Genomic DNA, 144,179 nt, shown 5'->3' with positions numbered 1-144,179 from the left:
GCCCAGGTACTTGGTCCACATAGTGTAATGCAGGTGTGTTTTGGGCAGTACTTTTGGTCCATTATTTGTACACACCAGTAATTTGGATTTTAGTACACGATTTAAAAGGCAACAGTATATCAGTGGTTTGTGTGTATGTAGTAAGTTCCTGGGAGAACATAAATTTTAGAAATGTAAGTTTAAGAATGGCTTTGTTGCTTTCTAACAAGTCCTCTGGGACACTTTTTATTTTTATTCCGATTTTACTGATAGTATGATTATGGTCAGAAGGCTTTTTCTCCCTGGCTTTTCCCCACAAAGAATGTCTGGACAAATAACAGCTGAAATCCCCTGACACCTTTTGTGGTGCTGCATCTTCTTGCGGTCAGTGTGCTGTTGACGTGGATTCGTTCCACTGAGTGGACCCTGCCACGTCAGGGTCAGTCACCTGCGTTGGCTTGTGAATGTGATTGATAGCAGCCCCCAGCCACAGACTCCTTTTGTGGTTTATCCCTGCACGGTTGTTTTAACCAAAAAGAACTGCAAAAGTGGTTGGTGTAGCAGCGAAATGGCCAGCTGTCACTTTGTTTTGGATGAGCCCCTGTGTTTTGAAAGCTAGGAGAAAGACGGTACGTGGAACCAGTCTCTTGTGGAGACTGGAAATCTGACCTGAAATTTGGGTGGAAGGTTAAATGCCTACGCTGTCAATCAAACACCAGAGGTCCCCGCAACCTCCATCGTGCCTGTACTTAACACGTTAGAGATTCTGTAGTTACAAGGCCTGGCTGTGAGTGGTTTGTGTGATGCCCATTTCCACCTTCAGGAAGGCTGTGCCTTGAGCTGTTGGCTGGTAACCCCTCGCACCCCATAAATACAGCCCTCCGTTTTCTGCAGTGTGCCCAGAGCCTCCGGAGGTTCAACCAGGGCTGAGCTTCTCCAGGAAGGGAGTACCCAGGTCTGAGACGCTCCTCCCCGGCTTGAACAAGGTCATGCTGCATATCTGTCACCTGTTTTCCTGGTTGCTCTTGTAAGGGTCCCTGCATGTGAATCTCAAGGCTGAGCCTGGCTCCCCAAGCCCAAGCAGACACGTGTGTGTCCTGCGTGCACTAGGAAAACACCGTACAGTGACTTCGGGATGAAAAATAAAGTTCTCTGGAAGTATCCAGAAGGTTGGGTCAGTTGGAACATTTCTAGCATCACTTAATGACTTGCACTGTGGTTTTTCTGCAAGTACCTTTGGCAACTTGAATACCACATGACCTGCCAGTCTCTAGACAAATGTGCCATGTGATCATTATCATCATTATTTTAATCTTTGTTCCATTTATTGCCTTTAGGGTAAAGGAAGGGGAAGGGGGGTCATTGTTTTTCCATTTTATCCCATCCTTTATTCTTTCAGTGGATTAAACCACACTTCCTGACACGGTGACTAACTCTGCTTCCCATCTGAGTATTTGAGGCTTCGTTTAGGCTCGTGTTTCAGATCTCTGTGCATGGCTTGCCTTTTCCTGGTATCTGAATGTTGGTTCCTTGTTCTACGAATCCAACGTGAATTTCCAACGTTATCATCGTGAGACTTAACATGACATGAATCTGTATAAAATGTATTGGCTTTTCTCACTGACCTGCTATAGTATTATTGTGTCGTGTGTATGCATGCCTGTGTGTGATGTCTGGTGCCCAAAAATCTTCAAAGGAAAACCTTAAAAGCAGACCGTCGTTTCTTGCGTGTTATTCTAGTAGAACGTTCAATGTAACTAACTAAAGTTGCATGTTAAAGATACTTAGGTTTTTTTGTGTTTTTGTTTTTCTTTGTTTTCAGTTTTCTGTATATTTGCCTACTGTGCTTTTCTGGTGGTTGTAGGATAAAAATGCACTGATGAAGCAAGTACAGTGCCAACAGAAGGTGGTTTCCCAGTTGTATATATCATGCAATATTTGAAGGGACTGCAAAGTCTGAAAACAATCACAGTTGCTTCTAAACCAGATTTCATTTCTATTACTGTTTTACATGCCAAACCCCGAAGAGCCTTGAGCTTGGATCTCTGAATGCTGTGGACCCATTAGAAGACTGCTTTGATTGTCACAAATTGTAGCACCTGAAAACATTCTTAAGCTGCTTGTCCTTTAAAAAAAAATTAAAGTTCTCCAAAGACAGGAACAATTATTATAACAGAAAATTATTGTGGCCAATATGCCTGTGGTGTTTTGGAAATACTGCATTTTTTGTGTTTTCCATCATGAGTGCAGTTTGAACGAATGTGTATGGTTCAAGAGGTCTTTGTGTTTGCATTTTAAAATTAGGCAAAATAACCTCACCTTTCAAGCTTGAATTTGTTTTTTTTGGTTTTTTTCTTTAACATCTTTATTGGAGTATAATTGCTTTACAATGGTGTGTTAGTTTCTGCTTTATAACAAAGTGAATCAGTTATACATATACATATGTCTTCATATCTCTTCCCTCTTGTGTCTCCCTCCCTCCCACCCTCCCTATCACTCCCCTCTAGGTGGTCACAAAGCACCGAGCTGATCTCCCGGTGCTATGCGGCTGCTTCCCACTAGCTATCTATTTTACATTTGGTAGTGTATATATGTCCATGCCACCCTCTCCGTTTGTCCCAGTTTACCCTTCCCCCTCCCCGTATCCTCAAGTCCATTCTCTGGTAGGTCTGTGTCTTTATTCCCGTCTTGCCCCTAGGTTCTTCATGACCATTTTTTTTCTTTTTTTTAGATTCCATATATATGTGTTAGCATATGGTATTTGCTTTTCTCTTTTCGGCTTACTTCACTCTGTATGACAGACTCTAGGTCCATCCATTACAATTACATCCATTACTCTAGGTCCATCTCATTACAAATAACTGAGTTTCGTTTCTTTTTATGGCTGAGTAATATTCCATTGTATATATGTGCCACATCTTCTTTATCCCTTCATCTGTTGATGGACACTTGGGTTGCTTCCATGTCCTGGCTATTGTAAATAGAGCTGCAATGACCATTTTGGTACATGACTCTTTTTGAATTATGGTTTTCTCAGGGTATACGCCCAGTAGTGGGATTGTTGGGTCACATGGTAGTTCTAGTTTTAGTTTTTTAAGGAACCTCCATACTATTCTTCATAGTGGCTGTATCAATTTACATTCCCACCAACAGTGCAAGAGGGTTCCCTTTTCTCCACACCCTTTCCAACATTTATTGTTTGTAGATTTTTTGCTGATGGCCATTCTGACCGGTGTGAGATGATATCTCACTATAGTTTTGATTTGCATTTCTCTAATGATTAATGATGTTGAGCATTCTTTCATGTGTTTGTTGGCAATCTGTATATATTCTTTGGAGAAATGTCTATTTAGGTCTTCTGCCCATTTTTGGATTGCGTCGTTTGTTTTTTTGATATTGAGCTGCATGAGCTGCTTGTAAATTTTGAAGATTAATCCCTTGTCAGTTGCTTCATTTGCAAATAGTTTCTCCCATTCTGAGGGTTGTCTTTTTGTCTTCTTTATGGTTTCCTTTGCTGTGCAAAAGCTTTTAAGTTTCATTAGGTCCCACTTGTTTGTTTGTTTGTTTTGCGGTACACGGGCCTCTCACTGTTGTGGCCTCTCCCATTGCGGAGCACAGGCTCTGGACGCACAGGCTCAGCGGCCATGGCTCATGGGCCCAGCTGCTCCGTGGCATGTGGGATCTTCCCGGACCGGGGCACGAACCTGTGTCCCCTGCATTGGCAGGCGGACTCTCAACCATTGTGCCACCAGGGAAGCCCTGTTTCTTGTTTCTTGAGGTAGGATTGTATTGCTATAAACTTCCCTCTTAGAACTGCTTTTGCTGTATTCCATAGGTTTTGGGTTGTCGTGTTTTCATTGTCATTTGTTTCTAGGTATTTTTTTATTTCCTTTTTGATTTCTTCAGTGATCTCTTGCTTACTAAGTTGAATTCATTTTTAACTTTAGACAATGTGTAGATGGTTCCCTGTTCTCTGCATTTAGAAGTATAAACAATATAAATCTGTTAATTCTGTAAGTAATTTTTATAATTATGGTGTAATGCTATCCTTAAGACATTTAAAACCCTACATGTGCCAAAAAAAAAAAAAAAAAAAAAAAAACTTGTAACATGTTCTGTATTCCTTGGTAACAGTGAGGTCACCTGAGGCTTGCCTGTCTTTAGGCTCAAAGTCCTTCATCCCCTAAACTGAAAATATACCACCCTCATCCCTCAACACGCTCAGTTTTCTCATACATACACACTTTTGTGTAACTGTGGTTCCTCCTATGACTCACCCCCTAGTACACTTCATTCTACTTACCGGGTTTCTAAGATAAAACTAGAAGTCACTCTTGATTCTTTCCTCTCTCTGTCCATCAGCCTTGGGCAGCTACCACTTGCTGCAGTCTATCTTTCTACCAGCCCTGAACACCATCCCCTCCCCTGCCACCTACTGCAGCTCTCTTCCCACACTCAGCCCTCTGCATGTCATCACCAGACCCCTTGCCTCTCTCTTCTCTAAAGGCACAGACACACCTTCCCATGGTCTTTGTGTCTCAGTCCCTGACAACATAGCGCCTGGCAAATCATGTTTGCCAAATGAATGCTTTCTTTTATACAACCTCTTCATGCATTTGCAAGAACATATGGCTGCCCAGGTGGTATGACTGGAAGGCATCGAAATGGAATACAGGAGTGATTCAAACCCACCTCCCTCATGACATTATATAATGCCAGAAATCTCCACTGGCAGAATAGATTTAACTCCTGAGATAAGCATTTTGGTTCCAGGAGGCCTGTATTAAAAATCAAATATGGGACTTCCCTGGTGGTGCAGTGGTTAAGAATCCTCCTGCCAATGTAGGGGACATGGGTTTGAGCCCTGGTCCAGGAAGATCCCACATGCCACGGAGCAACTAAGCCTGTGAGCCACAACTACTGAGCCTGCGAGCCACAACTACTGAAGCCTGCGCACCTAGAGCCCACACTCTACAACATGAGAAGCCACCACAATGAGAAGCCTACGCAGCACAATGAAGAGTAGCCCCCACTCACCACAACTAGAGAAAAGCCCGCACGCAGCAACGAAGACCCAACGCAGCCAAAAATGAATAAATAAATAAATGTATTTTTTAAAAAAATCAAATATGTCCCGCAAATCAAAACTACAATGAAAGGGGTTTCCCTTCCCTGGTGGCGCAGTGGTGGAGAGTCCGCCTGCTGATGCAGGGGACACGGCTTCGTGCCCCGGTCCGGGAAGATCCCACATGCTGCGGAGCGGCTGGGCACGTGAGCCATGGCTGCTGAGCCTGCGGGTCCGGAGCCTGTGCTCCGCAACGGGAGAGGCCACAGCAGTGGGAGGCCCGCGTACCACCAAAAAAAAAAAAACAAAACCTACAATGAGCTATCACCTCACACCGGACAGAATGGCCATCATCAAAAAGTCTACAAACGAGGCTTCCCTGGTGGCACAGTGGTTGAGAGTCCGCCTGCCGATGCAGGGGATGCGGGTTTGTGCCCCGGTCCGGGAGGATCCCACGTGCTGCGGAGCGGCTGGGCCCGTGAGCCATGGCCGCTGGGCCTGCGCATCCGGAACCTGTGCTCCGCAACAGGAGAGGCCACAGCAGTGAGAGGCCCGCATAACACACACACACACACACACACACACACAAAAGTCTACAAACAGTAAAAGCTGGAGAAGGTGTGGAGAAAAGGGAACCCTCTTGCATTGTTGGTGGGAATGTAAATGGGTGCAGCCACTATGCAGAACAGTATGCAGTTTCCTTAAAAACCTAAAAATAGGGACTTCCCTGGTGGTCCAGTGGTTAAGACTCTGCGTTTCCATTTCAGGGGGCACGGGTTGGATCCCTGGTCGGGGAACTAAGATCCCTGCATGCCATGTAGTGGGGAATCCAGCAATCCCACTCCTGGGCATATATCTGGAGAAAACTATAATTTGAAAAGATACATGCACCCCAATGTTCATAGCAGCACTATTTACAGTAGCCAAGACATGGATGCAACCTAAATGGCCATCAACAGATGAATGGATAAAGAAGATGTGGTATATATACACAATGGACTATTACTCAGTCATAAAAAAGAATGAAATAATGCCATTTGCAACAACATGGATGGACCTAGAGATTATCATATTAAGTAAAGTAAGTCAGACAGAGAAAGACAAATATCATATGATATTGCTTTTATGTGGAATCTTAAAAAATGATACAAATGAACTTATTTATAAAACAGAAATAGACTCAAAGAAATAGAAAACAAACTTATGGTTACCATAGGGGAAACAAGGAGGAGGGATAAATTAGGAGTTTGATATTAAAATATCCACACTACTATATACGGAGTAGACAACCAACAAGGACCTACTATAAAGCACGGGAAGCTATATTCAATTCTCTTGTAATAACCTATAATGGAAAAGAATCTAAAAAAGTATACATAACTGAATCACTTTGCTGTACACATGAAACTAACACAACATTGTAAATCACCTGTATTTCAATAAAATTTTTTTTAAAATCACATGTCCTCTAAGATAAGAATTATCACTTCAGATTAATTTATTTAGTCAACTATCAAGGTTAAGAATGGGACATAGGATAGATGACTTTTGGTGGCTGACTAGGTCAAGTGAGAACCATGGCATAACACATGAAATCCATATGGAGGGACTGGGTCTAAAGGAAAATCACAGAAAGAAAACTCAGCATTTAGGCTTTGCCTCTAGAGTGAGATAAATCACAAGAAAGAAAAACCAGTACTTTGAGTCAGAAATAGGAGAGGCCTTACTTCCTGTCTTGGGCCACAGCTTCTATGCTCTGCTTCCACTTAGAGCGATAATTCTCATTCTAGACATGTATCTGATAAAACCATGTGTTTGGATTTCCTGAAATTTCTCTGGCTCTGAATATGGACTTGTTCCCAAAAACTTCCACCCCCCATCTGCCCTCATGAATGGGCAGTTCCCATGAGGCTGGCAGAGGGGACATGGGGCGCTGCCTGATGCCTGCCCACAGCTGCCAGATGTGACACAAGTGGCAGGTGGAGATTCATCCTCACAGAGATGTACACACCACTGAATTCACCTTTTAATTTATTGCCTGTGGCAAAATAGAATGAAATAAGAGCTAATAAAATAACCCAGTTGGCCAGAAATTGTTCTCCATCTTATTTCTTCCAAGTGCTCTAAACCAAGGTGAATCACCCCAGCATCTACCAGATGTCAGAGGTGGTGAGCTATGCTGTAAGTCTCTGGGCTCCCTCCCACCCGCCCTCTTCTCCTCCCTTTCTGTTTTCTTTCCCTTCCTTCTTTTCCTTCTCTTCTTCCTTTCCTCCCATCCTTCCCTCTCCTCTTGCTTTCCTTCCTTTCTTTCATTTCCTTCCATCCTTCATTCATTCAAAAAGTACTTGCTGAGGGCTTACCCCGGGTCAGATGCTGCAAAGAAGAAGGAGACAGATCATGGTACAGAACCCCTTTTCTTCACACACACACACACACACACACACACACACACACACACACACCTATTTGTGGATGAACCCGGCAGCTCCTCAGAATGAGATGGAGGTTGGCTTTTGTCACATTGCACTTAGTGGTGAGGCATACCTGATGCATGCTAACGGCCGAGACAGGATGGGACAGCGAAGGCGACCGCTAGAAAATCTGGGTTTGACTCCGGGCTCTGCCTTTGACTCTGGGCTCTGCCTTTGACTCTGAATGACTTTGCCCAGGGATCTGGCCTGTAAGATCCTAGATGCCTTCTCAAGTCCTCTCAATGTCCTCAACTGATTATAAGATCTGAAAGATCTGAAGTGTTCAGGGATAATAACGAGGAACCTGGTCTTTCAAGGTCAGAAATATTAAAATGAAAGCAATTTTTAAAAATCTGACTTTTTGAAACCCTTGTTTATCAGGGAACATATGATAAATGTAAGCAATTCCTATTTCCACTAATGTAAAATATTCAAATTGCTTTTCGGGGTCAGGCCTTTGTAGCAGCAATGCGAATGAGAGGGAGGCTGTTGAGCGGATCACAAAAAATTTCTGCAGAGAAGCAGCGCCACCTGCTGGCATTCCGTGGTGCTGCATGTGGTAAGTATAAACCATGAGGAATCGTCAGTCTGGGGTTTCACTGAATACAGAATCAGGAGCATTAGTCTTAATCAGAAGATGAAACTTTAAACTTTGACAAGACCATCAGACTGTGGAAAGATTTCTCTACAGGTTAATTTTAGCCATGTCTTAGATTTACTTTTGTATCAAACTGTTCATCCATGCTATACATCTTTCTTTATAAATCAGCCTCAATAATACGTACTAATAAAAGCCACTGAGTCAAAATCAGTTATTTTGAGTATATAGCTAGGTTGAAAGGTCTAAAGTGTTCTTTAGTTCAGAGTCCATTAATCTATCAACCAACTCATCAGCTCTCCAAATTTCCCTCCAGCTCTAGAATTCAGCCACATGGAGAGTTCTATTACACACAGGACACTTTCTATATTGAGGGAAATATACAGTGTACGATGCATTCCTGGTTTCTCATTGTGGAGAATTAGCATGAAAATATACAAACATAAATAGCAACTATAAAAAGTAAATAATCAGGCTAATCAACAAATAAAGTGTGTCCCAGAGTGGAATGGCCCTCACTGCTTTGAGAACCAGGGCTCTAGGCAGGAGGCCAGAAAGGGTTTTACGGAGAAATGGTTTCTTGAGTTGCATCTGGAAAAATTACTGGGATTTGGATAATAGTCAGGGATGTTGGAAAAAATAGAGCAACACAAAAAATGGAGGCAGAAAACATGTTAAAAGTTTTTTATTAAAAAAAAAATGAAACGCAAGGCGTTTGATAAACACCAGGAAGATCAACTTAACCTGAGTAAGACTTTTTAGGAGAATAGTGTGAGATAAGGCAGGAAAGGGAAGTTGAGACATGATTAGATGATTTCGTAAATGCAAGAATAAGGAGTTTGAGCTGGTTCCTGTAAGCCATTGAAAAGCACTGAAGATTTCTGGGAAAGAAAATGATCAGGACTGGGTTTTAAGATGATTTACCTGACAACGAGATAGATACAGGATGAAATGACTCTAAGATGTGAAAAAATGCCCTGAATGTGTAAAAGACACAGAAGTGAAAAAGAAGGGTTTTTTAAGATCACAAATGTGTACACAAAAGCAGAAGAGGAATCTGACTCTGCAATGCTTTTCTGAATCAATGAATATATAATAAAATAATTCTGAATATTAAACCAAGGGGAGGCCCACTATACAGGAAGAAAAAAAAAAAAGGACCCCCTCCACCACTGCCAAAAAGAAGCTGCTGTAGAGAGAAGAAAGTGATCCTGACCCAAAGCCTGAGGGAGGCAATAAGAGTGTTAAGGCCCCAGAGACTTCTAGATTAATAAGAACTGAGAACAGAATTCTTTAGACATTGCCTTCACATTCTAGACAATACATAATAATGAAAGAGCTGATTGGTTAATTGTTTAATACGCTTTTATTATAGAGGCTTGGACACCTCCCTCACAATGCAGTTAACAATTTGAGCGACACCCACATAATTAGCTTTCCAATATCAGTGTCGTGTCCAATGACGTGAGCTTTGCTATGCCAGGTGGACCATTCGGACGTCTGTGCCCACCCAGAGGCAGGCATTGGATCTCACTCTCATACCTCCCAACACCCATTCTTTTCCCTAAGGCTGGATCAGCACAATCATTCCGGATTGTCTATTTGTCAATGTCCTGAAAACGAGGGACCAGCACGGTAAGCACATTGCTCTAGAAGGGCCCTACCAATCAGAGCAGTGAACAGGAGAGAATGTCTTCCTGCTTCAGTTCATAGAACAGAGTCTGCGGTTGTATTCAGCTTGGGTCTGGGCTGGACTCATGGCCGAGACTCTGCATTAGATCCTCAAGTGAGCAAGGTCACTTCCATCCTGTCTGTGCACTTGGCTGTGCTGGACCTCAGTATGGCATATTTTTTACATTACTCCCTAGAGACTTTTACCTTTTTAATAGCATTTCAGCCCCCCACCTAGCCCTGGACCTAGTACCTGGTAAATATTTCATAAATATTTAGTGGATGAATAAGTAAGTGAATAAACTTTTAAAATTTAAATTCTGTCAGCAAATATATTTACTCTTCGTCTCAATTTCCAAACATATAAGAATCTGACAAGCCTACTCTCCCAGCTAGGAATGCTTCTGGCATCAAGTAACAGAAAAATTCATGCACAAAAAAATGTAAACAAGTAAGTTTTTGTTTTTTTTGTTTTTTCTTGTGTAATGAGAATTCTGGAAGTGGGCAGTCTGGACTCATGCTGCTGTTCAGTGACATCATCGGAGACCATGTTTCCTTCCATCTTTCCAGACCTATCTTCCTCAGCTTATTTGTTTTCATCCTCGTGCTGTTTGTCTCTTGGTCTCCAATGCCTTTTGCACCTACAGACATCACACCCACATTCTAGGCAAGAACAAGGGAAAGCAAAATTTTCCCAGAAGCGTCACCTTGCAGACTTCCCTTTGCACCTTACTGGCCAAAACTGGATCACACAGTCATCCCTGGACCAAGAGGAATAATTGGTTTAGAATAATCACAATTCATTCCAAGGGATTAAGAGTAGACCCTTTCCTTTCTGAAATCAAAGGACTTCTACTACTACCCAAACAAATCTCGGTTCTGTTAATAGAGAAGGAGGGGTATGGATACTGGGTCAACAGAGAAGTGCCTGTCACTCGTGCCTTCCCCCATGTATATTCGGATAAGCAAGTGTTTGTGCGACTTTTTCCAAGGTCATCAAAGTCATGAAAGTCATGCTATTAGTCTAGAATTTAATTGTAGACCCTGAAAATGACTTGTTTTTATGCCCAATGGGGTCATTTATTTTCTATCATGAATCTGGAACAGGAATTTAAAAGAACCTTAAAATGTATAAGTGTTCCAATTTAGGATTTTAAGTCTGCCTACTTTGACATCCCACCAGCACCCAAGCGTTTTCATTGCTTCCTTTTATGTTCTAGATCTGACTCCCCATAAAAATACAAGTTTGTGTAGGGCAATGATCATGTCTTATCCATGCCCGGTTCACCAAAACCTAGCACAGCAGTTGGCATGAGCTCAATGAATATTTATTTTAAAAATGAAAGTGTAGGTTGGTGATGGATTAGACAGAGTATCATAAAATGAACGTTCTATTTCCACTAGAAAATTTATCTTGGAAATACATTTTTGGTGCAACTAAAATTTCAGCAGGTTGATTTTCTTCTTGCGTATATGTTTTATTGAAACAATACTTGTAGTGAGTACTTAAGAGTCAATTTACCTGTATATCCATACAATCGAATAGGATTTAGCAGTTTAAAAAAAGAAAAAAGAACAAACTACAGAAATATACTGTGGCATGGATGAATGGCAAAATCATTATGCTCAATTTAAAAAGCCAGGAACAAGAGACCACATGTTATGTGATTCTATTTGTATGAAATATCTAGAAAAGGCAAAGATATAAAGAAAAAGTAGACTCCTGGTTGCTGGGGGGAAAGTGGGGACTGGAGATGAGCAGTAAATGTGTATGTTAGAAAAATGATGAAAATGTTCTAAAAGCAGATTTTTGCTGATGGTTGCACAACTGGGTAAATTTACTTAAAAAAAAAATCACCTGAAAGGGGTAAACTATATGCTATGCAAAATAAGCCCTGATCATGTATTTTAAGTCAATTTAGGTCTCTAGAAGTTTTTCAGCATTAACAAGGAGGAGCACCTTGAACATGAAGTTCAAGTAAACATGAACTTCTGCCATTGGCAGGGCAGGTTTTAAATGCAGAGAGCATAGCTGCATTTGAGAAGCACATTACCCCACAGATAAATCTTCAAATGGACCCACCACCATACCTAGATTGAAATTTCCAGCGCCAACATTGGCAAAACTATACAGACATTGTCTCCATTAGACCCACATAAAATGCTCTCTGGGTCTCTGTGCCCTCCCTGACCACAGACCTTCCCGTGAGCACACCAACTGGATTCTGTGGTAGATTTGCTAGTTAATGCTGTGGGTCCCAAGGGAATGAGAGACACACAGTTCTAATATTGACTCAAGGTGTCTGCAACAAAAAACACAAAAAAGCAAAAAGAAACAACAAAATAAAAGACAGTAAAAACAGATCTTTTACTCTGTCCACTGTGATTACTTCTTAGCACAACTCTTACTTGCTATTCGTTAGTGTGCTTGAAAGCCTCTCTCTCTCTCACTCTCTCTCTCTCTCTCTCTCTCTCTCTTTCATTTCCTCTCTGACTCCCCATAAAAATACAAGTTTGTGTAGCTTGTAGAAGCGCTCCACCTCAAAGCGCTCTATTATAAGGACTCCATTCCATTATGCTTTGTATGTGCCCTGCCTCTCTTGGGAGACAGAAAAGCTTCAGGAAGGGAAAACTGAGGAGGAAAACCCCAAACCATCAGGCCACCAAAAATGTAGACATAGTGTTGTTAAAAACACTATGCTTTTCAACAAAAGATGCTTGAAAAGCATAGGATGCTTTTCAAACATGTTTCCTTTGTAGAACATGTAGTTTATGTGCAGGTTTTCACCCTTTTAAATAAGGCTGGAGGAAGAAGCATGTAGCTAAATCATTGTGAATATTTAAAATATTTTCTGAAATAAACTCCTAAAAGTGTTATTGCTGATTGAAATTTGTGCACATATGTATACAGATTGAAAAATTACTCTCTAAAAATTTTGTTCCAACTAACCCTTAGCAGTATATGAGAGTGCTTGATTCCTTAGTCATTGGCTATTGTCCTTTTTTAAAATCTCCATTAGTCTGATAGGTAGCAAATTGTATTCCTTGTTTAAATTTGCATATCTATAAGTATTCATGCAGTTGGATGATTTTTCTATCTTTATTAGCCATGGTGTTCTGCTCTCATTAGCTCTTGGTGTTTAAATTCACAGTTCAGTTAAACTGTTTGAGAAGAAAGCCTTAGCTCATCTGCAGCTTTCCCAGTGGTTAAGGCTCAAAGCAAACTATGGACCCAAGTACCAGCCGGCAAAACCAACTCCAGGGTTGGATTTCAGGCCAGGAGCCTGCGGTTCTGGATCGCTCTCCACCACTTTCAAGCACTTGACCAACTCTTGAAGCATAATAGATTTCTTGGTTACAGGTTGCCCTGGGACACATAATTTAATCAAAAAACTTTGAAGAGTTCTCTGTGCTACCTCGGAGGAGACAGATAAGCTCAGAGGTCTTGGAGGATGTAATCAGATCAGTACAGCCCTATTGAACTAAGAATCAGGCTTGCAATAGAATCTTTGCAAGATAAATTTAAATAACAATATACTGTTTAGTGTAAAGTTAAAGAGAATGAGAGCCCAGCTCACCTCTGCACAGTCCTCAGGGTCCCATTGTCATTGATTAGTAATTCCCTTCCTTCCTGCCTGCCTGCCTTTAGCTCTTCCTATTTGGAAATACCTGTACAAGGTCTTTGGAATTTCAAAACAAAGAAAGTAAGTAATAGACTCTGTTCCAAAGGTATGCATCGGACACACATTCAGAAAATAATTTTTAAATTAGGGTTTTTTTTTTTTTTTGAAAGGAAAAATCTTTCACTGTTTTGACACCTTTGCTTACTACAGCCTAGTAAAAAAAAGGAAGATTCCCAAAGGTGAGCTATTCATGTTTAAATTTTTGTATAGATGAAAGTAGCAAATGTTATTTTAAAAAGTTAAGCAATATAAAATTGTGTAAAGCAAATAGTAAAAGTGGCCCCGTGCACGCATAATACCACTGAAAAGAAGCCACAGATGTTTCACTCCCCAGTGTGAATGTGCCCTTGCGGACATTTTCCCATGTCCATGCACATTTGTAACACATAAGTAGCAAAATGCTGCATGAGTCTTCTCCCTTAGTCTTGAAATTTTGGCTAAAGTTCCAAAGCTGAGGCCGGTAGTCTCAACATAGCTTCATGTTGTAAACACAGTGCCAAGGAGCTGTCCCAACTCCCTTCAGCCTTATAAATGTTGGCCAAAGGGATCCCTTACCCTCACCGCACTGCCCTATCCATCCTCCAGAAGCAGGTCAGTCTCATGGAAAGAGAAAGGGAGTCATCCAGGTAGTACATAAGGTTATACCCAATTAGGGTGGGTCCTTAATCCAGTATGACTGGTGTTCTTATGAGAAGAGGAGAAAAGACATAGAAACGCAGGGGAGTGATGGTGTTCAGGGCAGGTCACCCCAAGAGGTGCGACTCTGGCATGCACATTTCAAGCTGAAAACAATAGAGACACAAAAGACTCAGGAAGAACCTTTGAACTTCCCCCTAACTGCCTACAAGAATGTATGACAGGAGGCCTGTCCCAGGAAGGAGCTATCACCTTGCATAACTATAGTAAAGATTAGGTGTGGTGAACAGGGAGGAACCTAGCAGAGCCCATTTGATCCAAGTCCTCTCTGTGTCCCATTGTCTTTGGATGGCCCAGCAAACATTTGTTTTGTTCCCTGTGAATTTGAGGTTCTTGATGTCTCATCACAGAAAGAATTCAGTGAGAGACAAAGCTATAGGTAAGAAGTGGATTTATTTAGAGAGGAACACCTACAGACAGTGTGGACAATCTCAGAAGGTGAGAAAGCCTCAAAATATGGCGTGGTTAGTTTCTATGGGCTGGGTAATTTCATAGGCTAATGAGGAGGAGGATTATTCCAATTATTTCAGGGGAGGGGCAGGGATTTCCGGAATTGGGCCACCGCCCACTTTTTGACCTTCTATGGTTGGCCTCAGAACTGTCAGGGCGCTGGTGGGTGTGTCATTTAGCATGTTAGTGTATTATAACGAGCACATAAGGAGACTCAAGGTCTACTGGAAGTTGAATTTTCCACCATCTTGGACCCAATTGGTTCTAACCTTTCTTTGCCATGTCCTATGGCTCTGTCATTCTTTTAAAGGTTATGCCCTGCCCCCTTCCTTCCTGTTTCAGTTTACCAAACATTAACTCTGCTTATCTTCCTGTGAATGACCTTACTTCCTCTTAAAGCCTCAGACCTCTGCCTCCTTCTCCTTCGTTCAGAATATGTACTTCACCTTACCTTGCTGTCTTTGGAATTCTTCCTATGTATGTGAATTCCTCGTGCACACATAATCAATTTTTTCCTATTAATCTGCCTTATGTCATTTTAATTGCCAGAAAAGAACAGAGATGGGAAAGAGGAGGTTACCTCTGCCCCCATAGGAGAATGCCACATGGTAACAGAGGCAGAGATTGGAGTGATACTTCTACAAGCCAAAGAATGTCAAGATGACCAGAAACTAAGAGAAAGGCATGGAATAGATTCTTCCCTAGAGCCTTCACGGGGAGCATGCCCTGCTGACACCTTGATTTTGGACTTCTAGCCTCCAGAACTATGAGAGAATAAAGCTGTTGTTTTAAGCCACCTCGTTTGTGATGCTTTGTGAGGGCAGGCTTGGAAAACTAATACTGAGGCCAATTGACGTGTGGTCAAGGAGAGGGAGGGATCAAAGATGACCTAGAGGGCTTCCCTGGTGGCGCAGTGGTTGGGAGTCCGCCTGCCGATGCAGGGGACGCGGGTTCGTGCCCCGGTCCGGGAGGATCCCGCGTGCTGCGGAGCGGCTGGGCCCGTGAGCCTTGGACGCTGGGCCTGCGCGTCCGGAGCCTGTGCTCCGCAACGGGAGAGGCCACAGCAGTGAGAGGCCCGCGTACTGCAAAAACAAAAACAAACAACAAAAAAAGATGACCTAGATATGCCTGGCGTGGGCCACTGGGTAGATGCTAGTGCCATAAGCAAATAGGTAGGGGATCCCCCGAGAAAGAAAACCAGGCATGGCTTTCTTGACATAAGAGAAGCCATTTTTGACCTAAGCCATTTTGTGATCTAAGCCTGGCCAAAATGCGTGTCCTTGAACAGGTCTCAGTAATTAATGATCTTAAGAGAACAAAAGAATGCAGGAACAAATGACTGTTATCAGGCAAGAGAAGTAACAATAGCAAAGATAATATAGCATCGCAAAGACTCCCAGGTCCATTTCAACGGTAAAGATTAGCCTGAAGCGCTCAACCACCAGGTCAACTGGAACCTAACGGATGATGATGTTGACCTTTTCTGACCCTCAGTGACATCAGTCAACTAAAGCGTGGACTCTGTCAACCTTTGCTCCAATTCTATGCTGAATTCTCCTCTGCTCAAACCCCATCATGAATATGCATACACCTCCCAAGCCCCTTCATGAATATGCATGTACCCTTAGCTTAAAACTTCCCCAATTTTGCTGTTTGGGGAAACACAGCTTTGGGAAAGATCCCAGTGTTCCTACTTGTTGCAAGTAATAAATCCTTCCTTCTCCCGATCTTTGGTTTGGCTGTGTCTTTTGGCTCGAAACCCACCAAAAGGTGAACCCAGTTTTCCAGTCCCAGTGCCATGCACTGTAATAATGGATATAGAAGATACACAAGGAGGGGCAGTTGAGTTGGGGCAGGGCATGAGTAATGAGTTCGGTGTCTGACATGGTTAAGTCACAACTTCACGGTCCACCCATTTGGATATGTCCAGTCAGTGTTTAGAAGGTGAAGCTAAGCAGATCGAAAAGTACCTGGAGGTACAGGTGATGCCTTGGGAGATGTCAACTTCGTTTGAAAAGTGTCCATATTCAAACTGGAAAGCCTTCATTCTCTCAAATTGACAGACTCTGCTCTGTGATAGAAACATTAATTTCTTGGCAGATTTATACCCAGAACCAATCTGGTGAGCTCTGAGAACTAGATTTATTTCCCACCCACAAAGGATCCCCATCTTGAGCTGATAACTCTAGAGCTGACATGGGTCTGCTCTGGCTCCCTCCGCCCCACCCCCTACCCCCTGTGTGATGCATGCAGCCCAGCAGCCCAGAATGTGTGAAACTCACTGCGGGAACGGTGGGAGGCGGGAAGAGGCATGGCCTATCCCTGACTAGAGGGCAGCCCTAGCCGGGATGCTTAACTCTCAGAACCCCATTCACAGTGAGAAACCACAGTGGGACGATACATAAAGGAGAGTGAGAACTGAAGTAACCTCACAGTCAGTAAAAGCAGTTTATTTTACAGAGGAGGAAAATCAGACCCAGAAAAGTTCAGTGGTTTACTCAAGGTCACAAACAATTGGGGCTCAGGGCTGAAACTGGAAAGTGCTCCTTTCATTACAGCATTTCTAAGGTCTCTTTCAGCCTTTAAACCCTATGCTTTATAAAAACAGTTTATAAATAGAATGGGGGTGTTAGAAGTTTCTAAATAGCACCACACACCAAACACTGCTATTTATAAGAAAGAACTAATTGGAATTCGTCAATCTCACAATTCAGTCTCACATTAATTTTCTGCATTGGAGCGAAACTTGTATGGCAGATCATTTGAATGCAGGTCGGTCAATCCGATTGTGTCTTCAGATCTTCAAGAATGTTCAAGAGGTCTGTCAATATCCTTTCATGCATGTGGGATTTTCACTGATGTTCCCTGCGACCCAGCAATTGGGTTGATTAAAAATTTTCCCCAACATGCCCCACTCCAACTCAAAAAGGAAAGCAAACGTGGTGACAGCAGCCTTGCCCTAATCTCAGTATCTGGAAATTGTGAAAAGTAGCAACTGATGGCTCTCCTGGGTGAGGTGCTCCCTGAAAAAGGGCTTCCCTCAGGCCAAACCAAGGCAGGCTCCCGGGGCTGAGCTGAACTTGGAACGTGTCTGACAAATGAAGGGTGGGGTCTACAGAGGAGCAGGCTGCGGGTACATTCACCTGCCAGCTTCCACCTCCAGAGGGAATCACAGACCAAGACTCAGCTGTTGCTGGAAGCTGCCAGCTATAGAGCAGACAGTGAATCTTCCAGAGAGCAAGAGACAGGAAGGCAGAGAGGATGCCCCTCTCCCTGACCCCATCTCTTTTTCTCTCTTACTCTTTTCTCTGTCTTGGACCATCCGATTTCCCCTCCTTCCCTTTTCTTTGTCTTCATTCTTATTCTTCCTTCTCTGTTCCTCTTCTTCTTTTTACATGTTCCCCCTTTACCATGTCTCTTCCCCCAAATCCTCTACTCCAACCCTGATCTATTACTGGATACATAGAAATGAAGTCACTTTCAATCAATATAAGTGAATAATTTCAATGCCTTAAAAAGATGAGTTTTATGGTAATAAATGGGGTCTGTTCTTTCCTCCAAAAAGGCTGAAGTGAGTACAAATGGTCATGGACTGGCCACCATGGAATCAGGGATCACCAGCCCAAAGAGGACACAACAAGCGCCAGAAAGGCAACACCATCTTGGTTCCCTGATTTCCTGGATGGCCAAGCATCAAAATCTTCAAAAGTTAATAATATGGATTCCTTGCTCCATTTCTTAACTGAGATGGTAAACTGGACATACATAGGAACTACCCCTTCTACTCCCACCATATAGAACAGGTAGAAATACTGGATAAGGCATATATATTCATATATACATATATATACATATCTATATATAATTTGCTATATAACATATCTATATGCTGTATAATACAGCCAGATTCAAAAGAAAGAAATAAAATCTTGAGGATAAGACATCTAAGGACAAAGCTGTGAGAAGGTGGTTGAGCTCGGTAGCCCTCATGTGTTTCGGGAGGAGCTATGTGTCTCAGAACTGTTGCTCTAGAGTTTTAACCTCAAGCCCCTACTCAGCAGGTAGTTGGAACTGCGTAAAGCCAAGAGTGAAAAAGCCAAGTGCCATCCCTGAATGAGTGGCCAGAAAATTCTACCCCAAAGTTATAAAGCTGGTAGCATTTCTTCCAACCACCTTTGAGGCTGATCAATCCATACCTCTAATAACCGGCCCTCCCTGAGAGTTTTAATCTATGCAAATGACAGAACCAGAAGAATCTTGCAGTGAAACCTGCTTTAATTCTGTATTTTGCATCTCATGTCAGCAAATAAGCAGTTATCACAGAAATAGGCCATTGATATCTACAGCCAAATCTTTGGAATGCCTGGAATCAATCATTCTTTTATTTGCCCAAATCCTGTACCAGACATAGGTCAGATGTATCCAACAGGCACCCGTTACTGGGTTTATGGATGTTAATTAACAGCTTCATTGTTGGCAGGCCATTTAGAGACACTCAGCTGGAAAGACGGGCTGCTCCACTGAAGCTGTGGATGTATCTGGCCTCCCATGGAGGCTGTAAGTCTTAATGGAGTAGCAGCATGGTAGGGTGATTCAGGCCCATGTCGATTTTGCAGCATGCCTATGAACAGCTGTCTCCTGTCCTGCTCTTATTTTGATTCTAACCCTTTCCATCCGTCTGGGAGGGTCAGCTTCCAAATACTAACCTAAGGAAGTGGTGGTCGCCACTTACCCTCCAGGTCACCGAAATATGAATTTACAACAGGCTTTTCCACGCCCTCGGGTAGTAATGCCTACATGTGTGTAGAATTTTATAAGTTTACAAAATACTTTCACAGGATAACCCAGTTCCTCTGAGATAGAACACGGGGTCCTGGTTTCTAACCACAAGTGAGAAAAAGAGGTCAAGGAGGCTTGGTGACCTGCTCACTGACGAGCTGGGCTTGGGTCCAGGTTTCTGGTTCACCGCACCAGTGCCCAGGTGGCTTTTCCTTCCAATGACCATGACCTTCTATTATCCCTCTCTTGACACATTGACTTTAGCTATCCCATACTTTTTTTTCTTATGGTGGTAAAATATACATGACATAAAATTTACCATTTTATCCATTTTTAAGTGTACAGTGTAGTGATATTAAGTATATTTGCCTTGTTGCGCAAACATCGGTACCATCTACCTCCAGAACTTTTTTCTCATCCCAAACGGAAACTCCATACCCATTAAACGACACCTCCCCAATTCCTGGTAACCGCTGTTCTACTTTCTGTCTTTTTTTGTTTGGCCTCGCCATGCGGCATGCGGGATCTTAGTCCCCCCACCAGGGATCAAACCCGTGCCCCCTGCAATGGAAGCGTGGAGTCTTAACCGCTGGACCACCAGGGCAGTCCCACCACTGTTCTACTTTCTGTCTCTATGAATCTGATGACTCTAGGTGCCTCATATAAGTGAAAGCCTACATTATGTGCCCTTTTGCATCTGACTTATTTCAATTTGCATCATGTTTTCAAGGTTCATCCATACAGTAGTAACCATCAGAATTTCATCATTTTTAACACTCAATAATATTGCACTGTATGTATACACCACATTTTGTTTATTTATTTGTCCGTTGAAGGTGCCCTGAACTCTCATCTCCTTCTCTGGGAAATAACACTTCCATTATTTTTTAAGAAATTAGCTCTGCCCATTGGATAACGTCTGATGGAAGTATTGATTACGATGTTCCGGGCTGAAAGCAACCCAAGAAGCTGCTCTCTCCTAGAATTTGAAACCCAAGCAACATGATAAAAAGAATAAAAATGGAATAGGCTTAAAAGACACAGCCATAACCAGGTAAGACTGAGTAGTAGTTTTGGCTACATAGAGATGTGCCGGTGTTTATTAATCCCCAAGCCTGGTCTTCTAGCCTTCCCTTTGATTATGTGAATAACACCACAGCCAGTAGTAGATTCTGTTGCTGGAAACCAAAGAACTCTAACATTCTTTGAAACCGAATAAGGGGTACCTCACTTCTACAGCCTCCATTCTAATTATGGGCATGACCTATGGTCATCTTAAAGGATGTATTCAATGTTTATTTTTATATTATTTATCTACATACATATGGGTGGACAGGGTACAGAGTGCAGGGGGTAGGGAGAAGGAAAAATAAAATTTGTTGGCCTCTATTTGCCCTATAAGTGAACTTGAATTTCCTTAAAGAAACTACTTATCTTCACTTTTGCTTATTTTTAGGTCAAACCTGGGCCTGATGTATAAGGACTTACTTAATTGTCAGTACTCAGAGTCTTTATAGCTTCCTCCAGTCTGGTCTCCCCAAATTCATTGGGAGTCTTTGAAATGTGTTTACAGAATAACCTACTTTCATAAGCTCTCTACAGTACCGAATACCAACAGTCATGCTCCTGTTTTCACCTACAAAAATAAGTCCCATTTCTCTCAAAATACTCATGCATTCAACAAATAATTAGTAAACACCTGAAATATACCAGGAACGAGTCTAGGTTCTAGGGACCCATTAGCCAACAGGACGGACAGGCTCTCTGTCCTCATGAAGTTGTTTTCTAGTGGGAGAGACCCAAGGTAATTAAATAATCAGGCAAACTATGTAAAATTCTACCTCAACTTGGAAGGAAGATGTTGCCCAGCCAGGGATGCAGGCTTCCCTGAGAAACGGTGATTGAAATGAGTTTTATACGCTAAGTAGAATAGGTAGGAGTGACTGAAGTGGATGGTGGGAGCCTGAGGGGGGAAGGGTTTGACAGAAGAACAGACAGCACAGGCAACTGTTCTATGGTTGAAGATGGCCTGGCACCTCTGTTAATGAAATTTCAATCCTTCCATTCTTATTTCACCTAATAGTTTTCAAGTGGATTTTCTTTTGTAAGTGCTGTATCTAATGTTGAGCTCACAATAGCTCTGTTGGACTGAGAAGGATCCGGTTTGGGCTTGGTCCCAGCTTCTGCAGCTGTTTCTCACTCCACCTCCTTCCATCTTCCACACACACCATCCACTTGAACTTCATACACAGGCTCATCAGCCCTGCCAGACTGAGCATCCCCTGGGCTGGGAAACAAGGGATCAAAGGAGCTCCAGGCTCAAGCCAATATGAAGTCTGGTCTAACCCTGACCTTGCACATTAGTTCTCCTAACCAAGTCCCTAAGATAAGACTATTTTACCTGTAAGACTAGTGACAGCTCCCCCCTGGGTAACCGTCCTGTTGCTGGCATTACTGTCTAGCACTGGGGTTCTGTCTTGCTTTTTCCTACCTCCCTTCTGGAAATCAGAACCCCACCTCTGAATTCCAGCAGAGCCTTCTGTCTACAACCACATCTCCTGAGACCAGCCCTGCTTGCCAGAGTTTGGGAACCTCTGCTGCTCTTCCTTTCTATTGTAATGTCTGCCCTTCTGCTTCCAGCTGTTCGCAGTGACTGCTCCCTGGTGGTCATTGCCTCAATGGTTCTCTCGCTTCCTGCCCCAGCTCTGCTGGGCAGGCCCTCCAGCACCTGCCCCACTTCGCTGGGGACATCCAGTGCAGGGTCCTAGCTCTTTCTAGACTTCTACAGCTAACCAGGCCATGCCCCAGCCATACCAGACCCTGTGTTGAACGATACAGCAAAACTACCTGTTCTTACCTTACTAGTCTAAGCTCTTCTCACCCCGTTCAAGTCCTATAACCAGTAAATAAAACTATGTTAACTGGGATTTGTGAACTCCAGTTCAGATGTAAAAAATAATTCATGCTCAGAGAGGCATTTTCTTTTCATTACTTGAGGAGCACTGTCGTCCTCAGCATGTACTTCCTCGGCTGGTCAAGAAACATTCATAATGAAGCCATTTTCAGCCCGACGAAACTCACACAGTCTACAGATTGACAGAGACCATGAGCCATAAACCAAGTGGCCAGGATCCATGATGCTTAGATCAGGGTATACAAATAGATCTGACGAAATCTCACTCACTTCCCCTCCCAGAGGTCCTCCAGGATTCTTGTGGGGAAAGGCTACACGTGGCTGCCGGGGTCACCTAGCTCTCCCACCCCAGGGCTCTCCCACCCCAGGGCCCTCAAGACAGCAGAGAAATGAAAAGCATCAACTCTTCCCAATACAGAGCAGCTCTGTGCAGGAAAACAGCCAGCCCCAAAGGAGCCCATATTTCTCCAGCCACCTTCCATCCCTGTACCAGGAGGGTACTTCAGTGCACATCAGCTCATGTACCAGGTCAGTGCCAAGGACGACTAGCCAGGCTGGACTTTCTTTCTGTTCCTTCTCTTTGGCACAATTTGAAGCTAGGACGAGTGTCTCCTCATCTGTTCCCATTCCCTGCCACGGACCAAAACAAAACCACTCAGCCATTTCCTTAAAAACTGAACAGGTTGCAGAGAGGCTGCTCTCAAGAACTGCAACAGGGAACATTAGTTGTCATGCAAACTCACATGCTGTCTCAAGAATCTGTAACCTAATACAAATCCCCATAATCTCAATGCTTCATCTTACTTAGCAATATTCAGTGACAGAAATGCGTGTACAGGTTGCAGGGGAGCCCGTGATACAAGCTCTGAGCACAGGCTGTTCTGACCGTATCTGAGAAATACCTAAGGGTGGAGAATGTTTGATGAGGCAGATATTAAAAAAAAAAAAAAATTCCAGAGACCGGCACACAGATAAAGTTACTGTATAAAACATACCAAAAATAAAAAATGAAAAGAACAAGGTGTTCTACATCCCCACTCCCAGGTGAGGTGCCCACACAGGCATCACACACACCGAGGCAGTTGCTACTGCAGGCCCTCTGTCTGGTTCTACAGAGAAGGTTTAATAACATTTGTAAAAGGAGTCATCCCAACCTCCTCAGCTTTGGTGAGCTTATGTCACCAGGATGGGAAAACAAACAATTATTATTCTGTTGTTTTTATTGGCTGCCCGGCTTGCAGGATCTCAGTTCCTCAACCAAGGATTGAACCCGGGCCATGGCAGTGAAAGGCCGGAATCCTAACCTCTAGGCCACCAGGGAACTCCCAAATAAATTATGTCCCAACACAGTGAAGCTCTGAAAGCAAATGAAGCTGAGTGCTGTGGTCCCAGGTCTCCCACCACAGTTAGGAAATGCAATTCATTAATGTCATTCCCACTGAGGAGGATTTGAGGTTGGGGATAACTAGTTCAACTCCGCATTCTATTTTTCCCATTACCTTGAAGTCATGTGCCAGTCACTTCAGCACTGCCCAGACCTTGGTAAATGACCCCCCTCTGAGCCCGCCATGGGTCAGGCGGCCTCTCAGTATTTTCCATCCTTCGTAAGGCAGAGTGAGCCAAGTGGGACTCAATGACTGAATAAGGTCGAATAGGATTGAGGCACGGTGTGCCCTTAAATCTGGCCAGGTCCAATATGTACATCATTTCACAGCTCCAACAGAGGAGGTAGGTGTAGAAATATTTGCATTTTAAAATCCCGTGCTAACATCTTTAAGGTAAACCCTGCTAGAGCAATGTAATAGTTTGCAAACTTAGGCTTCAAAGGATTTGAGAAGTTGTTAAAAGAAAGAAAGTTTTTCTTACAAAACATGCGTTTTTAGGGATGCGATTATTTAATTCAGGAAATCTCCATTCAGTTAAAAAAAATCAGGTCAAAAATAAATATCCAAATGGGGGAAATTCCACACCATAAAATAAACATCGAACAGGCCAAGGAAAGTTTAATGGGAGATTAGAAATTCCTGGAGGAAAGCAAATGAGGATGTGAAAAATCATCGTGAACCAAATAGCTCCCCAGAAGACAGTGAGTGTCCCCAGATTAAACAGAGACTCCCAGCACCAGAATGCATTGCTTCAGTTAACCTACCTCAGAGGACCTGGCTTCTTTTAAGGAAACTCACACTGAACACAATTCACGCACAGTTACCTCAGCCTGGGCAAAGGGATAAAAGAGATGTCTGTTTAGAAACACTCCTCTTTTGCAAGAGCCACTAAATTCACCAATTCCTGAAGAATGGAATCATCCTCTAGAAAAGAGTAACATGATCACAATAATGTTTTATTAAAACTGTCTCCATGCTCATAAATGCATTTCCTTTTCTAGCATTTCAGTATTCCACCCGTTAACTAAACCCTGTGCTCTTCCAGACTTTCCTGACCATTTCCTATGAGGAAAATACCACCTTGTGATAATTTCCACCTTGCTTTGTATTTTATTTACTTATATGAGTTTGTGTTTTAATTAAAAAATTTTAATTTAATTAATTAATTGTAATTAATTATTTAATTTTGTTTTTATTCTTTAGTCATCTTTTTTCATTCTCCCTCACTTAAAAGCTCTGTAAAGCAAAAGACTCAGAATCTGGTCTTCTTTTTCTGTTTCATTGTATGACCCTACAAATACAAAGGGCGTTCAAAATGTTCTCACTGAATATTGAAAATATAACATACTAAAAATCAAACCCTTGATGAAATCTCTGTTCTAAGTTATTACTGAAAAGATTCGTTTCAGATACAAAATCTTGAGAAAACTATGAAAAATGTCCACTTCCATTTCACACTCATGACCTGGACTTCCTGTCCACTTTACCATAACAGACTAGTAGTTAGACTTGGTAAAGTCCTTGTGGGTTAGTTCAACTCCTTTTTTCATAGACCTTCTTAAAATGATGATTCTACCCACTGGAACTCACCTTTTTCATTTCTGTCCTCGAATAAGCCTGGAACCCAGAAATACAGAATCCGTACTAGTCCTTGCATTTTCTCCTTGTTCGTATGCAGCTCTCTGAGTACACAGGGCCTTGAAAACCCTATGTTTAAAAATCCCAATTACTCACAGCATCCACATCACTTGCCCTCCAACTGGGCACGTTTTTCTCCCAGAATATTCTCATCCAAGTGTAACATCTAAATATTGTTTCACTTAGACTGTAATGGGCATTGTTTTCTTTAAGAGATGGGAAATATATAAAATAAAGGGGATCAGTATATGCCACCCCAAAGTATACCATTATGGTATAAGGATTATTTTGAACTGAAAGCAAAATACCTACCAAAAAACGGCATAAATTCCCCTTGTGCAGGTGTCCCCCACCCTCTCCCACACCAGAAAGAGAACAACCTTTATCACCAGAGATGGAGGCATCACCTAGGTGAGTCTGCATCAACAAATCTTACTAAATAACCCTTATCTAGCATTAGTTTCCCCCATATACTTACCTTCCCACAATTTACCATCCCTAGAAGCCCTAACCCTCTTTCCTTCACTTAGTCCCTTCTCCACGATTTATTGCCCTTTGTTAAAATGGTATATAATCCCTTCCCCCCAGGTATAACTGCTTTTTTCGGGGGGGGGGCTTTATTTCTTTTCTCTGGAGCCCCCATACATATAAAATTAAAAATAAACTTGTTACCTTTTTTCTTGTTAATCTGTCTTTTGTTAGTTTAATTTACAGGCCTCAGGGACAAACCTAAGAAGATAGAGGAAAAGTTTTTTTCTATACTACGGCAATAAGATGAATATTTTTGTTTCTCGGGCATAGATGTAATTCAGAACTTTACATATTCCATGATAACAGAACTATCACAGGAATAAAAAGGGGAAAAGGGAAGAAAATGGTTTCAGGGTTTTAGGCACTGAAAGTAGAAGTTGTGAATGACACATCAAAGCTCTGGCCCCAGGGACTTTTCTGGCCCCTGATGTCACCTCCTCATTAAATGGCCAGATTATTCCATTCATTTTATAAGGTATGAATGCATTGCTTTAGTGAGTTTAATCTGAAACACTTAAGTCAATACATATCTGATTTCAAATTCCCACAAAAATGTTAGTTCACGCTGCCAATTTGACTTTTTTTATTAGATTGATTTGTTAGTACCTACTCTCTCTTAAGTTTTCGAGTACAAGGTGTTTCTTCCTCCTTCAGATTCCAGACATACACTTTGGAGAGCATTACAGAAATTCTGAGTCATTCTGGGAGACCTAAGGCACTGGTGACACAACCACTGCCTTTCAGCCACACAGTGGAACCAAGGCCCTGGAAGAGTGGTGGTCAAGGGGTCACTTTTAATGAACTCTCTGAATACAATGCACTTGAACAAGGCCTGGGCCAGGCCACACCTCCTGAGTGGTCTGAGGGCTCTGGCTCCACGCCCCACCACTTGGGCCACCAACCTTTTGCCAAGAACAAGCACCTGGCATCAGACTGTCTGATGGGCCAGGACGCCTGGCTTCTGTATTCTTGTTTGTGGGATGAATGCACCTACCCAGAAATAAGTAAAGACTAGCCTAATTATTACGACTTGGTTTCAGTCTCATCGTAAATAGTATGTTATTTCTCCAGAACACAAGACAGTTCATACAGTCATATAGTGATTTTTATTTTTATTAAATTTAGTACAGGAAACTTGTATTCAGTCTCCACTCTGTCAAAGGCACCAGGGACTTCCCTGGCAGTCCAGTGGTTAAGACTCCACGCTTCCACTGCAGGGGTCTGGGAACTAAGATCCTGCATGCCCCGCGCCACAGCAAAAAAAAAAAAAAAAAAAAAATCCTGGCATGCATCTAATATAAAAAATAATCCCTGCTTTCTGGGAGCTTGCAGTCTGTGGAGAATAGAAGAGTGTTGAAATTTATCTTCAGAGCACTGTGTGGGAAGCATAGGGATGACACTTATGTGTTTCAAAATATACAAATGATGACAAAAGGGAAAACAGGACTGGGCCACCTTTAGATCCTTCAGAGCTTGAAAATTAAATGTTGCTTTCTGTATGGTTGACCTCCAAAGCAATCAAAATAGGATATACAAATCTATCTATTGCTGCCAAGGTTTAAATCATTTTTCCAAAAGGGGTTGGTGAAGACAGAAGGAGATTTCTTCTGTGATGAAGGAGAGGTGAATGACAGGGAGAGCGTGTTGAACAGTCTGAAGTAATTACAGCATTTATTTAGGTTTCTGGAGCTATCTGGGTTCTTGTGATAGATAGCAAAGCAAAATGAACAGTCAAAAGGCAGAAATAGCAAAGCTCATGTTATCATGCCACGGGATGTCATATTCTTTCTATAAACAATATAGTGCAAAGGTTCACGGAGAGTGAGAAGTCTGGCCTGGAGCAATGTTTTCAGTACTCATCATTTTTGACAGTTACAAGAAATCAAGGGAAGGGATTTTCTTGTCTAATTATTTCTAACCTTAAAGTTCAGGGAGTTAGTCTTTCTCAAGATTAGGATGCACCATGAACATCCTGAGGAAAGGGTGCAGTACATTCCTTGTGACCACTGTCCAGGAGCTGTGAACTCTCTCCCTTTATTTAGGCTAACGGAGGAAGGGCAGGAGAGGAGAGGAGAGGGCGGTCACAGCTCGGAGCAAGTGCTTCATAAGCGCTTTATGTCACTGCCACAGGGAACAGGGCAATATCCATCCTGATGATGGAACACAGTCTGACCACAGACCACTAACTCAGCCCAAGTCCCAGCCAGGGGCCATGGAATCCCAGGGAGTTATAAATAACCCCTTGCAACTGCTTTCTGGTGATTTATTACTACGTAGTAGGAGAGTGCACTTCACCCAAGATACCTGAACTGAATGCAAAAAGGACTCCAGAAGCAGGTATTCTGCTCAACTTTAAATATCAGAGAAATAGTTCAAAAGTCCCCCTGAAGAGATAAATATGCTGATCTTCAGGTTTTTACCCATCCTGATGATTCTTACACGCTCTGATTTCTCAAGGATGTTGCGTGAAAATTAGATTTCTCCTGTTTAGAAATTTGTGCGCCCCTGCTGCTTATTTCCCAGAGGGAGACCTTGTGATCTGATATGTGGACCCCTTGATGAGATGCTGCATGCTACAGAGAGAACGTTTGATGCCTGTGCGGGAATCCGCTTCCACACTGGCAACCGGCAGCTGGTGAGCTCGCGCTGTCACAGAAGTTACTCCCAACCCTCACCCCTGCAGCTCATCTGCCCCTGACAGGGGCACCAGCCGTGCTTAGAGTCCAGAAAGGGGCTCCCACCCTCCTTCACCATTCATTATTTCTGAGATTGAAACATTCCAATGAAGTACTTCTTTTACATAAAAACTCAAACTGTAATTAAGAACCTTCCCCCCACCCCCCCATATCTTATCCTCAGTGGAGATAGAGGCCAGCTGCTTACTATCTGTGGGAGGAATACCAAAATATTTACCAGAATTTGCAATTATTTCCATTGTCCTCAGAATACCTCTACCTCTTTGATACTTGTGTATTTCTGTACATCCAGTTCCAATGAGAGGCTCTATTTGCTGTAAGATCTTTGGCAAGTCAGTTAATCCCTTTGTGCTTCAGCTGTCCATTTGGGAGTGGGAGAGAGCTGTACAGGGTGATCTCAAGATCCCTGCAGACTCTACCTGGTTATGATTCACTGACTCCACCAGTCCTTAGTATTCCAAGGAGTATTTTTCAAAGTTTTGTTAGAAACTGTTGAGTCACACTGGAATGGCAGTTATCTGAGATTGGAGTATAATGATATCTCCTGAAATAAAGACTGGACTAAGGAATGTGGATGAGAAATGCAATGAGGTGTGGGATGCGAAAGCTTAATCAGAGCATGAAGAGGGCATATCCTGGGCCAACAGACAAGATTAGGCAAATTCCAGACGTTTGATGAATGGCCGGCTGCAATCAGAAATATGACTCTTCCCAGAAGAGCTACCTAGCATTTGTTTGGCAGAAGCCTCAGAGTGGTGACGCCAATGGTTTGCCCAGGCCCTGGGTGAGTCAGTACTGACTGCAGCGCTGACAAGTGTGGCAACAGAGACTGACAACGTGAACGCTTGGGACCGTTAGACTAATGAACACCCGGACATATTCCAGAAGGCTTGCTTTAGATACGCATGAGCAAAATGTCTTCCTAAAAGTACACCTGGAAACGCTCATCTGCAAAGCCTGAAGTGAGGGGCTCATCACTGGGACAGCTTGGGGTGGCTCTACCTACTGTTAATGGTGGTGACAGGAAGCTGCAAACAGCTCCAAGGAAAGGACGCCAGAAATTGCCAGGAGCTAAGCAAATCCAAAGGAAAGAAGGACCACAGATTTTGAAGATTTCTTTTAGAAGTCTGGGCTCAGGCTTAGGGGAATATCCATTACAGACGGCCAGAAGGGCCTCTCACCCTCCCTGCGTGGGCAGGAGGGAAAGAACAGGTGAGGTGGGAGGAGGGGTCTCCTGGGTCTGCCTCTCTAGAACCTCCTGCTGGGCAGACCTGCAGCACTCAGGGCGCTGGAGGACATCTTCCAAGGTTAATTTAGGTAAGTTTCCAAAATAGTTTGACTTTAAAAACTGAAAACCAGTAACAGGTATTCAGATATTCAAAATATATAGATATTAACTGCAGCATCAAGTAGTATGTAAGGCCCATAAAGATGGGAATGTGATTTTATGCTCTCAAAAATATACACCCCCCAAAAAATGATGGAAAAATGGATTCTTTTTACTTACACCCCTTCTATTTTTCCAAGTCATGTCACATTTCTGTTTGCTTTGTCTTATCATGATATCTGAATAGTTTTTGTTTCCTTCATTCTAATGGATAGAACAGCCATACATGTACCTTCTTATATATCTGAGATCTTCCAGATTATTAAATATGTTCTTCAATCACTACTTCTTGTCTTCCTTGTTCTAATTTGGGCCAGTTGCCTTCTAGGCCTGATTAACAGCTGGTAACTGGAAACATCTTTTCACTTTAGTCCTCAGACAGTTCTGTTCGTTGGATTCAGTTTTCCTTTTCCTGCACCACATCCCCAAGTCATTCCAGGAAGAGCACATAGGACAAACTTTCTCAGTCATTGGAGATCTTATTTTGTCTTAATTCCTGAGTAACAGTTTGCTGGCTATAATTGCTGGCAGAAGTTCAAAATAATTTTCCCTGAGAATTTTGAAGTCTTGCTCCACTGTCTTCTAGCATCAATATTATTAATCTTCTGGGTTTTTTGTTTTTTGTTTTTTTGTAGGTATCTTGGTAATTCTCTCTGAAAGCTTTATACTAGGAATTTCAACATTTCAACAGAATAGTTCTTGGCACATGGTGGGTATTTTCCATCTGAAAGTCATCTTTTAGGTCAGGAAAGTTATCTTTTCTAATTATTTGATTATTCATTTTTGTTCTCTGGTCTTGGATGAGTTACATATGAACAGATTTCTAGATCTATCCTCCATCCCAACTTTTGGATACTTTCCTTTTCTGTCATTCTCTACATTCTGAGATATTTTCTCAACTTTATCTTCCAGATTACTGATTTGGTTTTCAGCCATACCAATGGTTCAAGTCTCCTGATTTTTAAAATGTATTTGGGGAATTTTTAATTTGTCATGGCTTCTTTCATGTTCCCTGCCTGCTCTTTTTTTTTTTTTTTTTTTTTTTTTTTGCGATACGCGGGCCTCTCACTGCTGTGGCCCCTCCCGTTGCGGAGCACAGGCTCCGGACGCGCAGGCTCAGCGGCCATGGCTCACGGGCCCAGCTGCTCCGTGGCATGCGGGATCCTCCCAGACTGGGGCACGAACCCGTGTCCCCTGCATCAGCAGGCAGACTCTCAACCACTGCGCCACCAGGGAAGCCCTGCCTGCTCCTTTTTCATAGTAGCCTCTTCTTTTGTGGGAACCCACTATTGCCTCAAACCACTCTGAAGATGCTAGTTCACTTTTTCTTGTCTTCATTCTTTTATCTGTTTCTCCTGTGGTCAGTCACTCTTTCACACATCTTGACATTTCTCTTTTACCAAATATTTGATGATCCTTGATTGGTCAGTAATATTTTTTTAATAAGAAAGTATGTTGGTTGGTTATTATAGGTAGTTGGCAAAGTTATTCTTTGCAGTTTGGAAAAGCAGTTTACCCATAAGACCCATCACTGAGTGGGGGACTAACTGTACAGTTCCATGTGTGAGAGGGTCAGAGACAGGCTTCTTTCTAGGGTATTCGGACAGTTCAGCTTGTATCCTCATAACCTTCGAAGTGAGGCGGACTTTATCACAGATGGTGACACTCTTCGGTGGATCTCACCCTTAGGTGGAGTTGCCTTTCCTTCCGCCTCCTCTGAGTTGCATGCGAAGGGCCCGAGTTATCTCCCACTTTGTGCCAACAGCCATACAGGAGGCCTCCCCAGGAAGCTCTTCTACCCTGGTTTTTGAGCACTTCCTTTGTCTCTAGGAGGGGCGGATGCTGCAGCCAGCTGCTCCAGGGACCTGGGGAGTGGGGAGACACCTGCACCCGTGTTTCACAAAGTGTCTTCTAAGTCCTTCCACGCTGAAAGTGTAATCAGGTCCCACCCCAGACCTGCTGAATCTGAGCCTGCATTTTAACAAGAGTCCTCAGTGAATCAGAAGCACATCAAAATCTGAGAAGTGCTGCTCCGCAGGGTCCTTGTTGCTGCCCTTCAGCTCCTGTTCTCCACCCCTGCTGCCTGGGCCCAGGCCCTCGGAGGCTGGCGTGGCTCCGCCTCTGCTCAGCACTCTCCTGGGCATGCTCCAGGTTGTCTTTCACATCGGCCACTCTCCCTTTGCTATATAAGTATTTCCTACTTAGGAAATAGTATAGTAAATGCCCAAGTGCCCATTATCCAGCTTAGAAATAAAATGTTACAAATATAGTTGAAACCCTTGTGACCATCTCTCCTGATTCTCTTTACTTCAGTTCTGAGCACAGCCCAGAGGTACCACTCTGGTGGGACTCTGTAGTGGGGTAGGCACAGACCCAAATGGCACCCTTAGCTGATGTGGGGCCTGAGACAGTATGAGATGGCAGGGACGGGTAAGGTCTTAGGACTAAACTCACCCACTTGGTTGGGATAGAACAGATGAGGAAAAATCTAACTGGGGCGCTAAGACACTGTAGCCAATGGTTTGAACTGAGAACTAAGGCAGTGGTGAGTTGAGGGAGAACAGCATTTGGTCAAATCTGCATCCATGAGACTGACACGTGAGCCCACAGGAGCTTCTAGAGACCCAAAGAGACACAGATACAGGGAAATGGCATCCAGAATGTGTCAGTAGGAAGCAGGCCCCTCCACAAGGTGGGATCCAGAGCCCAGGAAAGAAGTGACAAGAGCAGGGCTGACTCCAAATCCTAGAGAGAACAGTCTCCTGGACAGAAAACCAGTGTGGTGGGAGATGGGTACTCAGGCACTGGGAGCTAAGAGGTTCAGTTGCCAGAATTTGGAATCAAAATAGGGCTTAGGTCTTAGAAATAAGGATGAGCTTGGATCAACTACAAGAGTGAAGATGCAAATTCTTAGACACTGGAGCTACTGAATTTCTTCCTGCTGACACTCAGAACTTGTCCTAGACTTATCTGATCAAGGTCAAGGAACCTCAGCCAGGGAAGAGGGAAAGCAAGGAAAGGAGAGGGGAGAGGAGGCAGAAGCTAAGAACCAGGTACGATCCGACACCCATTACTTGACCTCAGAGGGACTTATATTTTTCAGCATTTGTAAACAAGCCAACATATGCCAAGTTCTACACAGAAGTATAAAGATTATTCTGCACCCCCTGACCCAAACCCCCAATCGCCACGCAACAAATACCCCAGTGCCCCAGGAAGACCTCGTTCCATCCCATAACTCATTTTGAGCATCTTCTATGTGCCAGGCACTGGGCTGTGAACCGAGTCTTCAAAGGGGAATAACACCTGCCTTGACCTTCAGCAACTCCTGTCCCATCAGGAAATGAGACATGCAAACAGATCGTTTCAGTCAGCATGGAAAGGGCTGTACTGGAGGAATTCCTGGCTTCATGGATTGGGTTGCATGACTGAGTGGAGTGAGGTAGGAGAAAAGGGGTGGGGGGGAGGAGAGGCAAAGCAGGAGGGAGACACAGAGGGGACACCCAACACGATGTGTTCCATGAACCATAAGGACTTCGCTGCTTCTGAAGCACAACCCAAGGTAAGCGCGAAATGGCCAGAGATCCTAGGGTATGGAGTCTGAGAGCCCCGGGTTCAAATCCTTCCTCTGCCCCACACCATTTGTGTGACCTTGAACATGCTACTTAATCTCTGTAAACCTCAGATTTCTCCTCTGATTATTGGGGGATTCAGGAAACAAGTGCTAGATATACCACTGTTACTTAGTGAAAGGTCCATGCTCCTAAGAGGATGAGGCTAAGGATGAATAAAAGACAATTCATAAACAAGGTGTATGCCATACTGCTTACTAAAATTGCTTAACATTTATTGCTCCCTTTAGGATTAGTAAATTTTAAGTCTCCTGAGATACATACGCTAAGAATTGGAATTGATTAGTCTCCATAGTAGGAATGGATCAAACTCTCCTTGTTCTAAGTTTCCTCCAAAAGTAGTAGTTATTTTATTCTTCTTTGTCCTTATACAGATATATTTAGTGAGACCTACCGTATATGCCTGCTCTGACAAACCCCACGTAAAGTACATCATCAACGTTCACGGCCCCCTTGCATAATGAAGTACAGTCAACTACCAGTGAGCCATGCCCGTGTCTGATGGATGGGGAAACAACCTCTACAATCTCCCCAAAGGTAGAAATTATGGTGATTTCTCTTGGCTTTGTAGATTATTTTTTTTATTTTTACCGTATACTTGCAAATGAAAAAAATAAATCTGGTTATCTGTGAATTTCCAAGAATTTTATCAAAATGATGAAAAAATACTATGAAGACACACGTTAAGAGGAGCCTGATCGTTGTCTGGCTTCCTTTCTGTGCCTTCCTATTCTTCAACTCTTCACTGAAAAGAGATAGCGTCTCTTCACCAGAGGGTAAAAATACTAAGTACAGAGGATAAGCTAGAGATAACCTTCTGCTGAGTCAAGACGTGGCTGAAATTTATGCCAGGAATTCCGTTCACCACACTGGATGACTGATTCTCTCTGCAGCCAGGCGTCAACTGTAACAGCTTCTCCAATGGCCAAGGTCAGTGTTTAATGGTGATGGTTTTGATTTCAGTGAAGAATTCATAAGAGTCCTTGGCTCCTTCTCTACCCACACCAGAACTCTTCATCCCCCCAAAAGGCAGGTTCAGCTCTCTGATGAGCCAGCAGTTGGTCCAGACCAAGCCTGACTGTAACTTCTTGGCCACCCGGTGGACACGCCCCACGTTGCCTGACCACACCGTGGCGGCCAGTCCATATTTAACACTGTTGGCTCTTTGAATCACTTCCTCTTCACTATCAAAGGGGACGACACACGTCACCGGACCAAATATCTCTTCCTTCATGCAGCAGGACTCGTCCTTAATGTCTGTTATCACCGTGGGAAGCATGAAGTACCCTGCTTGATTCCTGCGGGGGAGGTTTAACCTATCCACTCCCTCACCGCACAGAATTTGGGCCCCTTCCATGCGAGCTTTCTTGATGTAACTTCTGACCTGGAGAGGTAAAAAATATACTAACAACTTATCGTTTGTCTTCACACAAAGCAGAGAAAATTCAATATTTTTGGAGCATCAAGATGTATGAGGTCATTCCCCCCCAAAATCTAAGGTTGATTATATTTTCACTCAGCTGCTAAGTAAGCCTGAGTGCAGAAGTGCTCTAAGTATTATCTGGGCATTCAGCCCTCATCGGTAAGAGGAGGAGAGTTTTTTATTTAATGTCTAAGTGCTAGGCATGCAGATAAATGCTTTTCTCACATTCTCAGGTAATTCTCTCAAAACTATTATAAACTACGTATTATTATCTCCTATTTGCTGATTATATAATTGAGCCTCAGAAAGGGCAGAGGGTTCAAATGGATAATAAACAGTAAAGCTAGAACTCACACTCAGGTATATTCAGTAGTTAAATACACAGACTAATATTTTCTCACTTTGGGGGAGACTATGTCCATTGCAGAAAATGGGAAGTTGAATGGTATATAAGACTTAATTAAAAGCCAGGGTGCCCTTCAATAGCTGAGCTTCCAGAACAAATCATTTCTAATGTCTCAACTCAGTACTGATTATATTCTGAAAATATATCTAGGTAATAGAGTAAAGCTCACAATAAGGGGAAATAAATTATGTAATAAGTTGACCCAGTGACTCGGAGATAATGACAGATTTTTTTTTTTAATATTGGTTACAGAAATGCCTCATTATAATAATGGCATATCTATTTATATTTGAAAATGTTGTTGAAGTCACAATGATACACTCTTCTACCCTTGAGGGGCGTTATAAGCATAGGAGAAGTAGAAAAGTAATCCCCAAAAGTAAAAGTCTAAAACAACAGTCAAATAGTACATCAAAGGCAGGGTAAAGTGTGGAATGATATTTTGGAATCCTACGGATTATCATGTATCTATCTGAGCATTCTGCCCCAATATTAGATTAGTACTCCATTGTAGAACTATATTCATTGTATAGCTATATGTTTGCCATGTAAAAATAAAAAGATAATGTCTCATTATTAATTTTGCTTCAGTTTATAGAACACTTAATAAGCCATGAAGTCAAAGATGTTTGAAAAATAGAGCATTTGGTAGAGCTTTATATTCTCCACTATTCCTCCTCCCCAACATGAACAATGATCTCAAAGCTTTCCAGAAAAGCTCTCATTGAGTTTGTGGGTAGAGTCCACAATACATCTGGACTTTTCCTTCCCCGACTCTCTTGCTCTTTTGAAGCAACCCGGTCACATTAATTAAAAGATGCCAGAGGCAGCATCCTGTGTGAACAAGGTGAGTGAGGTGAGTCTCCAGAGGCCCCTGCTGGATGTAGAGCCAAAACTTTTATCAGTGATTCAAACAGTGCAAGGAGCACTCTGGTTTGAGATGATTGTGTCTAAACAAAACTACATGATTCTCTCTTTGAAGCTCTTGGGATAATAAAATACCAAGAGAAGTGTCAGTTTTCAAATTGTGAACTTATCAAATTATTTAACATATAAGTTACACACTAAACTGAATTTCTTTTCTAGAGAAAGTATCACTGAATGACACAATGATATCTATACTTGCAGCTCAGAAAAACAACTTTGTAACTGTTAATGTGCTATAAAATGCAATGAAATATTCTTATAAAACCTTTTCTTGAGAGGAGAGAGCAGAGAGTAGTTAGCACTTAATATTGAGTAGTTTTGGCCATAAAATCAAAGCATAGAGGTTAGAAGAGTGGGCTTGGGAGCACAGCAGCGCTCAAATCCCAGTTCCTCCACTTATCAGCTGAGGGATTTTAAATGCTCTACACCTGGACTTCCTTGGTGGCGCAGTGGTTAAGAATCCATCTGCCAGTGCAGGGGACACGGCTTCGAGTCCTGGTCCGGGAAGATCCCACATGCCGCAGAGCAACTAAGCCTGTGCACCACAACTACTGAGCCTGCGCTCTAGAGCCCACGAGCCACAACTACTGAGCCTGCAAGCTACAACTACTGAAGCCCGCACGCCTAGAGCCCACGCTGCACAACAAAGAGAAGCCACCGCAATGAGAAGCCCACGCACCACAATGAAGCCACAATGTGGCTCCCAGTCACCACAACTAGAGATAAGCCCACACGCAGCAATGAAGACCCAATGCAGCCAAAAATAAATTAAAAAAAAAAAAAAGAAAAGCTCTACGCCTCAGTTTCCTCACTGGAAAAATGGGATTGACTGTGTCACCTATTCATAGGGCTCTTGAGAGGACTAAATAAAATAATATACATAAAATACCTAGTGTGATACCTGACACACAGTAAGTTTTTGAAAGTCAGCTGCTGTCGTTTGCGTTGATGTTCCTGGTGATGGTGATGATGATGATGATATAATGCACGATCTGACACTCACGAGCTAAGAGATTTCAGGGATGCTCCCCACTGTGTACATCGGGGTGCAGGGTTAACTGACAGAGGAGGACAGGAAACCGCAAGAGTGGACCTTAGTTAGACCTGAAGTCTGGCCTTATGGGGGGATATACCCGTGAACTTCCTCTGTGCTCCCCCCCCACCCCCCCCACCTCACTGTCAACACTCAAGGATTCTCTCTCTCTGGCTATCTGCATCTTTGGAAGTCTGGCCTAGAGCCAGATTCTCCAGACAGTCAAGCAGGGAAGGATTCTGGAGAGTCAAAAGGAAAACAAAAATGAAAACAAAAAGCAACGCTGTGAAATAGGCAAGGGAGATTTTTCTGCATTCCCTGAGGATAGAATCACCTGCCATTTCCTGTGAGTCCACGCCACCGTCCTGGGAGCCTACGAAGTCACACTTGCACTTAGGAGCCCTTGGCCATTACAAAACAACTGTCACAGCCTCTAGCTGGATTCTTCTGTCGCTGCATCACCATCTGTTGTGACAATCCCACAGGATGGACACAAAGATTCCGTGGCTAATTTGATTTATTTGTTTATTCATTCATTCATTTATTTTTGGCCGTGCACGGCACGCAGGATCTTAGTTTCTGACCAGGCGACCAGGGATCAAACCCGCGCCCCCTGCGGTGGAAGCAGAGTTTTAACCACTGGACCGCCAGGGAAGTCAATTAATTTGATTTGGAGAAGACAGAGACCTACTGCAGAAGAGGAGGGGTGGAATGCAAGGATGGCAGCCGGCCATTCCTTGGCTCGCAGACCCCAAAGCTTCCTGGCGAAAGGAGAGGAAAGACGACTCTCAGTGGAGTGTGCCTTGATCCCAGATCAAGGTTTGGCACACTGAACTGAAAAGAGTCACAGCCTGAAAAAGACACGCATACACTTCCCAAGCTGCTTCCACTGGCTCCCTCTCAAAGGGCAGAGACACCTAGGGCTTCCTCACAAGACCTGAGCTGAGAGCCCCCCATCAGGGGCCCACCTGGTGAGAGACCCAGAGGGTAAAGCTGTGACTCCTTGCATCCAGGCACGTGTTCTGGGCAGAGTAGTAGGGATGGAAGGTGTCCAGGGACCCTCTGAGCCACAGCAGGAAGGTTCTGAGACTTTATACTGGGGAGGGGTGGGGATTCTGAGCACAGCTGAGAGGAGGGATCCACCTACAGGACCACAAAACAAGGGGAACCCAGAGCTACCCGAAGTTTTATGTGTGGTGGGATAATGGAAATACCATCTTTATTGTTCTTCCTTAAAAAATAAAAATAAATGGCTTATGATAAACACTATTTTTAAGTTTTTAACTATGAAAAACTATTTTTAACACTGTGCAAAATCTTCCCCCTTAGAAGCAATAGAACCGTGGAGCTGAGATGAGCTACCATCTTTCCGAGCTGGACTTCTTAAAAGGGCAGCGCGTGAGCTCAGCACAACCAGGCTTTAAGTCACATCCTCTTGGCTGTCTTGTTATCATGGGGCATCATCTAAGGGGCACCCATGGGACCTTGATTATCATTCTCCACTGAAAGGAACCAGGGCTCAGTAGACAGAGGTCCTGTTGCCCGTGTGGGGCAGAACAACTCACACGGCCTGAGGCTGCTTGCTGTCAGAGAGCAGAAATGCTTCGGGGAGGGCCTGCGGTGGAGCTCAGGAGGGCATTGGGGGGGCGGGCTAAAGCGAGGGCCCCTTTGGGCCAGCAGGGATACACTGAGCATCACAAATATTGTATTAAAGCCCACAGGCGTTACAATACATTGAAACCTGGTGAGCCTGTATTTGACCCAAGTTCACTATGTGGGGAGAAAGGGACAAACACTCAGAGTACAACAGAGAAAAGCCCTAACTACCAATAGGAGTCAGTGAACGGCATCAGTTTCTCTCACACACAAAAGACAGGGGGCTACAAATCTTTCAACTGCTACAGGAAAGTCAAATACTTTGATTTGTTTCACTGATACACCTCCCCTCATTGGGGAACTTAAATAGTTATTATAACAGTGCCTACGACGGAAGAACAGTTTTTCTGCTGAGTTAATAAAGAGAACTTTGAGTCTCAGGTGAATGGTGAATTGCAAAGGGGACCTTAGATGACACCATGGCCTGAGTCTACTGGAAGATGCTTCTGGGAAGTTAATTCTGTGCCACAGAAAGCATTCGGGAACATGCAGGAGGTTATTTTTCACCACTTATTTGCATGTGTGGGCAGGTAGCGTGTATCCCTTTGCCTAGAACAGCCAGATAAGGGAGGACAAGGGAGCCTCTTGTATCTGGTGATGCCTCACTCCACAAGGGTGGGAACATCCACAACTGTGGGTCCACCACAGGCACTCTGGGGACAGCTGCCCATGTGCCTGCAATCTTGTAGGTGAATTTGACTGGAGGAAAACACAGTCATGCTGGCCGGTCTCACTTTAAATAAATGACCACATATTTATTTAATGTGATCATAAATGATCACAGCTCCAGGTGAGCCCTTGGAGCTGCCCCAGCAACAATACAGTCACTTGGAAGCCCATTCTCTCTCTTGATCTCCTGCAAGACTATCTCACACCTTTTCCTCCTTCTTGAAACCTTCAACATCATCTCCCCTCCTCACCCTGCTTCCCATTTTACTGAGAAAACAAGTAAGAAGAGACCAGCAAGACTGAGACTACACCTTCCCACCTACGGGCATCTGTGCTCCACACTATAGTGAAGGTAAAAGTTAAAATGTAGTAAGTCTACCAAATCTGTGCAGTGTCAGAGAGTTCTTCAAACTTAAGTGAAGGCTCTGTCCCTCACTGGTTAACTGATAGGGGTGTATTACCATTAGCCTTGGTTGGCCTGAGTTACTACAGCTGGAAATGAGTTCTTTTTAGCTCTGAAATTCTATGACTTATTTTGGGAGTCCCACCAGGTAATGAATTAAAATGACCTTGAAGACCCAAATTCCATAAGCCACCCAGAGAACATCAATGGCTTCTCCCACGGAGGCTCCCACAAGTCACCCCACCAACTAAGGACCGCATCATTTGGATTGGATTCGCACTTCTAGACTCCCGTTTGCTGTAAGCCAGAGGCAGACCCTTACTGCCTGGGGACTGACTGGGAACATTTACCTGCCACTCTCAGCTCACATCATTCTCATCACCTGACCTTTATTCTCTGCAACTTGCCTTCCTCACTCTACTGGTGGCATCTCTTTACTGACTTCTCAAGTTCATTTATGCCATGTAGATGCTGCTTTAACCTGGACTACATTTCTGTATTCATCTCTAACATTTTCAGACTCTGTATCCAGAGACAATTTCCCACACATCATAATTATCAAAAAATAGGGTAGTAATTAACAGTATTTCAAAGCACAGATAGTGTTATGCCTCGCGTTGAGCTCCTCTCAAAATAAGAACTCTTTCTGTAACTTACACACAGGGATTTACTTACTTTCTCCAAATGAGCTTTACTGATCAGAGCTCCCATGTCGGCTGATGGGTCAGAGGGAATGCCAACTTTCCACATTCTGGTAGCTTCTACAAACCTCTTTAAAAATTCACTATAGATGCTCTTCTGGACAAAGATCCTGCTGGTGCAGAGGCAAATTTCACCCTGCCAAGAATGACACATGAGGACAGTGACAAAACAGGAGGGCCCACTCCTTCTTGGATAGATCACCCTGCACTTCTGAGTGCCTGTCACGTATCAGGCACTGGTCTGGACAATGGGAGACAGTGGTAAACAAGATGAAGTTTCACCATGTGGAATGCACTGTCTTATAGGGAAGACAGGCAACAGCACAAGTAAAGCGCAATGAACAATATAACTTCAGGTTGTGACCAAAACAATACAAGAAAACTAAGCAGAGAATGAGAATAGAAAATAATGGGGGGGGGGCAGCTTTTACTCCCTTTTATTAAAGGGAGCCCTGGAAGGCACTGGTGAACAGGGGATATTTGAACTGACCCTTGATTGACGTGAAGGAGCTGGATGGATGAAGATCTGAAGGAAGAGAATTCTCAGCTGTAAATGTAAAGGACCTGCCACAGGAATGAGCTTGGAGTGTGGAAGGAAAGGCAGGAAGGTGAGTGGGGCTGAGGGTGGGGATGGAGGCAGAGACAGGGGTCAGAGGGATGTAGAAGACAAAGGCAGGGGGCGAGGAGCGAGGCAACATCACACAGGGTCTTACAGGCTCATAGACTCACAGAGAGCTTGCATTTTATCTGCAGTATCATGAAAGGACCATGGAAGGCTTTAAGCAGCAAGATGATGGGATTGGATTTACATTTTAAAATGATCATTCTGGCAGCTGTGTGGAGAATATAATTGGAGAGAAGGAGAGTGGGAACAGAGGAGTGTTAAGAGAGCTTTTCAGACATTCGGATAAGTGGAGGTAGCTTGGACAAGGCAGGATCAATGGAGATGAGAAAAGTGATAGGAGTCCACTGAGGTTAACAAATTCTTAAAGGGGCATGGGACCCCAAAAGCATAAGGAAACTGGCATAGATGCTCTGGAGAAATGATAGGATTCAGGATAGATTTTAAAGATAGAACTAACAGGACCTGTTGGTGGGTTAGTGAGGTATAAGGAAAAGAGAAAGTAAGAACAAGGATGAGTCCCAGATTTGGGGCCTGAGTCTCAGAGTGGATGGTAGTCTCTTCCCTGGAGAGGCAAACACAAGGCGGGGAGAGCAGAGGTACCGCAGGGAAAGGAGAGGGAGGGGAATCAAGAGTTCTGCTCTGCACAGGTTAAGTTTCAGATGCTACTGGACATCCAAATAGAGGTACTGAGTGTTCCAGGGAGAGGTGCTAACAGATTTCTGAGTGAAAAATCATCCTTATCATCATTTGAACATAACATGTAATAGTTTACAAACCACATTCTGGACTTGTCAGTATTGTGGATGTATGATTGTACATATATGCATAAATAAATATTTTCATCACATTGATATTTCATCTTCACAACAACCCAGCCAACAATCAGGAGAAACAAAGTTGCCCAAGGCTCCTCCATGATGTTAAGTTAAGAAACTTGCTTGAGACTTGTTCAGGTATTTATTTCTAAGTGTGTGAATGCATTTGGGATGCTTTGGGGAGGGATAATAAGGTTTCCAGGAGCTAGGACACCTGGACAGCAAGAAAAGACTGGGAAAACTATAAATAAAGGAATGGGGAAGCTTGGAGAAGCAAAAAAGAAGTCATCACCCGATAAAAGCCGTGTAACTCAAGAAGAGGAGTTCGCTGCACAGGAGACGCCACAAGGCTTCTGAGTGACATTATGATTGAACAGATAGTCAATGGAGTAACACAATGTAACCATTCTCCTTTCACTGAAATAGTCCTGGATTGACTTACTCACCCCAGTTTTGCACTGTGATGCAACAGATCCAGCTTGACAGGGCTACTGAGTTAAAAACAAGCAAATAAACAAAGGGGAAGAAAAAACCCAGAGGACATACCTGGTTGGCAAAGCTGGACCTGACTGTGGTCGGAACACACTCCTCCAGGTTGGCATCTTCAAAGATGATGGCAGGGTTCTTGCCCCCCAGCTCCAGCGAGAGCTTCTTGCAGTGGGGAGCACTCAGCTGTGTGATCCGCTCGGCCGTGGGCTGGCTCCCAGTGAAGGAGATGAGGGGCACCTCTGGGTGGGACACCAGCGCCTCGCCTACCCTGGGGCCCGTTCCAAACACAATATTTACAACACCTGGTGGAACACCTGGGTGGGAAGCAGTATCGGTTTCAGTGATTCTTCTCAGTATGTCGAGGACTGCAGGTTACATGGAGATTCTCCTTCAAAGTTTAACGGTGTGAATGGGGTTGGGAGGGAATGTTAACGGCTGTCTCTGGTTCAATAGTAAAACAAAGACTACAGCATCACCTCTGCCTATACTATGCCCCGGGCGGGATTTCTCCGGGGGCTTTGTCCTAGAAAAATGCAGGGTTGAACATTCTATATAATTCATTCCATAGTATTGACTGGGCCTCAGGGGCTGAAGATACAAATACATCCTCAGGCAGGTCGGGCCCCAGGAGGGAGGAGAGCCCTGCTCCAAGCTGGCATCCACGACTCACAGTTCAGTGGGCAAATGTGAAGTAGAGGGAGCATTCATGCACTAAAGAAACCAGGGAAGGGCTGGGCTTCCCTGGTGGCGCAGTGGTTGAGAGTCCGCCTGCCGATGCAGGGGATACAGGTTCGTGCCCTGGCCCGCGAAGATCCCACATGCCACGGAGCGGCTGGGCCCGTGAGCCATAGCCACTGAGCCTGCGCGTCCGGAGCCTGTTGCTCCGCAACGGGAGAGGCCACGGCAGTGAGAGGCCCGCGTACCGCCAAAAAAAAAAAAAAAAAAGGAAGCCAGAGAAGAGACTGACTACCTCGGCCCAGGGGAGTGAGGGACGGCTCCCCCAGGAAGGTGAGTCTTGAGTTGAAGGTCCAGCTCCCCATGATATGGACGCACCATCACCCTCTAAGACTGACTGACCAAGAACACCCCCAAGTAGGTGCCCCAATCTTTTCTATCAGGAAACTCTACTGCTCTATATCTGCATGTATTCATTTATGTGTTTTATGGATTTTCCTGTTCATTACATATCGACCACTAGAAGGTACTCCAGCTAAGGGCAGACATGGGGTCTGTGTTTTGCCTTTCGTTGTATCCACTGTGCCATGGCCTACTTTGCCATATAGAATGAATACCCATTAAAAAAATTTTTTTTAACACATCACATTTAAAATAAATTAATGATAGCCATTATCAAAAAATCTGGAAACAATAAATGCTAGAAAGAGTGTGGTGAAAAGGGAACCCTCCTGCACTGTTGGTGGGAATGTAAATTGATACAGCCACTATGGAGAACAGTATGGAGGTTCCTTAAAAAACTAAAACTGGAACTACCATGTGACCCAGCAATCCTACTACTGGGCATATACCCTGAGAAAACCATAATTCAAAAAGAGTCATGTATCACAATGTTCATTGCAGCACTATTTACAATAGCCAGGACATGGAAGCAACCCAAGTGTCCATCAACAGATGAAGGGATAAAGAAGATGTGGCACATATATACAATGGAATATTAATCAGCCATAAAAAGAAACGAAACTCAGTTATTTGTAGTGAGGTGGATGGACCTAGAGTCTGCCATACAGAGTGAAGTAAGTCAGAAAGAGAAAAACAAATACTGTATGCTAACGCATATATATGGAATCTAAAAAAAAAAAAGGTACTGATGAACATAGTTGCAGGGCAGGAATAAAAATGTAGACATAGAGAATGGACTTGAGGACACAGGGTGGGAGGGGAAAGCTGGGGCGAAGTGAGAGTAGCATCGACATACATACACTACCAAATGTAAAACAGATAGCTAGTGGGAAGCAGCAGCATAGCACAGATAGATCATCTCAGTGCTTTGCGATGACCTAGAGGGGTAGGATAGGGAGGGTGGGAGGGAGGCTCAAGAGGGAGGGCGTATGGGGACATACGTATGCATATGGCTGATTCACTTTTGTGTACAACAGAAGCTAATGCAGTATTGTGAAGCAATTATACTCCAATAAAGATCTATTAATAAATAAATAAATAAAATAAATGAAAAATAAGATATAATGCTACATATGTATGCTATTAAAATAATTTTAATGAGAATAAAAAATTAAAAGAGTACCAGTAAACGTTCACATTTATTGGGTACTTCCTGTGGGTTGGTCATTGTTGTAAGTGGGCTACACCCTATAGATCTGCCAACAGCTCTGTGAGGTTCGTCGTATTAATACATTGATTGATTACGTTTCTTTGAGCTCCGATGTTAATAAGTTAAGAGCTATCTACTGGCCACTACTTCTCAGAACCATTTTGCCATTTGATCCAGACACTAATGAAATTTTTCTAGATAAATCTGCCTTCTACCCTTAAAAGATTCTGGTTATAAGAGAAAGAAGGCAGTTTAATTGGCAAATAACAATTCAGTAAAACTCAGAGTAGGAGGCTAAGAGACAGGAAAGGGAAGGAAGTCCCTCCAGAGCTAGGATGTGCCTGGGTCACGACAAGGAAAATTTTAAGCTTAAACAGAGCAGAACCAAAATTAATAGGAAGGGCCAGAAATCTGCCGTCAGTGGACACTTCAGGAATGAGAGCAAACGTTTGGTGCCCACAAGGGAAAAAACCGAATATTCTAGGGCTCCCAAAGAGGTATTCATGGTGTATCTATATAAATATTCGATGATTTTATTTCAAAGAAAGTTCATTTACCAAGTCTGTTTGAATGCCCCGGACTAGAGGAGCTAGCTGTTGACATATCCAGAATGCCTTAGCACGTTGTTTTAGCTTTCTTTTCTTACACTATTGCAAGTTTCTCTTAGAGTGCTCTAAAGCAGAATTAAGTGATGTCATTCACACCCCCTCCCAATCCCAGTGGAGAAACTGAGGGCTCATGTCAGGTGCAATTGGACCATCATACTCTCAGTGTTTGTTGGAGGAGGAAAGTTTGGCAAAGCCAGCCCAGGGAGGGAGGGAGGATGGGAGGGAGGGACAGACTGTCTCGGTACAATAGGTTTATTCATTCACAAGAATAAGAGCAATGCTGGGTAAATAAATGGAAACATAAAACTCTCAGGCAGACCAGGTTCTGGGTTATATGAAAGAGGAGGGTGATTAGAAAAGAGAAATCAGGGGCTTCCCTGGTGGCGTACTGGCTGAGAATCTGCCTGCAAATGCAGGGGACACGGGTTTGAGCCCTGGTCTGGGAGGATCCCACATGCCACGGAGCAACTAGGCCCGTGAGCCACAACTACTGAGCCTGAGCGTCTGGAGCCTGTGCTCCGCAACAAGAGAGGCCGCGATAGTGAGAGGCCCGCGCACCGCGATGAAGAGTGGCCCCCGCTTGCCACAACTAGAGAAAGCCCTTGCACGAAAACGAAGACCCAACACAGCCAAAAATAAATTAATTAATTAATGTCAGATGTAGGCTTGTGACATCCTCTGTCACATAGGGGAGGACGTAAGTCAGGCACCAGCAGATAAACAAAGCTTTAAAAAAAAAAGAAAAGAGAAATCATCATAGATCAAGACGTAGCTGATCTTAGGAGTGAGTGGTCTCTGGAACACGGCTCTGTGGTACCCTCCCCAGCTCCCTGTGTATCCAACACAGAATCAAAGCAGAGCGGAGGCCCCACTTCTATCAAAGCAGAGCGGAGGCCCCACACCAGGGAACCGGCAGTCAAGAGGCAGGGAAGAAACACCTTGGACCTTTGCAGATACTAGAGATTCCATTTTGCAAAGAAAGGGATAGAATGCCGTCTCTTTTGTAAGGGAGGGATGGCACGTTCTGGGACAGGAGGGAGGTAGGGATGTTCATATCATGCACCTTCCAGAGGCCTGGGGCAGCCATCGACATCATCCCAAAGACCTAGGCTGGGTGGCCTCATTCTTCCATAGGATACAAGGGAAATGGGCAGCTATACTAGGGTCATGAGGCCCAGTGCTCTTCCCTCAATGGGCACAATTTAACCTGTCATCTAAACCCTGGAGTAGGAACTGGCTCAACTTTCCTGGAAGCCAATGTGTATGTTTTTGCTTTGAGAGAAAAGGCATACAGGAGAGAGATGGGCTCTTACCAACCACTCCTTATATGGATCTAAGTGAGCCCAGCAACACCTTCTTTGTGGGCTTGAAGTAAACGAGCACAGCAGAGACTGACAGAGCCTGTTCCCCACCACCTGCCCATCATTCCCACCCAGGCTGGGCAGAGACATGAGCTGAGGGCCTAACAGTGAGGGGCTTCCTGTGGGTTACAAGCTAGAGCCTCCTGCCTGCAACCTTCCAACTCCGGTGCAGTGTCGGCTGAACACTCCAGGCGAAACCAGGAACACACCTTCCACGTTTTAAACCATCGGCAAAAGGGGGACAAGGAACCATAGTATATCAGCATCTCAGCAGTGGTTCCAAATGCAGGGAGAACTGAGCGGTGTATATTCAATTCTCTTGAAAATGGGCTGTTTCTCTTAGGCATTCTATAGCTGTGCAAACCAGAGAAGTACCTAGCAATATTCTTCTTTGCATCAAAATCCACTGTTGTTTCAAACGTACTATTTAAACTGACTATTGGAGACACAGTCTGGGGCAGGCTGGTGTCTGAGTTTATCAAGCTCTTTAAGCCGTTTGCTATACTGCTATCCTATGCTCAGGGGACTGCCCGTGGAGCCCGTGCAGGGAGGAGCTATCCTGCAGTAGCATGTTCTGGGGATGAAGAAAGGAAGCAGTGGGCACAAGCCCTGTGGATGAAGGGGATTTCTCAGAAGAGGATCAGGGAAACGAAAAATCAGAGATGTCCCTGGGATCTGTTTCGGTGCTGAGCAGATTTCTATCCAAAATAACTTTTCAAATGTCAGTGACCCTACGGTGGCCGAGGCCTACAAAACATACATCTCCAAAGCCAACCGCGTGCCCCCCCTTAAACCCCATCTCCCAATTACCTGCTTTCTCCAGGAGTTTGCACATCATCCACGCGGTCACAGAAGTCAGCTCGCTGGGCTTGGCTATCACAGTGTTGCCAGCAGCGATCGCTGGAGCCAGCTTCCAGGTCAGCAAGTAGAGGGGCAGATTCCAGGGACTGATCAGACCCGCTAACAGAGGATAACAGAAGCATTGCCAGCAATGACATGCCCCTCAAAGCAGATGGGCCAGACAGGCTTTATGAATGCAAACTCCTTCATGCTACACCAAACTTCAGCTTACTCTTCCAAAATCCCAAACTTTTGTAGCCAACTTCAGGGAACTAATTCTAAACTGTATTACAAGCAGCTGTACCTTTTAAGACTATAATCAGGACAGTCTACTCTTTTCTTGATGACTTACAATTATATTTATGAACAACAGCAATATAAGTTCTGGGGCTAAAAGACTGTCACCTGTCCCTAAACATTCTCAGAATGTGATCAGTTTTGAGATTTGTAGACTGATCTCTGTACTGTTTAAACTTCTCCCTCCTCATTAATCAAACAGGGCAGCTACTATTTCTTCTAAATTTCGCCATCCCTGTTTCTAATCTCTTGTGGATTGAGACATAAAATTTCTAGCTGTTCAGAATTGTTTGTAAAATAAGAGCAATAGGTTCTGAGACTGTGAAATCCATTTTCGCTAACCCAGAGTATTTTTTAATTAAAAAAAAAAATCTTTCTAGGTTCTCACCTGTATCCTGACCAGATAGGTTTGCTGGGTAAGTAACAGAACCAACATCTACGGTGGGTCTCCATGTAACATTCTGAAACCACCTAGGCTTCTGACCATGAAACATGTAAAAATAAAACCTACATTACGAATCAGTAAATGGATCCACCTTATTTTATACTCTGCCCTCAAGCCTGAGCTATGAAAGTGAACATAGTTTACATTATTAAATTTCCCACTGAAAAATCTGCTCTTTAGGGGATAACAATATTTTTGCAGCATAATGTACTAGCATACTTCTTAGGAGGAGGTTTGAGCTTTCATAACACCTTGAAAATACCATTTCCGAAGGGCTCAGGTAAAATGTTCCATTTTCTTCCCCTTTAACTTATCTTCTTTTATTCTATCATAAAATATAACTAGTAAAGTATGGACGGTAGTTGGTTTTTTCTCAGAGGAAACAGTGACATCTAGTGGAAACTTTTAGTTATTGCAGATATTTATATGTCCTCTAAAGGGCAAGAAGCAGAGAAATGAAAGAGGGAAGTAGATAATCCAGTCAAGGCTTATTTACCATGTACCTGGCGCTGTTCTAAGTGCTCTACACTTACTAACTTACATAATTCACACAAAGATATATAAAGATAAAATTAAACGATCCTCCCAGTTTCCAGATCAGGATACTGAAGCACACAAAATTTAAATCACTTACCCCACACATAACCTAAAATCTATGATCTTAATCACAATGCTCTCTGGAAATAACTTGGTTTTTTTTAATTACAAGGGACAAAAAGTCCTGGATTGTGAATTTACAATCAGTATCATTCTTTTTTTCTGTGATTCCTCCAGAACAAGTTTCCAGGAATAACTAGGGAATTTGACACAAAGAAAATAAACTAGAATTGGATTTTTAAGGCCAATTAAATTTCAGATAAAGTAGAAGAAATTTCTACTTTCCTTTTTTTTAAGTCTGTTCCTTTAGATCAATTCTACAGGGCTGACTGAGCATCTCTACGTACAGCTGTGGTCCAGGCTTTCACTGCAGCACCTACCGATGCCCACGGGGGTCCGAACCGTGTAGTGGAGACAGCCCAGGTGGTCCATCTGTGTGCACTCGGACGTGTGGTGCAGGATGGAGGAAGCGAAGAACCGGAAGTTCTGTACAGACCGGGGAATGTCCATGGTTCTCGCCAGGGTTAGGGTTTTCCCTGTAAGAAGTCAACAGCAGAAGGCGCTGTCAGTGTTCTTCACCTCAGACTGGGAGGAAGCAATACCACACACGTATCCTGCTCACACTGAAGTAGCCTCCGTTTCTTCCAGCCTGGGATGGGCATTCATTGGTTACAGAGAGCGTCGTTGATCATAGTTTGATAAAACTGTGAAACAATTAGATGTGAGGTTGTAAGATGAAGTAGAGGGGGTTAGAGTTGAGTCAAATAATCTTTGTTTTGTGGACTGAACAATTCATAGCTATCATCAGGAATTCGCCAGATGCTATCACTTCACCCACACCAGCTCTTTCAATTCAAAATCACCAAGCTTTGGACGTGCTACAGAGGGGTTGGAATAATGGGTGTTAAGACAGCTGTATTTGCACATCACCAAAAAAGCACGTGATGATATTAACTGTCCCCTCAACACACAGTGGAGTCACTAAGATGGACACATGGCAGAACCACTGGTGGGAAGCTGGCACAGGATGCTGTGTGGCCCTTGCTCACCCATCATGTGCCCCATGCACATCCTAGATATATGCTTCCCTGGATTGTTCCTCAGTTATCTTTAGTGATACAGGGAGACTCTGCAGTGTCAGGAAGCATTTTTTTCTTAAGGGTTTGGAGTCAGGCTGCTTCTTAACTTTAGGCTGCTTTACAGCATGCATGTAAATTAAAAAGATCTTGGCCTTTCCTAACAGATATCATTACAAAGATTTACAGACATTTACTCCATTACCCTGACTTCTGGGAAGCAGTTAAAAAAATTGGGAAATTGTGTTGGGAGTGGAACAGTGACGGACATATCAGAAATCTTTCTAAAAAACTGTGTGACTGCTCTTCAAGTTATCTTTGCCTTTAGCAAACAAACTTATGTTTACCAAAGGGGAAAGGAGGGGGAGAGATAAATTAGGAGGTTGGGATTAACATATACACACTACTATATATAAAATAGATAACCAACAAAGACTTACTGTAGAGCACAGGAATTATACTCAATATCCTGTAATAACCTATAAGGAGTAAGAATCTGAAAAAGAACATATATATGTATATATACATACATATATACATATATAAGACAATTTGAAGAGCTGTCACATGTATATGTATATATATAGATATAGATATATATCTGAATCACTGTGCTGTACACCTGAAACTAACACATTGTAAATCAACTATACTTCAATTAAAAAATAAATATCATGCCACAACTACTGAAGCCCGTGCACCTAGAGCCTGTGCTCTGCAACAAGAGAAGCCACGGCAATGAGAAGCCCTCACGCCACAACGAAGAGTAGCCCCTGCTTGCCGCAACTAGAGAAAGCCTGCTCGCAGCAAGGAAGACTCAATGCAGCCAAAATTAATTAATTAATTAATTAAAAATAAAAAATAATAAATGAATCACGTAGTGAAAAGAAAAGAAACAAATTTGCTTTGAAACTCTCTACTTAGAACTAGTGGAGGGCTACACCCTCAGCCCTCGTTCTTCCTCTCTCCCCATATCCATGCCCTTTGCCATACATCTTTGCAGTTCCTTCCACCAAATATACAGTGTATTTATTTCCGTTCCTCCTGAACTGGCGTTGGGCCTTGACTTGCTTTGGCCATCAGAATGAAGCAGAAGTGGGCTAGTTGCAAGCCTCGGCCTTCAGAGGCCTTGGCTGGTTTGGCTTTCCATCCTCTACCACTGCCGTGAGAAGCACATGGGTGGGCTAGCTGATAGGTCCAAGTGGGTGGGGGTAACATGAAGAAAGTGTCCTGAGTTCCATCCACACGGTTAAGAGGCACGAGATCAACTGACAACCTGGAAAGAGCGTGTGAACCGCCAGGAAGATAGTGCGTGCACTTCCCATAAAGAAGGGACAGCGGCGCTAAACCCCGGCTCCGCCAGAGAGAGCAAGCGTGGGAAAGAGGGAAGAGGCTGGCACAGATGCCTCTCACCTTGGTCCCTGGATTCAGCCTGGGCCAGCTCCTCCAGGGACTGTTCCAGCAAATCCGCCAGCCGCTGCAGCACCTGCGAGCGCTCCTGGGGGCTCCGGGAGGACCAGCCCGGAAAAGCTGCTCTGGCGGCCTCCACCGCGGCTTCGATCTCGGAGGGGCAAACGGCAGAGGGTCGCCTTAGACTGTTGCTCCCGAGGGTTGGATGAATCCAGAATCCACAGGTCCGTACATGGCTAACGTTTTTTCTGCCTAATTGCAAGTATTCGACACTCCCAATACTGAGTCGCCCACAAAGTGGTGTTTACCTGACCAGCAAAGTCGGGGCACCACAAAAAAAGAAAAATGCTCCATTTTGACCAAGGTATCCAGAATGTGGCGATAATAGAATCTATTTGAGTAGCAGGTATACGTTTTCAATAATTTCAAAATATAGAAAATTTCTGAATATCATATGAGAGGAAACTTAATTAAGATGTATGGAATCTCTAAACTCTTAATGCAGTTTTGACATACTTGATAAGGTCTAAAAGTTTCTTTGAAATCACATCCCAGACTGTCATTTTCACTTGGAATGACTAATCATATTAGTTATTTATTGACTAATTTTTATATATAACAGAATGTGCTAAATGCTTTACACAAATTATTTCATTAAATCCCTTTTAAAATTCTGTAACATGAGTATTGCTAAGCCTGTTTTACAGATAAGGAAACTGAAACACAGAGAGCTCAAGTAATTTGCCAGAGGTCACACAGCTAATAAGTGGCAGAATCAGGATGCAAACCCAGATCTCTGTGGCTCCCAAGACCACAGCTGGCCTGCTATGGCATAACCACAGTCCCAGTCCCCTGCCTGGCTCCGCCCAATGGAAAGGTCCTCTGTTGGAGAAGAGGGCATCTGTGGTTGAACAGATAGCTTGGGGACCTGGTTTTAGAGCTAAATCCAAAAGGAAACAATGTATAGGAAGGTATCAGCAAAGCCAGTTCATGGAGGCAGAATGAATTATCAGGGTTTCTGCTGTCTTTCTCCTCTCTTAGGCAAACGTCTAAGCAATGCCTTTTCCAGAGATGGCAAATCCAGAGCCTGTGTCTCTCCCTTCTCCTCTCTCACATGCATGACATTTATAATCACTCACAGCTTTCTTCCACCACTGGACCCAGGCTCAGTCTCAGAATCTTTTTCCACAAGCTTCCGCATCCTTCTTGTATTACATGATCAGACAATTCAGCTGCCCTATCACCCCAAATCGGATCTACATGCCTTCTCATTTTCTTTATGTGAACAAAGTCAGCTTCAGCTGAGCTAAAATAGGTATAAAAGGATTCTTGTCTTAATTACAAATGTCTGGAAAGTTGGTGGTTGATGCCCTGCTGCCAGCCAACAAGAGGACGGTTCCTACCTACAGCAGTCAACGTCAAATCTAATCTTCCTACAGTTGTTGATGCAAAACTCTGATCTTTTAGAAAAGCAGAAAACTCAAGTCCAGTCATATTTTCTAAGTTGTCCTATGTCACATGTCCTACATCCACTTAATGTAGAATACATATAATGTACTACATACAATAATATTAGCAAAAGATAATACTTATAAAGCATTTACTATATGCCAGATGCAAAGGGCTCTACATATGTCCGTCTGTTTAATCTTCAGAACAACACTCTGAAGTAGGTATTATTATTATCCCCATTTTATAGATGAGGAGACTGATGTTCAGCTGTAGGTCAAGAACATAGGTATTAAGCGGTGCAGCTGATCTCCGAAGCCAGGCAGTCGGACCCCAATGCTACAGTGCAAATGCTACTGCAAGTGTGTGTGTGACCACTAATCTAAGCATGCTGTGATCTGTAAAATAAGGATGATGATAGAGTCTTATTTATAGGTTATGACTCAGATTTGGGACAATTTGTGTTCAATGGCTTAATGAATGCACAGCACAAAGCAAACGCTGAATGAATGGGAGTCCTGTTGACAGACTGGCAGCACTTTCTGTGAGTGACTTTTGGGGAAATAGGGCATGTGGCTTGCATGGTAACCATATTTTTCAAGCCAGAAAAACCTGGGGTTTATGGTATCAGATGGAATGTTTGCAAGCTGGATTGCTGGAAAATCCAAAATATCTATTCCTCTGCGAGCAGGTGTATCCATCCCTCATTCTCTCTTCTGCAAGGGCTGAGCCATTAGCTGCAGAAAATATTTCACCTGAATTTGGCATACTTGTCAATTTTAACTTTACTTTGGAAAGGACTCTGAGACAATGAGGGCTGGAAAAGCTGGATTTTCCACGTCTATCCCAGGTCATTTGAAGCAAACAAAATTGCAGGTTACAGCTTAACCAACAGATTAGCCAATATTTGCAAACTTTAATCCGAAAGTCTAAAGGTTTCTTTTTAATGCAAGAAGACAGATTTAGAATATTATTAACAGTGGAGAAAGAATAGCTTAGTTCTTTTTTTAAAAAACCTTGCATATAATACTCATTTACATATGAAGGCTACAATTATCTTTTAAATAATCTAGTTCTTTGTGCCTTAAAAAATAAATTAAAATCCATTTAACTTGAGCATAAATCCATTTAGATGAGTATACATTCATCAGCCACATTTATCACTCCAAATATATTTATACTCTCAGTGCAATAACTAATCAAATATATCGCAAATATTTTACAAAACTCCTCAATATTAATTCTACATCACTGAAAAAAAGTTTTAATGTGTGCACCATTAAGTACTTTGAGTAAGAAAAAAGAGTGTTAAATTTAATTTCAAAAATATGCAGGAATTTGATTCTGCATTTCATCATTCAAATGATTGGTTTTACTTTACTAGATATTTTGAAGACATGAAGAATTATTACAGGATAATATAAAATAAATCCCTGGGTTTTAAGATTTTGCTAATTTTTGTGAAGTAATGCATTTTGTGGAAATCCATGAATATAATGGCAAATTTAGGCAACACTTGGTTGAGAAAAAGGATCACTTAGTAATACTGATCATTCTTACAAATAATGCTTTTTACTAGGCACCCATCAAGGAATGTCTGTGAGTTGTGGCTTTGTGTTAGGCTACCTGGATTATTATTTGTTTCTGCATATGGTAACCTGAGATTGGTGCCGTGTATCATATATACCCAATTACAAAATAAACCTTCCTAGAACTAAAAACCTTCCTTCTGCTAATGTTTAACAATCCTACACCTTTTCTCAATCTCCTTTGCTCCTAGAAAATTAAGTTACCATAAATCACCAACAGACAAAGTAGATTTCAGTCTTCTCTGAGTGAATATACTCACCTCTTCCTTTCCACTGTTTGGCACTCGGCAGTACACTTCCCCTGTAGAGGGATCGTAGGAATCTAGGTATGAGCTACAAGGTAAAAATTTCCCATCTATGAAATTTTCCAGCATCAAAAGGGCCCTTGTTCCAGCCATAGGAAAGGACATGCCTGCCCTTCCCCTTTGCGTTGCTCAGGAAGGTTATCCCCCCGCTCTCCCCACTCCTGACTTAAGTCTCCTCCTCACTTCCAGCCCCAGTGACCCCATCTGCCAATCAGTGAAAGTGGGAGGTGACATGACATTCTCCGAGAGTATTTCAGTCTCTAAACTCCGAATGAAGAGAGTTCCCAAATATTTCACAGCTGTCCAGTACGTTGTGAGAAATGGATAATAATATGTTAAAGTAACATCCGCTTATGTGTTCATGGCCCTTTAAAATGGTCAAAAGGCATCTGTGTGTATCATTTTATTGGATTCACACTATATTCACTGCTCGAACATTGATTAAGTGCCAGGCCGTGAGGCAGGTCTTTACATGAATTTACTCATTTATTCCACACAACAATCCTATAGAACATAAAGGTCATTACTTCCCGTCTTTTGTCCTCGGAGAGGTGAATTTGTCCAAAATTGCAGAGTTGGTAAGGGTCCTTTTGTCTCCAAATCATGTGCTTTTTCCTCAGTGCATCACTGCCCTCACCCTCAGAGGTGGCTGAAGGCAGACTTTCTCTTTCCATCACCCACCAGTTTCTCTCTGCCTTGTCGCTGAACTGTCCATCCTAAAACCAGGGCTGCCACCCCAGCCCACATCTTCCCAGATGTGCCATGAAGATGATGGTATCAGCCCAAACTATATACAATGTATGTAACACACCCAGGACTCATGTCCATGATGTATATAAGAAGTTCTACAAATTGGTAAGAGAAATGAACAACCTCATAGAAAGGTAAGCAAAGGATATGAAAAGCAACTCATAGCAAAGGGAACACAGTGGGCTAATGAGTGCGTGAAAGGATGCTCTGTGTCACAGTTAATCAGGGGATGTGAGAGACAAAGAAGACTGGAAAAGTTTTTTTTTTTTTTTAATTGAGGTATAGTTGATTTACAATGTTGTGTTAGTTTCAGGTGTACAGCAAAATTTTATATATATATATATATATATATATACACACACACACACACACTTTTTCAGATTCTCTTCCCTTATAGGTTATTACAAGATATTGAGTAGAGTTCCCTGTGCTATAAAGTAGGACCTTGTTGATTATCTATTTTATACAGTGTGTATCTGTTAATCCAAATTCCCAATTTATCTCTCTCCCCTTCCCCTTTGGTTACCATAAGTTTCTTTGTGAGTCTGTTTCTGTTTTGTAAATAAGTTCACTTGTATCATTTTTTTAGATACCACATATAAGCGATATCATATGATACTTGTCTTTGTCTGACTTACTTCACTCAGTATGATAATCTCTAGGTCCATCCCTGTTGCTGCAAATGGCATTATTTCATTCTTTTTGTGGCTAAGTAATATTCCATTGTGTATACATACCACATCTTCTTTATCCACTCATCTATCAATGGACATTTAGGTTGTTTCCATGTCTTGGCTATTGTAAATAGTGCTGCCACATTTATTTCATTTATTTCACCATTAATTTACCAATACATATTTAAGTGGTTTCAATGTGAGAGAGAAAAGGGATCTTCTGAAAGCTAAAAGCTGGCCTGGCACTCACAGCTGGGCCATGGTGTTCTCCTACTGAACACTGACAATTCCTAAATCTCTGACATCAGACAAGGTTATTCTGTGCTCCTGATGAAGTGAGATACTGTCCTCACACCTGAGCACAGACCAAAAGGCACCGTGCAAACCATGAAAATGACTTAACATCGCCCTCTTGTGGTCAATATGCATGACTGCTGCTTTACTGCGTTCCATTTCTCCTACCTCCTATATGAAAATTGATACCCAACTGCAGAATTATTCCCACTTTCTGACCGTGCCCAGTCCAGAAGAAACCCCTGCTCACCTGAGCCCTCCCTCCTCATTACCTACATGTGCTCAATTCTTCACACCTTCTTATGAGAAGCACCTAGACTCCACGGCGGTCTCTGCCTGCAACAAGCATCAAAAAAATAATAATAATAATTTTGACTACGGTTGTGTCCTGGTGGTCTTTGACTGATGACATCAACAAATGATCGGCATCAACATATGCTTGCTAAAGAATTTTCTACCATGATGTCCCCAATCTTGAAGTGTTCAACTACCTCTTCATGATCTGGACATTTAAAATCCTGCCTCCCCAATCCCTTCACCCTCTCCCAGAAGGACATCTTTTGAGACTCTTACCCTGCCTATAAATAACGTCATATGAGTGATGAATTTGTGAGTTACAGTCCCTCTAACTTTGAGTTTTATATATTTAGCTCCTGTGTCCCTCTGTCTTTTGGAATTTAGCGCTGCCGAAAAGACTAAAGCTAATTTTTTGTTTCTTTGAAGATGATTTTTTGGGGGAGTTTTGTTTTGTTTCCAAGATTGGCTTAATCTCATTAGAATTCCCTTGTGATGTTTTACATAAAATATGGTGCAATCTTGGGGTCTTCCTGTTCATCATTTTCACCTATCTGCCATTCTAGGAGTGGTTTCCAAGGACAACCTCTATATCATCAACTCTTCTGCAATTGCTATCTATTTTACAGGCTTCACTGAATGTTTAAATTTTGCTACTATGATTTAGGCTTCCATGGAGTCTCTTCTAACCTGTTCTGATTCTTTTCTCAGCTCAGCAATATCCCCTTACATCTCAAAGACACCATGCAGCAGTTATTGAAAGAAAACTTTTGTTTCCTGCAATACACCTGAAAGGAAGCTTTTTGCCTGCATGTGCTCAGGTACTACCGATTTTGCCACAAGCCTCTTATTTCTTAACCATCTTTAAATAAAAAGAAATATACCCAAGCCCAGTATTGGAAAGTACTAATGTGTCAATTACTCCCACCATCTATCTCATAGTCCACCTGAGAGCTAGGAGAATCACTAGCAGCCAGTCGATTGCTGGTTCCCTTTCTGAAATGCAGGCACATTTGAATCTTCCAGGATCAAGAGGGTCACCCCAGCTCAAGAAAGACTCCAAATTACAGCTGAGGTTCACCAGACAAGAGGACAGACAGAAGCAGTTTTAAAGTTCGCTTCTAACAAGTTTTCTCTTTCCTTCACTTTAAAAAACAGCGCCTTCACACACAGCATTATCATAGAAATAAAAGCTTGTAATTTTCTGACAATACAGATGTAAAGAAATGAAAATCCTCCATAATGCCACCACCAGTGTTAATTCTTTCACTCATTTAACAATTGCATGTGTGAAGGACTACACCAATTGCTGAAAAAGAATCAGAAGCAAAACAGAAAAGGTCTCTTTCCTCTTGGGACTTACATTTCAGCGGAAGGAGAACGTAAATGAATCATACAAGTCAATATAAAATTGCACCCACGAAAATATTCCAAGGAGAGAGACAAGGTCCCACTGAAGCACATAGTAACCCATTTTTCTCAGGGCCGGGGGTTCCCTGAGAAAACAGCAATGAGCTGGTACACAGGAGCAGAACCCAGTGTTCCACAGTGTTCTAATTAACATTAACACATATAGTTACATGGTTCATCTCACCCCTAGTGTGTTCATACTTTTTTTTTCCTTTTAAAAATCTTGAATATCTTTGGCATTTTCAAAGAACCAGGTTGTAAATTACTTGATCCGTTCTACTTTTGCTCTGCTGGCAAGATTCTAAAGCTAAGAAGGACTTTAGGTGTCTTCAACTAGGGTTATTGCTGGGCTCTCCTCATCTTGCCACTTGTACCCATACCTCATGTCAATGTGTGGATCTGCTGGCTTGTGCCCCACTGTTAAGATTCTCACTGACGTGGTTCTTCTTACTGGAGGTGGGTGGGTTCTAAAGAATGGTTTTTACTGTTGGTGGGATCTTGATGTTGCTACTTTGAAGGCTAAAAGCTGCCCTGTTGGATGATTTTGCCAATGCAAAACCTGCCCCCCTTCCCTCCACTAATCCTGAATTGGTAGGAGATTGTGGCTTACGGGTTGAATTAGTTTAACTCAAGAGACTCTTGTATAGAAGTATTACACTTTTACTTCAGTATTAATGGTCCCCCCTCCTCACCTAGCCCCCTTCTAATGTTGTCTTTAGGGTGCATTCCTCCTGAATGCTTTCACACTGTTAACTCTCATTTGTAGTTTGTAGTGCTGAGAAGGGCCCCTGGCTGAACTGTCAGCCCCATGACGACCGACGCTCCAGAGCTCCCTCTGTGCATGGATACGGCAGACTCTTAGGGATGAAGGAAGGAATGTTTTCCTATTTACATATTTCTGTGACTATTTTAGAGGGAAGTTGGAAAATAATGGCCCAGGAGTTTTTATTGAGCCTTCTTACCTAGAAGCTTTTTAAAAAATTAGCTGTATAATCCTAATTCCAATATATCTAGGTTTCTAATTTTATATTTTTACATCATTTTTAAAAAGCTACTAATATTTCTATCAAAAAATCTTGATTACATTATAAAATGAAAAGAGCTTGACTAATGATCACAACTCCAAGAAAAAATATGCCCTAGAGACAGAAAAGAAATACATCAACATGTTAGCAGCAGTAATATTGATATTTAGGCAATATTACTACAGGTGAGTTTTATTCTTTACTTTTCTGTATTTTCCAAATTTTCTAGAGGGAATGATTACATTTTAACAATAGTTAAAATTATTACTGATCTGCATATTATTGGGAGAAAACAAACTATGTCCAGAAATTGTTTTCTAAACCAATATTTGAGTTTCTAAAATTCAAATATTGTCATAAATAACGAACGTGTGGAAAAACACTAACAAGCCCAAACATGGATCTGAAATTTTTTTAAGCCAGGTTACCACAGAGGCAACTGATCCAGTGGAGACCCATGAAGAGTCACGGTAAGAGGACAAAGCCACTTGTGTAAAGAAACAGCGTGACCATAAATAGGAAGAAGCAGAGACAAGAAGTACCTGAAGCACAGTGACCCAATATGGATGTACTATTTAGTATGGTAAGTGTCAGGGGGAGGATTTCAGACCAAACCCAAGCCTGGGTGTGCTCGCCGGACATCTTGTCATTTAACCCCCAACCTCCCACAGTGGGTTCTCTTAATATTACCACCCCTCAACAACAATCAATTGTAAACATAATGTAAATAAAAAGATCACTCTATCACAATTTAGGAAGGAAGAAATAAACTCATTTTTACTACTGCTGCTACTATTTGTTTTATGCTAAAATTTTATCTAGAATTCTTAATGCTATCATGACCTTGTATGCTATACAGAGTGGATGTTTCTTGTTTTTGCATCCTACTCCCTCTCCCCGCCCCCAATCCATTTCCCCTTCTTCATAGCATCCTGAATTTCCTTCCAACCCTTCCATAATTCTCAGCTGTGCACTTTGGGTGATACTCACATCACATCTAAAGGATGCCCCAAGGAAAGAAATTACACTCAGTTATAGTCCATGGTGAGATGTTTCTAGGACTTCTGGAAAAGACATGTTCTTTTAGCCTGTCCTTGCCCTTGATGGAGGGTCTGAGGATCTAAGTGTGGAATCGCAGGGGGTTCCGTATGGAGTCTGAGGGCAAAACCAACACTGGAGAAGGCAGAGTACAGATTAGTCCTTGCCTGACACACTGTGACTCGAGCAAGACCAGCTGAAAGTCAGGGCTACTGCAGGTCTTTCTTTTTTGCTTAAGTCACTTTAAATTAGGTTTCTGTCACTTGTATCTGTTAAATTTCTGACTAATATAAATAAAACGCTTTTTTGCCTTAGCAAGTTTACTCTCAAATGACAGCTACACATATACTTTTTAGTAAAGAAATGTGTTCACCTTGTGATCGTCCACCAAGCAGCACATTCATGTTCTGTACACTTTACCATATGGATGTTATTCTTCAATTAAGAAGAAATGCAGTTGAATATGGTAAGCCATCAATATATAAATCACACCATTTCCCAATATAAAAAAATTGTATCGGTGCTTCCCTGGTGGCGCAGTGGTTGAGAATCTGCCTGCCATTGCAGGGGACATGGGTTCGAGCCCTGGTCTGGGAAGATCCCACATGGCGCGGGGCAACTAGGCCCGTGAGCCACAACTACTGAGCCTGCGCATCTGGAGCCCGTGCTCCGCAACAAGAGAGGCCGCGATAGTGAGAGGCCTGCACACCGCGATGAAGAGTGGCCCCCGCTCGCCACAACTAGAGAAAGCCCTCGCACAGAAACGAAGACCCAACACAGCCAAAAATAAATTAAAAAATTAATTAATTAAAAAAAAAATTGTATCATATGGTCCATCAGAACACAGTCCCAGCTGTGACAAAGCCAGACAGTGGCATGGACATATATACACTACCAAACGTAAAATAGATAGCTAGTGGGAAGCAGCCGCATAGCACAGGGAGATCAGCTCAGTGCTTTGTGACCACCTAGAGGGGTGGGATAGGGAGGGTGGGAGGGAGGGAGACGCAAGAGGGAAAAGATATGGGAACATATGTATATGTATAACTGATTCACTTTGTTATAAAGCAGAAACTAACACTCCATTGTAAAGCAATTATACTCCAATAAAGATGTAAAAAAAGAAAAAGAACACAGTCCCAGCCTCAGCTGAGGACAAAATCCACTCGAAAGCAATGGTACCCAGGAGGGAGCTCAACAAATACCTGTTAACTAAATATACCTTGGAGTTTGTTGAAACTTTAAAGAAAAACATGACTCTTACTCATAGGGGACTTACAATCTACAAGGAATACGAGATAAAGTCATCATACATGTAATTATAAAAGTGAGAATGGGAAAAATAAAATTAACTTATGGTTAGAAATGGATGAGATTAAATTTGATCTGCTACTAGGATAAAAAGCAAGAATTCACGTGAAAGACTGGGGAAACCCTCAGGTGAAAAAGATCCCATAAAACCCAAGTCCTACTTAGAATCTCATAAACATCGAAGAAACACAACACATTTTGTTGTTATGCTCAAACAAAGGCATTTTATTAGCTGGCTTTACACCTTAAATAATATCTTGGTTACCAAAGGAACAATTTCCAATAACTGCAAACTAAGCAGTTCCAAATGGTTGTTTGTTGAAGGAAGAACACTCACTGCTCAACACAAAATACCTTTATTAACCTTCAACAAATCTTTTCTTACAGTTAACTAAAAAACTGCTCAGGTCAAATATTAACTACCTCAATAACCCATTTTAGTTATTCTTCCTTAAAAATGTATGTTGTAAGTTGAAATCAAAAGAGAAAACTGAAAACATTTGGTGGTTTGGCTGGAAGTAGAGTTCACGTCATGACGATTCAATGTCTTCTAACACATATTTCTGATAACTTCCGTAAGTCTCAGCAAGGTAAATCCATTAGTAACATTTCAAAGGAAAAGCTAGTTTTTTAAATGAAAGTGCAATATTAGCCTTTCTTTGCCAGTTGGCAACTTGAAATTTTTGTAGGAGTGGTGAATAATACTTCTTCGCAGCTGATTATAGCTTGAATTTTCTCTCTCATTTAAAAAAATATCAATTGCACATTGTTGCTTTAACTGAATAACTGGATTCTTTCAAAACATGGAGGTTAACTATCTCTCACTGTGTTTAGAAACATGGTAGAAATTCTGACCCATCAGCCTTTTATCTGTAAAAGAAAAAAAAAGCATTTGCTATAATTTAACCAACCACATTATATGAACAACAACAACAAAAGGAAAAAATGGCAGTGGAGTAATCATTACATCAGGTGAAACTTTTTTGTTTTTCCTGCAACTTTTTTCCTTCCCTAGTCTTGTTATTTGAGATTTTCTATAATCTCTCCATTACTTTCCACAAGAGACTGCATCTTATTTTTAGAATGCTCTTTTATAAAGAATGTTTTGACAGTTAAATGTGATGCTGCTGCTGCTGCTATTAGGTAACATTTACTGAATGCTTTCTAAATGCAATCACTGTGCCAAGTGCTTTATGCAGACCATTTCATTTCACAACTCCAGAAGGTAGATTCTATTACCCCATTTTCATAGATGGATAAATTACAGGACAAATGTTGTTCTTCTGCAGCTAGGAATTAGTGGAGCAGTAACTCAGACTTAGACTTAAGTTCAACTCCAGAGCCTTTTTCATGGTACACGTATCACTGAATTTTGATGCAACCTAAAGCCCTATGTCCAAAGTATCCATCCAGTTAAATGAACTGAGTAATTTTTATGCAGAAAACAAGCATATGTAGTAATGAAGCCCCTTTTAAAAATACATGCATACCTCGCAGATATTGTGGGTTCCGTTCCAGGCCACCTCGATAAAGTGAGAATCGCAGTAAAGCAAGTCATAGGAATTTTTTGGTTTTCCAGTGCATAGAAAAGTTATGTTTACACTATACTATAGTCTATTAAGAGTGCAATAGCATTATGTCTAAGAAAACAATGTACATACCTTAACTTAAAAATACTTTATTGCTAAAAAAGGCTAACCATCATCTGAGCCTTCAGTGAGTCATAACCTTTTTGTAGGCATAACATCAAAGATTACTGATCACAGATCGCCATAACAAATATGTAATAATAATAATGTAAAAGTCTGAAATACTGCAAGAATTACCAAAGTGTGAAACAGAGACATGAAGTGAGCAAATGCTGTTGGGAAAATGGTGCCTAGAGACTTGCTCAATGCAAGGCTGCCACAAACCTTCATTTTGTAGAACACAGTATCTGTGAAGTGCAACAAAATAAGGCATGCGTGTATTCATAAGATCTATATTAATCATGATAGTGTGGGAGAAAATTTAAATCACTGAAATTCTGGTTCATTTCTGGCTATTTTCTCCAAAACTCAACTGTACCTTACATTATATATTAATGTTTCAGAAACATTACTGATACATTAACTTTCTGAATGAATGAACTGAGAACCAGTTATTAAAAATAATGTAATGAGGGCACTTTGTTAAACAAAACCACTACCCCCAATTCATTTGACTCTTATTAAAGTCTATTCTCATGATTTGGACTGCATACAGACGTATTTTTCAATGGATTTCCTTTAATTTTGAGCAATATTACTGGTGGAGAAGACAGTTTGGAAGTTTCGTTATGAGAAGATCTAAGATGAAACATTTTCTTCCCATCATTCTTTTAATCTTTAATAAAATTTTAAAATGTTGTTCTAATATAACTGCACTCCCGTTAAGCCATAAAATCTCAGTAATCATTCTTAAAAAGTAGAAAAGAGGGCTTCCCTGGTGGCACAGTGGTTAAGAATCCGTCTACCAATGCAGGGGACACGGGTTCGATCCCTGGTCCGGGAAGATCGCACATGCCGCGGAGCAACTAAGCCTGTGCCACAACTACTGAGCCTGCACTCTAGAGTCTGCGAGCCACAACTACTGAAGACCATGCACATACAGCCTGTGCTCCGCAACAAGAGAAACCACTGCGATGAGAAGCCCGCGCACCGCAACGAAGAGTAGCCCCTGCTCGCCACAACTAGAGAAAGCCCGTGCGCAGCAACGAAGACCCAACGCGGCCAAAAAATAAAAATAAATAAGTAAAATTTTAACAAGAAAGTAGAAAAAGACATAATAACCATGGATACATAATCAGTCACTTTAAAATACCTCGGTGACTACACCAGCAGCTATGGTAGAACCACTGTAGCGCAGCATGAATCTCCCCAGTTCTTTAAAGTCTTTGTACAGCTCAAGAGCCACTGGTCTTTGTGTCTGTAGCTCCACCAATGCATTCTGGCCTTTGGTCAACAATCTATCACGAAAAATAAAATGGAAATCTAATAAAGGTAAAGAAATGTAATTAAAACCTGAAAAATATTTCACATTCCATCTATACATCAACTTAGTTTTTCAAAAACTTAAAAAGTAAAAAGGGATTTTCTTAAAATGAAAATATATGCCTTTGAATTTGAGGGGGTTAGTTGAAAGAAATGAGAGGAGTAATTCTAGATTTAAGAAATATTAGCTAGTTCGTGTGTGTATGAGTGTGTGTGTGTGTGTGTGTGTGTGTGTGTGTGTGTTTTAAACAATCCTCCAAATTGAACTCTATCCTTTGAAGGACACTATAATCTAAAATACTCAAGACACCTCCACCAAAGTCTTCCCTTTCATTCCCTCATGAAATTAAAGAAGAGTGATGCAGTTGCATTTAAAGAAAGGAATGCAATGTCCTATGTCTTCCATAGTAAAATCCTAATTGGTAGATTATGTGTTAAAAAGTTATCTTTAAAGAGGATAATCTCCTAGTGCCAACACACTACCCTAGATCTCTCTCTCCCTCCCTCCTCTCTCTTTTCTCACATAGGAAGAGTGGTTCTTTAACAGACGTTCAGGATAAAATCATGTAAGATTCTTTCACAGTATGATGTTTGTAGGAAATGAAGGGAGATGAGGCATGGGCCTGATTGCAAACAGCTTCACACAAATAAGCAAAACCACCAAGAATCCTTGTGCACGGGCCCCACCAGACTTACTGAAAGAGGGAGAACCCAAAGGGGGACATTCTGAAATGTTCCCTAATTCAATTTTGATGTGTTCTAGAAGGATAAGAGAACAGCATTCATAAACTCCCCTTCTGAAAGATTAATTCAGGGACAGACAGATAGAACAAGCCAAAGTTTCTAAAAAACGTATTCCCAAAATTCTAAATATTGGCTTTGGGCAATTTCAGCTTAAGGTCCCATTCCTTAGGAAGGAGAACATCTAATATATTCATAATTTGCATTAAGTTTGGTTCTAGAAAGCTTGATTCCATCCCATATAAAGCAATCGAGTCTACAATGTGCCAGGAATGGAAACAAAGGGGAAAGGCCAAATGGTGTTGGTGCAAAATAAAAGGACAAAGCTACAAATACGGTGACAGGAAAAACTAGCATGAGAATATATGAAAACCTAGAATTACCATCATTGAGCTAGACTCTGCAGCATGAGCAGGGAGGGTAAAATTCAGGATTACATCTGATGAGCCAATGTCAGATTGAGAATTTTCCAAGCCAAACGGCCCGCCTCCTGCCAAAAGAATTTATGTGACCCAACTAACTAGATTAGAATCCTGGGCCTGCCACTTGCTAGCTTTGTGATCTCAAACGTGTTATACAATCTCTTTAAGCCTCAGCTTCCTCATTTGAAACATGGGAAACATAATAATACCTGCTTCATACGGTTGCTGAGAATGTAAACCATGTGAAAGCACTTATGACAGAGCCTAGAAAATAGTGGTCCTCAAGAAACATCAGCCATTAGCTCTATCACACTTCTCAGTACATTATGGCAGACACTCATGCTAGAAGCTAAAGACTCAGGTTAAAAATAAAGAACCATCTTTAAAAGAGAGGTGAAGTAGCCTCTTTTTTCTAACTAACGGAGAAACAGGCATGGGTTTAGAACAGTGTGAAGATTCTTTCCTCTACGTGCAGCCAATCCTAAATTAACCCTCTAACCACCTTGGCCTCTTACACAGGTGCAAATGAGGAGGAACACCCCAGGACTGAAAAAAAAGGGGATTTTGGGTGGGATTCCCCATAGGGCTGAAGTGAGGAAAACCCCAAAGCTGAAGCAGCCAAACCAAACTGTGGTCAACCTTTAGTTGAATTAGAGTAAGAAACCCAAGATTCTCAGGAAGCACCTCCTCTGAAAAATCCCGTGCCTATCCCAGCCAAGGGGGAACTGTCCACACCTAGACCTAGATATTAATGGTAAGCAGAGGGGACCAACATGTGGTGACCACCTCAGCCCAGGCACCAGGTGGACTTCAAGCAGAAAACAAAAGTACTTTCCAGGTGGGAAAAAAACTGTGTTTAGTTCACTCTCTTCCTGAGGTATTCTTAGCATAGGGCATGATTCCCATGAGGGGGTGACAAGAAAGTTAAGAAGCACAATCAGCTGGAATTTGGGACAAGTGGCTAGGCATAAATCAAATTCATCTTCAAAAATGTACCATGTACCGCAAAAAAAAAAACAAAAAAACCCAAAAAAAAACAAAAAAAAAATGTAGGACTGATTTTTTAAATGCCTTCATTTTTACATCATCAGTATCTAGGGCTTGATACTTACATATAAACTTATATTTACATTTTTATTTACAATTCACACCCATCACCATCATATATAACTGAAATTATATCTAGCATTCCTACCTAAACAGGAGCTTAAATATCTGTTTTTGTGTTTTCATCTAGTCCTTTAAAAAAATGATTTCTGGAACAAGTAAAAACAGACTTCACTTATCGCAAAGAGAAATATTACACAAATGAATTAATCTGTAAGGAATGTGCTTAAATTGTGTTTATTATTTATGCATTAAAACACTTACTTAGGCTTTTTCTTTGTGACTTCACCAGTGCTTTTGTTTAAGACGCTAATCAATCGTTTAACAACGGCAGGTTCACTGACGGTTTGGTAGTGTAACAGCACCTAAAACAAAAAATTGTAACACTACAAAGCTGTTCGCTGCAGCATCTCTGGTCTTTTACTCTGGCACTCACACGGAATCACGTTAGCCTCAGCACTACTGCCTGGAGTTGCAGGATCTCCAGCCGCTTCCCCTAAGTCCCACCACTCCAATCAGGTTGTCCCTTAACTCACTAGAGGAAAAGGTCATGGGGAGCAGTTCCAATTTCTCCTCCACCACTTACTGTGTAAACTTGAGTAAATTACATAACCTTCCTTATAGGATTATGATAAGAACTAAATAACAGAAGAGACAGTGTCTGGTACAGCAGATGTTCAACAAATGTGAATTGTTTCACCAAAAAAATGAGGGAAGGGGAATTGCATGATATTCAGCAGTAACGAATTGTATTCATTGCTGGATAATGAGAGTAAAATATTATATGGGAGTTTAGACAGGCTTTGAAGTCAGGCAGACCTGAGTTCAAATCCTAACTTTACACATTCTAGTTGTGTGATCTGGGGTAAATCCTGTAATAACCGTTTTCCCCCCAATATCCCCAGCATCAGGTCTCTCGTCACTAAATGAGGAAAACCCGATAATGTTATTTTAAAGTGGGGCCTAACACATGGTAAACCTGAAGTTAACTGACGGCCTTATATATTAGCTATTACTGTTCACATTTTATATGTAAGGAAATTAATATCAAATAGGTTAAGCAGCAATAAGGGTGCCAAGACCACTCAATAGGGAGAGAACAGTCTTTTCAAGAAATGGTGCTGGGAAAATTAGATATCTACATGCAAAAGAATCTTACACCATATACAAAAATTAACTCAAAATGGATCAAAGACCTAAACAAAAGGACTAAAACTATGAAACTCTTAGAAGAAAACAGAGTGGGAAATCTTCTTAATGTTGAATCTGGTAATGACTTCTTGGATATGACACCAAAGTAAAGGCAACAAAAGGAAATGTAGATAAACTGAACTTCATCAAAATGTAAAACTCTTGTACATCAAAGGATACTTAAGAGTAAAAAGACAACCCACAGCACATGGAAGAAGATATTTGCAAATCATACACTGATAAGGAATTAAAACCCAAAATACATAAAGAAATGAAAAGATGCTCAACATTACTAGCCATTAGGGAAATGCAAATCAAAACCACGATACACCCCTTCACACTCATCAGTATGCCTATTATAAACAAACAAACTAACAAAAAATCACCCCCCCCCAACACCCACACACACAAGAAAGGCAAATAACAAGGAAGAGGAGAAATTAGAACCCTTGTGTACTGCTGGTGGGAATGTAAAAATAGTGCAGCTGCTGTGGAAAACAGTTTAGTGGTTCCTCAAAAGTTAAACACAAAATTTCCATACAATCAAGCAATTCTACTCCGAGATATATACTCGGAAGAATTGAAAGCAGAGGTTCAAACAGATACTTGTATGCCAGTGTTCACAGAAGCATCATTTACATCTGCCAAAAGACAGAAACAACCCAAACATCCATCAACGTATGAAAGGATAAAATGTGGTAAATACTTACAATAGAATATTATTCAGTTTTAAAAAGAAATGAAATTCTGATACATGTTATAACATGGATGAACCTCAAAAACATTATGTTAAGTGAAATAAGTCAGACACAAAAGGGCAAATATTGTATGATTCACTTATATGAGGGATGTAGAATAGGCAAATTCATAGAGAAACAAAGTAGAACTGTGGTTACCAGAGGACAGGGGGAAAGCGTGATAGGGGGAGTTATTGTTTAATGGGTACAGAGTTTGGGATAAGGAAAAAGTTCAGGAGATGGGAGGTGGTGATGGTTGCACAAGGTGAAGGTACTTAAGGCCACTGAACTGTATACTTAAAAATGGTTAAAATGGTAAATTTTCTGCTATAAATATTTTATCACAATAAATCAAAACATGAATTTAGTTAAAGTCTAACCCATTCTTTTTTTTTCTTCTTAAATATATAGACAGTTTACCATATAAGCTAAGGGAAACAAAAATATTTATGTATTAAGGAACTAGTCCCTAAATAGTGAAATTTAATTGCTTAGGAAGCCTCTCCTTGGTTAAATTTTTAAGAATTGTGAAAGTTTCTTCCCACAGAGAGTGGATTAAATGGCAAAACGTGATGTTTTTTTTCTGAAACAAATTTCATCCTGGTATTCGTGAATCAACATAAGCAAGTAGAATCTCATAAAGCAGCACTGAAAAACTTTTAATTCATAAAAGAAACTACAGTACACAGGAAGACAGTATCACTGTTCAAAGTAACTACCAACCTCCTGACCTCTCTACCTCTCCACTGGCAAAAATTATTGCCGCATGAGTAGAAACACAGTAACCAACCTCTTCAGCTTCTCTCCATTGGACACACTGCTTTCTAAGAATGAGTGCCATTCGTTCATAGCAATTTCTTGCTTATCAACACATGAATTTTAAATATTTAAAAGAAGTATTTGCAACAATAACTGTTTTTTTGGACAGAGCTTTTGCCCCTCCCCTTTTTAGCATATGGGAGAAATGGAATATAATTATAAAACTAAAATACTTAAACACTATTTTATAAATATAATTTTATAGGATCAAGTTTACATAGAAATAATTACAAAGAATTATAAGCAAAGCACATGGTTATCTCAAATAAAGGTGCAGAGGTATAAAATAAATTTAAATGTGCTAAATAAATTTATTCCCAACCTTTAAAATACTATCACTAATTTAAATAAAGTTTAAAGGTCAATTACTATTACTCCCTTACTTTTATTTCAAAGATGCATCAAATGGAGAAAATGATCTGTTTATATTTTTAAAGGCAAGCCATTTAATTCCACCGAGAAACATTTTTGATTCTCATGCAGAACCTGTACTATATAATAAGCTGATCAAGAAAAGAAAAATAAGTCTAATGGGGAAAGTGTCCATTAGTTAAATGGCAAAAGCAAGGTACCAAACTATAAACAGAGTACGGCCCCAAATAGCTGAAAAAAAATTTACACATAAAACAAAGAATTCATGCTATTAACAAGTAGTATCTTTTCTGGATAAGTAACAATATAGTATAAAATCCCCCTCTTCCCATAAATGTGCATGTTCAAATGGTGCTAGTCAATGATAACCTGCAAACCAACCTCACAGCTTCAGCGTAATTAAAGTTTACCTAGGTCAAGCATCCCCAAAATATACCCATAGATACCAATGTACACAAAAAAGTACTCTGAAATGTAAAGAACAGATAATTATAGGTTACACAATTACAGAAGATTCTGTTTTTTAATAAGATGTTAAATATGATTTTTTAAATTTATTTATTTATTTTTGGCTGTGTTGGGTCTTTTGCTGTGCGTGTGCTTTCTCTACTTGTGCAGAATGGGGGCTACTCTTCGTTGCGGTGCACGGGCTTCTCTTGTTGCAGAGCACGGGCTCTAGGGTGCACGGGCTTCAGCAGTTGTGGCTCGAGGGCTCTAGAGCACAGGCTCAGTAGTTGTGGCACACAGACTTAGTTGCTCCATGGCATGTGGGATCTTCCCAGACCAGGGCTCGAACCCGTGTCCCCTGCATTGGCAGGAGGATTCTTAACTGCTGTGTCCCAGAATTTTCTTATCATTTTTATTTTTTCTGTGTTTTCCAAAATTTTCCATAACAATGTATTACTTTTATAATCAGAGAAACTACAAATAAGCTTATGATAAAAAAAAAAAGAAACCAAAACAGAAAGACCCAATCTAAGAAGTAACATTTGGAACTCAGCAAAAAAGTGTCTACGATTTTCCCTAAACGATTTTTTTATCATCAGTTTGTATCCTATTGATTATGAAATTTCTTCTCAATGCCTTTTTGAAAAAAACATCCCCAGACTTAAGGATCAAAATTTAAAAAAAAACACAATAAAGATGATTTTCAAATTCCAATTTCATGTTTTTCTGGATGAGAGTAATACAAATGTTAGTTGAAAATAACAATAGCAACATCACCTATAGAGTTACTACTTTTTAGGATAAAGTTATATTGAATTTATAAAAACAGTAACAAACATTTTGAAACTTACAGGAAATCCTTTAGTGATAGGAATTTCAATATTAAAGATGAGGATTCGGGCTCCGAAACGAGTGCAAACCTTAATGGGTTCTTTGGGGCCACAAAATATGCAGCCAACACTGTAACAACAACAAAACAAAAACAAAAAAGGAGAGCAGGTAGTTGGGGGGATAATTAAATACACATCCAATAGGAAACCTTTAAAACCATTAACAAGGTAAAACAATCCAGTAAATTAGGGACTTTTTCTAAATAGTCCCTTTTGGGTTAAAGCATGGCTTTACACCATTATTAACCTTATGTCATTTTCATACATTACTGTTTTCCCTCAAAGAACATGTCAGGTACACACGTTGACACGTATTAATTTAAATTTTAGTAGGTTCTGCTTATCATTCTTACACTTCCACAAGTGCCTATTTCTGGCCAAATGAGATTCAGAATTAACACTCAATTCTTTCATTTGAGCTGGTGAATTGCAAATTTTACGCGTTTTGAGGTCCTACATCCAAAACAATGGTCGCTTAAACTCATTTTCTCACTCACTTGATTTTGATGACATCCATCCCAACCAACGTAAGACTAACATGATCGCCTGCTGCCGCCCAGTCGACAGGTTCATCATGCAGAGTGATTCCTGGAAATGAGTAAGAACCAAAGCATACAGTGAAACATCTCAATATCAAACCATAACAACCAAGGGAGTTTGGCTGATTTGTGCCTCATCAGTCACTACTCATCATTTTCAATATGAATGGATTGAGATTGAGAAGTGTTAACTGTAAGCACTGAGGAAAACACACTTCCTCTACACTTGACTCTTCTGGACCACCACCCTAAACATAAAGTGACTTGTATTTGTCCATAAAAGGCTGATTCCTACTTATTTAATCAAGATTTTTTAAACTCATTTATACGACTGGTATATTCATTAAATAGGCCCCATTCTAATACTTCTCTTCTATTAATGGATATAGGCATAATAGTACAGTCCCAGTTATTTTCAAAACATAATAGATGAGACTGGGGAAGATATCTAGTAGTATTTAAGCTTTTCTCTAATTAGACAACGACGTAAACAATCTCTGAGTAACCCACAGGGCATCGGTACTCAGTCAGATGGTACCCTTGGCAGGCCCCTTCATTATTCATGGCTCAAAAGAACTGCTTCCCAGAGAGACAGATGCACAATGATAAACAGTTTTATGAAAAGGAGGAGATTAATAGTGTAAGAAAATTTAATTTAAAAATGATCCCAGCTATTGCTACCTTTATTACCTAGGAAAAATCCTAGAGTATAATTGCAAAGGGCAATAGAACTCAGGTATTTGAATAAAGGATTTTAAAAGGTTTCTCATATTTTCTGATTCTGTGGGGTAAGTTCCTTTCTATAGGAACTTGAGTCTTAACAATGAAGACAGTATGTAGACCAACAACTGGGGAACAGTTCTTGATTGACATGTTTTTAGTAAATTACAATTCACCCATCTCCTCCTGAAAATACTTATTTTTTCCATATAGCATACTCTTAAGTGAGTTTCTTTGAGACTCTTTGGGAGTTCAAGGAGAACTTTAAGGGCTCTGAGACAACCTAAAGTTTTATTCAAAGTTTCATGTAGGTGCACATCTGCATTAATCTGAGAAGAGGGGCCATACTTTCATCAAGGTATCAAAGAGGTTCCTGACTCTAAAAACGTTAACAATTATGATATTTTAAAATGTCTGTCAAATTTTCAACTAATTACATTTAGTTTTTACACGTAAATTTAAAATGACCATATCTGAGTTTTGGTATGAAATGTGGAATTCAAGTCAGGAGCTAGCTACTTACATAGACTAGAGATTGCCTTTAGCTTAGGATTTAAGAGCTTTCATACTAGAAGTTCAATTAACAATATAAAATTTTCTGAAGATAATATATAATCTGACTTCCTTCCCCCAAACATGTTACACTGTCCTACATGTGATATTTATCTTCTTAAGCACTTTCTTCACTGGAGAAAGAAGTTCTTTTTTAACACTCTATGAACTTATATGTTAATAAAGTAAAAATGTAATTTCGAATTTCCATTTGTTGGTAGCAGATTTAGTCAGTTCTCTTTTTTAGGACACTACTGGTTAGTGAGCCATAGTAGCACCTAAAGTGTTCAGACAGAAGCGTGCATTAAAAAATCAAATAAATCAATCAAAAGCATTAGGGTGAGAAATTGAGGACTGAGAATCTCCAAGTTGGGTTAGAAGGGTGGCTCTCAAGGAGTGAAGCAGTGCTTCTCATATGGCTTCCCTTTAAGAACCACTGGGTTAAAGATAAGTGGTTGGAGTTTTTCTGGTAGGGTAGGGACAGGAAAGAAAGAGGGAAAGAATGTAGAACTTTCAGAGGTGACCAAATTATGATTTTGGAGCTCACAAAGGAGCCAATCTGTAAGGTCTATGACCATGGTTTAGGATCATGGTTTTAATTCATGTCTGATTATATTAAAAAAAAAATTCCTATTCTCAAAAAGGTCTTTAACATATAAAGAAATTAGTATTTCAATAGTATTGCAGCTCTTGATCACTTTAAGAAACAACAGCAGAGATAATTTAACCTAAATTTAAAGATGAATAAGGGAATGAAAGCCAAAGTTATTTCCATTTAACCTTTTTCTTTCTACTTGCTTAGAGATCAAGAAAATTTTGTTTGATAAAAATAATATACACTTTTTAAAAAAGAATCACTTTCCACAGACCTTTTGTTTGCAAGTTTACTTTATAGTATAACACAGATCTTCAGTTTTATGTTGAAGTCAGAAGTTTAGTTGGAAGCTAGAATAAGGTAAGTGCAGAATTATAAACTTTTAAGCAGAATTCAAAAAAGAAGAACATGTATACAGGTAAGGTCAAATGATCAGAAGATATAAACAGTTATAAGCTATTATGAAAGGTCACATACATGCAAAAGCAATAATTGCGGCACTTAAAACTAGCTCAATTTCTCTTTTCAACATTAGGATTCTCTCTATTTGCATCTTATTTTCTTAAGTCTTCCTGTGAAAAATTTCTTTTGGTATAAACATGATCTAGGTTGTTAACTTATAGTAATTCTGAAATACACATTTCAAAACAACAGACTGTAGCACTCTGCTTTGCCATTGACTATTTAGTGTCAGGATGGGGTCAGACTTAATTTCTGCTACTGAATACTATTTTAAATGTATCTGACAGGTGTCTATACATCTGGGTCAATCCTAGCCAGGCTTCTTGATGTCAAAAAAAAGAAAAAAAATGCTACCACAGTTAGAATGTTATATGTACATTTATACACACATAGTCACAACAGAAAAAAATCGTTTAATGTTTTCACATTTTTATCTTCAACAGTTAGTATCATTTTGACAGTCAGTTACAATTTCAGTAAGAGGTTATTTACTCTGGAGTTAATAACTAAACTACTTTTAAAAATCTGCTGTCTCAACTTAAGGGTTATTTAACAAAAGAATCTTGCAGAGGAATACCTTTTGCAGTACAAGTTTCATTGGGAGGCATTGCTAGTAGTCGGTCACCAGTTTGGATATAACCAGCTTCAATTTTACCAGTTACACAAAATCCAGATCCTTGATCTACAAAACATGCCAAAATTTTATAATGGTTCACATAACAATATCATCTATGTTTAATACTGCTAGCTATACTAAGTTTCCTAGTAGTTATATAAAACTAGTAGTTCAATGAACATTAAGCAATGATCATTTCAGAATTTTTAATATATCTACTAAATATGACACACCACATTCTACTCTTGATTTTCTTATAAATAAAAATATTTATATTAGAAAAAGTGGGAATTCATTCCTTTTTCAATTTTATTGAAATGAAATTTATTGAATACTTACTAAGTACCAGGCACAGTGCTAAACTCTGGGAATAAAGAGACGAAAATATAAGCCCCTACCTACAAGGAGTTTACACTAGTGAAGAGAAAGGCAAAAACAATTACATTGTCCTGAGACAAATGTTATTTATAATGTGCAATGGAAAAAAAACAAGATTCATCAAAGAATCCATGATGATGGGGAATGACTACACTTTAGCGAGGCACTTAGAAGAAGGAACAGGAGTTTACCAGATAGTTTGTGTGCATGTGCAAAGGCACAGTCATAACCAAATGTGGGACGTGCTAAGACCCATGTGTCATTTATATGGAATTTATATGGGGACCATTTGGAATAATGAGGGAAAGGGCAAGACAGGAGGCAAAAGAGGTAGACATGGGACAAATAATAACGGGGCCTCATAAATCACACTTAGGGCTTGAATTTCATCCTCAGTTAAGTAATGGGAAACCAGAAAAGAATTGTGAATGGAAAAGTGACATGATGGTGTTTCTGTGTCAGAGAGATGGGGAGGTTGATTGAAATGCATACATGGACTACAGAAAGGGAAGAAACTCAAGAATTTGAGAATAAGGTATGACAGATTTAAGGTGATAAGGTAAATGGGGGATAATCGCAAAAACAGAAAAATCTGAGATGCGCGTTAACTGTGAGATAGAAAATTAAAGAACAAGATCCATTTTAGCCTTGGTGAATTTGAGGTATCTGCAAGACATACAGATGGAGAAGATGCATTTAGGGGGGCACCAATCACACCAAACCCATGAGAATGGTACCCTGGGAGCACACTCCCTGTGGAGATGCCCAGCAGCAGTTAGCAGATGTATCTGCAGAGTGAGAACAGGTCTGGGTTGGAGATTTGGGAAGCATCAAGATGCAGGAGATAGATGAAATCATGGATGTCGGTCCGAAGGGAGCATGTAGAATAAGAAGAGGACTGAAGTGACAGAACACGAGTCAAGGGACAGGGAAAGAGGAGCCCACAGAGAGGATACAGAGAGGTGAAAGGAACAGAAGAGCAGGAGAAAGTCGGTCACAGAAACCAAGGGGGAAAAGTTTCAAGGTGGATGTGGCTACAAGCCTCAGAAGTAATGCCAAATTCAAGTAAGATGGAAGTAAGATAGAACTGAAAAATGTGTACTGACGTTGGCAACCAAGAGTTCATTTGATAATCTCAGTGGGAACTGAGATTGAGGCAAGCAATGCAGGCAGAAGCCAGGAAGCTGCCTGAAGAAAGAAGAGGTAAACAAGTAGAGTCAGCAAACCCTATTAATCAAAAAGAAAATTAAGCACCTCTTATATTTTAAATAGATAATAAGCATTTTGAAAAGAATTACCGTACTTCCTCTTCTACTAGAATGCTGGAAAATGATAATAAATTTCAATTTCATTGAATGATTTTTGTGAAGCACCTTCATTTATTCATTTATTAAACAACATTTATTAAGTATGTTTTATACGCCAGGCACTGAGCTAGGTCTTGCAAATATAGATATAGAAGTGACAGTACTTGCCCTCAAGGAGTTCACAATCTAAGTGAAATAAACAGCACAGGAACAATTATAAAACTGCATGAAAAATACAGTGACAGAGGATACAGAGAACACAGAGCAACACCTTAGGGTATGTGTGTGGGTGACCTCAATTATCACCCCAGAATTATCAATTTATTGCTACTCAGTTCCAAATCTACTCTCTACTTCCTGCTCTGTGATAATGGAGATTTGGGGAGCAGCTGACATCTTTACCATACTGATTATTCCAATATATGTTATATATTGGAATAATAAGTTACATCCTTTTATTTATTAAGACCTTTTATTCCATTTCCATTTTATATTTTTCTGTGTAGGGCCTTGTACACATTAAACTGGATGTATTCTTAGGTATTTAATACACCTCCTACAACACCTCTTCTGAGTTTGTCCTTCCTTGGGTTCTCTTCCTCAGCCCTAGGGTACCATATAGCGCCCTTGTATCTTATAGTCACTCTTTTTAATATATTAATAATCCTTTATATTAAACTTCCCATTTTACATATGTGTGGTGTCTATTTCCTGACCCAGACTGCTATATATGGGTAGGAAATGGACAAGTAAAGAGAGAGAAGAGCACAACATGGGTAGACATAGTGGCAATAAAAACCCTATGTGATTAGGAAATACTGAATGATCCAGTTCAGTTGAAGGATACAGAAACTAAAGGAATCTAACGGGAGAAAAAAACTATGAGGCTAGACAGATAAAGGGTCAGGGTTTTTTTATACTTGGAAGGTGAGTATGAGATGGGGAAATGGTAAGTAAATTGAAGATTCTTCTAGGCAGGGGTGTTAAGTAACTATAATTGTATACCACTGGCATAAAGAAGGAAGAATCTGAAGACAACATAATAATTTTGTCCAACAAAAGAGGTCAGGAGTGAATGGAAAGGCAGGGACCATACTGAAGTAGGCCAATAGAGGTAGCACTTACCTTTGAAAACATCAGATACACATAATCTGAAAGGCTTGTCAACAGATCTTTGAGGAGGCTTGAAGGAATCTGGAAAAAATGGTAAAATGGCAAGGTTTAATTTTAAAGTAATTTTTTTTTTTTTTTTTTTTTTTTGCAGTACGCAGGCCTCTCACTGTTGTGGCCTTTCCCATTGCGGAGCACAGGCTCTGGACACACAGGCTCAGCGGCCATGGCTCACAGGCCTAGCCGCTCCGCGGCATGTGGGATCTTCCTGGACTGGGGCACGAACCTGTGTCCCCTGCATCAGCAGGCGGACTCTCAACCACTGCGCCACCAGGGAAGCCCTAAAGTAATTTTTGACTCATGTCCAATGAGTCCACTATACTCCCATGTCTCTCAGAAAATAATTGTTTAATAAATACTAACAGCAAATTGACTGTGATTCATATAATACTCTAGTTTATAAAATGTTTTCACATGTGTTTTCTCATTAATGTCACAACAGTCTGTGAGGTAGGTAGGGCAGGCATTAATTAAACAAGAAAAATTTACCATCAGTTTAAATATTGCATATAATTTCAAAATTGGTGACCTAGCTCCTCTGACTACAAATCCTATGCTTTTTCACTGTCCCCCATAAAGAACTCTAAATAATAATTAATATCAAGTTCATAATGCATTAAAATTAATATGGCAGTATTCTTACCAATTTGTTCTAATAAACATAGTCCTTTATACCATTTTGTAAGTTCACTTGACTGAGATCTTGTGATTAGATTTTCACCACTGAGACCACTTGTAGGGATAAAAGCTACATCACTTTCCTATAAAAAAGATTGAACATATGAAACTCAATACAACATTGTTTTTAAAAAATTAAAAGGTTCACTATTAGCATAACTGTACCAAGTTTGCAAAAGCAACACTGTACTTTTTAAAAAGTAATAGAAATCAGAGAACTACTGCCCTGAAGTTATCTGATACAACAGTTTTCAACTTTCTTGATTTTGTGGGAGGGAAACTTACAAGCATTAAGCATTGAGTGTTTCCAAAACACTCAAGCATTTTTACCTAGTAACGTAGGCATATTTCACATTTTTGCTGGAGAAATTTCTCTCTACTAGTTTCCACATTCCTCTGTGACCTCCCTAAACCTATACATCTAATTTAATAGGTGGAGAAAAAGTCTTCTACTTATACTAGATCCAAGCCAATTTATAAAATGTATGCAATTTTCTAAAATGAAGTAATCCAGGGAATTCCCAGGCAGTCCAGCGATTAGGGCTCTGCGCTCCCACTGCAGGGATCCCTGGTTGGGGAACTAAGATCCTGCATGCCACGCATGGCATGGCAATAAACGGTCAGTCAAACAAACAAACAAACAAACAAAGTAATCCAAAGAATGTAAGACATACATAATATCAGGGAGAAATAAAAACAAAAAGAATTAAAATACTGAACAAGAATAGCAAAGTAGTTTTTTCTCTCATATCAGTAAGATGAGACTTAGGAAAGTACCCAAATAAATTTAAAATTATCTTACCTTAAAACCTGCTTGCTTAAGAAAGTGCCCAAGTTTTCCAGTAATCTCTTGAAACCTTTCTTGTTGCCAATTAACCTGATAAAGATCCAATTTATTTTTAAAACTATGCTTCAGACCATGCTATATATAAAAAATTAAAATTTTTGCAATAAAATATAAACAGTCAAGACTATAAAATATAATTATAAAATCTATTAAATATGAAATCTATTAAAATTAAAGCTCACAATGTCAGATCTTACTATTAATATGATCTAAAAGTAAACTTTCTTACAACAGAAAGGCTGGAAACAAACTCCAATGTTTATAGAATTTTTTGGATACGCTAAAAGTGACCTCAAATGTGGGGAGAAAAAGTGAATAACTTATTAAATTGTGCCTGGACCAACTGCTGAAATAAAATAAAATTACTGACACCCCCCCCAAGTCAAACAGACATCTTAGTGTATGTATATATGTAATATGAACTCTAGATAACCATTCCCATGCTATAGTATTTAGAAGTAAATGTAACACTGTCTGTAACTTGTAACTTACATGGAAATTCATGTCAAAATAAGATAGATAAATGGATGGATACAGGGGTAGATAGACAAAAATGAGATAAAGCAAGTGGCAGAATATTATGTAGCAGGTATAATATGGGTGTTACTGTAACATTCTTTCAACTTTTCTTTAGGTCTGAAAATTTACATACTGAAGTACTGGGAAAAAATAAAAGGTATATGTAATAATGATACTATAAAAGAGCATGTAGAAAAACTTAGGTGAATATGAATTTGATCCCAGGGTAAGAAAATACCTAAGCATAATGAAAGAAATCAAAAGGAAATAGTAATATCTTTAAATTAAGCTTATAAATTGATTTTTTTAAAGTTTCAAAAATGAGCAAACTACATAAATTCCAAAAGAAAAAATACAAATGATAATATACAAAGTATATTTAAATATTATGACCATTCATAGAAGAGTAAGTTTAAAGAAGAAAAATCATGTTTTATATATCAAATTGGAATACAATCTTTTAATAACAGCAGTGTTGATAAGAATTTGGGGAAGTGAACACATCATATAGAAGTAAATAACTAGAACTTTTCTCAAAGGTATTTTCATCATGTACAGCAAGTCTTAAAATATATATATATATATATCCTTAGGCCCAGAAATTTCCATAGAATAGACTATTTCTAAACACACACATACACAAAACTGGAAATATTCAAAAGTAGGGGATTGTCTGAATAAATGTTAGTGTATCTTTAAAATACATAGAATAGAATAAAATATAAAATAAAATAGAATAAAGCTATAAAAACTACCTCTTTGCCTCTTTGCGTAAAAATTATTAATTACTTGGAAACATGAACAAGAATACTGTCAATTTTTTGAAACAGTAGATAATGAAACAGACTAGAACCCAATATTATTAAAAAAAGATTTTTACGTGTAAAAATATATTGGATGGAAGTACAAAATGAAAAGTTAAAAATTGGGTGGGGGAGTTAGAAATATAGGTTATTTCAGGTTTTCTTTATACTAAAATAAATATGCATTTTTATAACTTAAAATGACTTTAAGATTTATAAATTAATTCTGAAAGTGAGAATTTATCTTCTTGCTTAAAAATTACTAATACCTCATTTATTTACTATTAGCATCATGAATTTATTTTTTAAAATATGACAACTAGACTAAGAAAATGTATACTAGTCACACCTGAGGTCATCAATACGGCAGAACATCATCTTAACTACCATCGAAAACGAATTTTCAAGAAGCCTTTAAATACCTGATCCATTTTATTGACTGCAACTGCGAGCTGGGTCACTCCCAGAGAACGAACCAAGAGGCCATGTTCTCGTGTTTGTCCCCCAGTCTCAAATCCAGCTTCAAACTCTCCCCTGCTGGCATCTACAACTAAAACTGCTACATCTGCCTAAAAAAGAAAAAAATAACAATCAAAACAGCAAATAATGTCACAGCATTTTAATTCAAAGGACAGATTATTAAATTAGTTGTGTGGGTGAGATTTTAAAGGCAGACTCCAACCTGACACCAAACACAAAGCAAATCAAAGGAATTACACAAATGGATTAAAATTTTGGCACTAGCACATGCCAAAAAAATAATGACATAAAAAAGTAGAAATTCCCATATTTGATTACATAATAATTATTATAAACGGGCAACGGGGTTATGTTTCTGCTATCAGTTTTTAAAGATTTTCACATGTCATCATATAATCCACACCATAATAGGAAATGAAATGATCATAAAGTAAGTAAAGAATTTATCAGATACTTTGTTCGGGATACAACAGAACTTTATAATTTAAATCAGAAGTATCATGTACATACTTTGGTGGGGGCAATTTACCCTATTATTTCTATTCCTTTTCCTTTAATTCTTACCCAACTTTATAATTTAAATCAGAAGTATCATGTACATACTTTGGTGGGGGCAATTTACACTATTATTTCTATTCTTTTTCCTTTAATTCTTACCCAAATATTCCTTCTGCTTTATATCTACTCTTAAGTGCATCATTCATACCCAATCCTTCATGACTTCTAATGTTAAACTCCTAATTTCTTCAATGAGATCCAGTTCTTTTGATCAAGGGTTCTTAGTTAAGAGCACAAACTAAAGCAATCAATGTGAAAATTGGCTCTTTCACTCATGTGTAGTCACTAGCAGGTCTCACACCTCAGGCAAATAGACAGCTATCTCACCTCACAGAAACACTGGGGGATAAATGTAGTTTACTTAAAGCCCTGACCGTCCAAATCCTAGGCTCAATGACTGTAAATCTCCTTCTCATCAGGTTTTGCTAATAACTGTCAAATTATATTTACTTTTTTAGATTAAAAATTGAAAGTCACTGAACTGGTATTAAGATACCTAAGTCAGTAAGTATCCTTCCTGATCCTCTTTCCTATTAACATCTCAAAAAACATTACTGGGCAATTTCTCTATTCTTTCTAAGCAACAGCTTGTCTTTGGGAGCTTAAATGCCTATACATTTTCAAGGAAGCCTTTTAAGTGGTAAAAAGCGATCTCTCCTCATCCATCATGTATACTGTGTATATTCTTCTTGTAGTACATCTGTGTTAGCCTTTCATTGTTACATGTCTTACCTTTCTACACTGTGATTTCCTTGAGGAGAGGCAACATGTGCTATATGTATCTCTGTATCCAGAAAATCCTACCACAGTACCTCATACACTGGGTACATTACTTAATATCTTTGAGCCTATTTCTTCATTTGTCTTATAATGGAATTCAATTAAATAATCTCTAAAATCCTTTCCTACCCTAATTCCATCAGGAGTTTGGAGTAAATGTTCTTTATGATTACTCCGGACTCTAAGATTCTAGGATTAAAAAACATTTCAGTGCCATTGTATGTTCTGGTGTTTGCCTCTCCCATTAAACTATCAAAATGTGCTTTGTAGTCCATCATATCTCCACACTGCCTACCATTGTGCTTGGCACATTCAGTAAGTTTTCACTGAATGAACACATATATACATACACACACACACACACACACACACACATACATACACACACACACATACATACATACATACACATACACATAAGGAAACAAAGAAAAATATACCCTTTGGTAAATGCAATGAGAAGTATATCAATTTAAAATGGGGCTAATATGTATTTCACAGAATTGTTACAAGGATTAAACTAAATGCATGCAAAATACCTAGTACAGAGTCTGGCCTGTATTCAGTAGTCAATCAACGTGATAATTATTACTTTTCAATCTTCATTATCTCATTCAGTCCATGGACTGTAAATTAATATTCTGAAATTATATGTCAACTTCCTTAAATAGAATCAAATACTGCCTTATTTATCTTCAAATATATTCTAATTTATTCATATAACATCCCTTTTAGGTTGACATTCTCATAACATTTGTTGATAAACATTCCCTTTAAATGGGTGGAAGAACTCAGAAAATGGTCAATCATTGAACACTTTTGCCAAGTGACACAAACTTCTGAACTCTCCATATTTTCCAGTAGTCATCTATTATAGAAGAAATCAATGTCCTATATGTGTAGTGCTATTTGCATTGTTTTAATTATTTAAAGTTATTATCTTTGGTTTTTTCAGTATCCTCATTAAGAATCATGTAAGCTTACAAACTGCAATGGTTTTTTAATCTTAAGAAAGCAAATAAACCACAGGGGAAGACTCCCAAGCTTCACTATTTCTGCATAAATTAGCTCTTTAAAAAGATATATGACTTGAATATAAATATAGTAAAAAGGCAGATGTTGAAATATTCACTCCAACTTAGTAATAAATGAATTATAAAGCTATGCCTCATTGAGCCCTTACCATTATTTTTACTACAAAGAAATTTGTAGCTTTTATACATTTGCTTCTTTGTAATAAATCAGAAAAGGTTTTATAAAGTACCAATAGAGATCACGAAAAATACATTTCTCTATTTTTTTTCAAATTTTTTAAAAAGTTAAAATTTTAATATTTTAAAAGTTATAATCCTAGCATTATAACCTCAGCATCAGGAAATTTTATGTACAATCAGTGTACTTTGGTTAAGAAAATATCTGGTACCTGGGCTGCTCCTGTAATCATATTTGGAATGAAATCCTTATGGCCTGGAGCATCCATTAATATAATAACTTTGGTTTTGGTCTCAAACTTTGTCATACCAACATCCATTGTTACTCCCCTTAAAGAAAACATAAAATGGTTAGAATGCACCATAGAAATAATCAGTGTTATGGATTATTTAATAATATAGGTGAAATGACAGTCTAAATTCTTAACTAATAATGGGAATTCTATTATATAGTCTATTATTTTGAATAATTAGGCTATCTGGAATTTCTGCTGTAACAGAATTACACTGGTATGGCTTTAAAACAAGGTTTGGATACAACAAGAGCTTAATCAAAATGATTGATGCTTCCCATTTCCTTTTTTTTTTTTTTCAGTAAGAAGAAGTACACATTGTGAACAAAGAAAGATATATAGGGACATATCTGGAGTGGGAAACAATAAATATTGCAGGTGAGAAAAGATAAAAATGAAGAATGACCACTATCAGGATGTACCTTTCCTCATTTTCTTACATTTATGCTTCACTAATTATAGAAATAAACTTATAAAACTTTCATTTGTAAGGCTGGTCAGTATGTTACACATTTAGCAAACAGGAAATATCAAAGGAGATGAACAATTTTTTTTACAATTGAGAGACAGGGACAGTAGTGGTTTTACATCCCATGTCATCCTCTTGGAGTCCAACACAGTGCCTCTTCTTAGCCACAAAAACATAGATTCAGATATAAGAAAGCCCAGGAGGGTCTACAAAAGTAGCAAGTCTTTCTAGACTGCAGGAATTTAAAAAGGGAAATCACATGGGCAATAAACTAGGTAACTATTCATCCTGGTTTGCCCAGGATAGTCCATAGTAAGGAATGAGCACTCCCTTCTACTACCAAAGTGTCCCAACAATTATAATGGTAAATTATGTGTTCACCCTAGCAGTCAGGTAACTGTGGGTCTCCTTAGTCAAGTTATTCTAGTTTAATCCGAAACCACGGGCCATTTGAGTTTGCAAAAATGATACTTAATTCTCTTTAATAATTCCCAAGTAAGTGCCTGAGAATAGTGATGAACCAAGACTGAGTCTGAGCTCCTCCTTGGACTGCTTTGACCATACTCTTTTGACCCAGCTCTGCTCTGCATTTGTAACTGAGAGGATATGAAAATGTCACTCAGGCTACTAATTTCTGTCCAACACATGAGCAGAACAGAGGATTTATAAATATTTAACATGGTAGGATAAGCAATTCACTGTATTTTTGAAATGCTACTAAGGAATATATAGTGGTGAATTAAAACTCCCATTATGTATATGGAAGCTTCTGCTACCTACAGAATAAAGGAATATTCTAAAAATTGTAGCATGCTGAGCAACAGAAAACTACCAGCAGCAAAAATATGACAGCCAACTAGCAGATTTATTGTTAAAAAAACACTAAAATTATTAATTATTCTAGGAGATAGATTATTAGCTTACTTGCCTGCTCAACTCACACATGAAGTAAATTCAAACAAAGCCATTCTAACTTAATTATACTGTCCTCAATCTCTTTACCTACTTAATAGATAGTACAAAAAAACTAAAAAGCCATATATCAATAATCTGCTTAATAAGCTGATAGGTGGAAATTTAGTCTTCTAATACTGATATCATACAAAATTCTGTTTTCCAATATTCATTTTCCCAAAATGTGTAACTGTCCAACTATTTTTTCTTACTAGGTTGTAAAACAAGCTTGTGATACTATGAAGAATAAGAAAGACACCTACAAGAAAAAAACAAAACAAAACTCAAACCACTATGATGTAAAATTCTATTTACCAGAAGAGCTAAGGAATATTGTGACCTGCTTTATTGAGAATTATCTTATATCAATACTCCAAGAAAATAAACATACTTTTAAAAAGTATGAAAATCCAAATATGTTCTCTAATCATATTCAGAATGAAGACATCAGAGAACAGAGTAACTTCTTTGTTGATTCAGGATTTTCAGAGGGCTTCAGTCTTTATTATTTTGAGACAGTAGGTATATTTGCCATTTCACTTAATTATAAGTGTCCTCTTTCTTTCCTGACAAAGGTGCCATTGGCTTCCCCATCCCTACCAGTTCTAACATGAAATATCTAAAAAGACTTCAAAAGAAATACTTTGGCCAGAGGTATATGAATATCTATATTCTCCTAAAATCTCACCAAAGTTAGCATTGAACACAGTAACACACACAGAAGTAATCAAATGGATTAGATCTACCTGGTAGGAGACAGGTTTAATTACTTGTTTGTTGACTCTGTCTCATAAAAGCATAGTACAGAAAGTATAAAGATGAATTAAGCCTGGTAATTTGAATTTAGCGGTCATTTTGATTCTAGACAGAAGACAGTTTACTACAAAAAGTTACCTTTCCTTTATAACCTGATATAATAATCTTATGTATATTAACATTATATATATTAATTTTAAATTAAGAGTCTTGCTCATAATTTTCATTCAAAATCAAGACAATTTGACATATACTCAGGGAAGTGACAACCGAAACTTCTCCCACAGAATAATTAGCTATGGGTTTTTACTGCCTTTTTCTCTGCTTTTAAAAAAAATTTTTAATAAACATTTTTTAAACTATTTTCATAGAATTTGGAAGAGTAAAAAATGTACGTAGACTACAATGAAAACTACAATAAAAACATTTCCCTGATAATTGAAAACTTTTTTCTAAAAATAGTCTCTAAAATATTTCATGCTTTGTTTCATGCATATTCAACATATTTACATACTTATTTAAAAGACTATATACCATTTCAGAATGAAAATTTTGAAATATAGTGACTACCTTTCCCTTTCTTCGCCAGTCTCATCCAAGACCCATGCATATGCAAACGAAGATTTGCCAGCCTTTTTAGACTCTTGTTCATACTTATGCATAGTTCTTTTGTTTACATTACCCAGAAGATAAAGCAAATGGCCCATCAGAGTACTTTTCCCAGCATCAACATGACCTAAGGAAAATTGATTGAGGATTAATACTAGATACATTTTCTAGATGTTGTTCACATTGAGGCATTGCAGGAATATGTAATTCAATAGTTCATGTCAGTGTTTAGAGTAATAAATACCAATTTTTATCAAATAACAGTTAAGATGTCTAAATGGAGGGAAAAAAGCATGTCTCTTTAAAGGGGGGAAATTTTCCTTTATTTCTGGAAATGAAGATTATCAATGAGACAGGCAATTTTCAAATGTTCACAAAATGAAAATGCCACAACCAAGTCTAATGACCTCTTTAGTGACTTGGCATTATTTCACCCAGAGTGACCTTGGAAACTTGACATTATGATGCAATGCCTCCTTGCTTCATGTCTATTTACACCCACAGAGAAATGCAGAGTGGAACGAGTTTCCATGCTGCCACTAGAAAGTTTCTGGGCTTAAGCAGTTGACTGACAATCCAGAGGAACAAAGGGCATTACCAATGACCACTAGGTTGAGGAGTTGCTTCCCTCCTTGCCGCTTTTCCAGCTCCGCTTTGATATCTATTTGTTGCCTCAGCTTGCTAGACTTTTTCACTGGTGTCGGTGTTGAACTCTGCTCTTCTGATGCTTGAATGGTGTGGGATGGAAGGGCTGATTTAGAAGCGGTCTCAAGTGCATCAGAAGAAACAAGGCCGGTATCTTCACTAGAATGTCCTTTTTGAGGTGTGTGGAAAATATGACCATTTTCTTCAGCAGTTACTCTACAGAAAGCATAGATAGGAATAAAGTGCTTAAAACAATTCGACTGATATCCTATAATGTCAGAAGGGCAGGGAAGTTGTCTCTTCATATTCCTTACACTTGCAGACCAAAAAATGATCTTCACTAAGTGGCTAGAGTCTGTTAAGGTGGAAATGATAAGTAGCTAGACCCAAACCACACGAATACATACATGGAAGATCCCAAGAGAAAAACAGACGACCAAAAACTAAGATAAGAAGAAAATATCCCATAAAATAACTGAAATTCAATGTGTAAGCCCATAGCTTAGCCATACAATCCTATCAAAACAGATGGCATAAAGGAGATATTTTGTAAAAATTGGCATTGTGTTCCTGGAGATAAATCAGTACTAAAAAAATAGCTTTATCAGTTTTATCCCTAACTCATTCCTCCAACCAGACAGAGACTTACAATTTTTTTTGCTCAAACACTATCCTTAAGGGAGATATTGCTAAATGTGTACATTTTCTTATTACTTTTGGCAAAAAAGTTTTAATTCATTAATTCAACAAACACTTGATTCACTAAAAACTATATTAACATATACTAGCACTGATGTTGAGAAGAAAAGATAAAGAAATGAAAAAGTTATCAACTGATCCCAAAAGCTTACAATCTATTGAGGAACTCAGATATGTAAAGTAGAAGCAATACCATCTAGCTTAACTTATTTCCTCCTTGACAATGACATTGCCTCCAAAAGTAAACACTGATCTTATTTCTTCGATAGTTCTTGGACTATCCTCCATAGAAACTATAACAGTGCTATGCCATGGATAGCTATAAAGGATGTAATCTAATCAACCAGACTACGATTTGTCTTACCTTTCCTTCACAGAATTAGGACAAAGAACAGGTTAAATTGCAAGTTATTAAGAATGAAACCAATTATATGTGACTCAACGTGGATCTGGCAGAGAAGAATTACATACAGAAAGCAGTTTACAAAAATAACGTAAGGATTGCAGCTAATGGAAATGTATACGAACAGTAAATCTGCCAATATTTTCTTCTTGCCCACAATAACAAAAACAGATTCATTGTTCCCCCTCAGGGTGTTTTTACATGCTCAACACTGACCCTTGCTCCTACGCCTCAGGAACAAATCACATTCGTTATATTTGCAACTTCATTAAAAGTCTCATATTCATTCCCATTTTATTTTGGTTTTGCAAATCTCCACTAACCAACTTTGGTGTTCACTTTTTAACACTGCTTAGACAGATTAGCTTCATCTCAAACTACAGGGAAAAAATATCAGTATGTGGAAAATGTTCCCATTCTTTTTTTTAAGAGTCCAACCAAGTTAAGTAAATCAAATTTAAACTATAATGTGCAAACATTTATTTGAATGACCACAGCTAGTTCTCTAAAACAAAAACATGATAACTCTGCATTTAGGGGAGTAAAAAAAAACCCTACAAATTACAATGAAAGTATTCAACCAGAATGACTAGTCACGTCACAGAATCTGGTTCTGATCAGACCTGAGAGAAATCACAATCTCTGGCTGCAAATCTTTCTGTTTTCAGTGACAGAGGCTTTTCTTCAAAGGAAAGCTCACGCTAACTCCAACATGGAAAAGAGATAAAAGCAGAACAGCTATGGCTGACACAGTGGGTTGAGGCCTGAAACTCAGCTCATCCACCCATCCAGGCAGCCCTGCTCAGGATAGGAAGAGCGCCACAAAACATGGCCTGACTCGATTATCTCATTTACAATTCAGTAACATGAAAGGTTTGCTTTTCTTTCACTTTCATAATAACATTCCCTTCAAGTAAATTTTAGGCAAACTGCAAATTAGTTCACTAAACTGTACAATGTTAGAGAAAAGGGTCAAAGTAATTAGAAAAGCATCGACGAAAAGTCTGTACTTAGTAAAAACTCCTGCGTAATATGAAGTAAAAGCTAATGTTTTAAGATTTTGAAAAATCTCAAAGATGAGGTCTAAAAATGACCATTCTGGGTTCAGGATTATAATTACTGACTGGTACAAAAGAAAGTATAGGTTGGTTGAATATTTTTTCAGGTGCTTTCTGATATATATTGTATATATATTGTATATATTGTAACCTTATCTACTATTTTAAAGTGACCGGTCTGTTTTTTTTAAAACCATCTTTCCAAGAGTGGGAATATTTCTACATGAATCTAGAGGCTTAATCTTTCTTTGAGAGTTATTTAAATGATACTGGAAAGCTAATAATTTAGATTGAAGAGGTTAAGCACAGAGTTGTTTGTTCTCTATGCAAGGTTCTAATGATTTTTACTTACTGCACTTTCTAGAGAAATATTTACTATCTTTACTATTAGTGAAGAAAAAGTTTGCTGTTTCAGTTTCTTCTAAGAAATGCATTATTCTTTCTTTATAAGCTGCCACTGGGAATCACACTATGTAGAAATCTATGATGCTGAAATCTTGACTCAAAAGTGTTTATGTTTCTCTGTGCTTTCTTGAGACCAAATCAAAACAACAGCCTAAGTATTATCCCTACTATAAATGTCCCCCCAAAATCCTATAAAAGTATTTGAAGTAAATATAGCTTGGTCCTTGAGCAACTATATGCATTCTGAGTATCTCCATTTGTACTTGCAGACCTTTCACATTCTGATGACGTCTCCCACAGGGCCACATCAAAATATTGGCTCACAGGCTGCCTTTTACCTTTATACTATTTCCGGGTTTATTTTTAAAATAAAATGTATTTCTCCAAGGACTCTGATCAATAAATATTTAAACAACTATTCTACGAAAGGAATATGATGATGAACATTAATGGTCCCTGTCCTCATGAAGCATATAGTCTTGTAAGATTTTGAAACGCTTGCATTATACTTGTAAAGCATAGAGGTGGGTTTCTAAGAATTATTTACTTATATTTACTATTTATTTTTTTCTTGATCATTTATTACCCATTATTTTTATAAATATTCATATAGATAACTATGTATTTACTTCTAATATATAGATTAATATACATGGACAAGTCTAGAACTAAGCCTATTTTCTCATTCCCTTTTCTTTGTACTATGCTCATCTGCATGTTGCTTTCTAAACCTTCTGCATAAGATTATAAAATCCTTAGAACAAGGAATTGTGTATTCTATTTATTTTTTCCTCTCTCAATGAAAATAATTCCATAATAGGATTAAATGGCACTCAAGACATGAGAATAAAAAAGGTACTTATGATTCTTACAACCCAACCTTCATTCAGAGAGAAAAGACATACATCGAGCTTTTTGTTACTGAATCAGGATTCAGAATTATTTTAACGGGCTAAAGTTACTCAAATTAAAAATTAACGTTTTCATTCATTCATTTAACTAACATATACTGAATGCCTACTATGTCCTAGATATGGACTTCTTTCCCTCACTAAATTTGAAATCTAATGAATAAAGTCTTGCTTCTATAAAATAAAACAAAAAAAATGAACTAGGTAATCATTAACATTCTTCCCAACCAAGACTCATGGATACTTCTATTAATTTACATAAAAGAATGTTGTAAGGGAGAAAAAAATGGCTGCTGAGTTTGTATTTCCTGAAATTGGGGGGAAAAAAATCCTCTATTGTTTATATTTGATAATAGTGTTTCGTGTCTGATAGACAAAATATATATAATTTATAAATAATAGATTTAGGAAATGATTGAAAAACCCGAAAACTTTTAAAGAAGTTTAAAGTTAATGTCTTTAGGGGAACTAAGATCCCACATGCTGCACGGTGCGGCCAAAAAAAAAAAAAAAAAATTAAAGTTAATGTCTTTAAACTGTGCTGTTATGTCTCAAGCAACCCACTTCCCTTGTCTATAAAAACTCCTGAGAGAATCCTAAAGACTGTGAAAAGAAAGAATAAATGAGTGCTACTAAAGTATGACTTATTATCATTTCTCACTAGATATTTGCAATTCTAGGTAAGTTTTATTTTATATTTTGTCTTTGTTATACTGATCCATTTTATTCAGTATGAAAATCTAAAAGAGTTTAAAGATAATAGTAAAAAAATTTTAATTAATGATTCCTTGATTCACCAACTACATTTAATTCCCAAACACTGCTTACTTACACCATCTAGTGGCAAAGGATTCCCTACCTCACAGTGCTAGATTTCACAAAATCATAGGTTTTTAACGTTAAAGTAGCTATATTTAATTTGTATAAGGAAATTGACAGTGAGGTAGGTTAATATACATAGGTAAGTCTAGAATCAAGCTTAATTTCTCATCCCCTTTTCTTTGTACTATGCCATACTGAGGACCCATTATACTTCAATGATTATATTATGCAAAATTGAAATAGATTCTCTTTCTTACAGTCTAACAAGGAGACAATACTAATTTCAAAAAAGGGGGGAGGGGTTAAAAACCTTACCCAGGCACTTCAAATCCCATAGTTTGCTTCTTTCCAGATACAGTCATTTTAGCAACTTTTGGCACAATATCAGATTCACTTCGAGATGACTGGGAATCTATTGATTTTCCTAATGAAAGAGTAAAATATAAAAGTCTAGTTAATTCAAATTGATTCCTAGAAATATTTATTACACATTAAATACATATTATGGTAATCTTCACAGAATCACATCTTTATATGTATTTTTTCTCTAAAAAATATTCAGTGAAATTTTAAAATGCTGAAAGAAATTCTTCTGTCACCCTATTCTGGGAAATCCCCCATTGTCAGGACTCTGCTGTGCTTAACCTCCACCAAATCTCTTCCTAATTTTGAACTGACTCTTAAGTTTCAGTATTAAGAGGTCACAAGGTGGTTTCTGCATTGAGCCTCATTCTGACATTATACCTAGACCCTGTATCTCCCTCTCCTACCACACCCTTTCACAATACTAAAATTGTCCAGTCAGTTAGCAGATGGCTAAACTATTTTTAATCGTGATACCTACAAACTGATGAGCAAGTTGAGAGTCTGCTGAGTTGTGCTAGATACTGCATATATTTTACTTGCTCACAATACTAGACTTAGCAAGATATTTGATATCTCCACAGAATACGGGGGAAGAAGTCAACATAGAAAAAGTAAATTAAGAACATGAAGGAGAATAAATTACGAGCTAGATCAAAGTAAGACTTTTGTGCATTTGATCCTTTAAAAAACATATATGAAATTCTTCAGAATGTATCTTTATTATTTTCAGTAAGAGTACCATCAGGATTGGGTCCACATAAAACTATGGAAACCGCATTGCTCCACTGGTAAATATATATACAGAAATTACTTTTAAAAATTAGAAAAGATAAATTAATGTACATAATTCATTCAAAATGTTTGCTATTTGCTTACTATATGCCAAGCACTACGCTGGAAATATAGTGGTGAACAAGAGCAGACATAATCCTTGTACTGAGAGAGCTTACAGTCTAGTGGAGAAAACTGATCACAAAAAATAAAATTACGACTGTTACTAGTGTTATAATCTGTATACGGTACTATCAGATTTGGTGACAGGGCACATGAATTAGAGTGCTTCCATAGGAAAATGAGAGTTAAGTGAAGACACAAAAAATGAGCAAGAACAAACTACCCAGAAAGGAAGAGCATTCCAAACAGAGAGTAGCTGTATGACGGCCCTGCTGTAGGAGGCAGCATGGCCTTCAGAGGGAGTAAAAGCAGAGGGGAGAGGGAACATAGTTAAATGGAGCTGAAGAGGGGGGCAATGGCCAGGCAATGCAGGACCTTTAAGCCACAGCAAAGATCCTAATGCTTTTTCTAACACATCTGGAAGCCAACAAAATGATGTAAGAAAGTGGGGGGAAGGGAAAGAGAGGAGAAGATAAAACAAAGGGTCAAACTCAAAGGAGAAGTCTGGGCTGGAGCATATATTTATGATTCATCAGCACATAATTAGTTGTTGAAGGCACTGACATAAGTGAGATCACCAAGGGAGAGAATACTGAGTAAGAAAAGGAGTGGTCTCAGGACAAAGCCTTGGAAGAAATTCAACCTTTAATCACAGATAGAGGACAGCAAGAAAGAGGACAGTGAGCCTACAAAAAGGTGACAGAGGAGGGCCGGGGAGGATGGTGCCCAGGAAGCTAAGGGAAGTGGCATCATCAGAGTCTGAAGTTGCTGTTCAGTCAAGTGAGACGACTGAAAACATTCACTAGTGACATGATTCCTTTAGATAAAGGTCATTGGTAGAGTTAGCAAGAACCATCTGAGAGAAGTGAGGGAAGGCAAAGCCAGAATGGGTTAAAAAAAAGAAGGTGAGAAAACAGGCAGCAAGTACATGTCCACTATCTCTTACGCATAATTCCAAAATCCAAAAGCTCTGAAAAATTAAGGTTTTTTGTTTTAACTCATTTGGAAGCAAAACCTGACCTGGACTAAAGTGAAGCTTTTTGTAGCCCTTATTTATCCCATTTAAAGTGGAAAGCCATACATTTCAGTGCAGAAATAACAATGTGATGATTAAAGGGTGCTGCCCCAAATTCCACTGGGGTGATCATACCACAGACGTTAATGCTTTTCTCAATCCAAAAAATCTGATTTCTGAGTCAAATCTGGTCCCAAGGGCTTTAGATAAGCAATTGTAGATATGGACTAATGACCCTCTCAAAAAAATCTGGTCGGAAAGGGAGGAATGTGGTAGAATGGTAGCAAAAGGGAAACATGGCATCATCTGATGGAGAACATAAAACTGAAAGGGCTGGCTGAAAATATCAGGAAGAAAAAAGATCATGTCAGATATTTTAGAATTTCTGAGAATGTAGAGAGGGATGGGACATAAAGCACAGGTAGAAACTGAACTAAAATAGGAGAAAGGCACTTTTACTGTGATAGAAGCCAGATCTCAACATTCTCATACAATGTTGAGAAGCTAGAAGATGAAAACCCCTGACAGTTAGCTTCTATTCTCTCCGTAACATAGCAACAAGTTACCTGGTGAGACTGAGGGTGAATGAGAAAAGTAAAAAGACTGGTGAAGCAAATACAGTTTTCAATAATCTTTGCACAAAGAATGAGTTGAATACACACAAAAATAGGGGAATCGTTGGATAGTATTGAGGGCCCATTTAAGATCTGCAATAACGAATCTGCAGTGGAATCCATCTGCCTATCCATGTGGCTTTTTCCAGCAAGGTTCAGCCATTCAGGAACACGCACAGAGAAGACACTGACTGCTTCATTCAGAGTGAAGTTTCTACCCAACAGGTACAAAAAAAGGACAGAGTAACAAGGTGGTTGAAGGTACTGGCAACAAAAGGGGGGAAAGTTATTGAAATGATAAATAATGAGCTCTAAGCTGAATTAAACAAATAAAATGACAAAGGAAGAGTACTGATGTACTGAAAGAAAGTTGAGGGGTCCAAAGGTCAAGAAAAGGTAACAATGTAAGAAGTACAACTAGGTGGCTGTTGTCAGAATGGGACAAGCGGTTTCATGATTTCGGAAGAGGCGGAGTTACAGCGAATTGCTGACGAGAGGGGAAGGTCACTGGAAATGAGGGGGTCAAGGAACTGCAAGTCCAGGCCGCTGGACTTGTTTCTCCACATTGATGCACAAGCTATGATCATGAAGAGCTTAGGGTGTAGAAGAACACTGTCAGCCAGCTTCCAAAGTCTTGATGAATAAGGAAAAGTAACCATGAGATTGTTCAGGAGATGAGAGCAGTGAAGAGTAATAAAAGGCTGGTTCGGGCAAAAGACAGAAACTTCAAAGGAGCAGAGATGGAAGGGGAGAAAAGGAAGGAGGGTGGGTGAAGGAATAATTGTTGGAAAAGGCAGAAAAGAAAATAAAGTTGACCTTCCAGACCCTGGGGTTTGAGAGGATATACATGAAGTAAGGCAAGGAAGTAAAAAAAAACACTAGGAAAACAGATTGAGAATTGTGGAGGGGTTTGATTTCCAGGATAAAAGCAGTTCCAAAGTTCTAGCAAAGGTAAAAAAGAGTGAGAGGTGAGTGAGTGATAAGGAAGGAGGAAACTGAGAGCATGATGGTGATGGTGGTGGTGATGGTGATGGAGAGGAGGGGGCAGGGCAGTGGTGTGTGTAGGTGGGGAGAACACCCTGACTGATAGAGGCATGGCAGACTTTGGCCTCTGTCAAAACAGGGAAAAAGAACCATAAAGCATAAAAACATCTCAGTCCAGGCTATACAGGGCTAATCCCCACTTCCTATTAAGATTAATTTTAATACCTTCTATTTTGTGTGTAAAAAATCCCTTGACTCACTTATACATTTAGTACATTGAAATACTGTTAATGTTGACTTTTTTTAAAAAGTAGGTGGGTCTTTAAGCAAAGAAAAGTCACAATATGAACCTGTAATATTTCTGGGGATGCAGTAAATATATTATTTTTCATTTCTGGTGATCCTATCTAGAGGATATCAAACCTCAAACCTAAGATGTAGTATTTCAAAAATTTGGTTATGTAAATGAAAGTATTTTTTAGAGGAAAAAGTACTACAGATCTGAATATAACCCATTAAAGCAATGGTTCATAAACTTTTTTATTTAGGTCAGATACCCCTTTGAAATAGCTAATGAAAACAATGGGACACTTTTGGCAGAGAAATACAGCACACACAAAATTTTGCATGCTATTTCAAGGGGTTCAATAATTCCAATCCTAGAACCCTCCACTTGAGAGATAACCTTGATTCAGGCTATTTTGGAAATATGTTAATTCAATTTGATGTTCTCCATAGTCAATGAAAACATACATTTAGTAAATTTTCCATTAAGCTGTTATTAATGGCAATGTGACATACTTTGACTTATCCAACCGCATTACACAGTCCCCCTCGTAACTAGCATCATGCTGATGACAGGCAAAATCTACTGACAGGTCAGAAATGAACTAATAACTAAAATAATCAGTCATGGATCAGTAAGAGATACATATATCCATCACATAAAAGTGTAAAATGTTTACTGTATTCCTTCATCTTCCCCAACCAAATAACAAATTCATTTTCTGTATAACAACCTCAAGAAACTGAGCACTGAAAGTCCCAAAATAATGGCAGCATATGGAATGAGTACTGGATGCAAATAAGGAGCTTGGATTCTGATTCCTGCTCTGCCACTAATTAACTGTTACCTACCTTACAGCTTAAACAGTTCATTTAATTTCACTAGCTTCCGTTTTCTCGTCTACATAATGAAGTAAATTAAACGGTTTCTAGTTCTGTGGATGTATGTGTCTGTGACTCCCAAACCATTAAGGTGTCCTTTAAATCAAATAGCCTACTAGGAGGTTAAAATGTGCCATTCCAAAGAAAAGTACCAATGTCCTCCCCCAAGTCATGTAAAACCCACCCACCAAATCATGGTCACCAGAAAGAAACATGTTCTGAAGATTCATATATTAGTGATTAATATATTAGTGATTAGTGTTCAGTCTCTAGTAGGATGAAGAATTGATCATCTTTTAGATTTTTCATTTGGATGAAAATAACAGCTACCCAGTTAATCAAGTCCAACCTGCTTGTTTTGTAGACAAAAAAAAACAACAACAACAAAACCAAGGAACAAAGAAGTGACTTCACCTTAGCAGCAGGGCATGTACTTAATTAATCAGCTCACCTACCTGTCCACTTCTCCTTTCTCATACACCATTTGTCTCTAAAGCAACGCTTCTTCTACCCCTAGTGGTTACCCCTTGCTGGACTACTTCTTCCAGAATTCTACTGTTTCCTTCCTGGGGTTAAGATCTAAGCAGCAAAATCTACTTGGCTCTGTCTCTTGAATATGAAGTTATCTAGGTCCCTTTCCTGAAGACATTTTTCAATGTATATTCCTTTGTAAAGGATTCAAGGCCAAATTTCCCTAGCACCACACGATTGTCATAGACTTGCTGAATTTAATGAAACTTCCTGCTTACATATCCACAAGATTTACGCTCTTTCGACTAATTCCTTTGGTCTTTACAACACAATCAATATTAGACTAACTAGCTCTTTGAGGATAAGAAGTGCCTCATACACCTGTCCACATAGTACAAAGCACACAACACAGTGCTCTACTCACAACAAGCATTCAAGAAACAGAGTTTAATGATCAACCCCTAAGGGTTTAAGTTTTGAAACCATGAGTTGATCTCTATTGTTTTTGCAAGTTATCTTAGTTCTCTTCTTAAGGCAATAACCTCAATTTACTCTCTACCTACTTCCTGCACTTATAATCAGCCACCTTGGACTTCCCTGGTGGTGCAGTGGTTAAGAGTCCGCCTGTCAATGCAGGGGACACAGGTTCTATCTCTGGTCAAGGAAGATCCCACTATGCCACGGAGCAACTAAGCCTGTGCACCACAACTACTGAGCCTGTGCTCTAGAGCCCGCGAGCCACAACTACTGAGCCCAGGTGCCGCAACTACTGAAGCCTGCGCCCCTAGAGCCCGTGCTCCACAACAAGAGAAGCCACTGCAATAAGAAGCCCACGCACCGCAACGAAGAGCAGCCCCCGCTCGCGGCAACTAGAGAAAGCCCATGTGCAGCAACGAAGTCCCAACGCAGCCATAAATAAATAAGTGAATGAATGAATAAATAAATAAAATACCAGCCACCTCCTAGTGTTTAGAGCGCTGGGTTCTAGAAAGTCCACCTGGCACTTCCTGTGGGCACTCTTGTACGCTTTCCTGCCAGCAGGTTTTTATATGCTCTTTTTTACCTTCACAGCAACCACGCAGAATGGGTATAATTATTCCTACTTTACTTTAGAGAAACTAAAGTTCAAAACAGTTGATTTGCCAAAGATTATGCAGCCTTGGGCAGTGACAGAGCTAGATTAAAAAAAAAGGTATGAATCACATTTTTTTCTTTGATGTGGACCATTTTTTTTAAAAATCTTTATTGAATTTGTTACAATATTGCTTCTGTTTTATGTTTTGTTTTTTGGCCCCGAGGCATGTGGGATCTTAGCTCCCTGACCAGGGATCGAACCCGCACCCCCTACATTGGAAGGTGAAGTCTTAACCACTGGACCGCCTGGGAAGTCCCTCAAAGAGTTTATACATTATTCTGAGACAATTATAAACACTGTGGAGATTAAGTTGTAGAAAGAATAAGCAAGAGTATTCTATGTATGCACCTGAGTAATTAGGAACAACTTAACAAATGAAATGAGATTTGATCTGACCCTGAAAAATAAACAAAAAGGAGGAGAAAATAACATGGAAAAGTCATCTGTAAGGGTTAATGGGGCAAATATTCTGAAAAAGACTGGGCAGTGATCAATAAATTTTTAAAGACTATATAACTGAAGCTTTGAAGGAAAGAATTCTTTAAAACAAAAAAGATCTTTTATAGATTTATTTTCAAGGACTATTTTCTCATTCAATAAGTAGAAAGTAAAACAATATTAAATATTCTAAATTAGGGAAGATAATAACTGAGACTATTTAGAAATGGGAAAGGCTAAATTAAGAAGAGGTAAGAGAAAAAACCATAGAAACTTATATGTAATAATGATTTCTTCATAAAAGATGCTGCCATGTCTCATCAGTCTATAATTCCCTAACTTCTCTGTAGCCATTAATGAGGCATCCCCCACTCTTCAGTCCTAGGGTGCTTTAAACTCTACGGATATCTTCCACCCTGCAGTAATCAGTTCTAATCAGCATGGCTGGAAATCTAAGGCTCTGCCACCAAAACATTCACAACCTGGAGCCTTGACCTAGTCATCAAATACTCCAGAGACTGAGTTTATCCCATGTGCAAAATAAGGGTATCACCACCAATACCATCTACCTGACAAAGATTTTGTAATAAATACTATACTTGTAAAAGCACACCAACTATTTTAAAATATTCTCAACAACAACAAAAAAGACCTTATTCTATGGAATTATCTCATCATTGTTCATAGAATATCCTTGCCAGAAAACTCATAAATCAAAAATAATTACTGAAGTTTGTGGTCAATACATATTTACTATAAGTATCTTTAGTTTGACTGGATGTTGTTGCACCCATTAACCGCCTTTATTTTTTAAATGATTTTAGGCATTTATAGGATCAAAAAGTGCTAGAATAAACATGCACCTAGTCACAGATAAGCAGTAACACAAAAAGTATACCTCACCTTGGCTTGAACCCAGTGGTTTTTTTAATTCGCTTAAGTGTCATACAAGTTAAGTTTCAAGAGTACATACAAAAAAAGAGAAGAACATGCTAAGCTGATGTTCATCTGGAAAAGTAAATGTTAGAGAATGACCAATAAAATTTTTAAGTTAAGGATAATGATAGGGGACTAGAACTACCAAGATATCAAATATCATAAAGCTGAAGTAAGTTAAAATGTGGTAATGGCACAAAAATAGCTTGATGAATTAGAATAGAGCATCTGTAAATGAACCAATTAATAGTAATATATTTATGTTTGCTATACATAAAAATAAGAACTGAATGTTCTTATAGGAATATATAGGTTACACAGTTTTAAGTAGGAATTCAACATATGCAAAGAGATGTTTCAAATCAGTGGGAAGAGAATGGGTTATATTCAATATTGTATTGGGAATACTGGCTATCCATTTGAGAAAAAGACTCTATCATACGTTTATGGTGTTTCATACATAAATTCCTTGTTGATTAAAGATATGAAGAATAATATAAAAATATATTTAATTTTCAAATAAGGAAGACTGACAAATTTTACATAAAATTTTTAAAAATTTTCCCTGATTAAAGATACCACAAGCAAACATAAAAGTATGTGAGGAAATACATACAAGGGGTTAATATATGTATGTGTGTGTGTGTGTGTGTGTGTGTGTGTGTATGTGTGTGTGTGTGTGTGTGTGTGTGTGTATAAAGAGCTCCTACAAACCAATAAATAGACCAGTTCAAAATACACAAGTCAAAGAAAGGTGTGGCAGAGGAAACGGGGGTGGGGGGTGGGGGGGTGGGGACGGATAAGCAGGAGGAGCAAGGGGAGGACTGAAAAGAGGAGATGGTGGAAGAGGGGGGACAAACGGAAAAACGGCACAGAGGAATAAGTAAAAGGATTTCTACTTTTTTTTATTAGCATCCAGCGTTGCAAAGGGAAATGGGGAAAAGAGCACTATCTGACACCGTTGGCAAGAGTACAGCCTGGTACAACCTTTGGCAGGGAGAAAATTTGATAAAATAAAAAACTTTACTATATACACTATATTTCTGGGAATGCATTCTACAGAAATACTAACGCTACTGTGCAACAATATATGAACAACATTGTTTACCGTGATGCTGTCTGTAATGGTGAAAAAACTGTAGATGTACCTCAATAAGGGAATGGTTAAACAAATTATGATGTATCCAAACAATGAAATAATTTGCTTCAGATAAAATAGTAAACCTACATGCTTGAAAACAATAACACATTAAATGGGAAAAGCAATTGCAATATTATACAGCAAAGATGCTATATTATTATGTTATTGGCATTAAAAAGTCTACAAGAATGTAAGTGAACTTTAAAAGAGATTACCTCTACAGAGAGAGAAAGAGAAATATCGTACGAATCCCTTATATGAAGAATCTAAAAAGAAATGATACAAATGAACTTATTTACAAAGCAGAAACAGAGACTCACAGACTTAGAGAACAAACTTATGCTGACCAGCGGGGAAGGGTGGGGAGAAGGGATAGTTAGGGAGTTTGGGACTGACATGTACACACTGCTATATTTAAAATGGATAACCAACAAGGACCTACTGTAGAGCACAGGGAACTCTGCTGAATGTTATGTGGCAGCCTGGATGGGAGGGGAGTTTGGGGGAGAATGGATACATGTATATGTATTGCTGAGTCTCTTTGCTGTGCACCTGAAACTATAACAACACTGTTAATCAGCTTTACTCCAATATAAAATAAAAAGTTTTAAAAAAAAGTTATTACTTCTAGAGAGTGATATTAGGAAAGAGAGGAAGTGACTTTTCATATCAAAATTTACATATTTCTATGTTACAATGACTATGTATAATTTTTATAATTAAAAACCTTTAAGTGAGAAGCATATATATTAAAACATTTCAAAACACTAAAAACTTATTTCTGTACTATTCTTCAGAGATGCTCTTGATTTTTTCTTATTTCATGTTTTGAAACAAAGGTACAAATTTCATCCAATCAATAATCCAATGACAACTTTATATTCAGAATGCTCTAGTAAGGCTGAAAGTAATGCTCTAAACAGTTCTGTCTTTTGTGTTAAGTAACCCCTTGTTAGGCTCTGAGGCTTCTTGACAGCAAGGACTGAATCTTTTGGATTTTTCTATTTCCGCAACCAAAGTATGTGATACATGGCACATCATTTATACATGTCTGTTGAATGCTGAATTGAATAAACAAAATAATTTCCTAATAGCTCTTTCAACGCTCTAACAAATTCCTAAAGGAATGAAGGTGAAAACTAAAGGGAATTGTAAATGTGACGTCTTTAAACATGTCATCTCTTATGGGGAAAAAAAAACATGGTCAAATCTATCCTGCTCGTCTCAGATTTTCCAAAGCAGGATTTCTCAACCTCAGGACTACTGACATTTTGGGCAGGATATTTCTCTGATGGAGGCAAAGGGGTGTCCCAGGTATTGCAGGATGCTTAACAGCATCCCCAAACTGTCTACAGACAGAGCCAAATGTCCTTTGTGGGGCAAAATCACCTCCAGTTGAATACTGCTCTAAATAGTTATTAACAAAAGAATTAAATACATATTATACACCCAATAACCACTCCATGTCAAAATCCTCCATTTCAACTCTCACTTGAGAGTCTGGTAAAGTAGGTAAGACATAGACTCTGCTGCCACATAGCCTGGGTTGAATACAGGCCCTGCCACTTTAGTTATGTGACTTCAAGTAAGTCACTTCACTTCCCTCAGTGCCTAGTTTCCTCATCTGTAAAATGATAACAATATTGGAACCTACCTAATAGGTATGTTAAGAGAATTTAATGAGTTAACACATGTTAAGTGCTTAGAGTAATGCCTGGCATATATTAAGTACTGAATGATTCACACCACATCGAATCTATAGACACAAATTACTCTCTGACAATCACATATTAATTCATGGTGGGGAGGAGGGAAATTGTCAGCTGTATGACACTGTGTTAGGTACTGGAGTAGAGAGATCAAAGAATTAAGACATGATTCCTATCCTCAAGAAACCTTAAGTCTAATAGAGATACCACACAAACATTATTACAGTATGAACTGCTATAATGCAAGCACAGTGACAGTGCATAGGAAAGGTACTAACCCACCATACTGGAAGAATTAGGCAAGGTTTCCTTCAAAAGATTCCTAATGAATCTTGGAGGGAAAAATAAGGAACAGGGGCTCAGGGAACGTGACACAATGCATACAACTGACAGTAGATCGGCATGGCTCGGATATAGGGAAAGAGATTAATTGTGTGAGACTTAAGGACAGAAAAACTGACAACTCATTTAGGGCCACATATAACATTTAGGTACTTAACTTGATTTTGAAACGTAAGAGCCACTAAAAGAATTTAAGCATTGGTATGACATACCATATTGTGCTTTAAAATGAATTGTGGAGACAAGACTGAGAGAAAGCACATAGAAAATTGTTGTACTGATATGCGCAAGGAATTCTATGAACTGATGTAAGATAAGAACGATGGCGATGGTGAAAGGGTTATTTAAAAGATACTACAAGGTAAAATTAGGAACGTTTGCTGCCGGAATGTATGTAGGAAAGTGAGAGAAAGAACAGTTCCCAAATTTTCTAGCAAGGAAAAGTGGATGCCTATGTCATTACCCAACAAAGAATACATTCCAGAGAGCTAAAGACGTCTGCTGGTCAGGATATTGCTTCTCTTCGATAGTCTTTTATTCAAGTGCAAAATTAGAGCAGTCCATAGAGGAACTGCTTCCTCCTAAATAGATGGAGATTGCCACCAATATTTTGTGTTTTTTTAAACACTGCTTAGACACTATCTCGGGTCTTTAGAGTTTTTCAAGTTAAATTATAACATTTACTTGGCATGGGGGACACAAGATGACTAATACTCTCTGTTATCAGGTAGCTTTCATTCTAGATGTGATGGACATGCAGAATGACACGACTGAAAGAAAATATAAACACAGAAATTAAGAGAATTTTGCATGAGACCACAAGTGCTGTGACTACAGCTGAGCAAGCACCAGAGCATAGGAAATAAGTAAGAGGGGACAAGCATGAGAGACAATATAGTAACAGAATATGGTGATGAATTAAATGTTAGGGAGGCAAAAAGACAGAGATCTAAATCCCAAGGGCTCTAAATTAGATATGAATATAGAACACATTGGATCTGAGATTCTTTCAAGACAAATAGAAATTGGATCGAAACCTGGATAATTGAGTCTGCAGAACAGAAGAAATGAGAGCACCATTAAAACACAAGAAGTAACTTGAGACCTGGAAATGGATGAAATAACTTACAGAAAATGAAAGGTGAGAAGGTAGCAAATGTCCAATGAAGGAATGCTGACTAACAGAGCCAGGCAGAAAATAAGCGTTCACATTCCTTGTACAGTCCCTACATGGAATTGAGGTTCATGCAATCATGCAAATTTGCAGGTTGTATTATTAAAGGTCATTTGGTGCAGTCCACCATTTTATAGAAGAAAATGTAAGTAGATTTCTAAAGATCACGTGCCTGATAAATGGAGTCTTTTTCTCCAGGCTGTTTCCAAGGCACCCTCTCCGTTCTACCATGTTTCTGGTTGCACTTCCTCAGGACCTCATGGAAGGGGATTTCCCAAGATAACCAAACCAGGTTTATTTTGAAGTTAAAAGTATACTAAACTTGCTCAATCAAGTGCCTCTATAAAATGTTAATGCTCTGTCCAAATCATGATTTTCTGATTTTTAGTATCTACTCAGATACTTCTGATAATAATGTTCGAATCAGTAATGCTGACTTCATTTAACGTTTGCATTTCAAAATCTCCTAAGAATACAGTTACAGCCTAGCAGTTAAATCATTCTCAGCATGACAAAGAAGTTTCTATTTAGTACAATTTTAATTTCCAGTGGGAAATTACAAGGGTAGGCTAGTCTTCCTCTAATAACAAACATCTAGATACTATCTTCTTAACCTTTTGCTTATGCTCATTTTAGGTGGGAAACATGACATTTAGGGTCTAAAGCATACGTTATAGCATAATACTATCAATTTTAGGTCACACGTGATAATCCCAAATTCTTTTATTTATTTATTTTTTTGCGGTACACGGGCCTCTCACTGCTGTGGCCTCTCCCATTGCAGAGCACAGGCTCCGGACGTGCAGGCTCAGCGGCCAGGGCTCACGGGCCCAGCCGCTCCGCGGCATGTGGGATCTTCCCGGACCGGGGCACAAACCCGTGTCCCCTGCATCGGCAGGCGGACTCTCAACCACTGCGCCACCAGGGAAGCCCCCCAAATTCTTGAAAATGATAATGCCAGACCAAAATGATGTGACTTGAAATAAAAAACCTTTATTGTATATTTTGATGGAGCATATATTGTTTTCATCTGTATTGTAAAATATCAATATAAGTACGTGCCTTACCTCTCCAACTAACCTCTGAGTTCCAAGTGTATTTTTAAAACTTTTTCCACAAGATCCAGTCCAGTGGCCTAGTACACTCAAATATTTACTTGGATTACTAAGATTACATAATCTGATATATGGAAAAAAGTAATATATTCTCTGAGCCAGGGATTCTCAGCTTGGGAGGAGAAGGTAGATCAAGAAAACAAGCACAGCCTTGCCCCCGCCCCCTCTGAAAATCATTGTCACTGACAGATCTGATGCTGACAAGAAAGTGGTATATCTCAGGTGTCCTGGGACAGAAAAAATTATTGAGAATGACTTATCTGGTATAAAACTAATTTTATAGATGAAGAAGTGAGGTTCATGTAAGTTAAACAATTTGTCCAGTTTAACATTCTTTGCAAATTATATCTTGTTGCCTGGTCTGAGGTTCATAACTAAAAAGATGTTTGAAGATCTGTCTCAAGTCAGGAAACTAGTTCAAATGACCTTTTAAGGTTCCTGCCCTCATACTCCTAGTTTTAAAAAATAACTACTTAGCCTATTCAGTGAGAATCTCTCCCCCACGTATATATCATTAAATCTCTAAATGACATCAGCTGTAAAATGTTTGAACATTTTAATACTATTAGCCACATCAAATAGGGTATTAGTTAATTAAAACTGTTCTCTAGGAAATAACATTCTTAAATCCAATTAAAAACAACCAAGGTTTGTTTTTTGGTTTGTTTCACATAGAATCCATAACTAAACATGAGAGGATTACAAGGGACATTAAAAAAAATAAGCTTGTTTACCTGATGGCATTAAGTAATTTCAAATTTGAATAGGACCTATAAAGATGTGAAAACACTAGTTCAGAACAGTAGTTTTTGTTTAAATTTAAAATGCCCTTTATAATTTTTTAATCTATATTTTTAAAGTAATCTGTGGATCAAACTGGGATGTAAAAATTGACTCCACGTTTAAAAATGTGTGCTGCAGTTAGAAAATGAAAAAAGGGAAAACACAGGATACAAAATTGTATGTATAACTGTATGTACAAACCTTAATAACATAAAAAATAAAAATGCATAGGAAAAAAAACTAAAAGGAAATGTGGCAAAACACAAGATTTTTGTCTTTGGGTAAGAAAATCATGAGTGGGACTTTCCTGGTGGCACAGTGGTTAAGAATCCACCTGCCAATGCAGGGAACATGGGTTCAAGCCCTCGTCTGGGAAGATCTCACATGCCGCGAAGCAACTAAGCCCGTGCGCCACAACTACTAAGCCTGCGCTCTAGAGCCTGCAAGCCACAACTACTGAGCCTGTGTGCCACAACTACTTAAGTCCGTGCGCCTAGAGCCTGTGCTCTACAACAAGAGAAGCCACTGCAGTGAGAAGCCCGCGCACCACGACGAAGAGTAGCCCCCGCTCACCACAACTAGAGAAAACCCACACGCAGCATCGAAGACCCAACGCAGCAAATAAATAAATGACAAAAAAAGAAAGAAAATCATGAGTGATTTTCCCCTTTTTCTACATTAAAAATATATTACTTTGATATTTAGGAAAATAGTAAGTTAATAGGTGATTTGAAAGACTTCAACAGGAAGAAATTCTTTTTGTATTTATATGGTTAAGATAGAAGACAAGTTTACAACTTAAAATCATTCAGATCAAAACACCCTGAGTTTAAAAAACATTTAAGGTTCTTTTTTTTTAAACTGAGGTTTTCCAGGTAAATACAATTTTTGCCATCAATCATTATAGTTCCTATAAATGTTTCAATATGGGCATACCCACAAAAATAAAGATTTTCAAAATTTCAAAGAAATGAGTGTTAAATTTTCAATGAAAAACTATTTCAAATAGAAAATCATTTCACTGAATCTGACTACACGTTTAAATTCTAGTTACCAGATGTACATTCAGAAAGCACACCAACTAGGCTACAGAGAATAAACCACTTCCTTCAATATTACAACCACACTGTGATTTCTTTAGTATGAATTATGTTTTCATTTTAAAACATCCTTCATATAGCATAAACTGCCTCATCAAATCCATTATGCAGTATCCATCTCCTATGACACAGAAGACAAAAATGTTGTATCCTAAAAAAATATTCACTGGGATCAGATTTCAATTTTCTATAAATATCATTGAGCCGGCAATCTTAAAAATTAAAAGAAACTTTTGATGAATAGATTTCAACCTTATATTGGGCTGGATTATATGCCTTGAAGTAGTATCCACAAAATTTTATAATCCATGTAATTAATTTAAATTGTATTAGGACCAATAAGAGTTCTTGCTACTTCAAGAGTTAAGAAATAAAGGCAATACTATGTTACTAATAATTTTCCTTTAAAAAAGCCATTTATATTTCATTTTTAAATATTGCTGTAATAAAAATTTTGTTAGACCAGAAATAGGACAGCCTATAAAACAAAGCCTTTTATTTTACAGAATGAAACTGTATATACCAAAACCCTTTTTCAAAAAACTACACAAATGTAGCAGTGTTCCTCACCATTCTTCCCTAGGCCTTCTGTTTTAACTTATTCTAAACTCTCCCTGAGAGCTCTAATCTGTATCACCATTGCTGGAATTATCTACCCTTAAGCATCTCCCTAACAAGTCCTGTTAATCCTTCATGTCTTAAGCTTCGGCATGATGTTATTAAGGGCAAAGCTAAGAATGTATATTTGAGAAATGCCTCCTCAACAACACAGAATAATCTAAGTATAATGAGCTCCTACTGTCTGCCAAGAAATGCTATAATGGCTTCATTTAAGACTTCATTTAACATCAAAACTACCCTAAAAAATAAGAATTATTTTTATCCTAATTTTGCAAATGAGAAAACTGTGACACAGGATGTTAAGTAATTTGCTAAGGGCACACAGCTAACAGATAGGTGGTTCCACTAGAATGTAAATCCAGTCTACACAAGCAGCTGTGCTCTTCCAAATCACTGTGGAAACTAGCAGTGAGAATCGACAACTTCTAGTCATAAAATCAGAAAAACACTAAACATTTAGGTAGAGGAAAAGGCACAGTAGAAATAAAAGGCTCATAGTATGCATATGAGCTGAAATAAGGAAAAGAGTTAATAAGAACCTTGCTGAAAATTTCAAGAAAGGAGTCCAACTAGCAACAGATGATAAATGATAATTAAACTGGCATTAATAATCAAATTAAAGACATGAATTTTCATTAATATTCTCATTATTTAGGTGTCATTTACACCATTTTATTTTAGTGACTGTAAAATACACACATGTGCACACATACATGGGCCTATACAGATTCAATTTAATCCTTATTTCAACTTTGTCTTCAATTTCTTTCCTAAATTCTATCTTTGAGATTTTCAAGAACATGATTGTAAAAAGGGAGAGGCTGTTGTATTTGAATAATCCTAAACAATTTAAGTTTTAAAAAGACATACACAAAATGGGAAGGGGGAGGGATAAATTAAGAGTCTGGGATTAACATATTCACACTACTATATATAAAATAGATACTACTATATATAAAATAGATAATCAACAAGGACTTACTGTATAGTACAGGGAACTATACTCAATATCTTATAATAATCTATAAGGGAAAAAATCTGAAAAGGAATAGATACATATAACTGAATCTCTTTGCCATACACCTGAAACCAACACATTGTAAATCAACTATACTTCAATTTTAAAGAAAAAGAATTAAAAAAAAGATATACGGTAGGTCACAACCATCTCCACACTTCATCTTGAATTCATAATTGGGGCAAAGAGTCATTCCTAAATAACTTAAGAAAACTTAGTAATATCCAATATTATCCAATATCCAGAAATAACTCCATAATAACAAATGTAATGAACTTTAAAGCAATTAGGAAAGGGAAGGAAAGGGAAACTAATATTGTTTTAAGATACTACTATATGGTACAAGCTGGGTTAAGGATAAATCATAATACTTTGAGATAGATAATATTTTTGCCATTTTAAAGAAAAAAACCAATTCTCAGAGAAATCCAGTAAGTTTACAGATAGCAAATGAAAGAGCTAGATTACAAACTATAATCTGAGAGCTATCATCCTTTTCTACTATACCACATGCCACTGGTCAGAGCATAAAGTTGATGCATCTTTTAAATTCTAATGAAACTCTGAAAGAAAATAAAGTTCGACCACTTTTTACACTTTACACAAATAAATTTTAGAGGAATTAAATGTCTTAAATGTAAAAAACTCACATAATAGTTCTCTCAAAAGAAAACTGAGAATATTTATAACCTAGAGGTTAAGGTTCTTTTGGTTTTTTTTAATCCAAGACTGCAACCTGGTAAGTTAAAAAAGACAGATATAATGGCATCCAATTTTTAAATTTTTCTGGAAAGATACCATAAATAAAGAAAATGAAAAGACTGGGAAAATTATTTACAATGCATATACTAATAAAAGATTAGTATCTATGATACCAAGACTTCAATTAATAAGAAAAAGGCAACCCAATTAAAAAATGGGCAAAGGATATAATTAGCAATTCACAAATTCAAATTGCAAGTGAATATATGAAAACATACTCAACTTCGTTAATGGTCATGGAAATGAAAATTAAATCAGCAATGAGACATTAACTTCTTACCTGTCAGACTGTCCAAAATGAAACATAACACCTCTCATAAAGCAAAGGCCATAGCTATTTAAAGCAAACAGTATACCTTTAAAATAGCAATTCCACCACAGGGGATCTATCTGATAGAATCAAAAGCCCTAGTTTTTAAGGATATGTACACAGATGTTCTGTAAACAGAATAGTTCATAGAAGCAAAAATTGGAAATAAAATGAATATCCTTCAATATGGGAAATCTTGAATAAATTGTAGCACAGCCATACCACGGAATATTATGTAATTACCAAAAAGAATACATTGGAAAATACTCCAGTTGACAGTGTATTATAAGGAAAATGAAAATTATAGTACATCCTTTTTTTACAATAGTAATAAAAAATTCCTCTATGTATATGTGTCTATTTTTATATATTAGGTGAAAATAAAGAAATACATGGAAGAATCTATATCAAGCTGTTAAAAATGGCTGAGAAGATAGGTAATCCCCTCAAAAGGGCTTACATCAAAACATCATGAATGACTTAAAAAAAAGAAAAGTGAGTGGAAGTAATATAAGCCCCTCAATGCATTCGACTTTAATATAGTCACTTTTTATAGCACTTGTTCCTTAGATGGTAGTAAAAGAACACTTTATTTCTTTGAACTAAGTTCAGCTATCACTTGTTGAGCATTCTCTATGTGCCAGACACTGTGCCAATTGCATTACATGGGTTATTTTACTTACAGAAACTTATAAGTTAGGTACTGTTTTCTCATGAATAAATGGTATTTTAACACTGCCAACCTATAACAGCACGCACAATGCACCATGGATACAATTTTCAGGGACACAAAGGTGACTGTCATCACAACAAGCTCCCCCACCCAAAAGGCATAATCGATCTCTGACTCTTACCTACTCTGTTAATGAATGAAAACATCAATATGAATATAAAATCCTTTCATGGAATATAATTATCCTTTATAAACTAATGCTATCAATGCTATTATGATTCACAGTTAAATACAAGAAGTAAATTAGTACAGTCTTCCCAAAGGTAACTTCACAATGTGTACTAAAAGCATTAAAAATGCCTGTACCTTTTTATCCAGCAATACTACTCGAGAAAAATCTTTTATAAAATAATTGAAAAAAATGCACAAAAAGTACAAAAATGTTTACTGAAGCATTTTTGGTAAAAATACAATGAAAAACTTAAGTTCCTATAATAGGTATTTGGTAGATAAAATAACAATACTATGAAGCCTAAATTATTGGCATACCAAAAAAGTCTGTGAGTGGTTGCTAGGGACTAAGAAAGGGGGAAATGGATAGCTGTTGAATGAGTATTGAGTTTCAGTTTTACAAGATGAAAAAGTTCTGGAGATTGGTTGCATAACAATGTGAATATACTTAACACTACTGAACTATAGGCTTAAAAATGGTTAACCCGGTAAATTTTATGCTTTCTGTATTTTACCACAATTAAAAATAAAATTTAACAAAGTTAAAAAAATTTTTTAAGTCTGCAGCATATGATTAAGTTAATGGGTTAAAAAGTGGAGTGGTTCCATTAAAAAAAAAACTAATATTCCCTATACGTAGAAACACATACACAAATTATAAAAGACAGAACTTCAGAAGCATCTTATTCTGAATGTTGGCTCACCATTTACTAGTTTTGTGGCCTTGGGCAAGGTGTTTAGCCATTTTTCAGCCTCAGAGCCTCCTGGTGACATTAGAATAGAAAATAAAAATCCCTACGTGATTATTGTTAATATTAAATAAAATAGCAGATATAAAGAGTTTAGTACAATATTTGGTGTGTAGTAAGTGTTCATTAATAGTGTCTACTATTATTGCTTAAATGCATCAAAATGCTAACAGTTCTGAATTCTGAATAATGGGATTAGGTATCCATTGGCTCATTTGGACTTTCTAGCTTTACTCAATAAACACTGTTATTTATTATTTAAGCATGTGCTTAAAGATGGCACCAAGCTAGCAACTATTAAAAAATTAAATTCTCCAGAATTTTAAATCAAACAGAATTGTTGCTTAAGTAAGGAATAGAAGACAACATAGTGATTTAAGATTAAATGAACTAGAAAAGGACTTCATTTCTTAGGACCACTAATTTGCAAGGATTTAGAAATTGACATCAATTCTCTTATAGGAATGCCAAAGTCTGTAAGTAATACCAGCAGAAAAAAATAGTTGAAAGTAATTTTTAAGTACCTCACTAATGATAAAACTGGTTTCCCTAACAAGGGATTTAATTTTATCCGTAAGATACTTACCAACAAATACAAAATAAGATTGAGTAATTATAGTATAAAAACTTGTTGCAAGTAATATATAACAATGAAAAGGGTAATGAACTAACACAATATTGTAAATCAACTATACTTCAATTAAAAAAATTAAAATTAAAAAAAATTTTTAAAGGGGTGTTCAAGTTCAAAAGAACTCAGTTTGAGTTACAATGTGCCTGTAATAGCTGTGTGAAATAACAAACTATTTCATATAAGCCTCAGTTTCTTCCACCTACCTCACAGATTCTCATAATAATCAAATAAAATATACACAAAGCCTGACACAAAGTTTACATTCAATGTATTAATTCACTTCCCTATCTTTCCTTGAGAAGTAGCAGCTCCCAGAACAGAATACTTTTACACATAGCCAATAAAAAGCAACAGGCAACTTGTTCAGAGGGAGAACATCCTGGCTATATTTGGTGCTTCTATTAAATCAGACTTAGCCCCTGAGGGGCTACTATAAAGTTCTAAGAAAGAGTCTGGGGCTTAAATCTATGTCCTCAATGGCTACCACATTTTTCTGATAAAAAGCGAACATGCAGTAAATGTTGGCTAAACTGAATTGTATTTATCGGCTCCCATTCTAATCCTAATCCCTTGCTGAATACTTAGCAATTCTTTAGCACATGCCAAGCACTCAAAAAATATTAAAAAGTATATATAATTGCCTGGGAATGAAACAAGAAAGTATATACAAATATATGTAATCTGATTATAATTTCTATGGTTTAAAAAAAAGCAAGGTAATTAGGATTAAAAGAAAACTGCATTTAACATTCATGCAATTCTTATATGGTACTAGCTATTCGAAGAAGATAAGCTGTTTTGAGAGTCTAAAGCAAATTATTTTTAAATTAAGCAATTAATGCTTCAGTTTTTCCAGTGTAGGTGTATACACAAAGAGAATCTTAAGACATATCTGAGAACATTCTGAACTACTTTTTTTCACTGAAATAAACCACTTCCTTTCAAAAGCCCACAGAATTTTAAAGCAGAAAGCCAATTCTAAAGTTTTCTGTACAAGTATAAAATTTTTCTAACTGCTTTAATAAAATTACTCAGTGACAGAAAAATTAATGAAAATATTTTTCAAGGAAAAAATATATTTAAAAGGGGAAATCGGAAAAACTGTAGTTAAATATAGCTCTATATAAAAAAGAATTAAAGCAAAATAATATATTTTAAGTACATTACTGAAAAGTTCATACATAATAGATTCAGAAGTGTTCATAACATCCTATAGTAATAATTTTTCTTTGTAACGCCGACTTTTCAAATTAATCATAGTCTTTATTTCCAGGATAAGGATAAAAATCTCATAATATATTTGACCGGAAAAGGGAGAAAAAAGAGGTTACATCTCTTCTTAAAGATCTAACATCACTAGCACTCCTATTTAGTTACTCAGGTAATGCTGAAGAAAGAGACAAATACAGCACAATAACCAAGTTAAAAAAAAAATGACCTTGTTCCAAGTGTTTACAACTCTGCTTTATCTTTAATTTCTTGTATCTTCTCTAGGGAACAATCTGCCATTGAGATGCAAGAATATGATAATCATCATCTGAGTATAGTCACAAATAATACTTTACAGATATTCAAATAGTACTATGCAGATAAACTATATGACGTTTGTTTCATAGACTATTAATACTACAAAACTAGCAAAACAATGCTAGCAAATAACTATATCCTCATTATGTAAAATTAGGCTTTATTTTTTGTAAATGAAAAAACTTTGTTTGAAGGAAAAAATGATGAAATTCAAAGGGAAAGGAAAATGATGCATAATAGGTTTCTAAACAGTATGAGCAAACCAATACTACTCAAGACAAATCTTAGCAAAAATAGTACCTGAGGACTTCCCTGGTGGTGCAGTGATTAAGAATCTGCCTGCCAATGCAAGGCACACGGGTTCGAGCCCTGATCCGGGAAGGTCACCCACACCGCGGAGCAACTAAGCCCGTGCTCCACAACAAGAGAAGCCACCACAATGAGAAGCCCGCGCACCACAGGCTCTTCTACTATTCTTTTTCTACTGAGCCTGCGTTCTGGAGCCCCCGTGCCACAACTACTGAGCCCGCATGTCACAACTCCTGAAGCCCGCACGCCCAGAGCCCATGCTCCACAACAAGAGAAGCCACCACAATGAGAAGCCCGCGCACCACAACTAAGAGTAGTCCCCGCTCACCACAACTAGAGAAAGCTAGCGCGCAGCAATGAAGACTCAATGCAGCCAAAAATAAATAAATAAATTAAAAAAAAAATAGTACCTGAATTGTCCAGTATTAAAGTATATTTCTCCAGAGACTCCAACGCTTTTAAACAATGAATTTCCTTAATGATATGATTAATATAAACATTTATTGGCTACTTTATTTGTTAGGCAAATGGAAATATCAACTTTAAGAACCATATAAAATGTTAACTTTTTTTTTGTTTTGGTCACACTGTGCAGCATGTAAGATCTTAGTTTGTGACCAGGGATTGAACCCCCAGGAATCAAACCCATGCCCCCTGCAGTGGAAGCGCAGAGTCTTAACCACTGGACAGCCACGGAAGTCCCCAAAATGTTAAATTACGCATGATTCCTTTTCCATATTTGTGGACCAACTATTTTTTCTTTAATGTTTACTTTTATTTAGATCAACTATTTTTCTAAAAGAATCAAAGTAAACCCAACATTAGAAAAAGACTCAACAGCAATCAAAAGAGTTAAACCTCATTTCACACAGTAATATCCATTTTGTCGAAAACTATTTCTCTTCCAAGTTTCTCTTCTAATCATAAAATTTTAAACCATAAATAGTAAGATTTTTCTGCCCAGAATTTTCCTTTCAAACAATAATACTGTGTGTATCTCAATTGCCGGATTTTTTGTGGAAAAAAACCCAAGAGTCTATGTTACTTAGTTTTAGTTTTGGCAATGAATCCCCCTGCCCTTGGTAGGTTTAAGGTGGCAAGGAAAATACCAACAGAAAACAGATTGTCCCATGATTTTACCCCCTAAATATACACTCTTTTAGCAGTTCACCCATATGAATGTATAACAAAATTATGATAACCCATTCTAAGGTTATTTGTATTTGCTATAATGGTTACTTTCAATATTATATATGTTAATAAAATGAACTAAAACGTTATCTAAGAAGACACATAAACATTTAATACATCATTTTAGAAATTAAAGAGTTCCAACTTATTATAAGATAAAAGGTTAATTTTCATACAGATATTAAGTTCTCATTCAAAATTCTAAAAATACTGAAAAATTTTCCAAGTAAGTATAATAAAAGAAACTTTCTCCTAGACTGTTCAATGGTATGTCATTTTAAAGTCATGTTGATATGGACAGTGGAATTATTATACCTAAGCATCTAAACCTTTGGAACAAGGTCTGTCATAGCACACACCCAGAAAGAAATTATTCACAAGCCTCTCAAATTAATCTAGTTTCACAGTTGATAGGGGCATTTAATCTAATCAAGTGCTGCCGGAAAGATATATCCAGTTAAAGAGACAAAGTAAAGATGTTTCTATCCCACTTTTCCCAAAAAACATACCACACACACACACACACACACACACACACACGATAAAAGAAAAGATGATAAAAACAACAGAAGAAAAAGTTGAAAAGTAAGCCAGCAGAGCTCACAAGAAATACAGATTAAAAAAAAAAAAAAAAACTACTTACAGAAATAAAAAAAGCCACACTAGAAGCAGTGGAATGGGCTAGCTAGCAACATATAATAATAGAAAATGATACAGCAATGTCTGCAAAGCCTTCCAGGAAAGAAAGAGGAACCAGGAACTATTATTTATAATGCAGATACAAGTCACAGAATCATTTTCATACATTCAATGATTTGGGAAATATTTCAAACATGTGTATTTTGGGGGTAGGAGAAGGTGAGAGGTGGAAAAGATGTCAAAGTCGAACAAGAGATAAACAGAGGCCTAATCATGAGAAACCAATCAATTTTAAGATAACTATGGTTGGTTTAAAACTAAGGAAATTTTGAGTACAGAATCTAAGAAAATGCTATAAATCTTGCCACTACGTATATAATGACTAAAACTATTAGGAGGTAAAGGGAGAGAAGAGGTCAAGTATGAAAAAGTGTAACTCTGATGAGCTCAACTTTTAAAGCCAGGACTCATTAAAGAACTGTTTAAAGTTAATTCAGTTAATAAGAGTTTAAATATATTATAAAAGGTGTAAAGGTAAATACTTTCCCTAAGAACTTAAAATATTAACAAAAACTATGAGAAATAAAGAGGAGGTGAAGTATAAGTGTGTTAATTTCTTCATCTTTCATGAGAGATCAACACATATATACTGTTTAAAGTTGGCAAAATTTTTAAATGGTAACATGCTATTACATTATAAAGATAGGGACTTCCCTGGTGGTACAGTGGTTAAGAATCTGCCTGCCAGGGGGCTTCCCTGGTGGCGCAGTGGTTGAGAGTCCACCTGCCGATGCAGGGGACACGGGTTCGTGCCCCGGTCCGGGAAGATCCCACATGCCGCGGAGCGGTTAGGCCCGTGAGCCATGGCCGCTGAGCCTGCGCATCCGGAGCCTGTGCTCCACAATGGGAGAGGCCACAACAGTGAGAGGCCCGCGTACCGCAAAAAAAAAAAAAGAATCTGCCTGCCAATGCAGGGGACACTGGTTCAAGTCCTGGTCCAGGAAGATCCCACATGCCGCGGAGCAACTAAGCCTGCACACCGCAATGAAGAGTAGCCTCCACTCGCCACAACTAGAGAAAGCCTGCGTGCAGCAACAAAGACCCAACGCAGCCAAAAGAAAATAAATTAAAAAACAAACAAACAAAAAGATAAACTACAATATTTCCAGGTGATCAAAGGGTATATACAAAGTCAAAACAAACACAGACCATATATTAAAATACATAAATATAAAAGACAACAACATATTTTTTAAGTGACAGAAGGTACGACATCTATCCTATCAATGCCATAAATGGGAAAAAACTATCTGTCTCTGACAAACCAAATTACACACAAATATAGAAAACGCGACTAAACCAAAGTGACTCAAAACACTGAAAGCAAAAGAATGGACAAATAAAACTTAGAGAAAGCAGCAAACATATTAATGTTAAACAAACTGAATTTAAGGCAAAAGGCATAAAACAAGCAAACCAGGAACTTTATATTAATGAAAATTTCAAATCCACGGAAAGATCAGGTATCTTCTATCAAAATGTACAGGGTGAAATGTTTATGCAATAAAATATATTTTAACTTACCTCTCTGCCTATAGCCAATCAAGGAAATAGAATTTAAGTAAGAATACTGAACTCTACAAAAATTTGAAAAGTAACAGAAATATATCATATCTTGGTTTCTTAAAACAGAATTCATATACTTGACAGAGGCCATGAAATCATTATAAAACTACATTGGACCACAAAGAAAAACTCAATAAACTTCAAAGAGTAAAAGGTACAGACCACATTCTCTGATAACAGTACAATGAAACCAGTAATCATAACAAAAATAGCAAACAAAAATCCCACCACAACCTGGGATTTAAAAAAACAAAAAAGATTCTTGGCTTAAAAAGAAAATCAAAATTAAATTCTGGATTATCCAGAAAATAATAGTTAACTCTAAAAGAACCCATATGCTACAGCAAATACAGTAAGCAACCTAAATGTCCATCAACAGACGAATGCATAAAGAAGATGTGGTACATATATACAATGGAATATTACTTAGCCACAAAAAGGAACGAAACTGGGTCACTTGTAGAGACGTGGATGGACTTACTTCACTCTATCATACAGAGTGAAGTAAGTCAGAAAGAGAAAAACAAATGTCGTATATTAACACATATATGTGGAACCTAGAAAAATGGTACAGATGAACCAGTTTGCAAGGCAGAAATAGAGACACAGATGTAGAGAACAAACGTATGGACACCAGGGGGGAAAGCGGGGGCAGGGGAAGGGGTGGTGGGATGAATTGGGAGATTGGGATTGACATATATACACTAATATGTATAAAACAGATAACTAATGAGAACCTGCTGTATAGCACAGGGAACTCTGCTTTGCTGTACAGTAGAAACGCAACATTCCAAAACAGTGATACCCCAATAAAAATTTTAAAAAATAAAAGAATAATTAGGTTCTTGGCTTAAAAAGGAAATCAAAATTAAATTGTGGATTATCCATAAAATAACAGTAACTCTAAAAGAACCCATATACTACAGCAAACACAGTATTCATAAGAAAAACAATAACTACAGAGACAAAAGTTAAGCAAAAGAAAATAGAAACACGCATATCAACTTCAAGGGAGTGGGGAGGAACAAGGAAAGGGTAGAACTTGGATTCTAATCTAACAATTTATTTCTTAGAACAGAGAGAGAGATCAGAAGTATGTGTGGCAAATGTTACCTTCTGTTGAAACTAAATGGTGGGTTCATGAGTGTTTGTTATATTATTATCTGTGTTTGAAATTTCAAAAATTAATATTAATTTTTATGGTAAAAAAACTTTAATGTATTTAAATTAAATGTTCTACTCAGAAAGGTAGAATATTAAAAATAGAAGAGATTAGGTCATAAACTCACAAACTAATGAATTAAAAACAGCAGAACTAATTACCAATTTAGGAGCCCATCTTTGGGGAAGAAAATTAAATTACAAGGTAAAACTCAAGAGGAAAAAGAGCAGGCAGAGGGGGAAAGTAGAGGAAAGAAAACAATATTTAAAATAAGAATGGAGATTTAACCACAGTATAGAACAATCTAAAATAATAGTAAGACAATGTTTGTTACAATGCTAAACAAATACATTTGTCAACCTGGATGAAATGGACAGCTTTCTCAGAAAACTAAAGCTTCCCAAACTAACCTTAGAATACTGAGAAAGATAATTCCTATCATAAAACAAATAATTTTAATGCTCTTCAAATTATTTTAGGATACAGGAAAACTTTCTAAGCTCTCTATAAAACCACGAGAAACCAAAACCTGACAACACACACACACACACAACTGTAAATTAATTTTATGGATAGAACAATTTTAAATAAAATATTTTCAAATAAAATCCATCCCATTAAAAGAATAAACCACCATGACCAATTAGGAATGTTCCAGTGTTGACCAATACTAGAAAACCTATTTAAATAATGTAATGTTTACTGTCTATTAGTGTAATGCTAAAGCCTTCTACATCTATGAAAATGGTTTATTTTTTTCTCCAAAAATCTTTTGATAACATTAAACATCCCAATAAAAATTAGAACTAGATTTTTTTCAGTAATTTGATAAGTTGTTTCTAAAGCTCATGTGGGAAAAAGAGCCACGTGAGGTAATTCAGGAAAACTATGAAAAAGGAGAAAAAAAATAGGACAGCCTATAAAATATTTAAAAACTAATAGTAATAAAAAGCTACAGTAATTAAAAAGCTGATACTGGCATAGAACAAGACAAAGAAATGGAATAGTACAGAGTCCCAAAACAGACAAGACAGATGGAGAGAGAAGAATTTAGCATATTTCAAAGATGGCATTTCTAAGCAGGTTAAAAAAGAAAAAGGATGTGTAATACAACAAAAGGTAACTGTGACAAATCCAGCCATCAAAAAAGAAAAGATGTTGGCAGAAAAACTCTATTTCTACCTTATCCCCTAATAGCAGCTAGACTAAACACTCAAATGTTTAAAAAAATAAATTAAAAAACAGAGAGAAACTGTCAAACATATAAGAAATAATTTTTTAAAATTATCTTGTAGTAAAGTAGAACTTTCAAACAAAAGCCCATAAAAGATTAGTAAATTTGAATACAATAAAGTCAACAATTTGTCTTATAAATAATGATTTAAAAGATGACAAACTGAAAGTAAGAAAAAGTATATGCCATGCATATAACAAAAGGATTTTCTAAGAATTTAAATATAAAAATTGAATATATTAAATACACACACACATATATAAGTCATTATGAAAGACAGCTAGCAGAAAAATGGGTGAGGATTAGGAATAGGTAGTTCTAAGGAGGAGAAATACAAATAGATTTAAATATGTGAGAAAGCAGCCAGCCTCACTCATTAAAGACATATAAATAAATGAAAAAAATATTTTCCAATTATCAGGAAAATAACACCAAAAAGAGTAATAATCCTATCTGTGAGAATCTGAACAAAAACACTCGTAAACTTGTGGGAAGGAAATTAGCACAGCCGCTATTAACGACAATTAGGCAGTATTTATCAAAAATTTTGAAGTATATACTCATTGGCATAGAAATTCAATTTCTAGAAACATAGGATGTTCATTTTAGGATCATTTAGTGATAGCAAGTTAAAATGTTTATCAACAGGGGCTGTTTAATGTACAAACATATTATGGAATTCTACACAGCTTTTAAAAAGAGTGAGATTGATCTCTATACACTGGTAAGGAAAGATCTGCAATATACTTTGCTAAGTGATATAGACACTGAAGTGTTTAATATCTTCCCATTTGTGTAATGACATATATACATTTGATATGTGTAACATGCAAATAGTTTCTAGAAGAATATAAAAGAAATTTTCTTTTCAGGTTTTACAGCTTCCTCTAGGAACAAGATGTGGGACAGTATTTAAGAGTGGGACTTACTTTTTACTTTAAAAATCCTTTCCGACATTTATGTGCCAGACGTATTCTAAGCTGGGAATATAGCAATAAACACATAAAAACCCTACATTCATAGAAATTGCGTGGGAGGGTGGGGGGAGACTGGGGAGCAGTAGGAAGACAGATAAAAACTGTGTACACACACGCAATGTCAGATGATGTAAGGGTTGTGAGGAACAATAAAGCAGGGTTACAAAGGAAAGGAACTATATATATGGGGGGGTTATGATTTTATATGGGGTGGTAATAAAAAGGAATACAGTGAATTATGGGTACATATGAAGGTTCCCCTATCTCAGGATTAGGAGTAAAGTGAATATAAACTACAACCTCAAGAGCTAATTGCCAGGTGGAGAAATGGAGAGGGAAGGGCAAAGTACTATAGAAGCAGAGGAAACTCAGGTAGGTGTTCTTGGGTGGATTTGGGTAGTGGGTTACACAAAGTGAAACCAGTTGATAAAAGGTCTTATAAAATAAAGGGTTTATATAGGGGAAAAGAAAATTAGAGCTACATTTTACAAAAGTTACTCTGGCTGTATTGCAGAAATTGTTTTGGAGAAAATTAACTGAGAAGTAAAGAAGCCAGTTAAATATTTTAGTAATTCTGCAAAGCTAATAGCCTTTAAGAGAAAAAGTAGCAGTAAGACCACAGAGTAGTGAAAAATGTACAATCAATCCTCATTTTAGGATTCCATATTCATGAATTCAACTACTCACTAAAAATCATTACTTCGACAATTTTGTAGTCTCTTGTGGACAAGTGCAGAGCAGGACAAAATTTGAGTAGCCCAATAGGCACGCTCCCAGCTGAGGTCAAACAAGGTGACATTCTGCCTTCTTGTTTCAGCTCTCATACTATAAGCAAGTGCCCTTTTCATGGCCTCTTTATTGCCACATTTTTCACATTGAGCTGTTAGTTGGTAATTTTGCTGTTTAAAATGGTCCCCAAGAGTAGTCTGAAGCACTGTTTAGTGTTCCTAAGCACAAGGCAGCTGCAATATGCCTTACAAATAAAAGATTCATGTTAGATAACACTTTGTTTAGGCATTAAGTTATAGTGCTACTGGCTGTGAGTTCAATGTCAATTAGTCAATAATATATAAATAATATATATTAAATAAAGTGTCTTTAAACATACATAAAACAAGGTTATGTATTGATTGGCTGACAAAAATGTTGTGACCAGAGGATCACAGGAACGTAACCCTGTGTTTCTTGTAGGAGCAATGGTTCAGTATTCACCAAGTCAATGTTCCCATATTTCGTTCACTAATTTATGAATTTATAAAACATAACTACCACAAATAACAACAATCAACTATATATCTACACACATATATTTACTTATTTGTAAAGCAGAAATAATAGGACTGGTAATCAGCTATAAGAAGTAAATGAGGGAGAGAAATCAAGGATGATGCTAACTAGGTTTCTGGCTTAAGCAACTGGAAGACGATGATATTGCTTATAAAGACAGCAAGCAGAGGAGGAGGTGGCAGCTTGGATCAGGAAGACAAAGATGTCAGCTCTGGAGAGTGTAATGTCATGCATGCTACACACAGTAACAAATATAATTATGTGTTTAAGAACCCATTTTCCCCTCCCATTTGAGAATCAGATCTTTGTTCATCTCAGGACACGTCCTATAACTAAAATGACACTTTCCTTTAAGTCATATAAACCAGGCATGTCAACATCAGAAATGTGTAGTTTTATCGATTCTTTTACTTTCCACTGCCATCTTTGCAGTATTACCCATGTCACCATATTCTATACTTTAATAATGTTTCTATGTGAGTCCTAAAAAGTAAAAACATAAAATTCTACCTTTTGGAAAACAAGAATTCTAAATGACAAATATCTTCAAAGAAAGTCTTCACAACCACGTAGCTTGTTTTCCAATTTGTTTACAGAAACCTTCATCATAAATTATTAAAATACCACTCTGAAATATCAAGCCTACATAAAAAATCCTAATGGATAAATTGTGATGTTTTCACACCTGATTTTAGAAAACCTCTGAATTATAATTTATTTCAATGTACTTTTATAAAAATGTATATATACTCTCAAAATGTAACAAGTCTTTTACACCCTAGAAATTAAAATTACAATATACAACTGCATACAGAGCCTTATATAATTATAAAAGAAAACTACTAAAGAAATTCATATGAATCCCCCCGTCTAGTCAGCATTACCTTTGTTTATAAAAGTAATAGAAAATAATTTCTAGGTTATTACAAAACTGATTTTACAAGTAAATATACACTTGTGTGAACACAAAACAGAAACCTGATACATAGTTCTTCCTCAATATATAAACTGTGTACTTGTTTATTTGCAATGGTCCACATATAGAAAAGCACTGGACTAGTTTTATCCTTGGTATGACAATTAGTTCTATGACCTCCCACTGACTACTAAAAGTTAAATATAACACACTGGAAATGGTTATTAGTATTTACATGAGAAAAAAAAGGTAAAAGAAAAGTTTAAGAAAGAAAGATTCAAAGCTAAAGGGAGGAAAAGAGGCTAGAATACCAGTTCAGTAACTAGGAAATAGGAAAAAGATATAACAATTAAGAAAGAAAAGTTAAGCAAAATATTCTGTACAGAAGTGAAACCCTGGTTCTTGGCAATTAATGGTAAGAACCATAACCAAAAAAGTCAACTAAAGACTTTAGAATGCAAGAGGGAAAAACATCTATGAACACCAGCTCTTTTAAAAACCAAAAAAAGTGAAGAGGAAAAATGGTCATTTTAAGTCTTTTGCATTTTATATCATTTAGAAGATAATTACATTATTTCTATTCCTAAACTATCAATGCACTTGATCATAATGCAAATAAAAATGGCTTTGCAAAAAAAAAAAAAAAAAAATGGCTTTGCACTTCAAAACTGGTATTTGAACTGGAAAATAAACCAAAAAACTTAGCATACCTGAGCTACCAAGACAGCAGTCAGTCAATAAACAGCAGCTGGTGCAGAATATGCACTTAGTGCAAACAACTGCTGTCACTAGGAATGTATCCGTGAACAAGCAGGCACTTGTCTACCTAGGGCCAATGGCCAAGGGTAGAAGGGACAGTGGGTCTTCTTGGTTCCAGTCTCTGAATCTCAGAGATCTCAGTCAACAGGACAAGAGCATGTCAGATACATGCCTGACAGACCAGTAGCCGTGAAAACGGAAATAGGGAGACATTTAAAAATTGTTACCTTCCCTATCACCCTGTAATACAGAAACTTTTTCCCCTAAAAAAATATATCTCATAAATAGTAGTTACAATTCTGATCAGCCAACAAAAGGAGATCTAGTTCACTCTACAAGATCTGCTATATGGTTTAAAAAGTATATTTCCACTTGAAAATTAGTTTGTTGTAAAAGAAGGTAATATAACAGTAACACTATTCAACTTCAATATGGATTAAACAAGTATTTGTGGATTCATAAGTAAAGGGACCACTTGTGTAGCATTTAATCTATCGGGAATTATTGTCAGTTCCAAACAAACACTTAGAATACAATTCACTTCTAAACTGGAGACTGCCTACACTATATAAACCTAGTGATGAGTCATAGACTAATAGTTCAAAATTACTAAAATGTTTGATTAAGGTTCAAGACTAGAAAAACAAAATCAGCAGTTGGAGTAATTCAAACTTTAAAATCAAGCATAAAATATAACTTGTGATTTATATTATCTAAGCATCAGTAATGATACACACTGAAATCTGCAATTAAAAACAAAAACTGAAGACATCACAAGAAAGTGTTTGGTCAAGAACAATGAAGACATAGGCTGGCTTAAGCTTTCCCACCAAAACACTGGATATAAAAACATCATACACAACTAAAAAGATTGGAATGTCATTCTGAAAATAAACAAGAAACAACAAAAAAATTTATCAAATGCATAGTAAAGTAGCTGTGAGAGAAAAATATTTCTTTACTGGGAAAATACAGCTATTTTATTCTCATTAAGAAATAACATTTTATATATTTTTTCCTGCAAGAAATAACTAATAATATAAAAACAGCATCTTCTTAGGCAAAAGACCCTAAATTCCTAATTAGCAATATTCCTTGGTATTCCTAATTACTGGAAAATACAAATTAAAAATTCAAGTTGGCCAATGTTATACTTAGCATTAGTAATTTCTTTCATTCTACTGATTTCTTTAAGGCAGCGGTTCTCAAGTAGAAGTAACCCATCAGAATCAACTGGGGACAATTTTGAAAATACACATTCCCAAGTGTCATCCCTCAGAGATTGATTTCACCATAGCTGGAGTGAAACCACAGTACCTGTGTTTTGAAAAAAACTCCCCCAGTGATTCTGACTGCTAGTTGAGGATGACTGCTTTAAGGGATGAATTACGTACTTGTTCTACTGACTAGAAAAGCTCTTATTTGGCCTGCCACTGTTGAAACTTTGTCATTATAGCACATAAAGCTGTCAGTAGCAAAGAGGAAAACTCCACATTTCATTACTTATAGTAAAAAAAGTGAAGGAAATCTGATAAGATTATCTATTCAAGAACATGCAACCATACTTGAAAAGACTTTATATTTATTTTAAAGTGTTCATTTAGCACAAATGGTTTTGAAAATGTATAAAAATAATTTATGTATTAATCCATCTTTAATATGTACATGGTCCCTTAAAAGGATTTTCATTTCATTATCATGAAAAATGTACTTCAACAACCTCCACACTATTATTAAAAGTCAGAAATTTTAAGATTTTCTAATAGAAAAGTTTTAGTACTCACCTGCAGAAAAATAATGAAACTGGGAATGATTTCACTAATATTTTAAAATATAATACGGTCTCAGCTATGCTATGCCACATATCATAAGAAAAATCTTCATCACTAAACCGTAATAATCCCAAGTGGTGGCATTTTCATTTAAGAACAAAGCACAAAATTATTTTATAAAAGAAAATGTCTCATCGTAAAAACTTATAAAGCTGAATGCTTTAAACAAAAATAGCTGCTGTTTGATTTCACAATATCAAGTTTCCATAAGCATTTTGTAAACATACACCCATTGTAGGCTATCAACTTAAAGCCAATTATCACTGAAAGAAGACAGAGTAAAAAAAAATATTTCAGTGCAAAAGTACATATCAACTGAAGTTATCAACTGACTTAAGACAATTTTAATACAAAAATCACAACTTAAATCCCATAATATAAAGTAATCCTATAAAGACTTTAAAAGAAAAAGCTCTACAACAGTTATTAAGTTTTCCTTTTGTTACTATTCTCTAGTAAAAGCTTTCTTTTGATTAGCTTTCACAGTGTCATCAGGAGATGCTGATTTGAAGTCAAATGGTGTTATTGCTATAAGAGGACTTATCTCTTTGTCCTTTACGTCTTGAACTTGTCTACTATACAGAAAAGTCTTATAGAGGTTAAGGGTGCGTCGCTTGCAGCTTTTCAATGGGTAACGAAGACACAGTGTTGCAGCAAAAGCTGAAGGTCTGGCAGCAAGGGCCTTGGTCCAAGAGACAGAAAAAGGTGGTTTCCTAGTCAGAGAGCCTTTACTGTTTTTCTTATTAACATCAGAAGAATTGGAACTTTTCCCTAATTTTGAACTTAGAACTTTAGTTCCTGGTATTGGAGCAACTGATTGGTCTACTACAGGTTTTGGAACAAAATCTGGGGCTTTTATGAGGACACTAAGATCGATATTAGAATCTATTCCAGGTGACCTCATTTCACATAAACTGAGCATACAGGAATCTTTCTTAATCTGAGAGCTATCTATATCAATTGTTTCTGCAATCAAATCAGAAAGTGACAAATTCTCAACGTCTCTTGTTGGAGAAGCTTTACAAAACGCCAAAGATGACAGAGATCCTGTTAATTCTGATATTCCAGTTGAAGACTGATACCGATTTGCTAGTTGTGACAAGGGAAAGGATCCCAAACTTAGATCTGTGAAACTGGCAGATGGTTGGTTACAAAGATCAGATAAAGTAAAGCATTGGCTCGGATTGGTCTCTTTGTGCTCCTGAAACAGTTCAGCTAAGGATGGACTTTCACATTGGAAAAACTGCAAGTTGTCATTTTTTAATATGCAATTCTTGGTGCTTTGTTCAACTGAAGAAACACTTCCAACTTCAGTCATTTTACTAGCATTTAAATTACCAACAGCCATATTTTCCAATGAGCTAGTTAAGAGCAAAGGATTATTTAAACTTCCTAAACTGTTTTGTACTGGAATGTTTTGCAAATCAGGTACTGAATTATTGTGAATAAATAAAGAGTTATTAGGTGCTGTGCTCTTTATCATCAAGGATTTTAAATCTGGTATTCCTTTGAACGCAGAATCATCTTTGGAAATACATTCAGATGCATGAGGTCTTAACAAATCAGCATCTAGACGCTTTGAAAGTAGACTCTCCAGACTATCTGTGGATGATAATCTGACTGATGGCTGACTTTTACAAGAATCTCTTGGCATATCATCAATTAGGTCAGCTAGCGACAGCTCTTTTGTTAACTTACATGATTCTAGTTTCTTTTCACTTTTAGGTCTGTCAAGTTTCTTTTTTTTATGGAGTAAATAGTGACTTGGTACAACCGAAGAATTATGATATAATCCATATTTCGCTACTGGGCCAGAAAAATCAAAGGGTTTGCTACTGCAATCCAAATGGTTTGCAGATTGAGGACAAGAGCTTTGAACATTATCAGCTGAAACTTCAGAGGAAGATAATAAGACTCCTTACCTTACAAGAGCCATTAATTTTCAGATGAATAGGTTCACATATGCAGAAGACAGTCACAGCAACCAAAAGGAAACATGAAATGAGGCATTTAATTACTAAATGTTTCTTTTGATTATGGCATGAATAAAGTGACACTTGATCATTATTTAATAAAAAGCGAACATTCTAAAAAAAAAAAGGATTTTACCTTCCTTTAACCATCTTAAGTGACCTTCATACTTTGTTCACTGATATATACAAAGGTAATTACCAAGTTAGTCAATGTTCTAATTTTCACAAGTTTTATAAATGTGAGGTTTTAAGATACTTAAACTATAGTCAGGATTGTCTCAAATTCAAAACGTTTAAAAAACCAATGGAAAGAACTAGGTTCATCTTCTGTATTTTTAATGTATTAAAAACATGCAAACAAATAATACCCTATAATTTCTACTGTGATCTGGGATAAACTATTAATATAGATGACACATTACAGACTCATTCTCATATTACTGGTCAGTTAAAAGTGCATCCCACCCCCCACCAAAATAAAAAAATCTTAATTTACATAAAAATGACCCTTATTTCATAGTAACAGACTGTATACAATTTCGCTATGGCAAAAATCTAGTCTTTAGGTTATGAGAAATATCAACCCAGTTAACAAATCACCATGCTCCTACTGACAGGCATCATACCAATTAATATAATTGGTTCCCTTCTCTTGTGGACTAAGTTCTAAATTTAACCCCAAATACTAAAATTTAAAATTAAAGATCTGGCTATGAAATCAAAGAGTAGTAGAATTATAATACTTAGGATATTTAAATAAAACTAAATTATATTCATAAAATGTTATAACCATAAAGGGATTTTTTTGACATTGTCTGGCTATTAATTTCTATCTCCTGACCCATTAAAGTTAAAAAAAACCCCAATAATTAAAAGCAAAAAGTGTTCTGTCTTGCTGTTATCTAATTTTATTTCCCTTATATTCTGTTAGTTACAAGAACAAGCAGGGAAATTAAAAAACAGGCTTTAACAGAGTGAAGGGAACGCAGCCATTGAGCTTAAAAATTCACAAACTGGAAAATCAATTGACAATAATTAAGAATTATTATAACATGCAAAATTTTCTGCCCATTTTTCTTAACAGCTCAATCAAATCAAAGCCTCTTTCAAAGCATTAACTGTAAAACTAAAAGAGAACAAGTAAAAGCATACCTTTTGCTATCTTTCCTGTAGATATTGCTCCCTCACTCTTGACCTTCAAATTCTGCATTTTATCTTGCTCCAGAACCACTGACAAAGCCTTTTGCACATCAAACTTGTTCTTCAGAACTGCTTCAATCAGTATGTCATCTGGCACAGCATCTCCAAGTACCTCTCTCATGTGATCAAGGCATGAAAAAAGACGAGCTAGAACAGACAACAATAATTAAAAGCTATACTACGTGGTGTCATGAAAGAACCCTCAATCTTCAAAACTGAAAAAAGGATTTGAAACTATAGTAGGATGTTCAACTCATTTTCCCTTGGCAAAATTACAGTGATTATATTTTTATCCACAATATACCTAGCCTCCCTTATCAGAGGAACAATTTCAATAATTAAGAAATCACTACAATAAATGTCTCCAAAGTAATACTGACTAATCCTTGAAAAAAGCGTAAATTATATACACTAAAATCTATTTCAGTCAATGAGGATGATGAGGTCTATACTGATGAGTTTTTACGTGTGTAGAAAGGGAGGGTTAATTATGAAAATATTTCTAACGAGTTAGTGAACCCAGTTAATCACTAAGTACATTTCTTAAATTTCTTGCATTACTACCTTAACTATTATTAAGTACATTCTATTTTAGGCTAACTTCAGTTTCTACTCAGCCGACTAAAATCATCCTTAACAATGCTTTAAAAATGGGCAAGATAACTTGGCATAAAAATGCCATAAATATTAAGAAATCCAATAGGTTAAGGAAAGGATGGACATTTCTTTTTTTTTTTTTTTGGCCACATCGCACAGCATGTGGGATCTTAGTTCCCCAACCAGGGATCAAACCCGCACCCCCTACAGTGGAAGCATGGATTTCCAGCCACTGGACTGCCAGGGAAGTCCCTGGACATTCATTTTAAACACAAAAATTTAAATCTGGATGTCTAAAATATTTAAGGATTTTTATTTTCTGATGACTATGTTACTATAAAAAGTAATTACTAATAACATTCAATAATGACGTAAATTCCACGACAGCAAAGGCTTTATATCCCTAGATCCTAAAATAGTACCTGGTACCTAGGGGCCACCAAATAAAAATGCATGAATATATTAATTTATATTTGTATAGCAGTTGACAATTTTCAAAATATTAATACATATATATGCACTATACATATACACATATGTATATATATCCTTTGTAATCCTCACGGTAACTCTATGACTTAGATATATCAAATTCTAAGTCATAAAGAGGACTGAAAATCATGGCACTACTAAGTTTAGCAGTAATCAAAATATAACTCAAGTTTTCAGACTCCCTAATCCAATGAAACCAGTTCACAGAATGCACTGTACATTACATTTTTACATGCTTACATACTGAACAAGGAATCTACTCGCAATATACTTTCTTTTTAAAAAAAGAAGTATTTAATACTTTTTCCATTGCTCCCTTTTTTAATTATTAAAAATAAATTCTCAAATATTTGGGTAATTCTGCTTTGCTTGAGTCCAAAATTAATTATAGGCTAATAAGCTAAACTTGAAAAATTATACCTATTTCATAAATACATGAATTACTAAAACTGGAACAGAATACTTAGTATATAGTTAGCATCAGGGCCTCTTCTAATTAATTATAGTAACTGTTGTCTACACATACACAAAGAGTAGACATACAGAGTCAGGCTGTCTTGGTTCATATCCTAATGCCACTTACTAGCTGGTGCAACTTCAGCCAAGTAACTTTGCGTCTCATTTTTTTCCCCTGTAAAATGAAGACAATACCTGGCCTACCTCATAAGGTTGTTATGAAGACTAAATATGCAATTACCTGAACAGCACTTAGAACAATACCCGGAAAGCAGTTAGTAGAGGTGAGCTACAATCATTATTGTTATCATGCAGTTACTCACATATGTCAGGTGGGAATGATTAACTTTCATTCTCAAACATAACTCTGAATTTCATACCTCCTTAATCATTCTGAGGCACAGCAGAGATTCTACTTTATTCCTACCCTCTCCCCCGACAATGACAACTATAACACAGTCTTTAAAAATATAATAGAAACTATCAAGGAATTTATACAGCAGCTCCTCTACAAACTTTTATCCAGATTGACAAATGTATTTGCTGAGTTGATGAATTTTTTTATTCTCTGTTGTTTCCCTTTCCGCTTTCTAATTTTGTATATTTGTGCTTCCTCCATTTTTCTTGATTTGGCTAGCAGCTGACATATATTTTACCAATTTATTCAAAGATCAGCTCTCAGATTCATATACTCCCCCCTTCCTGTTTTTAAATTGTTATAAATTTTCAATTTAAAAACATTTCTAGAACAAAGCCACACTCCACAGAAAGAGCAAATCAGCTCAGCCCTGCTCATTACCAACGGATGGCATTACTGTTATACTTGGTGATTTTAGGTCTACTACATTGTTCATCAATCTATAGCTTGAGTAGTATGTTTGAAACAATGTCATATTTGAAATTTATTTATAAAAGGCAAAAACCAAAATATAATATATCTTTGTTAAAATGTTTAAGAGAACTAAAAAGAAGCAAACTCAGAACCAATGCCATTACCATTTATGAGTTCTACCTTGAAACTTAATTTACGTGACTGTGACCAATCAGGACACTGTATAGTATTACTTCAGACTTAATTTGTTTTTTTAATAAAAACCAGACTTTTGGAACCTAACATTTTGCAAGGAAATGAGCTTCTGTAATCTAACCATAAGCTCTACATAGAGCTTATGAAACAATAAATATTGCTAAAAGAAAACAAATCATTGAAGTTTCTCTCCTAAGGAGATTTCAGTAAAAAATTCCAGTTATTAAATAACAGCCACACAATTTTTCAACCATACAGTTAACCATCTAGTCCTCATAAAATATAATAAAATGTAAATTTTCCTTGAAGATATAAGATATAATGGTAGTTCATACCATTACTACCCACGATCATTATTATGAAAAATAAAATTGATAATTTCTGGTAAACTGATTATTAATCATTTTCAGATAAGAAACATAGATAGACTACTTTTTACTATACCTTGATCAATTCCGCTTAGCTGATGGTTCAAAAGAGAATTGGAGGATTCTTTCAAATCTTCATAATCATATTCTTCTACAGGTTCAACAACTGAAGGTCTGTCACGTCGTGAGTAAATAAACTGAGCAGCTAGAATATACAATGATTAAAGAATGTTGTACTATAGCCATTTCCCATTAACTTTTTTCTTTAACAACAGTTAAAATAAAAATCAAAGATTCTGACCTACCACCTACAGCCATTTGCCCACATTTATAATAATGGATGAAAACAAAGACAAAACATATCACACCCAAATTCTGCTCAAATGTCCTTACTAACCTAACCATTCACTAGCCTCTTATAATTGTCTCCCTTCTTTCCTTCTATCTCATAAACACTGAGCTTACTTTCTCCACAGTTTTCAAAAATTATCTTTCCTAATCCTTGCCTGCTATTCCATCTTCTCTGAAATTGTTTCTTTGATACAAATACTTTAAACCTCATATCAAATTTGTTCATTTGCATAATTAAAAAATACCAAAAACAGACTAGATTTTCACTTTCCAAGAACTACTAATTTTGCCTGAACCCAAGAGTTGACCAAAATCATAGGCCTTAACTTTTTTTTTTTTTTAAGATTTTTTTTTGATGTGGACCATTTTTAAAGCCTTTAGTGAATCTGTTACAACATTGCTTCTGTTTTATGTTTTGGTTTTTTGGCCACAGGGCATGTGGGATCTTAGCTCCCCAACCAGGAATCGAACCCACTGCATTGGAAGGCGAAGTCTTAACCACTGGACCGCCCAGGAAGTCCCCATAGGCCTTAACTTTTAAACAGTTTATACTTCAATCATACACTGAGACTGTATATTAGTGTCATATACCTAACTTTGACTTTCAGACAGAAGTCTGTGCTACTCTGCAGTATTGGCAGTGTCATTACTCAATATATAACTGGGCATTATATTTTTCATTAATAGGTAGAAAGACAAAATATCAAAGTGCCAACATATGCTTGAGTATCATACACAAAATACGTGTGAGCAAAGGAGAGAATCATCATGAATGCCCAAAGTGTTCACTCTTCCACGTCAACTGGATGCCCACTGAACTCAAGTCCTGGAGAATGTGTTCAATTGCCAAGGAATAAAATTAAAGAATAAGTTTAAGAAGGATAAAAACATCAATACAGTATTCTAAAGGCAAGGTGTTATCAAGGATTTTATATTATTTAGCTTTCTGGAAGAGCACATAACATGTATGTCTATTGCTCAGAGTTCCCACATTTGACTTTTGTGCATGTTTTCAGGAAGGCACTATTCATGAAAGGGAATCTCTAACTGCATTCAAAATGTAAAGATACAAAAAAAAATATATATATATAACATTAGCTGAAACTTAAATGCAATTATTTTCCAATAGTATATTATATCAAAAAAAATAAAATAAAAAAAAAATAAAACTCTAAAACCAAAAAATTATGGAACGGTATCTTTATATTGCCCTTGTTTACATAAAAAAAAAATGTAAAGATAACACATATATAGACAATAGAAAATACTATGACTTAAGGGTAACACCTATACTCAGACGGTCATGGCGTAAGTGCTACTTACTTATAGTATAAATCAATGATGGCCTTACAGATTAGCAGGAAAGGCAAAAAAAGAAAAGGTAATGACATATTTTATAAAGCCAAATGAGTAGTACAGATGACAAGTGCTACAGAAGCATAGAAGATTAAGTAATCACTGAAGACTAGAGCAGTTATAATAAAGAAGGCAAGAACATCAGAAAAACTGAAGAAGAGGTGGAAGACATCCTGAACAAGGAGAACAGAATAAGAGAAATAAAGAGCAGTTGAGAGAATTTTATCTATTCTGCTATAATGCATGTTTCCTTAACATAAACTAGTTTATACCAAATGGTCAACAGGCGAATGATGACAGTAACATTCAGGTTGCTTTGGTTTATGAGATTTTCCCCCCAACACTTTGTAATGCAAATACAAAGTTCAGTAACACCAACCATAGAACATTATACTGTAATTGGAATTGTACTTTAATGCCAGATAGCCCCACATTCTTCCTCTTGGCTCCATTTGGCCATGTGTCCTGTTTTGTGCATGCTTACCGCTTGGCTCTCTAAGACCTGTGAGTATTTTGCCTTTGCAACATTACTCATTAGTTTCAACTCTTCCTTACACCTCTATCAAGCTTCTACCTTTTTGTTAAATGTAAAGTCCCATATATATTGGAATATATCTTTATTAGGAAGTTAATGTCATTTTCCAAATGTGCAAGCACTTTTATTAGATGATTACTGGTTTATTAGTATTGATACTTTACGGGCTGAGTGGTCTGTTATGATCCTATTTTTTCCCAGAGGTTTTGCTATTTTTTAGTATACAATTTTAAAGACCACAAGGTTTTTCAAAAATGTACATATTATGCTATATACATATCACTATTTTCCCTCCCTCTTGTGCAAGTAAAATACAATACTGCCATTATAAAGTCAACATGGTTAAACAGCAGGAAAAATATCCTGTTTCACAGATTTTCTAAGATGACCACTTTTTTCATATGTTAAAAATCTCAGAATGAGGGATGTCTTACAATCAAATGGCATCTTAGTATTATATAATACTTAGACTGACAGCTGATTATTTTTTAAGTGGTACGTAAAATAACAATATGTCTTACAATCCATGGCATCTTAGATACAATAAAATGTGGTAGCATTAAAAAATGTAAACCAGGCCATTTTGTGCCTGATGATTTTCAAACTACTTTCCTGGCTGTAATTAACTATTCAGTTTAGCCTAAAAGTAACAAATATACTTTCCCCAACTTTCTCTCATAGCTCTGAACTGTGAGGAAAAACCTAAGACAAATCAAAAATTAAGTGAGTGGGCTTCCCTGGTGGCGCAGTGGTTGAGAGTCCACCTGCCGATGCAGGGGACACGGGTTCGTGCCCCGGTCTGGGAAGATCCCACATGCCGCAGAGCGGCTAGGCTCGTGAGCCATGGCCACGGAGCCTGCGCATCCGGAGCCTGTGCTCTGCAACGGGAGAGGCCACAACAGTGAGAGGCCCGCGTACCGCAAAAAAAAAAAAAAAAAATTAAGTGAAAGAAGAAATCAGATACGTCCGTGAACTATTTTCACTTAGGAAATACTGACAGGGAAAAAGGAAGTTATCAAAATCCAGGATTCTACTCTACCCCCAAGGAGCTATTCTTCCTGGAGGCTTCCTACCCCTTCCCACATACAAATCCAACTCAGAAACTGTGGCCATTGTTTTAGAAGTAAATGATGGTTGGATTTGCCCAGGAGTGCAGAGGGATGGTGGGTAGGAAAATTCCCCAGGGAAAATAGTTGCTGGGGAAAAAAGAAGTATCCAGATCTCTGAAGTTGAAATGAGAGCCAAAAGGCAACAAATATGATAAAAAAGAGTGAGAGAAAAGCAATGGAGAGAAAAGGATAAATATAAAGTACTCTTCTTTTCTAAAAATTTAATCACAAACTTTGACAGAAATGCTTTCTGAAAAATTGGACACCCATAGTGACTTTTACAATTTAAAGCATTTTGATAAACATAAAAATTCAGAGAATTCAAAACCTGACTCTGCAATTGCCTAATATTGCTTCCTAAACATCTTAAAATAAAAATCATGTGAGGCACTCATTAAAGATACAGCTTTCTAGGCTTCTTCCCCTGGAGGTTCTGGTTAAGTGGTGTTGGAATGGGGCAGGGAATCTCTATTTTTACAATTACTCCCAGCTGACTGGTATCATCAGGAAAGGGAGGAAAGAGCCTACAAGTCTCCCCTTTCATCTGTCCCAGATGTAGTCCACTTTGTATACTGTCATCAGTTACTTTCCTAAAACATGACCCCCTTAACTAAAAAACCTTCAATAAGCTAAAACTACACACCTAAAATTAAAAACCATCTTCCACAATTTGGCTATTTCCTTTCTGAGCCCTCTTTGTGCTGCAACTGCATTAATCATGTGAGTCTTCCCAAACATGCCTCACTTAGAGGCCACTGCTCAAGCACTGTTGTTTCCTCTCTAGGATGCCATTCTCACTCCCAAATTTACCAGTCCCAATCCCACCTCCTTCCAGAAGCCTTTCCAGACTCCTTCAGGCAGGACTACTTCTTTACCCACCATACTGTCATTTGAAGGGAACTTTTAACAAGCTTCCTTACATGTTAATTGATGCTCAATAAATTAACATGGAATGGACTGAATAAGGTTTAACTACTGTTAAATTAATCATACAAGGTGGCCATGAGACTGAAGTGGCTCTAACGCCTTGGTTGCAAAGGGAAAACCATCCAGAGTCAATCCTGCAAAGGCCTCAGGATTAAGAACAACCAATCACAGAAAGCCAACTACTCTCCCCCAAATAATGTAATGGGTTAAGCTGCAGCCAACCAAATAATTTCCTTGCTTTGCTTCATGTCTTCTCTATAAAATCCTTGCCCCAGCTCCTGTTGGTGGAGTGCTCCTAACCACTTCCAGTTTGGAGCTACCTGATTCAAACTGATATCTGCTCAAATAAACTCTTAAAACTGTTAATATGCTTCAGTTTGTCTTTTACCACTTCTAATTATATTAGTTGAAACAAGATTTATAACTGTTCAAAGTTTTATTTATAGGCTCTTTTTGCTATCACCAGCTCCCTAATGTATGTTCAATATTCAGCATCAAAGTCAATCTTTCTAAAGAAAAAAAAAAAGCTACAACATTTAGAAATCACCTTTCCATCAAGAAAACTGTGCTTAGCAGAGTTAAAAAAATACATAATAAAATTTAGAGAAACTCCTATTAATTGATAAAGTCATTCAATTACCAGAATTCATTAGACCATGAATTCAATCATCTCTTCGATGACATTAGCTGCTTCTTTAAGAACAGAAAGTATCCTTCTAAAACTATTCATTTTTAATTGAAAATTGCTTGGAAAAATATACCACTAAAGAGGAAAAGTGTCTGATCTTACTACTACTTTATACATGTTCTGGAAAATTTAAAAATCCAAAACTACATGCTTTTGTTAAAAATACCAGTTTGTCACAGAAGAAAGTCAAAACCATTTAACTATCTCATGCTTTGATAAAGTAGGTTGACTTCCTGGAGTATATACAAAAGTAACTCTCAAAGAGTCAGACTGTCCTGAATATGAACCACAGACAAGACACATATCAAGGGCTGTGAGAGACAAGGGATAAACTATGACCTCAAGAAAGGTAGGCCATAAAAGCAAATCTCAGAAAAACCCCTTCAGAATGCCTGACCTTGTGTAGTGTTAGCTCATTACTCAAGGTTAAGCATGATTTATTTAGACAAGCCTAGATAAATGAATGCATTAATCTGCAATATTAAGATGTCTTTCAGTAGTCCCTCTCCCTATGAAGGTTTCCTTGTGCAAGCCATAGTCAACCAACTTCCAAGTAGACCTTAGCTCCTGCAATTATCTCTTGAATCTATCTGCAAATCCCCTGCTGTCACCCCTGTCCTAAACAAATGGTTCTCAAAGCAGTAGCTGTGTCCCACCCTCAAGAGTTTCTGACTACGGGGTGGGGCCCAGAATTACTTTTCGAACAAATCCTCAAGTAATGCAAATGATACATGGACCACATTTTGAGAACACAGTCCTGAAATATCCTCATCTCCTCTAGATTAGTATAATAGTCTCCTAACTACTCTATCTACAACCACTTATGTACCACCTTCAATCCAGTCTCTATTATATGAGATTTTTTTAAAAAACTCAAATCTAATTATCACACCCACATCACCTTCTCAGTTTCATGAACATGCCATGACCTTTACTTCACTTGTAACACTAGTTAGTGCTACCAGACATTACTTTGTCACCTTGTCAACTGATGATAATGAACTGTAGGCACCCCAAAAGGTTAACCCATAGAGTTTTTTTAACACACTGCAAATGACAAGTGCCTGGGAGGTTCCTTGGAAAAACTGAAATTTCTTTTATCCCTAATCCCTACAAAATATGGTCTTTTTGAATCACTGAATAAGAAGCTTTAAAGGAATGCTGATTAAGCCGCCTCTCAGCTTCTAACCCAGTCTCTTTACTCTGCTCTGTGACGCTGGGGTTGAAGTCTGCAAAGCACATTTCTTCTATGACAGCTGGCTCCCTTTTAGGATGAGCCAACAGGCAGATGCTAAAGGGAGACTGGAAGGCTGGAAGAGGAACACACATGCTCCTTTCCTTTTTGTTTCTTATCTGGTCACCATCACCCCAGCAACACTTCATCTTGCAGAAATCATTTGTTCCAGTAACTGCAATTTATAGCAGTTTGCAGTTTTTCCAAAACTCCCAGAACCAGCTTCAACCATGATCATACAGCCCGCTAGAATTCCCTCTTCAAAAGGCTGAAGCCCAGCTTCACAGTGTCCCTTCAGAGACACCAGCCACAGAGCATCCCCTCCCCAGGTCTCAGTCCCAGCTCTACAGTCCCTCCTCTGAACTTCAATGGCAAAGCAACAAAGCAGAACCCTCTTGTTACACATCTAGGTCCCAGCTCAAAGGAGCCCCCCACCAGATTCTAAAGGTTGGCTTCAACCTTGTCCATTGGTTCCCCTAGGAACTAGAGATGATAAATGCTTCCTAAAGTTACTACCTCCTTGATATTTTGGTTTGCATTTTTTGTCTCTAATACCTAGTTAACAACTTTTTACATTAGAATCTCTCTGGCAAAACAACTGGTGTAATTTCTATCTTCTAATAAAATCGTGACTGATAACAGTGTAACACTAAAGGAAGAGAAGAAAGGCTCTGATTAGTTAGGCTAAATGATTAAAGTACACATAAAGAGCTAGATGCATTACAGAGTAATAAGTTAACAGGAAAAAAGATGACAGGAAGAGTAGAGGTGCTATGACAACTTCTAGAGCACCTATGCCTTTATAAAGAAAAAGAAATTCTAAAATGTCAGAAGGGACATAGTGGGTCTTCAGAGACTAAGAGGAGGCATAAAGCAGGTTCACAAAACAGCTCAGGAGACGATAAGTTATTAAAGACAAGGCACACTGATAGAAATTTTAATTACTATATTAAACCTTCCAACTTGTGGAAAGTGAGTTTTATGAATTATATTTATGCTGTACATAGCTATATGTAACTGTACCCGCTTTTATGGCATAGTAAAATTTATCAAGGCATTTTAACCAACTGTTTATGGAGTAGGCTAAAATTTGAAGACAAACGCATTTTTAGGGAAATTAGTAAGAAAAGGTCTGGATCAAAGACACTGTCTCTCATGTACCACAATGTTCACTGCAGCACTATTTACAATCGCCAGGACATGGAAGCAACCTAACTGTCCATCAACAGATGAATGGATAAAGAAGATGTGGCACATATATACAATGGAATATTACTCAGCCATAAAAAGAAATGAAATTGAGTTATTTGTAGTGAGGTGGATGGACCCAGAGTCTGTCATACAGAGTGAAGTAAGTCAGAAAGAGAAAAACAAATACTGTATGCTAACACATATATATGGCATCTAAAAAAAAAAGGTTCTGAAGAACCTAGGGGCAGGACAGGAATAAAGATGCAGACGTAGAGAATGGACTTGAGGACACAGTGAGGGAGAAGGGTAAGCTGGGACAAAGTCAGAGAGTGGTGTGGACATATATACACTACCAAACGTAAGATAGATAGCTAGTGGGAAGCAGCCACATAGCAGCTGGGTGCTTTGTGACCACCTAGAGGGGTGGGATAGGGAGGGTGGGAGGGAGACACAAAAGAGGGAGGAAATATGGGGATATATGTATATGTATAGCTGATTCACTATGTTGTAAAGCAGAAACTAACACAGCACTGTAAAGCAATTATACTCCAATAAAGACATTAAAAAAAAAATACATATATATATATATATAAAGACACTGTCTCTGCTGTAAAGAACATAGGAAATGTTTTTGTTATATGGTCGCAAAGAAGAAATTTTTCAGCAAATGAGACAGAAGATGCAGCTCTTATTTGGAATCCTACAGGAATTTGAACTCTAAATCACTTTGCAGTTCCATCAGAAGTTTGAATTACATGTATTTGGTTTATTTACAGTAGATAAAGTACTGTATGAAGGGAAGTCTATGCATAACACTTCAGTGTTTCTAATATTCCAGATTTTCCTGGGAATATAAAATTAACTGCTGTCTTCCTTCAGAAGTTTTAGATTTTCATTATTGACTAAATTACCATTTTAGTCAATTCAGATTAATTGCATGCTGAAAAGAATATCGGAAAACCATAGTTTTCAGAATTTTCTTCAAACTGTTTAAAGTCAAATGATGGAATCAAAATTTTAAATTCCATTTGTAAGTTAAGAAATTATTTTATATACCTTTAAAGTTCACATACAATTATCTTTCTAAAGGGTACATAATATAACAGTCTCCTGGAACATGCTTGTCCTAGAATGACAATAACATTTACTTAACATTTTTAAATACCCAAATAATGAAAATCAAATTATTTTTAAAAATTCACCTGTTGATGGTGAAATACAATAATCATCCTCTACAGACTGGCCATAGAGATCATCATCTTCAAAATCTAAAATAAAAATACAAGAGATAAATTCACTTACAAGTTCTTTTTATATTCTTAGTTATTAATGAGGAAACATCTGAATTCTCTCCGAAATAAATTAAATTAAATTAATTAAATTGTTCATCTAAATTAAAGGAACTTAGAATGTCCACTTTTCAAAAAAAATTCTAAAAATTCTACCCAAAGTAGGTATTTACGGACTTTCTATATTTATAAAGACATACATGTTTTTAGATTTTTAAGCTAATTGAGTTTTAAGAAGTTTTTCCAAGTTTTCACTTCGTGTGATCAAAGAATAATCCCATACCCCATGTACTTGAATTGTCCTTCCAGTATTGACAAAAATCTGAAATAAGCCTTCCATCCATTTTTTCACCAGATGCCTGCTCTAAGCAAAACATTTATTTTCCATACAACTGACTAGCGCAGGGTATACAATCAGACCATGAAGGCAGTTTTTCTTCATGTAAAGCTAGGTAATGCACAAAACCCAGCTTATCCTAAACTCCCCTCTGCTCTAGCTAATTGGCCTTTTTTCAAACTGACTACAATATGCTCTTTGCCCAGATTTTCCTACCGCTGTTTCCTTCTCCTAGTTAAGGTTCCAGCTCAAATGTCATCTATTTCCGAAGTCTTCCCTGACCACTCCGGGTAAAGCAGCAAGCCCTGCCTGCCGCTTTTATTCTCTAGCACACTCCTCTAACTGAATGTCTTCAAAGCACCATACCTGGTTCACTCCATTGACTATAAGCTCCTTCAGGGCAAGACTGTCTAGACAACTACCTGACACATGCTTGGCATAAATTAATACTTGTTTTATTATAAATTAATGAAGCAATCTATAAAACCCCACAAAGAACATAAACATGTTTACATAAGTGTATTTATTCATTCAACAAATACTAACACTATGCCAGGGGCTATCAGAGACATTTGGGGTACAAGACTGAGTGGCAGGCACATTCCCAGATCTCTACAAACCTAAAATCTAACAAGGGAAGACAGACGAGAAAACGAGCAATTATAAAATGATATTACGAGTGTTTGAGACATAAGAATACAGAATGATCTGGGAACACACATAGGAACAACAAAAACAGAATTGGGAGTGGGGTGGCTAGGGAAAGATCCCCAGGAATATCATATTTTAAACCAATTCCAAAGGATAGTTAGCTAATTTCTGAGGGTATTCATGTAGCAGCAGCAGGAACAGCATGTTCAAAGGCTGAGACCAAGTATTTATGGCAAAGAAAAATTACATAAATGCTACTATTGGATGAAAATGTGTAAATTTTTACACATTCAATAAATTATTAGATCACAATCCCGACTTAATAAAAAATACTAGCAAATAAATGAGAAGCCATTCACAAAAAAATATATTTGGATATTAAAGACAAGAATCTTTTTATACTGGGTCAGTTTTTCAGTACTGAAATGAACCCTAAAAGTGTTAGAGTATCAGAAGATAAAGAGAATTCTTTCCTGGGATTTTTGTCAAGTGGTTCTTTTCCTCAACAATATTTTGGAGTATTTGCTGCACATAAAGCATTGTACTGGCTAATGGAGTAAATATAAAAATAAAGTATGGGCTTTGCCTTCCTGGGACTTTTATTAATTAGTAGGTGAGGCAGTCTTGTAAACTACTACCCATATTACAGAGAAGAACACAATGAGAGTTAAGGAGAGGAGCCAATAGATTCTGGAGCATAAAAATCTCTGTAATGAAAAAAAAAATCTCTGTAGTGAAGTTATATTACTTTTGAGAATTTTTAAATTATTATCTGAGAGAAGGGAAAGCTTAACTGAGAAGAGAAAAAAACTGGACACTTAAAATAAGTAGAACTTTCACAAGCAAGAAAAGGGGATGGACCTCCAATGCTATAGGAACAGCTTGGTTATGATGTCATCAACTGTTCCAAAGAAATCTGAACCTGATGTGGGGTGGCTAAGGTGAGAAGATACTTAGCACTCACTCCCTCAAGCCAAGCACCTCTCCTTCAGGATGCCTTCCTTCACATACGAGTTCTGCTTAAAGTCCTCCGACTCATTCTGAACAGTTGTTCTCACTTAAGTAGCTCCCATAGCACTTCATAATCATCCGTTATTTGTGTATTTCCCTCTTTAAACTCCCTCAAACATCTTGCTGTTGGTCCCCAAAGCTCAAATAGTACTCCAAGCACTCAATGTTGATTGAGGACATGATAAATATCTATTAAAGAAATGCGTAAGTAGTAATTAGACCTATTCGTGTCTTTTACAGCATATTTGCAAAAATATCTCCCAGGCTAAAGTCATTTCTCCCAGGCTAAAGGTAACAGTGGTCCACAGGCAATACTTAACATCCACCGCAATACTGAAAAAGAATTCCATTCTGAAGTGACCACCAGGAACCTAACACGTGCCAGGCTAACTGGATCACTGCCTTCAAATGCAGCAAAGGGTATTAGCTGCCCTCCGCTATGATTAGAGCATACTGATGTTCTAAAATAATCTGCTGGGAATGCTAATAACCACCACCAATATACTAAGCCCACTGCATGCCCTGTACTCAACAAAGTGATAGATCTTTATTCATTTGCACTCCTTCATACTTGTTTACAGTTTTAGTTTGTGTGATGCTTGGTGATGCCTACAAGTATCCACTGTATAGAAATTAAACTTCTGGACAACATTCATATTTTTTTATTTCACTTTTAAAATCAGTAAGTCCTTTTAGAAGCCCCCTTTCTTCTAACACTACTTTTTTTTCCCAAAAAGTACATTTATATTCAGCATGACCAACCAAGAACTGAGTACACACCTCAAGATCATCCGATCAACTTACTCTTTGGGCCTTTTTAATGTTTTTTTTTCTACCATCTCCTAAGTTTCCAATTTAACTTGAAAAGCATAGAAAATAAGTTAGCTAATTCAAGCCAGGGTCTGCACTAAGTGTGTAGGAACAAACACACAAGATTTACCCTTTAAATCTAACAGTTACATCAGAACGGCTGAATGTAAGCATTAGGTCAATCCTTGTTTTACAAATAAGAAAGTTTCATGGGCCTGTTTGAAAGGAGGGTCGGGGAGAGAAGCTCGAAGTAGGAAAGTGTGTAGCCGACCTGGGGGGAAACAATGGGAGAGGTAATAATGCTTACGTGGGTAACTATCACCGGATCCCAACCTTTTCAAAAGTCCTTCCCATATGAGGCCCTGCAGCATCTCCCCTACCCTAAATAAAACCAATCCCAGAAGGAGAAAAACACTACTTAAAACAACGCCATTCGGTGGAGCTCAGGCGTCCTGTAATTTTCTCCAAATGAGCCTCCTCTGAACGCCAACCTGGCACCACTGACGAGAAACTAACATATGGAAGTGAGTGCCAACCGGCTGCTATCCCGGCTGGAACGATAAAAATGACGGCCCGGCATAACCCTGCCACCTACCTTCATCGTAGTTATAGCCTCGGACATTCCGATGCCTGGCCATGACGGCGGAGAGGGCGTTCGCCACAGCCGCTTACAAACTACCAGCTCAAACACTGACAAGGCGCCAACTGCGGCCTGCCGATTACCTATACGCCATCTTGGTTTCCGGCAGGCCTCAGCGCTGAGCGCCTGCGCACGCACGACGTCTTATCTGAGTACGGCAACCTCTCAGGGTCATTCGCCTCTCTGAGAACGCATGCGCACTCATGCTCACGGGAGGGGTGCGTTTCGGCGAGGCCGCGCCCATAGATAAATTGACTGACGGGGCTTTCGCCGGAGACGAATTACACCGCTTATAATTTGTTAGTTTGGACGTAATATTTCGAGTCGGGATCCTTGAC

The 144,179-nt window shown here is 38.2% G+C and overlaps 2 protein-coding genes across 6 annotated transcripts; both read right to left on the bottom strand.

The window, feature by feature from the left end:
* Window positions 1–33,769: 33,769 nt before the first annotated feature.
* On the bottom strand, window positions 33,770–55,128 carry ALDH8A1 (aldehyde dehydrogenase 8 family member A1). Its single transcript, XM_082855677.1, has 7 exons — window positions 54,942–55,128; window positions 51,647–51,794; window positions 49,538–49,693; window positions 47,789–47,938; window positions 42,780–43,036; window positions 40,768–40,929; window positions 33,770–34,959 (listed from the first exon to the last, which is right to left on the bottom strand). The coding sequence occupies exons 1-7, from the start codon at window positions 55,089–55,091 to the stop codon at window positions 34,507–34,509; spliced, it is 1,476 nt and encodes a 491-aa protein (XP_082711803.1). The 5' UTR covers window positions 55,092–55,128; the 3' UTR covers window positions 33,770–34,506.
* A 6,994-nt stretch (window positions 55,129–62,122) lies between these two features.
* HBS1L (HBS1 like translational GTPase) lies at window positions 62,123–143,934 on the bottom strand. Of its 5 annotated transcripts, XM_082855619.1 has the most exons (19): window positions 143,797–143,934; window positions 140,306–140,371; window positions 131,789–131,917; window positions 128,725–128,919; window positions 100,887–101,009; window positions 92,074–92,182; window positions 87,414–87,676; window positions 86,777–86,942; window positions 83,947–84,064; window positions 81,128–81,274; window positions 79,339–79,413; window positions 78,502–78,619; window positions 77,814–77,882; window positions 74,965–75,069; window positions 72,017–72,107; window positions 71,481–71,589; window positions 67,328–67,428; window positions 64,624–64,768; window positions 62,123–62,652 (listed from the first exon to the last, which is right to left on the bottom strand). In XM_082855619.1, exons 1-19 carry the CDS (start codon window positions 143,837–143,839, stop codon window positions 62,641–62,643), a joined length of 2,184 nt encoding a protein of 727 aa, XP_082711745.1. In that variant the 5' UTR covers window positions 143,840–143,934; the 3' UTR covers window positions 62,123–62,640. The 5 variants fall into 5 exon arrangements, with proteins under 5 accessions (XP_082711745.1, XP_082711741.1, XP_082711742.1 ...); XM_082855615.1 differs by lacking the exon at window positions 100,887–101,009; XM_082855616.1 differs by lacking the exon at window positions 100,887–101,009 and having other exon boundaries at window positions 92,074–92,170.
* Between the last annotated feature and the right edge of the window lie 245 nt (window positions 143,935–144,179).

This window comes from Leucopleurus acutus (assembly GCF_964270905.1).
Source record: "Leucopleurus acutus genome assembly, chromosome: 15".
Taxonomy (NCBI): domain Eukaryota; kingdom Metazoa; phylum Chordata; class Mammalia; order Artiodactyla; family Delphinidae; genus Leucopleurus; species Leucopleurus acutus.
The sequence above is the reverse complement of the archived record's forward strand: the minus strand, read 5'-3'. Positions and strand labels throughout refer to the sequence as shown.

Coding starts and splice junctions, on each gene's coding strand:
- ALDH8A1 (XM_082855677.1), bottom strand. CDS start 55,091: ATGTCCTTTCCTATGGCTGGAACAAGGGCCCTTTTGATGCTGGAAAAT. Junction 49,694..51,646: donor GGCTGAATCCAGGGACCAAG/GTGAGAGGCATC, acceptor GACTTCTTACAG/GGAAAACCCTAACCCTGGCG. Junction 43,037..47,788: donor CAAACTCCTGGAGAAAGCAG/GTAATTGGGAGA, acceptor CTTCCCACCCAG/GTGTTCCACCAGGTGTTGTA.
- HBS1L (XM_082855619.1), bottom strand. CDS start 143,839: ATGGCCAGGCATCGGAATGTCCGAGGCTATAACTACGATGAAG. Junction 81,275..83,946: donor TGATTACAGGAGCAGCCCAG/GTACCAGATATT, acceptor TTTCTTTTTTAG/GCAGATGTAGCAGTTTTAGT. Junction 67,429..71,480: donor CTATCACTAAAGGATTTCCT/GTAAGTTTCAAA, acceptor TTTTTGTTTTAG/GTGCTGTTACACTACCAAAC.